At 43.6% G+C, this 141065-nt stretch overlaps 20 protein-coding genes across 20 annotated transcripts; 7 read left to right on the top strand and 13 right to left on the bottom strand.

Moving 5' to 3' along the window:
- Positions 1-6154: 6154 nt before the first annotated feature.
- Positions 6155-7180, bottom strand: MYCFIDRAFT_77774 (uncharacterized protein; the record flags this gene model as incomplete). Its single annotated transcript, XM_007930705.1, has 5 exons — positions 6155-6195; positions 6255-6340; positions 6396-6463; positions 6514-6866; positions 6991-7180. The coding sequence occupies 5 exons, from the start codon at positions 7178-7180 to the stop codon at positions 6155-6157; spliced, it is 738 nt and encodes a 245-aa protein (XP_007928896.1).
- Positions 7181-42290: 35110 nt separating this feature from the next.
- Positions 42291-43434, bottom strand: MYCFIDRAFT_77773 (uncharacterized protein; the record flags this gene model as incomplete). Its single annotated transcript, XM_007930704.1, has 6 exons — positions 42291-42294; positions 42328-42345; positions 42488-42619; positions 42688-42886; positions 42938-43155; positions 43206-43434. Coding segments are annotated over 6 exons (800 nt in total), but the record flags the coding sequence as incomplete, so codon positions are not given.
- Positions 43435-44109: 675 nt separating this feature from the next.
- Positions 44110-45180, top strand: MYCFIDRAFT_77772 (uncharacterized protein; the record flags this gene model as incomplete). The annotated part of the gene is made up of 1 exon (XM_007930703.1): positions 44110-45180. The coding sequence occupies one exon, from the start codon at positions 44110-44112 to the stop codon at positions 45178-45180; it is 1071 nt and encodes a 356-aa protein (XP_007928894.1).
- A 29-nt stretch (positions 45181-45209) lies between these two features.
- Positions 45210-46795, bottom strand: MYCFIDRAFT_208433 (uncharacterized protein; the record flags this gene model as incomplete). The annotated part of the gene is made up of 7 exons (XM_007930868.1): positions 45724-46795; positions 45485-45700; positions 45451-45459; positions 45357-45405; positions 45321-45327; positions 45258-45288; positions 45210-45225 (listed from the first exon to the last, which is right to left on the bottom strand). The coding sequence occupies exons 1-7, from the start codon at positions 45900-45902 to the stop codon at positions 45210-45212; spliced, it is 507 nt and encodes a 168-aa protein (XP_007929059.1). The 5' UTR covers positions 45903-46795.
- On the bottom strand, positions 45788-46796 carry MYCFIDRAFT_211924 (uncharacterized protein). Its single transcript, XM_007930867.1, has one exon. The coding sequence runs from the start codon at positions 46692-46694 to the stop codon at positions 46293-46295; it is 402 nt and encodes a 133-aa protein (XP_007929058.1). The 5' UTR covers positions 46695-46796; the 3' UTR covers positions 45788-46292.
- A 1088-nt stretch (positions 46797-47884) lies between these two features.
- On the top strand, positions 47885-48948 carry MYCFIDRAFT_211923 (uncharacterized protein; the record flags this gene model as incomplete). Its single annotated transcript, XM_007930866.1, has 1 exon — positions 47885-48948. A coding segment is annotated over exon 1 (351 nt), but the record flags the coding sequence as incomplete, so codon positions are not given.
- Positions 48949-52334: 3386 nt separating this feature from the next.
- Positions 52335-56018, top strand: MYCFIDRAFT_204401 (uncharacterized protein; the record flags this gene model as incomplete). Its single annotated transcript, XM_007930865.1, has 2 exons — positions 52335-52410; positions 52663-56018. 2 exons carry the CDS (start codon positions 52335-52337, stop codon positions 56016-56018), a joined length of 3432 nt encoding a protein of 1143 aa, XP_007929056.1.
- Positions 56019-56336: 318 nt separating this feature from the next.
- On the bottom strand, positions 56337-57366 carry MYCFIDRAFT_211922 (uncharacterized protein). Its single transcript, XM_007930864.1, has 2 exons — positions 56904-57366; positions 56337-56845 (listed from the first exon to the last, which is right to left on the bottom strand). The coding sequence occupies exons 1-2, from the start codon at positions 57322-57324 to the stop codon at positions 56685-56687; spliced, it is 582 nt and encodes a 193-aa protein (XP_007929055.1). The 5' UTR covers positions 57325-57366; the 3' UTR covers positions 56337-56684.
- A 1163-nt stretch (positions 57367-58529) lies between these two features.
- On the top strand, positions 58530-59231 carry MYCFIDRAFT_31888 (uncharacterized protein; the record flags this gene model as incomplete). Its single annotated transcript, XM_007930612.1, has 3 exons — positions 58530-58678; positions 58735-59076; positions 59129-59231. The coding sequence occupies 3 exons, from the start codon at positions 58530-58532 to the stop codon at positions 59229-59231; spliced, it is 594 nt and encodes a 197-aa protein (XP_007928803.1).
- A 490-nt stretch (positions 59232-59721) lies between these two features.
- On the bottom strand, positions 59722-61211 carry MYCFIDRAFT_211921 (uncharacterized protein). The gene is made up of 5 exons (XM_007930863.1): positions 61012-61211; positions 60762-60958; positions 60548-60711; positions 60353-60479; positions 59722-60287 (listed from the first exon to the last, which is right to left on the bottom strand). Exons 1-5 carry the CDS (start codon positions 61155-61157, stop codon positions 60061-60063), a joined length of 861 nt encoding a protein of 286 aa, XP_007929054.1. The 5' UTR covers positions 61158-61211; the 3' UTR covers positions 59722-60060.
- Positions 61212-61674: 463 nt separating this feature from the next.
- MYCFIDRAFT_176960 (uncharacterized protein) lies at positions 61675-62697 on the top strand (the record flags this gene model as incomplete). The annotated part of the gene is made up of 11 exons (XM_007930862.1): positions 61675-61752; positions 61779-61812; positions 61840-61919; positions 61952-61971; positions 61998-62015; positions 62056-62181; positions 62216-62300; positions 62338-62404; positions 62460-62495; positions 62538-62632; positions 62662-62697. The coding sequence occupies 11 exons, from the start codon at positions 61675-61677 to the stop codon at positions 62695-62697; spliced, it is 675 nt and encodes a 224-aa protein (XP_007929053.1).
- Positions 62698-68330: 5633 nt separating this feature from the next.
- On the bottom strand, positions 68331-69867 carry MYCFIDRAFT_56529 (uncharacterized protein). Its single transcript, XM_007930659.1, has 2 exons — positions 68815-69867; positions 68331-68756 (listed from the first exon to the last, which is right to left on the bottom strand). The coding sequence occupies exons 1-2, from the start codon at positions 69837-69839 to the stop codon at positions 68408-68410; spliced, it is 1374 nt and encodes a 457-aa protein (XP_007928850.1). The 5' UTR covers positions 69840-69867; the 3' UTR covers positions 68331-68407.
- A 1281-nt stretch (positions 69868-71148) lies between these two features.
- On the bottom strand, positions 71149-71774 carry MYCFIDRAFT_77763 (uncharacterized protein; the record flags this gene model as incomplete). Its single annotated transcript, XM_007930702.1, has 2 exons — positions 71149-71204; positions 71273-71774. 2 exons carry the CDS (start codon positions 71772-71774, stop codon positions 71149-71151), a joined length of 558 nt encoding a protein of 185 aa, XP_007928893.1.
- A 680-nt stretch (positions 71775-72454) lies between these two features.
- MYCFIDRAFT_77762 (uncharacterized protein) lies at positions 72455-74011 on the bottom strand (the record flags this gene model as incomplete). Its single annotated transcript, XM_007930701.1, has 1 exon — positions 72455-74011. The coding sequence occupies one exon, from the start codon at positions 74009-74011 to the stop codon at positions 72455-72457; it is 1557 nt and encodes a 518-aa protein (XP_007928892.1).
- A 705-nt stretch (positions 74012-74716) lies between these two features.
- On the bottom strand, positions 74717-76173 carry MYCFIDRAFT_166377 (uncharacterized protein). Its single transcript, XM_007930861.1, has 3 exons — positions 75954-76173; positions 75317-75903; positions 74717-75270 (listed from the first exon to the last, which is right to left on the bottom strand). The coding sequence occupies exons 1-3, from the start codon at positions 76047-76049 to the stop codon at positions 74865-74867; spliced, it is 1089 nt and encodes a 362-aa protein (XP_007929052.1). The 5' UTR covers positions 76050-76173; the 3' UTR covers positions 74717-74864.
- Positions 76174-76741: 568 nt separating this feature from the next.
- On the top strand, positions 76742-77929 carry MYCFIDRAFT_211918 (uncharacterized protein). The gene has a single exon (XM_007930860.1). It carries the CDS (start codon positions 76747-76749, stop codon positions 77740-77742), a length of 996 nt encoding a protein of 331 aa, XP_007929051.1. The 5' UTR covers positions 76742-76746; the 3' UTR covers positions 77743-77929.
- A 48251-nt stretch (positions 77930-126180) lies between these two features.
- On the bottom strand, positions 126181-127895 carry MYCFIDRAFT_77759 (uncharacterized protein; the record flags this gene model as incomplete). The annotated part of the gene is made up of 2 exons (XM_007930700.1): positions 126181-127734; positions 127788-127895. 2 exons carry the CDS (start codon positions 127893-127895, stop codon positions 126181-126183), a joined length of 1662 nt encoding a protein of 553 aa, XP_007928891.1.
- A 4242-nt stretch (positions 127896-132137) lies between these two features.
- On the bottom strand, positions 132138-134025 carry MYCFIDRAFT_198313 (uncharacterized protein; the record flags this gene model as incomplete). The annotated part of the gene is made up of 4 exons (XM_007930859.1): positions 132138-132152; positions 132610-132670; positions 133111-133295; positions 133354-134025. The coding sequence occupies 4 exons, from the start codon at positions 134023-134025 to the stop codon at positions 132138-132140; spliced, it is 933 nt and encodes a 310-aa protein (XP_007929050.1).
- Positions 134026-135512: 1487 nt separating this feature from the next.
- On the bottom strand, positions 135513-136171 carry MYCFIDRAFT_49708 (uncharacterized protein). The gene is made up of 4 exons (XM_007930634.1): positions 136088-136171; positions 135981-136027; positions 135833-135916; positions 135513-135774 (listed from the first exon to the last, which is right to left on the bottom strand). The coding sequence occupies exons 1-4, from the start codon at positions 136099-136101 to the stop codon at positions 135713-135715; spliced, it is 207 nt and encodes a 68-aa protein (XP_007928825.1). The 5' UTR covers positions 136102-136171; the 3' UTR covers positions 135513-135712.
- A 468-nt stretch (positions 136172-136639) lies between these two features.
- Positions 136640-137926, top strand: MYCFIDRAFT_31239 (uncharacterized protein; the record flags this gene model as incomplete). Its single annotated transcript, XM_007930581.1, has 4 exons — positions 136640-136834; positions 136937-137366; positions 137490-137705; positions 137766-137926. 4 exons carry the CDS (start codon positions 136640-136642, stop codon positions 137924-137926), a joined length of 1002 nt encoding a protein of 333 aa, XP_007928772.1.
- Positions 137927-141065: the final 3139 nt, after the last annotated feature.

Below are 141065 nucleotides of genomic sequence, written 5' to 3'. Positions count from 1 at the left end.
AAATTGCGATAGGAATTAGTCCTTAAATTAGACCGCCGTCGCGTGTTCGAACAGACTAATCTAACGCGTATTTAATTTATAGTCGAAGTAGAAATAGCCGAACGGGCTGTTTAGCTCTAATAGCGACTAGAATCGAGGATCCGACTAGCTAGTACTAACCGCGGTAACCGTAGTGCCCGCGGAGGAAACTAAGGTTCTACCTAAAACAATAATGCTAATAATAGAAACAGTAATAGCGACCGTAGAAGAGGCCGTAGCCGGCGGCTATATAGAGGAGGCCGCGATAGGGGCCGTAGAAGGGGCTCGTATCCCTATAATACTAACCGCTCGGCTAATAATAGCAACAATAGCTACGGCAGTCTACTAACCGGATTGAAGTGCTTTAATTGTAATAGCACTAGCTATCTACTAGGCTAATACGACAAACCTAAGGACTAGGCCCGAATCGACCGTGCTACCGCCGAGTACCGTAAGCACCTTTTAGCCGCTAATGCTACCCCTATCGGCCCTTCGAAAAAAGAGTAAGCGCCGCACTAACTGTTAGCCTTATACGGCGTAAGACTATCGACATTGTGCTAGCTATTATACGTACTTGTCTCGTAGGGGATATATATAGTAACAATTATAAAACTAAGGTTACTCTAGATCTAGGAAATTTAGTTAGTGCCCTTATTAGCCATCGCCTAGCTAAGCAATTAGACCTTCGACAACTGCCTAGGACTAACCTACTAACCCTTGCTTAGTTTAATAACGCTCGGCACTTAACCTACGGAGCCTACTATATCTATATAGCCCTAAGAGACGACCTCGGCAATAAGCGCTTGCTAAACTTTACTACCTACGTAGTAGACATAGATAGCCTCCTATCTAATATTGTTATTAGCAACCCTGTTCTTAAGTACTATACTATAGTTATAGACTTAGGTAGTTAATAATAGCGATTTAGAATCGCTAGGAAAGAGGACATTAAATACATCGACATTAGCGAGTATCCTAATAATATTAGGGTCCTGTTTATTAGTAACCTAATACTAGCCTCCGCCTTAGCTAATCTAACTGCCGACCTACTCGGTAGTAATAACGATGAACCTATACCCCCTAATAGCATAGACCCTAAACAGCTTAAGCGCATACCGGAGCCTATTCGAGAGACCTATATTAATGTATTTAAACACTACCTAGCATCGACGTTACCTATATTTAAAGAGACGGATTATAAGATTAACATTATAGAGGGCAAGGAGGTTCCTTTTAGCCCCCTCTACAACCTTAGTAAACGAGAGCTTGCTGTATTACGTAAGTATCTAGAGGAAAACCTAGCTAATAGCTAGATACGATATAGTAACAGCCCTGCTAGTGCACCTATCCTATTCGTACTAAAGAAGGATAGCGGCCTACGTTTATATATTGATTATAGAGGGCTTAATGCTGTTACTATTAAAGACCGCTATCTACTTCTACTTATTAACGAGACTCTCGATCGCCTTTCTAGTGCCTACTACTATACTATATTAGATATTAAGGACGCCTATTACCGCATCCGTATTCGTAAGGGCGATAAATAGAAGACAGCCTTTTGCACTCGCTATAGCTATTTCGAGTACTTAGTTATGCTATTTAGTCTAGCTAATGCCCCTATAACATTCTAGTCCTACATTAATCGGGCCCTTTCGGGCCTATTAGACTACCTCTATATAGTTTACCTAGATAACATCCTAGTTTATATATACTCCCCTAATATTGCGGAGTACTAGGCTATAGTCCGTAAGGTGCTCGATCGCCTACGAGCCTATAGCTTGTATTACAAGCCTTCTAAATGCACCTTTACTACTAAAGAGGTATTATTCCTCGGCTTCCTCGTATCGACTAAGGGTATTAAGGCTAATCCTAATCGGATTAAAACTATTACTAAATAGCCTGTTCCTACGTTAATTAAGGAGCTATAGTCGTTCCTCGGTTTTGCTAACTTCTATCGCCGATTTATTAAGGGCTATTCGAGGCATATAATACTACTAACTAAGCTTACTAAAACCAAGGCCAACCCGACTAGAGAGTTTAAATAGACTAATAGAGTATAAGCCGCTTTTGACGGTCTAAAGCGACGCTTTACTAAAGTCCCCTTATTATACCATTTCGTACTAAATAAGCAGATCCGAATTGAGACTAACGCTTTACAGTTCGCTATATCGGCTATTATGTCCTAGCAATTAGATAATAACTATTACTAGCACCCGATTGCCTTCTTCTCGCAGAAGATAATTAATGCTAAGCGTCGCTACGAGACCTACGAGCAAGAGCTCCTAGCTATTATCGAGGCCTTTAAGCACTAGAGGCACTACCTCGATAGGGCCTAATATACAATATAGGTGTATACGGACTATAACAACCTCCGTAGCATTACTAAGGTTACTAGGGTTATAGGTCGATAGGCTAGATAGGCCGTCTACCTCGCTAGGTTTAATTTTAATATATTATATCGGCTAGGCGTAAGCAACCCTACTAATAGCCTATCGAGGCGACCTAATTACAGTAGCGAGACCTAATATATTAATTCTTTGTTTCTAACCCTATAGTATAAGATTGCTATAGACCTTGCCGTAAAGCAAGCGTAGGATAAGCGGACTCCCGGACCCCGCGGCGGTAACAAATACTATAGCGGAGTTGTCGTTCTTCTAGTATACGTTAAAAGAAAGGACGTAGATCGCTTAAGCTATAATAACTCGATTAAGGACATTGCTATTTATAGTAATAGTCTATATAGCGATAGCACTATAGAAGAGGTTGCAGTAGTTCCGGCTGCTAGTGCTATTAGATACATATAATGCGTACCTCGTTTAATAGCGAGGGTACTATTAAATAACCTTGCAAATAGGGATAGTTAATCGTTTATAGATAAGCTATTACGTACTTAGCAGAGGGACGCCTTTGCTATCGAGCGTATTAATAGGCTTATAAGTAGACAGGCGACTCGATCTAGCAAGAGTAATAGTTAGTCGATCGACGATAAAGGTTACTTAAAGTTTGAGGGCAGATACTATATCCCCGCTAAGCAATCGATTAGACAAGAGCTTTTAAAGAGGCACTATAATAGTAAGCTCGCTAGTTACTATAGCATAGAGAGGTCGCACGAGCTGCTATCGCGTATATACTACTAGCTAAATAGTAAACGGCATATAAAGGAGTATATACAGACCTGTGCAGTTTGCTAGCGAGTTAAAGTACTAAAGCACTTACTATTTAGCGAGTTGTCTTTACTCCCTATTCTAAAGAAGCCTTTTGTAGAGCTTATAATAGACTTTATTATAGGTCTTCCCCCTACTAAGCGAAGAGGAAGCAAAGACGTCTTTAACGCTATACTAGTTATTATAGACCGATTTACTAAGGGTGCTCGCTATATTCCTACTCGGAAGGATTAGACGGCTATTAATATAGCTAAAGCACTATAGAACAATATCTTCTATAGCTATTAGGGAACCCCTAAAGGGATAGTCTCCGACAGAGGCTCGATATTTATATCTTACTATTAGAGTGAGATATGCCTATAGCTAAGACTTAAGCATCGCCTATCTATAGCGTTCTATCTACAAACAGATAGCTAGACCGAGAGGCAAAATGCTACGCTACAACAGTACCTACGCAGCTATATTAATAAGAACCCTAACGACTAGGTTAACCTCCTATAACTAGCCGAATTCGTATATAACAATAGTGTTCACTTATCTACTAAGGTTTTACCTTATTTCGCTATAATAGGCTAGAACGCTGCTATGCTATAAGACCCCCTATCGCTCGAGGCCGAGCGTAAGGAAAGGGAAGCGGGTTAACCTAAGACACTAGCGGCTATTAAGAGGGTTTAAAAGATACGAGAAATTCACGCTAAGATAGCTAACAAACTAGCAAAGTCCTAGGCCTATTAGAAGGCCTACTATAATAAACACTACCTTCTAATAACCTTTAAGCAAGGCGACCTAGTTATGCTTAGTACGAAGAACCTCCGTATCCGCAAACACCCCTCGCCTAATAGTAAAACAAGGCCTAAACTCGCACTAAGGTACATTAGCCCTTTCCGTATCCGAGAACCTAGGGGCACCTAGGCCTATTAGTTATAGCTTCTACCTTATTATACTATCTATAACACCTTCTATGTATCCCTCCTTAAGCCGTACTACCTACGCGAAGGGGATAAAGCACCTACTAAATCCGAGGATATACTAGCTAATAGTAAAGAACTGTAGTCTATAGAACGTATTCTAAAGCACCGGACTAGGTAAGGCAAAAAGGAGTACCTCCTAAGATAGCAAGGCTATTCGCCTAAATAGGACTCGTAGGAAGATAAAGCCTCTTTTAAAGACATAACTAAGTTGTTAGATAAGTATTAGACTAGCGTAAAGGACAAGAAGAAGGCTAAAAGCTTATAATGTTACTATTAAGGCCTAGGACAATACTACCCCCGGGGTGTTATTAGCTAACTAATTAGAGGCCGGCAAACTAGGACAATAAGACTATACTACTATAGTAAACGCGTACCGAGTGTTAATAAGCGCGCTATAACGCGTTAACTATTCGCTGCTCTTTTAGGAAACTACCTCTCTACTAACGCGCCCTACGAGGCCCTTCTCCTAGTATTTAAGTCCCCCTCTTATTCCCTTATTCTATCGAGGCCTAGGCAATCGGCGCGGCCGGCGCGGCTATATTAGTAACAGTATTGCGGAGTGTGTTACTGTTTAAAAAAGGAAGGATACAGCTATATTAGTAACGGTATTGCCGAGTTGTTATTAGTTAAAGAAGGAAACTAGAAGAAGGTAAAGTTAGCGCTAAGACGACTAGCGCCGCTATTGTTAATATTACTTGCTATTGTCGCTACGCCTATAGACACAACCTTACCTACACTACGAGCCGGAGCGTACCCTACCGGCTAAGTTAAAAGAATAGCTATATTAAAGGTTTAATTAAAACTTTAATTAAAACTTTAAGCCGCTTAAAAGATTGAGCGACTAACAGACTAGCTAACTAAGGGCAAAACTATAGAGCTAAGTTAGCCGGGGTCGATCTTGCGGATAATAGGTTACTCCTCGATCTATCTAACCCTTTAAGCGAGGCGAACCTTAACTACTATACTTATAATAGCCTTTACCTATAGAAACTAGAAGAACCGTGTTTTTTAAAAAGATAAGATAAGATTGACACTTAAAGGCTACTAAACCTAGCTAATTAGGGCTAGCGAAACTACGATAGTAAATAATAGCCCTCGTTATAATAAGAACAACCCTCGGAAGCGGACATTTCTAGGTTTTTTAAGAGTAGACGCAAAGAACTCGGTACGATATTACTTAGAGCGGAGGCAGAGCTATAATACCTCGTACGTCTACCTATTATAGTAGGGAAGGTATACTTATATTATAATTAGTCGATAGTCCTTAATTCTTATAGTACTATATTACTTTATTATATATAAGGATAGCGCAGTTAGAGTTAGACATTGTACTATATTAGAGGTAAGGTTTGATATAGTTACATAATCGGTAGTTGTACGTTTAATTTAGCGCGGACTAAGCGGCTTATTAGACCTACTAAGTTAGTAGCAATAGAGGTTAAGACTAGAACAAAGACCGGCTACGAGGGCGCGGCCTTTAGAAGGGAAGCGTATATTAGGGCTAAAGAGGCTATACGTAATTAGTATATAACTAGGCCGAGTAAAGCTAGGGTCTTAATACCTTAGGTAGGGCTTAGCGCTTAGCGTTAGGCTAACTCTCCTACCTTCCTCCCTCTCCTCCTAGATCCTTATCGAATACTACTTGTACCTACTACTACCCTATCTACCTGCTAATATACCCTTCTTATAGGGAGACCTTAAGGACCCGAGATAGTTTAGCTTCTAGAAAATCGAGGGTATAGGCGGATACCTTCGAAAGACTAGGAAGTAATATAGATAATAGGCGAAAGGGTAGAGAGCGAGGGACTTAACGTTTATTTACTTATATAATCTTATTAGTTCTAGTTAGCTAGGCGTTACGGGCTAGCATAAAGGAGTGAAAAACAACAAAAACATAGTCTGTATTTAGCGTTAGAATAGTATTCACTTTAGGAGCGGTAGAATTAATACATAGTTAGTCCGTAGATAGTTAGAGCCTAGTATAGCGTCCGCAGTGGACAGCTAGCGGCCTTGAGCCGCACTCGGAGTAGCCGAGGAACGGGCTAAAAATGGAATTAATAATAATAATAATAATACAGCAGGGCAAGAGAGAAAATCTTACGGTACTCGTCTTTGTCGTTCGCCGATCGACCTGCGTTCACCGACAGGTTATACTCGACCATGCGTGCACAGCTGGCTCCGACACCGCTGGACATTGTCAGCATCACGGACCGCGAAAGACGATCATCGAATGACGACTCACCCAAGAGCAAGCAAAAACACGCCGGTCACGGCGAGTTTGCGAGTTCTGTTCATTGACAGCGACCAGATCTGGAACACATCAGCCCGGATCACACAATCCATGCATGTAGAACACATACCATCGGGAAAGCAAGAGTGATGATGATCACATCTAGAACGAAGTCCGAGATGCTCACAGCGCGGAAGTAAGGATAATTGAGCTTGCACTCTTTCGTCGCTCCCTTCATCACGGTCCACTCGATCGTGTTATGCTTGCCGCAGATATTAAAAGTCATGATACAAAACGTCACAATCCACGCCGAGACGATGGCGATCATGGTCCAGGTAATGTAGTTGAGAACATGAGTCGGCTTCGCTCTGGTGCAGAACAACCTTCTGTAAAAGAAGAGAGCGCTCAATTTCACAGTGCCGAAAGCCCAGACCTCGAGGATGTTGAGAGAGAGGAACACACGCTCCATCATGGGATGTTGAGCTGTCTGGATAGATTTATCGGCGGGTTTGTGGTAACCGATGAAATGGTGTGTCATGCCTGCTTGGTTCGTTCTCGTCAGCTTTGCTCTGATCAACGAAGATGGATAGATATATGATTGACGCACCATAGATGAACAAGGCCTCGATACCCACAAATCCAATCCATGATGCCAACGCCATATAATCATCGGGACCTACGCCGGCTTTCTGCTTGTACCGAGCGAGGAATCGCAAAGCTATCGTCGCGGTCGTCAGGAAGAGGAATACTGCCGCCAGCGATGCTGTGCCTTTCAGAGTCTCGTCGAGCCCAGCCATGATTGCTACGAGTGAGATAGAATTCGGTGGTGTGAGGTACCAATGATGAGCGGCAATGGCATCACATGGGAAGATTAAAAAGACGCACCACGCAACCGTTTCGGTACGAACATGAGCTGCTCGCAAACCGATGCAGCCTCGTGCACGCCACGCGCAAACCCAAGAGAATGCCGTGCTGTGCCGTGGAAGTGCTTGAAAGTGCTTCGGATAGTTGATCACCACGCCGTTTCAACTCTACTCTACAGCTCTACCACCAATAATCAAGCCGAGAATCGGTAACAACTCCTGGTTGTCGCCACCCACACCGGGAGGGGATCGGTTCGACTGATGGGAATAACAGGTTAACCTTATTTAAAACGCCTCTTGCGAGCTTAAGTGTAGAGATCTGCACCCCGAAGGATTGGCAGGAACAGGAAGCTTCAGACCACGTTCTTCCCGCCTTGTATATCTCAAGACTCGCAGGATTCAAGAGTGATGATGAAAATGTGCCGGTACACAGATCTTTCGGGATCATGCTTTGAACACCAACATCGAATTCCATCCAGAACACTGCACTGCACCAAACCCACCACCCTCCAAAATGCACTTCCCAACCCTCCTAGCCCTCCTCCTAGCTACCCTCACCCTCGCATCTCCCATCGCAAAAGAAGAGGACACTGCAGTAGTAGACATGGTTGAGATTGCGAACAATGGTCAGTTAGCCCTGTCTCCAATCAGCCGCTCTATACGTGACTCTTAGCAAAGCCAATGCTCTAGCGGAGCGTCTAACGATATAATGTTAGGCCCCTGCAAATAATCGGTTATCTTAGCATTAACTAGCTTCTTATATATAGAATACCGCGATATACGTCCGAGATAGCTAATATATTAGCGGAGGGGGGTTCGAGGTGTTTCTACGACGTATATAGTAATACAAACTAATTTTTAAGATATATAAAACTATAGAGTATACGGACTAAAAACCTATAGGTTCTATACCTATATAACTACTTCGCGATAGTAGGCTAAATAGATTAATAACTATACTATCTATCTATACTAAACTATATAGGTAGCATCGCAAAGGTCTGTTCTATTAATCGCTATAGCCGTTAATGTCGCGCAATATATCGGCGCAATATACGAGGTCCTAGTCGGTAGTAACTCGAATCTTCGATTTATTAACTAGGCGACTATAGTCTTCCGATTTCTACTATTCTAACGACGCTAAATCCTTTAGTATATCTTCGGATAGTATTTAGTAACTTTCTAGGGCTGCGTACAACCTATACGTACTAGATACTATCGATCTTTGTAGGTGTTCTAGTATCGCTAGTATCTCGAGTATCGCTTAGTCGATTTCCGATCTTCTAACGATACTAAACTTCCTTATATACCTCTGCGACTTTAGCGTACGCGTAGTAGAGGGTTCTAGTGTTATCTAGTTATCTTCCGTTTGTCTACGCTAGTACGAATCGGATATAGGACTCGAGAGCTATATACGCGCATTTTAGTTTACTCTCCTATTTGTCTACTTACGCGATATCCTCTTCTCTTCCCTTTCTCTTCTCTTTTCTTTCTCTTCTCTTCCCTTTCTTTTCTCTTCCCTTTCTCTTCTCTTCCCTCTATATCGACTTCAACGCTATCCGTTAACGATACTAACTATAGACGAAGGTATCGCGAGCTCTTAGGTATATAGCGACCTACGCGACGCCCTCCCGAATAAATATATATAGGAAATCGCTAATCGTAGAGCGCGCCTTACCCGTTAACGCCGTAACTAACGAGTCTGTTAAAAGGCTATCGAAGAAGCGAATCGCCGCTAGCCGCGTTCTCTCCGTATACGTAAGCCGCTACCGCCGGCTATAGAAGAACCTAAATAGTCTAATATTAAAGACGAGGATAACGTAGACTCGGAGATTAAGAAGCAAGACGATAGATTAAGCGAGGATAAACTCGATATAGAAGACCGCGCTAGTAATATACCTAGATACGACCCTAAACTCGACCGAGACTAGGACTAAGAAGAGTCGCAAGATGAATCTAGTAACAACGGTAACGATACGACTCCTCGTACCGGCTATAGTAGACGTAGTAGTAAGGCTCTAGGTACTGCGAGAGGTCCTCGTAATATAGAGTTAACTCCGAACCTAAGATTAATATCTACGCGACCTAGTTAATCTAGCAAGAAGCGTAAGAAGCGTAAGACTCGTATATCTAACGAACAGAAGTACGAATACGTCCGAAGTGCTATAGACGAGCAATATCTAATAATAGCTAAGTTTATAGCTATATACGTCGGTGTTTTAGGCATAAGAGACTATCGTTAGAAGGTACGCAAGCTTATAAAGAAGGCCTTTCTACTAAGTAAAGGCCTTATAAGTACGACGGAGATGCGTATAGAGCTAAAGCGACTCGTTAGAAGGGAGTTCTTTAGCGAATATAATCTCGAGGCGATTACTAAGGAAATAGAAGACGAGAATACTTCGAATACCGATCTCCTTAAGCGGATAGACTATAATATTAAGAGGATTACTCTAGTCTAGTATCGCGTTCTATAGAGTATATTGCCTAATTAGCGATATACCGCTAGTAGGATCTAGGAGAAGCTCGTAGCCGCCGCCGATACTACTACTATTACCGATAACGGTAATAGTGCTTAGGAGGATATCGTTAGCGATAAACACTAGCGTATAAAGAAGCGTATTATGTTTATTATATAGCTCGTAGTCCGATCGATTGCCCTAAGGAAGGCCGGCTAGTTTAGTAAGAAGATCGGTCTCTACCTTTATACTAGTAGTATTAAGGCGCGTATAGTTAACGTTCTTAGCGCTATAGGTATCTGCCCGTTATTCCGTATACTCTAGCGACTTGCCCGGAAGACGACGTAGATGCATCGACGGTACGCTATTAAGATCGCAAAGTCTTCTCGTTAATAGGTCCTTGTTTACGACAACTTCTACCGCTAAGCGAACCGTAGAGGATTCTAGATGCTTAGAAGCAATACTATATAGTAGAACTTTACTACCTCGTATCTAGCAATCTATCTAGAGATGCTAGAAGGTAGCCTAACTAAGGATATATTAGATTACCGATATAAGCTAAACGCTAAGTCTATCTTCTAGAGCATATCTAACGATAGATATAAGAAGCTAATGTCTCTATATTATATCGATTAGGCCCTTAGTTCTATCTTCCCGAGTATCTAAGGTCTGTTTAATAGCTTTGATTTTAAGCAGAAGGGCAAGTCTACGGGCAAGAGAAAGTCTAAACGCTAGTAGCAGACCGATAATTAGTAGACCGACGAACAGCAAGCCTAGCGTAAATAGCAAGCCTAGCGTAAATAGCAAGCCTAGCGTAAATAGCAAGCCTAGCGTAAACAGTAGCAGCGACGCTTACTAGAGTTAGTTAAAGGTAGTAGTCCGAAGGAGCGTTTTCCTTAGGTTATAATTAGGATTAAGTCGAAGAAGAAGACTTAGATTGTCTCCTTACTAGTCTCTATATACGACGAAGCCTCGATCTAGGAGATATACGAGGTCTATAACGACATATTCGAGAGCTTCCTTAAGCTAAATTCCGATAACGACAAGTACTAGGACTAGCTAATCCTTGTTATTAGTAACTAGATAACGGTTGCTCGTAACAAGACTGTTAAATGCGAAAGCGTAGAGAGTACGCGCGCCTACGACCGTAAGGAGTTTATTGTTCCTATCCCGGCTTTCTTCTATATCGAAATAAACTGCTACTATACGACTTTGCGATCTTATTTCGATAAGAATAGTAATAGCGAGCCCCTTGCCTACTCCTTATAGGCCGATGCTATAAATCTTAGTATTCCTCGTATAAACAAAGACAAGCCGTAGTACTATTTAGTCCGCTAGGTCGTCGTACGGTCTTTCTAGGCTCGGGTCGTCGCCCGTTTTATTTATAAGTTAAGAAAGCGCTATAAGATTAATATAGGTAGCAAGCCGACTGATCTAGTTGTAATTGTAGCTCTCTCTACTATAGAAGATATTAGCAGCCGCAAGGACATTATCGATACTATTGTCGAGTATATAGACCTATTTAAGTATATCGAGATCGTTAAATCTATCTACGAGGCTATATTTACTCGCACTATATAGAATAGCTAACTTGCTAATAGTACTCCTTATAAGGATCCCGCATTTACAACTATATATCGTATAGTCTAACAGATCGATAGCTATTTAACTGTCTATAAATCGATCCGCAAGATAGATACTAGTTATCTTCGCCGTATAGTAGATTATCTTATCCTATAGTTCCTTAGTGCTCGATAGTAGAACTATAGCCGCGAGATAGTCTACTTACGCTAGTTGTTTAGTAATATAGTAAAGACTCTACTTTAGGACGCAATTATAGCCTCCTCTATAGTTAATCCTAGGAGTAACGGTCGTAGTGTCGCTATAGATAAGATATAGGAACTGCTTAATAAGGAATTCTAGATAGATATTAAAGCGTACGGCAACGCTACCTATAATTTAGCTACGACTATAGAGCTTGTTTCGCAGAACCGGACGGCTACTACGACTATCTAGGAGATAATAGAGTCGATAAGTATAGAGACTATATCGTACTATACTAATAAGAAGGCTACAACTTAGGTTTTCTCGTATGCCTCTAAGCTAGTCGATAAAGGTCTTGCTAACTATAAGCTAGTAGCAGCTAAGATAGGCTAATCTAAGCTTAGTCTATCCGACGACGTATACGCTCTCGGCGCTACGTATATTATAGAGGTCGTCGATACGCTAAATAAGTCTAACTACTTATTAACCCTCGGCGTTACCTATACTAGAGAGAATAACAATGCGATTAATAGGGTCGATAGTATAGATAGAGCTAATGCCTAGGAGCGGATTAATAGTAGCGCTAATCGCGGTATTCCTAGTACTAATATTAATATAGAGGTCTCGCAGTTCTATTAACTAATTGTTAACTATATCGATAGTCGTAGACTAGCTTATCTCGACGTACTAGTAGAAGAGATAGATCTATCTAGGGATCTAGCGAGAGCGACGACTAGGAGTAGTACTATATCGAGGGCTTTAGCTATATAGGACTTCTTATATATCTAGGATCTATCGATAGGCGAGGAAGAGGCATATCGTCGTATAGACCGTAAGGCACGGATTTACCGAAGAGGTCCGGATCGTATTCGTAGTAGCTAACGACCTAACACTTATATATAGTACTATCTAAGAGACCGCTACTACTACTGCTACTAAGTAGTAGGATCTAGGCTAAGATAATAATAAGGCTCTTAGAATAGCAATAGTACTAGAAGCGATCGAAGATTAACGAGACTAGCTTTTAGATTCGCTAGAGATAGCATTTAATAAGGTCTAGCTCCTTACTACTCTTCTATTATATTATTGTTAGCTCGCTATATCTCCTATTATTGCTCGAACAATGCTTGTTATACCTCTGCGATAGTAAGAACTAGTATAGCTTCTAGTCGCTAGCGTAGCCTTAGTCGCTAGCGTAGCCTTAGTCGCTAGCGTAGCCTTAGTCGCTAGCGTAGCCTTAGTCGCTAGCGTAGCCTTAGTCGCTAGCGTAGCCTTAGGCACTGAACTAGCAGTCGGCGACTATTGCCTTAAAGGTGCGGTAATGCATAGCCGTTATTATTGCCTTGCTATTATTATAATAGCGTATTGCTATTAGTAGAGGCAAACCTTACCTACGATACGCTAATATAGACCTCCGCTTTCTAGTTTAACTTCTTCTTCTTCTTCTTCTATATATATATACTAATATACTAACACCCCTAGTAATATACTAGCTATCGGCTCTTAATAGCAACAGTGTCGATACCTCTTTGTCGTATATAGGTAGCTCTATAGCGATTAATACTATTCCTTGCTAGTTCTGCGGCTTGCTACCGATAGAGCCGCTTGTCTAATAGTTAAGGTTCCTCGGTAGGTAGTTTGTTTAGTCCTTCCTCTTCGAGGTTTAGTCTCCGATAGGCTTTGCTAAGTAAGACGTTGCGAGGCGACTCTCCTAGCGAGTAGGTATACTATAGCTTAACGGGCGCTAACCGCGTACTTAACCGAATAAGCATTAGTTTCTAGTTATTAGATTGCAGTCTTGTCTTAGTATAACAAACTGCGGGTCTCGGGTAGATTAGCGGAGGTAAAAACTCTTTAGTAAGGTATATCTATAATACGGCTAACGGTCTAACTCGGTAAAAACTCTTTAGTAAGGTATACCTTAAGTAGCGGCTCGATAGCGACTCTTCTACTAAGTAGGTTAATAGGTTCGTAGCATTACTATAGGCTTCCTACGTTCGGATTCTTTATAGGATAATATACGCGTATCTAGTATAGTAGGGAAACCTAGCTTAGCATAGGCGTATATACTTGTATCCTCTCTCCCTGCTTTTGTATTAGAAGACATAACTACCTTTATAATTAGAACACATATACACATACGGTACAAGGAGATACAGCTACGATAACATACAGCAAGAGAGACATAGGAAATGTACCTAATCTAGCTGTAATGTAGCCCTCCCTACGGCCGTTCTCTTCTTTTTAATATTTATAACACCTTCCCTTCGAAGTACACAATGCTACGCCGACCCCTTGCAGTTTACTAAGTACTAGGCCTATAGTATACAGTTCCCTATATATGTACCTCTACCTACGACCTACTCGTCCCGCCTACATTTTCTAGAGCCGAAGGTAGGGCCATCTTTATTCATTTAAAGGTGTAGGTATATATATAGTTAAGAAGAAACGTTTACAGCCTTCGCCTAGAGCGAGGACTACACTACTAATGTAATACTACCGCTAAAAAGACCTTAGTAGTATCGAGACGTCCTACTACTAATAAACCGTTACCGACTTAAAGTAAAAGGAATACCGTTACCGACTTAAAGTAAAAGGAAATACTGTTTACGAATGTTACGACTCCCTACCTGTCTATAGTAGGCGGGACCTTATAAGAAACGACCTATATAGAAAGAAACCTAAGAGCCCGCTATAAGAAACTAGAGATAGGGATATAAAGAACCCCGAAAAGTCGATAGCCCCCTATCCCTTCCGCTAATCGGCGCGAGCCTAACTTAAAACCTCCTTCCGGGCTATTACGACCCTTCCGCGGTGCCGTAATCGGTATATTGCGAGTTAATAGAAATTAATAAGAGAGGAACAAAGAGGGCCTAGAACGGGTATAGTAGGTATACTAGCTAGCTAGCTAGGTAACATTCGCCGCCCCCTTTATTCTATATATATACGGACTACCGCCTACCCTCCCCTTGCTTCGAGGATATAGACGCGATACGTACTACAAAGTACGCTATAGCCCGTCTACGCTCCCTCCTTACCTTAAGTATACCTAGTAACCTATCTAATTTTATCGATACTATATCCTTCCTATTTATTCTAATCGTTTATCGTCTTCTATAAATTGTTTGTTCTACCGACGAGATAAGCTCCTAAGAAAACAATAACAACCCTACCCCGGCGGAGCCGCCTTTATAGGCCCCCTCTAATGCCGGTACCTACCGGGACCTACCTCTAAACTTTATTCGCAACTACCTCGACACTAACTCGGATACCGAGAGGACTACGGCCTCGGGAAGCGATAAGGACACTAGTATAGAAAATAGAGAAGCGGCTTAAGGAGGCACTACCTAGGAAGGCGGTACTCGAGAAGTTCCCTAGTAGCTTATCTAGGCAACCGGAGGGCTATCCCCTTAACTTCTCTAAGGTCTTCTTTAGGCCTTCTTAGACTTAAAGCCGTAGATGCCCCTCCTAGGGACCGTTAAGAACCCCCTCTTTACTAGAGAAAACGCTACTAACTTTGTTAAAAGGTTTTCTACTATCCTTAAGCGATACTATCTAAGGGCTAAAACGGCTACTACGGTAAAGCTCCTTATAGCTAATTGTAAAACTAGTATCCGACCCCGAGTTACTCGGCTCCTAGGTAGTAAGCCTCTTACGTAGGAAGCCTTCTTAAAGAAGTTTAAGCGCGAGTTTGCTAACTAGGATGTCGCGGTTCGTCTAAACTCCCGCGAATACCTTAAACAGCTATATATAGGACAAACGGCTAAGAGTAATGCCCTTCGCTTTTGCTAGGACTTCTATAGCATCGCTAAAGGGATACCGAGGAGGCTTCTTAACAATGTTACGAGGAGCCGTCTGTTTCTAAAGGGCTTAGGAGGCTCTATACCTACTATTATGCCTCGGATCTACGAAAAATGTAGCATCTACCCTTACGATAAGGAATCCTATACCGACTTCGAACAGATTTATCGTACTAGGTACGACCTAGCTTATAGCCGATAGGGCTTCTCGCTCCTTACTAGTAACGATAGTAGCTATTTAAAAGAGCTGCGAGAGACAGTTAAGAAAAGAATGCTAAGCATACGCCCTACCCTAGATGTCTAGCGATAGGGGGTAGCCCTTAAGCTAGTTACGGACCCCGGTATCGACGACCTTATTAAGCAGTTCTAAGAACTAAAGCTTTACGTCCTCTCCCGAGACAATTAGAGGGGCCCTACTATAGGTCCGGTTAATACTAATACCGATTTGTATACCCTATAGCGCCTCTATCCCCTCTAGAGCGACAACACCCCTACAACTTAGATATATAACAACTAGTTTGTATAAGGGCTAACCTTCGATGCCTTTGCCTTTTAATCTATCCCTAGTATAGAGGGTCGCTATTACTATTACGGAGCTAAAGGCTACCTTCGTCTAAACTATAGGCCCTACCGGTATATATAAGACTAAGGGTTCTGCTATATTAGGGACCGTGCGTAGTACTTCGGGCCCCTAGGTACGCTATACGCTACCCTATTCCGCTTCCGTAATAGTCCTACCCTCCTAAAGCTCGCTATTATACTTCCTCTCCTCGAGGCCTATTACTAGTAGGAGATTGTTTTCCTACCTAAATTTAGAATAGAAGCCCTTCGAAAACAATTTAACTATCCTTCTTAGCAACTAAGGCGAACTGCAGCCCCTAGTACTATAGCTTAACTAGGCCCTCGAGTTCCGACTCCTCGAGCCCTAGCTCCGATAATTCCTTCTACTCTTCCCCCTCTACCTTTAAGGTCTCCGGGAAATCCCTACGGAGGGATCGCTTTAAACGACGCTCGAAACGGCCTTCCTGCCCCTACTACTGCCCCTACTACTACTAGGCGGGTTATGCTATACTAAAGGCCCTACGATCTAGGTATAGTCGAGGAGGCCGATAAAGAGCTAGATTTTAGCGACTACGAGGCGGCTATAGTTGTAGATACCCTTGCCTATACTCGTAGCTAGGATGCACCGCTTAGGAATAGTCTTCCCGTTACCGCTATTGCCGATACAAATCGGATCCGGAAAGCTACTACTAAGTAGAAAGGTACTACGAAGACTAAGGGCATTCGTAACGTAGTTTAAGGGCTTAGCGTTCGCGAGGCAGAGGAAGCAATTCGTAAATAGACCTAGCCTCGAAGAACTACTTAAAGGTCCCCGAGCCTACTACCTCTAAGAGCAAGAACCTAGTCTAAGGAAACGGTTAGTCGTAAAACCCCTACTACTAGCCCTTCTAGTACCTATAGGCAGCCTACTACTAAATCCTTAAATAGTAACACTAGCCTACCTAAGGATAGTAATTAGGAAATAGATAACGTACTACCGCCTACCCCGAAGCCTACCGCTAAAGAACTATCGAAGGGGGTAAACCCTCCGAGCCGGTAGAGAGCTACGCGAAAAGAGCCTAAGACAACTAACATTATAAAGAATCTTTAGAAACACTATAAGGACCCCGACTTTTAGGTAAAGAAATTCCTTAGTAGGAACGGTATATAGCTTAGCAATGCTAAGGCCCTCGCCTATATTCCGGAGTATTAAAAGCTCGTTATACGCTAGCTAAACGACAACGCGCTTGCTATAAGAATTCGGGAGCTAGAAAAGGATAAAACCGATAAGATCCCCTACTAGATTATAGAAATGGTAGGTAGGGTAGCTACCTTAGCTACTAGGAAAGGCAGACCTAGGCGGCCTAAAGACTACTCTGTTCTAGTCCTTACCTCCGCCCGGGAGTTCTTTACTAGCCTCGACGAGGAAGAAAGCTACGAGGAATACGAGGCCGCTAACGAAGAGGTTGTCCGGGACCCTAATTCGATTAGCCGGAGAAACAGACTTAATTGTTATATAGTACAGGTTATTTTATCCGGGGTAGACGCCCTACCTAACGAGATGCTCTATATCGACTCTAGCTAGATTCGCCTCTTATTAGTCGACGATAACTTCGCTTTTGTTCCTAGTCCGTATATTACTATTACTATTAACAGGTGCCTTAAGATCCGCGCTCTTATTAATAAAGGCTCCGAGGGGAATATATTAAACGCGAAGTTCCTATAGCGAGCTAGCCTTGCTCTTTTAAAGGGTCTTATTCTAAATATACGAGGAGCTAGAGGAAGAGCTAAATTTATCGGTATTAGTACTTCCGTTCCTGTCTCTACCTTTAATGTCGAGTATAAAACCGACTTCCTTATTACACCCCTAGGGGATAACAACCTCCCTATTATTCTTAGTCGCCCGTAGGCTCGTAAGAACCGCCTTATCGCTCGAAACATAGACGACGGCTCCTAGGAAGGAACTATTTCTACGCGCGGGAGCCGCTCTACTACCTTTACTACCCTTACTAGCTCTAAGAATTGTGTCCTACTTAAGGAGCTCCTTAGTCGCAATAATACCTAGTAGTTAAAAAACTAGGTAGCGGACGAGAAACTAGCGTCGAGTCTGCCCCTTTTTCGAAACCGCTAGGTAGGAATATTATACGCACCGTTGCGACCTATTATTTAATAAGAAATGTTGTTATAGGGCTATATAGCAAGGAGGATAGTAACCCTAGGGTATGCTAGCTAGCTAGCTAGGGTACATTAATTAGTCCGGTAGCCGGCCCGCCCCCGCTCCCGCTACCTTTTCCGACCTCGCTTAGACTAGCCCCGGCTTGTCCCGGCATTCCCGGCGGCCCCGGCATTCCCGCGTCCCTGTAATTGCCTTTTAGTAGTACCCTATACAAAAGCCGCCTAGCTAGGCACTATATCTAGGAGCAGGTATACGACGACGTATCGGTCCTAGCTATATAACGCTAGTCCTTTCTCGAAGATTCTTCCTAGCTATACCCGACGAATAGCCTTACCCGGCTCGGGCGTACGGAGGCGATTCTCGAGCCTATAACTTGTAACGACTAGGCGATAATCCTTTAATAGTCGGAGGCGAACAGATTTTGTAACTAGTATAAGCGGCACTATAGGTTTTAGAGCTTTCGAAGGTTCCCTACCTAGCTGCTATCTATTAAGAAGATACTTAAGGAAGATTCGGATACTAGCCGTATAGTCGGAGTTTATAGCATATATAAGAAAAAGGCAGACAAAGTGAGACCTATAGAAGCTAGTACTACGATAACCGGGAGTATAACGACCGGTAGTAACCCTTACTAGAAAAAGAAACGGCTTGCTCGAGAAGCGTTACTTCCGCCTAGAACCGGGCTATATAACTAGAAGTATCTAATTAAGAAGTTCTTAGATATACTACGTAGCTCGCGCCTAACTAAGGAAAGGAAAGCAAAGCTTCTTATTAGAATAGAACTTCTTCCTAAGGAGCTAGATCTATTCTACGAAATGCTTTATAATAGGGAGAAAGCTCTTACCTAGAGCTTTGCCGAAATTAGAAGAGTCGACGCGGATATAGCACCTCCCTAACGGATCCGAACAATTCCTTATAAACCCTAGAGAAAACCAACCTTCCGCCTCTAGCCTAGCCTAGTAAACATTGTAGAAGAAATAATCCGAGAACGAATTACGAATAGGGTGCTTAAAGTTAGCGAAGGAGTATACCGGAACCTATAGTTCTTAGTCTAGAAGAAAGGAACTAAGAAATATCGCCTAATTAACGCTGCTATAGAGCTAAACCGCTATATAATACGGGACGGAAACCTTCCTCCTAATACTAATAGCTTTACCGAGGATTTTGCTAACTATACTATCTCGTCCCTAATCGATTTCTTTTCCGGATACGACTAAGTCCCGCTTTACGAGGCCGATCGAGATATAACTGCCTTTAATACCCCGCTTAGCCTTATACGAATAACTACCCTTCCGCAAGGAGCGACAAACTCCGTTGCCTAGTTTGTCCGAGTAGTAATAAGAATCCTTTTTAACTACATTTCCTACCGTACGAGGCCGTTTATCGACGATATTAGTATTAAGGGCCTAAAGACCCGATATAACGATAAAGAGGTCGAACCTAGCCTAAGAAGATTCGTTACTAAGTATATTTAATAGATGGATAGTGTTCTTATAGACATTAAGCGTACTAGGTATACTATTTTAGGTCTAAAATCTTAGTTCCTCTATAAAAAGCTAAAATGTGTCGGCTACGTTATTAATATTTCCGGAAGGCACCCTAATATAGAGAAAGTTGCAAAGATTGTTATATAGCTAATACCTAAGAACTAGTCTAGCGTACGGGCCTTCCTTAGGGTTTGTATCTACTACCCTATCTAGATCGAGGGCTTCGCAACAATAGTAAGACTACTCTTCTACCTCCTAAAGGCCGATATCGAATTCTTATAGGGACCGGATTAGTAAGTCGCTATAGATACCTTAAAGGCTGCGCTAACTACTACCCCTGCTCTTGTCTCGATCGATTATACTAAGGGTACTAGGTTAATTATCCTTCTATTAGACGCGAGTGGATCCGGATATAGTAGTAGCTTAAACTAGTACGAAAGGGACAATACAAAGAAGCGTTACCCTGTTCGGTACGAAAGCGGTCTTTAGACCGAAAGTAAAGCCCGATATAATGCTAGTAAACGAGAGTGCCTTACTATACTTAAACTACTAAAGAAGTTTAAGAAGTATCTCGTTAGGTAGTACTTTCGGATCGAAATCGATACTACTACCCTTGTCTACTAGCTTAACAAATCCGCCTCGGACCTCCCTAACTCGGTAATAGCTCGCTAGGTAGCCTAGATCCGACTATTCGACTTCGAAGTTAAGTATATCCCCGGGCGAAAACACTCTACGGCTAATAGTCTATCCCGTCGTAACCCTACTAAAGAGGACATCGTCGAACGAGATAACTAGATCGACGACGATAATATAATCGACAACGACTTCTTTTATAGCATAGTATAGTCTAAGCCTATCGATCCCTTAGCTAAGTCTAGCTTCCTTAACGAGGACGAATACTAGTCTCGAGAATCGCTTCTTATCGGATACTTTAAATCGACCCTTCGCTTTCTATAAGGCATCTCTCGAAGCGAAGCCCGAAGAGTTCGACGTGCTGCCTAGAAGTATATTGTTAAGGATCGGCTCCTTTTCTATTAGCGTTATCCGAATTGTCCCCTTTAGCGAGTAATTAATAGCGAAAAGGCTAGGGAGGAAATTATCTAATTACTTTACGAGGATTATAGCTATAAGGGCCGGGAGGCAGTATACTATCTAGCCTCGAAAAGGTACTTCTAGTATAGAATATAGTCCTAAATCGCTATATAGGTTCGGTCCTATCGTATATACCGGATACGAGAGGGATATAAGATTGCTAGGACGCTTTACCCTACCTATATTCGAGTTATTAGCCGTCGCTAGGTTGCCGATATGCTTTATATCGACAATAAGGGGTCTATTGCCTTAGCGCGTAAGGTTATTAGCGGCTAGGTAGAGGGGAGGATATTTAACTGCTCGGGCAAGTCGGTTAGTATATAGCAAATAGCTAAGTTCCTATACGAAGAGGTCTATTAGTAGATAACGTTCAAATCTAATCCTTAGTCTATAATATACTAGGTACGAGGGACCTATACCTCTCTCCCTCTCTCGGTATTATAGATCTTAATCGGCAATATATATGCTTTAGTCTTTAAATCTCGCTAACGCTAGCTGCTAATGCTTGCCTATACCTATGCGGTAATACTATTGCTATTACCGCTAACTATAGCACTTAAGCTAAGCTAATACTCCTTTATTATTTCCTCGGCGGTAACTATAGGCATTCCTTTACCGAAGCCGGTAGCGGCTATAGTCGATAATTAGACGGCCTTTATTACCTCTACTATAACTGTTTCCGGCGGCACTATCTCGCATAGCTCTATTACTATAATGCTGTCGCTCTCGGCTAATTCTATCCCCTCTAGTATATCTTCCTCCTCTCCGGTTACTCTCTTCGCCTTGCGCTTGCCTGCCTTACGGAAGCGTAGTTGCGAGAATAGGTGCTTATACCGGTTACGGAAGAACGGAGACTATTATATAAGCTACAAGATTAGCAAGCGAATCTCGAGGTTGCTAAGTACCTTCTTTATATCGATCGGTAGCTTATTAAAGAGGCTATTAATAGGCTTTATAGGCTTAGCGCCTTTGTCGACCTTTGAGATACGTACCTTTATTAGCTTAATAACGCGTGCTATTAGAATGTTTAGTATATCGGTGTCTCCGTTGCCCTCCTCGTTATAGTAGACCCGCTTGTTTGTATAGCCTACTAGCTTAGTAGGCTTACTATTGCCCTAACCCTTAGCTTTATTAGTATCTATATCCTAGCTCTAGTCCTTCTTACTAATCGTAATAGCGGCAAGCAATTCTTTAGGTATCTTCGTGCTAGCCTAACTTGTAGAAACCTTAATGTAGTAGGCATCCGCTAATATAGGGTTGCTATTTCGTACGTCGTTTAATAGTCGATCGCTAGGTAGTAGAGGCCTAGGAGGAGGTGTTCTATTATATTCTCGATTGCCGCTATAGCCTCCGCGGCCTCCCCCGTATAACCTATAACCTCCTCGATTGTTACCGTAGCCTCTACCGTATCTACCTCGATTGCCTTTACCTCGATTAGTACCTAGGTTCTTAGTAAAGAAGTCCTCTCGCTGTTTCTGTATAAGATATATAAGGAACCTGCTCTCCTATAGTATTAACCGCTAATCTTCCGTATAAACATTATTACGCTCGAGGTGTCCGCGCTAGCCGTACCCGTAGTAAAGTAGATTATTAAACTTATATCGGTACTAGATTATGCTATTAATGTAGCTATTCTAAGACTAGGTTAGGTCGACGTCTCTATTACACTTACGGCTACGGCGGACTGCCGTATAATAGTACTCTAGTATTAGGTTGTTCTTACTATATCTAGGTCCGGCATTGTTGCGTAGTATACGCGGCTAAAGGCCTTAGCGCTACTAAGGAGGTCCTTGCTAATAACCTGCTTGCTAAGCTAGTAGCTATATTGCTAGCGGGCCTTAGTTTCTCGGTAGTGCGTATAGCGTGCGTTGCTACGGCGGTATCGGTAATAGCGAGGCATAATAATAGTAGCCGTTACTATATTAATATAGGTAGCCCTACTAATCCTTAGCTTCTAGCGGAGCCGACTATACTGTATTAGTGTCGGCATTATAAGGCTCTATAGCATCTTAGTACTTCTTTAAGCGTTAATTAAGGTTATATAGTAACTGCTTGCTAACCGACTAATATATAGCCGCCTCCTTTAGCACTTCTATATGTTTATGCTCCCTCTGTTCCTTCTTAGCCTTCTCCTTATCCTTAATAAGGCGCTAAGCCGCCTCCGCCTCCGCTAATGTCGCCTTTAGGGTAGACTGCTTCTTGCGCTATATCTCGGTACGGAGCTTCTTATCTACGAGGCTATTAACGAAACCCTTAATAGCGATAGTAAGAACAGTACGCTTAGTACTAGTAGCGGTGTTATTATCTTTGCCGTTTGCCTAGCGGAGCAGGACTATACAACGATAATAATATTCCCTTAGGTCTTTATCTTTCTTCTATGCTACTTCCGTAAGTGCTTCGATAGTCTCGACGGAGTTATTAGCTAATAATACTGCGTTTGACTATTTCGCAAAGAACCTGTCCTTAATAGTCTATATAGTAACCGCCGTAGCGTTATTAACGTAAGGTCTCTATACTAGGTCCTTTAGTTCTGTATTAACCTATCGTACTGCCTCGCCCTTTATCTATATATTAAAGTTTTGTACTACCGGACTAGGTTAGCTCTACTATTAACCTAATCCTATTGCCGCTTAAATCGATCCTACTAACGCTCTACGTTACCCTTAACTTCTTCGCCGACAAACATACTAACTAGCTCTAAGTTAGCTACGCCGGTCGCTATGTTTAGTACTAGTAGCGGAGGAACTAGTAGACTTCTTAGTAGTAATAGTGTTAATAAGCGTAACGATAATATTAATAATCCGGATAAAGAAGGAGGTCTGCTACCTTATCTCTAAGGAGAGTTAGGTAGCGAATACGGCGGTATATATGTCTTAGTATTAGCGTAAGACCTAGAAGAACGCCGAGAGCTACTTCTAGATAAGGGATAAGACCGTAGTAATTGCGGACGCCCCCTTTTACTTAGCTCTTTACACTAGTGTAATAGGAATTTTCTAGTACCTACGAGGTCCCCGAATGCTTCCTTTAGTTGTCCTATATAACCCTCCGAGAGTAATCTCTACCGTACTAATCGCTAACGCTTCTAAAATTCCTACTCCTACTTCTTCTTATCGCAACTGCGTAGGTACTTGTAGTAATTTCGTACTGTTCTATAGACCTATCGAAACTTAATATGCCCTATACTACGAGATTAGCGATATAGATTAAGCCCTAGGAGAATTCTATTAATCTCCTTATCGCTATAAATCTACTCCTTTCCGCCGGCCTATTTCTATAGTAATAGAGAGCTTACTAAGGTTCTAGATAAGGCCTTTAATGCTTTTAATACTAGGCTTTGCCGATAGATAGTCCGCTTAATATCCTCTTCGTTCTAATCTCTCTTACTACTCGTTCGATAAGGTATTTCCGTAGGATTACCTTAACTATAAAATCCTTTAAAGTTAGCAATCTTCTTAGCTAATTCCGGGCTCTTAAGATCCTAACTAGTACGCTTCTTCCGTACGACCTTCTACGTGCCTTTAATATAGTTCTACCTGTTTCTGCCTTCCTTAGGTATATATAACCTACTTAAGCCTCCTATCGGAGCGGGTAGTTCTCGATGTATCGGGCTCTTCGGTATACTACTACTAAATACGGGTAGGCTCGGTAGGTGATTTCCGCTTACGTAAAGCCGCTGTCTACGCTAATATAGGGCTTCCTATATATCTCGTACTTTCGGTAGGGGAAATTCTAATATATGCGTATACTGTTAAAGCTGTATTTGTATCTTCTATAAATAATGCTATAGGGTAATACGTGCGCCCGGTCGATACTATTACTATAAGATACTAATGCTAAATAATATTTAATATGCTGTTACTATTAATGCTATTACTAATGCTGTAAATGCTGTATTCTAATGCTGTATTCTAATGCTATATTATCTCGTTTTCTCGCTTAAACTATATATACTAAACGCCTATCGCTATGCCTTAAAACTGCCTAAATATGTCGCTGCCGCTGCACCTACTATTCTATACCGGTAACTATTGCACTTTTAGGCCCCTTGCTACTCGCTAGTAGAAGTGTAATAGCAACTGTGTATTCGATAGGTATATAGAGAGGTAGAAGTTCTAAGTACGGAAGGGGGCTCTCGTAGTATACTAAGTCCGCTTTGTCGATACCTTAGGCTCTAACTCTCTAACTAGTATAGTATACTACTCGAAATGTACCTCCGTCGCTTAAAGATCTATCTACCGCCGAGATAGTATACGGCTACGGCCTAATAAACGAGGAGAAGATATAACTGCTACATCCTACGTAGCGCGTGCCTATATAGCAGTTATACGGTCTAGACTAAAGGTATTAGGGTCTTCGGGATCGCCGGGTCGACGGCGGCCTATTAGAGTTAGTATACTATTATCTATTCTACGACGAGAAGCGGTACGATTAGACCCCGTAGTAGTTCGGGTTGGTTTGGTTTAGTTTGCTAAGCCGAAACTCTAGTTTAGTTTGGGTTGGTTTGCTAAGCAACTATATAAGTAGCTAGTTCGAACTATATAATTTATCGGTTTTTAAGAAGTGTACGAATGTATACGTAGCTTTAAGCAAGCCCTTTATAAGATACGAGAGTGTAGCCGGTAGCGTAGCCGGCATTTTTAGTCCTTAGTACTTATAGAATTTTCGAATCCTACTTAGGCTACGTAGTTATATGAAGGTACTTATATAACCTCAAATCTATAGATAATCAGCTAAGGGCACTAACTAATTAAAAGCATATATATATATACACAAGGCATTATAGTTCAGTTCGGAAACTGCACTCCTTAGGTATGAATTTCATCCTTTCGTTTACGGTTCAATTCCCTAACTGCTTAGCAGAATGTCTTTATCTAGATCTAGGCAGAACTTATCGATTTCCTTAGAAGTCCTCCTCCTTAAGAAGTTTATACACTTTCCTACCGAACTATTCGACAATATTAAGTACTAGGATAGCTCCTCCCTCGGTATCGGTATAGTATATAAAAGAGCTATAAGGCAGCTCTATAGAACGTTCTACTAGTTACTCGCTATACTAAGGCCGAATACTAGTTCGTTCCTTAGAACTCTTAGTTATTTAGGAGATATAAAGGGTAGGGTAGGTAGTAACTTCGTATTGTATAAGGAGGTAGAGGCTACTATAGAAGAGGCCTTTAACCTATAGAAGATAGTAAAAGATATAGAGGCAGCTATAGGTCTAGGTACCTAGTTGAATTTTCAGTAGGTAGAGTATAAGGATATTTAGAGGGAGTATTAGGTAGAGTTGCGAAGGCAGGTATATAATATGCTCTAGAAAACAGGGATAGTGCCTATAACTATAACTATTAGGCTCTTCAACCTTCCTTATTTTTCCCTGTTTTCTTTTTATAAAAATCTAAACTAATACAAATTAACCGGAATGTCTATCTTCTTTTAGTTCTTTGAAAAACCTAGTAGCGTAGCTAGTAGCGTAGCCGGCAGCGTAGCCGGCAGCGTAGCCGGCCTTTTTACTCCTTAGTACTAACGGGATTTTAGGAGACTTCTATTCCGTACGGCTAATAAAGCATACTATACTATATATATATACTTAGAGAGTATTTAGAGCGCGGTATACAGCGCCGTATAATAGCGGCTCATTTCGTATATAGAAAAGCTTGCAGATAATACTACGAACATCCTTTCTACTAGAATATCTATCCTACCTAGCACCGTCTCGAATATAGACATTCTAGCCTTTTAGAATCTAATCGAGTGCTTTAAAATCCTTATCTATAATCGTTATACGCTTCGCGTAGATAGCTATAAGGTTGACCGCTAAAATAGTATTAGTATAGTCCGAAAAGAGGTAGAAGAGAAACATATATTCGAAGATACGAACTAGGTAGGCTTCTATAGCCTCTTAAAGGGCGCCTATCGCGGAGGCTTAGAAGCGAAGGTCCGTTCTATAATCCTAGGCAATTTCGCGAATAAGTCGTTAGAAAGGAGTTTTGCGGATTAGGAGCTAAGAACTCTTCTAATACTGCCGAATCTTACGGAGGGCTACGGCTAAAGAAGGATTAGTAAAAAGACAGTAAGAATGCCGGCTACGCTACCGGCTACGCTGCCGGCTACGCTGCCGGCTACGCTGCCGGCTATAAATAGGACTTACTTCCTAGGCGCTATCGACGCTTCGCACGATTGCTACTAGTAGTAGAAGCGCTAGTTGTCGTCTTGCGTAGAGCCTTGCCCGCCGTTGTCTTACGCGGAGCCTTGCTCGCGACGCCCTTTCTAGTACCGGAGCTAGCGGTAATAGTAGCAGCCCTCTTACGTTAATGTACTATGCTCGTTCTACTATTTCCGGTCTTATTACGACCCGTAGAAGCACTAGGTCCCTTCTTACGAGGCGTCGTAACTTAGTTAAGTAGACTCGCTATTATAAAAGTCGTCGAATTAAGGAAAAAAGTGCGTTACGAAGGTATACGAAGGCGCGCGCGGAGCGAGGGTATTACGGAAGTAGTAGATATAGAGCGTAGAGGTATAGGTATCGATACGAAGGTTGAATATAGCGGTAATATCGCGGTATCGCTAGGCAATAGAGTAAGCTTCGCGCAAGCCTATATTATAGTAACATTAGAGCAAGGAAAGAAGGCAGGCACGGCTAAAAAAGGCAGGTACGGCTAAAAAAGGCAGGTACGGGAGACTTTGAAATATAGCCGGCATATATAGCTAGCATAGTAATAGGCGAAAGCCTCCTTTTAATAAATAGCCGGCGTAATAATAGTATCTTACTATAGTATAGATATTCTTTAGTAATGCCTTTACTAGCTATAGTAATCTTATAAGTAACCTAGGCCTATTGCTAGTAAATATAAGAAATATTAGGTAGGCTATACTAAACAAGCTAGTTATTTAGCAGGAAAAGGCCTACTACCGTCTCTATATACCGGCTACGAGTGCCGGCTATCGCTCTAAATTCAACTCCGCCCTATCTCGGAGGCTAAGGTACCGAGCGGAAACCCTATAGCTTATATTCACTCGGTTGTCGCGGAGCGCTTATAGGTAAGGTATTAGAAAAGAGTATAAAAAGTACGAGAAGAGTATCCTAGGATATAGGTCGTAAGTAAATAAGAGTAGTACGCCTAGTTATTTATATAGTACGTTACTCTATACGACTAAGAGCCTATATTATCTTATGCTTCGCTTATAAGACCTCGACTCTACTAGTATACTATCGATCTCTTCCTCGGTCGCTAATACGCTATCTTAATTCTTCTTCGAGTTGCCGGACTTAGTACGCATCTATAGCTATGCAATAGCGCTACGTATTATAGAGAATTTCTCGTTAAAGTTTCTCTCTCGTAGGCTTACTATCTACCTCGTAGTATAGAGGATCAAAGTGCTAATGCTAAAGAATCTCCTTATAGTTAGGATACTAGGGCTCCTTAGGACCTTTATGTTTTAGGTCTAAATAGAGACGTATTATAAACGTTCTATCGCCCTTTCGCTTACTACCCGCTAGGTCGCGATATACGAAGAAACTAATCTAAATATAGCTCGTCTCTGTAATAGCCGGGTAAATATAGAGCGCTAGGTTTCTACTTCGTACCTTAGATTTAGGGACGGCGCGGAGATAAAATCAGAAATGTAGCCGGCACCTATAGCCGGTAAAAGGATGCGAAAATAGGCCTCCTCCTAGGTTAATCTAACGACTAAATACAATTTCCAACTAATCCGCTATAAACCGACGCCGAATTTTAGCTAGAAGCTATATATCTTTATTTTAAAGAGTAACCCGCTTCGTATAGATAGCAAGGAGGTTTAAAAGCTTAAGCTCAGTTACGAGAAATACCTCCGTAGCTTCCTAAAGAGTACTAATCGCCTTAGCCGTAAATCGTATACTAGACCGAAAATCTAATGTAATTTCTCGGACGAGTCGCTAGAAGGGAGTCTTAGGGATTAAAAGCTCGGTCCCTCTTTTATTTTAGAAAAGCCGGATCTAGCGAAGGGTAATAGTACCTAGTTTGAAGCGCCGCTTCTTTGTCGTCGAGTCCTGCCTTGTTCCCTTTCTTTTAATAGAAAGATAACTTTTCTTCGCGATAGTCTTCGTCCGCCTACTCTTTTTAGCCTTCTCCTATCTACCTATAGCCTTCTTGTTTTTCGGTACTATTTTCCGAGGAACCCCCTTCCTTTATATATACTACGGAGAGCCTTGCTCTTCCGATATCTCGTTCTCGCTACGGTCTCCCTATACTTAGCTTACTTTACCTTTACCCTTTAGCCTCTAAAGATATTTATCTGCGCGTTTAGGCGACGAGGGCATATCGGTAGGACCTAGAAAATTAATAAGTATATAATCGTAAGGAGATATTAATGCTTCTTACCTTCTAGAACAAATAGTCTTCTATTAAACCGCCTTATTAGGTTATCGTTAGATTCGAATAAAGGATAGTAGCTTAAGGAAGGGGAGGTAGCCGGCTTAGGAAGGCCCGAAGAGCCGAATCCTTAAGGTATATTTGTCTTTAAGAATATAGAGAAAGGGAAGAAGGAGAGGAAGAGCGAATAGAGAATTAGAAATAGTCCGTAGGTAAGCGGGGTCGGTTGCTATAGCAACTAGTCTGTTTAGGTCCTAGGAATTCGAAACACATTTCGGATATATGCCGGCTATATACGCCGGCTATATTACCTTATACGTAAACGCTTCGTCTCTTTAAAGCTACTCTAAGCCTATATACGTTTCCGCTTCTCGATCCGGTATCGCCTTCTACCTCCGCCCTCCTCCTCTTCGTTATCGCTAATTAGGGTTTCGCTTAGACTAAATTTCGTATTCTCTTCGCGCTCCTAGGTTTCTTCGATCTTAAGGTTTTCTAATTCCTCGATTAACTCCTTTAGTATAATCTTTAGTAACCTACCTTAGCGATTCTAGTAGAGGAGATAGTATCGGAATACTATAATAGATTCGAAGGTAGTAGGCGAGTATATTCGATTAAAGCGGCCCTAGTAACGAGCGATACTAAAAGACCTCTTATAGCCTATACCTACGCTCGGGATAGCGAGGACGTCCCGAGCGACCGACGCTATCGTTAGAAACTTAGGCTCTAACCGCTACTATATAGCGAGAATATCGTCTCCGAATTCGTCTAGAAGACCGGTAAGATCTAGAGATTATTAGCCCTCTTTCTAAGCCTACGGGTTTATACTTACTCGCGCGCCGATAGAGATCGAACTCTTCTTTATTCACTTTAGTAGTTACTTCCTCTTCTGCCTCTACTTCCTACCTACGAAACAGGTATAATGTCGGAGCCTTCTAAACCTTCTTTTTCTTTATAGGAGCTGTATTTAGACTAGTTTCTTTCCGACGCTCGTAGAATATCTTTTCTAGAATAGTCTAGTAATGCTTCGGCTATACCTCGTCCGCCTTCTATTCTAGCCTCTGCTAGTATATATCCTTTTCTACCGGGTTAAGCAAGTATATAACGCTATAGATATCCCCGAACGAGTTAAAGGTAGCACTGTAATATTTATGCAACTTAGTATAGGAGGTGTTTATAGCTTTCGTTATAGCTACTTTCTAGGGAACGCTCTTCTTAGCTAGCTTAGCTACGGTTTCCTCGAGCTCGTTAAAGAGCTAGTTATAGTACGTAAAGACAAGGTAGATCGTCGGTCCTCGGGTTCTTCTAATCGTAGTAGTAACCTTCGCGTAATGCTTACTAATATCGACGAGATACTCTGCTTAGCGCTATTCGGCGGCGGTAAGGCCGAGCTACTTAATACCCTCGGAACTCTAATAGATCTCGAGAGCGGTACGTAAAGTATATCCCCTTATAACTATATAGAAAGTCGAATCGAACTAGGTCTTAACGTCTTAGGTAAAACGGAGTGGGCGCTAAGGAGGCCGCTTTTACTATCGCTTATTCTATACGATATTCTAGACATCGGTTTTAGGGCGCTCGATTAGGTTCTTTTAAATAGCCTCGAATCGGTTATATCTCTATAAGCTCGAGTTCGTATATATTACTAGACGACGAAGCTAGAGAAAAAGAGTTAGAACTATACTAGGTTGCTAGCTATAGGTGCCGGCTACGGACAAAAGTTATACTTTATATAAAACGAGAGCGAGGCTCTCTACCTTATCCCGTCTTATTACTATAATAAGTTTCTCGACTTTCGACTTTGCTTTATCCTTATCTAGGATCTTCTATTAGTCGTCGTTTAATAGTGCAATTTTAAGCGTCTTAAAGAGGGCTCGGATCGCGATTTGAACTATATAAGCGAGGTAGGGAAACTTCTATAGGGATGTAACTAGCAACGACGTCGGCTCCGATTTAATAGGGCTAGGGCTATTAATAGGCTCCTCTTTATCGTTATTATCGTGCGTATTATCGTACGTATCCGGAATCGTAGCGAGCTTAACATTCGGAAGATTAAGCTAGATTGTAGACCTTATAATCTCCTCTACGTACTCGACCCTATCGATACAATTAGTGATTTTAAAGATATATACGAGTAAATTGTATATACAACGCCTTATATAATATTCGATTATTACTAGCGTTATCCGTAGTAATCGAGATTAGTTTCGTTGTTACGCTAACCCTGTCTATTACCGTATAGACAAGCTTCGCTATATCCTTACTAGTATAGGAACCTAGAATTTTAGGGAATCCGATTATAAGTTCCTAGAGTTTCTAATCCGAATTAATAAAGTATAGTATAATCGAGAGGAAGGAGGCTCTTATAGTCCGGCTTAACTAGCTATCGACAGTAATAGCTACTCGGCGAGTATTACGGAGGATCTCCCGAATGTCGTCTAACGCAGCCTCTTTGTTCTTTTCGAATATAATACGCTAGGTTGTCGCGCCGAGAAATAGGGGAGGGTAGTTTATAAGATATAGGTATGTCTTCTATATAGACTCCCTTTCGTAGAAGTCTTCCGGAAGACCGTTTATAGCTAGCATTTCGTTTGCTAGTTGCTTAAAGTCTTCGGGGGAGAAATCGGTAGCCTTTAATCCTAGAGCTTCCTTAAGCGTAGCCTATAATAATTAGCTAGATCTCTACGGTTGATTTAGGTAGCCGGAATCTATAGCCGGTAGCTATAGCCGGCAGCTATAGCCGGCAGCTATAGCCGGCATTTTAGAAGATATACCTCTTTCTAGAACGCTATATCTATATTAACTCTCCTCTCTCCTTAAGATTCCCGACACCGTTTAGAATAGAGATAGTTCGTAGGCGATAAGTTCCTATCCCCTAGTTTCGGGTGTTTTAAGATTGAACCGTAGAAGTTATAGACAATTACTAGTTGACCTTTAAGTCGAGAAGTCGTATAACGGTATAATGCCCCCTCTATAAAGAACTTCTAGAATGTGTCCGTTCGCTCCTTACTCCCCTATCGCATCGAGTACTTCCGGAGTTTACACTCCTTCGAACGTAAGTATAAAGGGAACTATATCTTATAGACCTATTAATTGAACTGCTCTATATACTCGGGTTTCTAAAGATATGCCTAGCTAGCCTTTTCGAAGATTTCCGGATTAATACTCGATGTTCTTATATCTCCGAATAACCTTCTACTTAGACTCCGTAAAGGTAAGGACTAGGTAGTAGTACCCTATAATGAATTCCTACTACTAGGATTCGGAGAGGATAAATCTAGCCCTAATCGTAGTCTAGGACTCGATAGGCTCGAAGGTAAGTATACGACCTCCTCTCGACGTTGTCGCAATCTCGCTCGTATACTAGACTGTTTCGACTGTCGTCTCGTTGTTACCCTTCCTAGTATAGCGCCTAGTATATATACAATGTCGGTCGGTATGTTTTAAGGTTTCGTACGGTAAGGTAAGGACTTAGGAGTAGTAGATATATACTAGTAGCTATAGAGAAACACCCTTTCTTTTATAGCATCGTATCGTTAGGAACAGCTAGGCAGTAAATAGCTAGCTACCTTTTTTTTTTGTTTCCTAGCTACCTAACTACTAGATTTTTTTTCCTAGCTACCCTAGCTAGCCTAACTACTAGAATTTCTTTCCTAGCTACCCTAACTACCTAAATTTTGCCTTCTATACGGCGGCTCTCTCCTACTAACGGAACCGAGCTACTATACCTAACGAATCTAAGCTCGTTTTTAGTCTCAATCTATCCTCTTTTAGTATAAGATACTCGACAAGCAAATGCTTAGGCCGAGTCTAACTACGAAACCTAAGACTAACTAATAGCTCTATTAACCAATCCTAATCCTCGAACTCCTTCCGCTTCTTAGTAAAGACCTTAAAGAGCGCTCGAGCTTCTTCGGGTACCTACGGAGTAGTCGAGATAAAGCCGTATCGCTAAAATAGGTAATCCTTCGGAGGCTTATATAGAGATTCAGAGAATTCTAACGCTAACCTATCCTACTAGTAGCTTAGATTCCGGATATAAGCCCTCTCTGCCTTAGTAAAGATTTTATATAGCAGTAGCACTCTGCCTTCGAGAAACGCTTTCTATTTAACTGTTAGTATCTGCCGGCTACGAACGCCGGCTATATATGCCGAGTATAGAATAATTACCTATACCCCTTCCTCCTATAGTAACACTTCTGCCGTCCCTAGATACCTAGCCCCGATCGCATTAATCGCAAGCTACTTTGCCTTTATAGACGCAAAGGCTTCGCTCTAATACTAATAAAGAAACTTCTACTCTATATCGAGGATATAAAGACGACTAGTCTCGATTCCAATCCTTGCTAGCTTTTCGTAGTAGCTTTAACTATAATTTTCTAGATTGATAGGACTTATACCTTAGCCCTTTACTAGTATCTCGTCTCTTTAACTATACTCGATCTACTCCTAGCGCTTATCGTCTATAGCGTTAGGCCCTAAGACTGCACCTGTTACTAGATCGACGTATAGTATCTCCTCGCTTTTTTTAGTTCCTTTATTCGTAGTATTAAGCTCTATCGCGGCATCCTAAACTCTAGTATTGTTGTTCTCGGCTATCTGAATATCTCCGTTACTATCGGTCGTATCGATAGAGGTAGCGGCTATAGGTCTAAATGCTATTAGTTAACGTATTAAAGAAAAATATGCCGGCTATAGCTGCCGGCTACGGCTGCCGGCTATAGCTGCTAGCTACGGCCGCTAGCTAGATTGACTTACGCTACTAGAACTTTACGCTCGAAAACTAGCCGCAATTCTTTCCTCCTCTTAGCCTTCTCTTAGGTTATCTTCTTATTCTAACCTTCACTTTTTTCTATAGGCGCTAGCTATCGATAGAATGCCTTATTCCGCGCCTTTCTTCTCTTATCCTTAGCTCTTTTATCCTTATCTATCTTGTCCTTTCTCTCGCGGTCTCGTACGGAATTCTTCTTCGTAGAGTACTCCTCTTTAGTCTTACGCTTTTTAGTTAGACGCTTAGGCAAAACAAACTCGCGGTCTTTAGTTCTATCTTCTATTTAGCGCGCGGCGCGCTTCTCTCTTACTATTGTAAGGGAAAGGGGCGGGGGCGTAGCGTATAGTAGTTGTTGTCGGTATAGGTATAAAGGAAGAAGTTGAAAGTATAAGAATATCGCGAAGCCCTAATTGTTGCCGCCTACGTAACGTTATATAGGTAAGCTTTCGTAATTATAGCAACTACGCCCCGGTAACAGCAACTACGCCCTAGCAACGGTAACTACGCCCTAGCAACGGTAATAAAGCGTAGTAAATACAACCTAGTAACTATTATAGCCGGCAATCGTAGCCGGCAGTCGAATAAGAGTGTCCTTATAGCAAAACCACGCCCTAGTAACGGCAACTACGCCCTAGCAACGGCAACTATGCCCTAGTAACGGCAAAAGAGCGTAGTAAATGTAACAGAGTTACTATTATAGCCGGCAATCGTGGCCGGCAGTCGAATAAGAGTGTCCTTATAGTAAAACTAATATAGTCTCTAGTTTAAACTAGGAATCTATATAGTTCGAAAAAACCAAACCGGAACTAGGGAGCTAGTTCGCCGCTAAGAAACCAAACTATATACGTTTAGTAGTTCGGAAACCGAACTACTGCGGGGTCTAATTACGCTCGAGGTGTCCGCGCTAGCCGTACCCGTAGTAAAGTAGATTATTAAACTTATATTGGTACTAGATTATGCTATTAATATAGCTATTCTAAGACCGGGTTAGGTCGACGTCTCTATTACACTTACGGCTACGGCGGACTGCCGTATAATAGTACTCTAGTATTAGGTTGTTCTTACTATATCTAGGTCCGGCATTGTTGCGTAGTATACGCGGCTAAAGGCCTTAGCGCTACTAAGGAGGTCCTTGCTAATAACCTGCTTGCTAAGCTAGTAGCTATATTGCTAGCGGGCCTTGGTTTCTCGGTAGTGCGTATAGCGTACGTTGCTACGGCGGTATCGGTAATAGCGAGGCATAATAATAGTAGCCGTTACTATATTAATATAGGTAGCCCTACTAATCCTTAGCTTCTAGCGGAGCCGACTACACTATATTAGTGTCGGCATTATAAGGCTCTATAGCATCTCAGTACTTCTTTAAGCGTTAATTAAGGTTATATAGTAACTGCTTGCTAACCGACTAATATATAGCCGCCTCCTTTAGCACTTCTATATGTTTATGCTCCCTCTGTTCCTTCTTAGCCTTCTCCTTATCCTTAATAAGGCGCTAAGCCGCCTCCGCCTCCGCTAATGTCGCCTTTAGGGTAGACTGCTTCTTGCGCTATATCTCGGTACGGAGCTTCTTATCTACGAGGCTATTAACGAAACCCTTAATAGCGATAGTAAGAACAGTACGCTTAGTACTAGTAGCGGTGTTATTATCTTTGCCGTTTGCCTAGCGGAGTAGGACTATACAACGATAATAATATTCCCTTAGGTCTTTATCTTTCTTCTATGCTACTTCCGTAAGTGCTTCGATAGTCTCGACGGAGTTATTAGCTAATAATACTGCGTTTGACTATTTCGCAAAGAACCTGTCCTTAATAGTCTATATAGTAACCGCCGTAGCGTTATTAACGTAAGGTCTCTATACTAGGTCCTTTAGTTCTATATTAACCTATCGTACTGCCTCGCCCTTTATCTATATATTAAAGTTTTGTACTACCGGACTAGGTTAGCTCTACTATTAACCTAATCCTATTGCCGCTTAAATCGATCCTACTAACGCTCTACGTTACCCTTAACTTCTTCGCCGACAAATATACTAACTAGCTCTAAGTTAGCTACGCCGGTCGCTATGTTTGGTACTAGTAGCGGAGGAACTAGTAGACTTCTTAGTAGTAATAGTGTTAATAAGCGTAACGATAATATTAATAATCCGGATAAAGAAGGAGGTCTGCTACCTTGTCTCTAAGGAGAGTTAGGTAGCGAATACGGCGGTATATATGTCTTAGTATTAGCGTAAGACCTAGAAGAACGCCGAGAGCTACTTCTAGATAAGGGATAAGACCGTAGTAATTGCGGACGCCCCCTTTTACTTAGCTCTTTACACTAGTGTAATAGGAATTTTCTAGTACCTACGAGGTCCCCGAATGCTTCCTTTAGTTGTCCTATATAACCCTCTAAGAGTAATCTCTGCCGTACTAATCGCTAACGCTTCTAAAATTCCTACTCCTACTTCTTCTTATCGCAACTACGTAGGTACTTATAGTAATTTCGTACTGTTCTATAGACCTATCGAAACTTAATATGCCCTATACTACGAGATTAGCGATATAGATCAAGCCCTAGGAGAATTCTATTAATCTCCTTATCGCTATAAATCTACTCCTTTCCGCCGGCCTATTTCTATAGTAATAGAGAGCTTGCTAAGGTTCTAGATAAGGCCTTTAATGCTTTTAATACTAGGCTTTACCGATAGATAGTCCGCTTAATGTCCTCTTCGTTCTAATCTCTCTTACTGCTCGTTCGATAAGGTATTTCTATAGGATTACCTTAACTATAAAATCCTTTAAAGTTGGCAATCTTCTTAGCTAATTCCGGGCTCTTAAGATCCTAACTAGTACGCTTCTTCCGTACGACCTTCTACGTGCCTTTAATATAGTTCTACCTGTTTCTGCCTTCCTTAGGTATATGTAACCTACTTAAGCCTCCTATCGGAGCGGGTAGTTCTCGATGTATCGGGCTCTTCGGTATACTACTGCTAAATACGGGTAGGCTCGGTAGGTGATTTCCGCTTACGTAAAGCCGCTGTCTACGCTAATATAGGGCTTCCTATATATCTCGTGCTTTCGGTAGGGGAAATTCTAATATATGCGTATACTATTAAAGCTGTATTTGTATCTTCTATAAATAATGCTATAGGGTAATGCGTGCGCCCGGTCGATACTATTACTATAAGATACTAATGCTAAATAATATTCAATATGCTGTTACTATTAATGCTATTACTAATGCTGTAAATGCTGTATTCTAATGCCGTATTCTAATGCTATATTATCTCGTTTTCTCGCTTAAACTATATATACTAAACGCCTATCGCTATGCCTTAAAACTGCCTAAATATGTCGCTGCCGCTGTACCTGCTATTCTATACTAGTAACTATTGCACTTTTAGGCCCCTTGCTACTCGCTAGTAGAAGTGTAATAGCAACTGTGTATTCGATAGGTATATAGAGAGGTAGAAGTTCTAAGTACGGAAGGGGGCTCTCGTAGTATACTAAGTCCGCTTTGTCGATGCCTTAGGCTCTAACTCTCTAACTAGTATAGCATACTGCTCGAAATGTACCTCCGTCGCTTAAAGATCTATCTACCGCCGAGATAGTATACGGCTACGGCCTAATAAACGAGGAGAAGATATAACTGCTACATCCTACGTAGCGCGTGCCTATATAGCAGTTATACGGTCTAGACTAAAGGTATTAGGGTCTTCGGGATCGCCGGGTCGACGGCGGCCTATTAGAGTTAGTATACTATTATCTATTCTACGACGAGAAGCGGTACTACCGTACGATAACTTAGTGTTCGAGTTTGCGTAAGCGTACTAGCTATACGCTTCTTACTAGGACCTAGACGTAGTCGTAGAGCGGTAGCTACGACAGTAGCGTACGAAGGCGGTCTAGTAACGCCTTTAGCTAATAGTGCATTAGCTAATAGTGTATCGGATTCAGTCGGTATACCTAGTGTGTCTAATCTATCCCTACGTATTATAGATACGGCATTTCGAGATAGTTTACTACTCTTCTAGGCTACATCCTTTCGAAGCGCAAGAGCTACTACTAAAGAAGTATTCTAGTGCTTCTTAGCCCGGGCGTAGCGCGCGCTCGTAGTATTAGGCGCCTGTTTAATATCTATACGGCTCGTAGTTATAGTCGCACTACTAGCCTTCTTTGTCTAACGATCCTTACGAGCCTTCGTAGCCCTAGCCTTATACTATTAGCGCTAGGTATATACCTCGTCTACTATCTAATTTAATACTATAATCAATTCTTCTAGAGGAATGTCGGCTTCGTTAGTGCTATCCTCCTCGTACTAGGCTATAAATGTAGGAGACCTATGCTTTACTACCTCCTTATCGATCTTACTACATTCCTCCTTAGTAGCTAGCTTAAAGACCTTATAAAGGTTCTATAGCTTCTAATTAGGTACTATTACATTAGCCGGCATATCGAATACGCGGCTCTAGTAGCCGTCCCTAAAGATACAATTAGCTTAATTAGATACCTACTCGGCGATTAATAGCAATACGAAGGCCTATAGTAGACCTTGTCGTAGTCGTTTTATCGTAGGAGGTACTAGCGGAGGCTCCTCCTACTCTAACTTCTTCTTAAGTAGCCCTAGGTTATATATGCTATAGTATAGGTTAGTACCTTAGACCTTACGATTATCCGGAATGTCGTATATATACTTATCTTCTCTAAGGTATTCGTTTCTAACCGCTCTTATACATTGGCGCTAGCTCTTTATAGGATAATAGCGTGCATTTACTAACCGTATATACAATTCTAGCGCCTTCTCGCGCAAATCTATCTTAGTCTTCGTCTAGTTGTTCTAGTTAACGTTATCTACGATTATATCGTCGACTATATTATAGAACTTGTTCTCTATATTATCGTAAAGGCGAGTACGAGGCGGAGGGCGGTCTATACTAGCGTTAAGTATATCTACTCTATCGAAAGCCGACTCGTCGATATCGTCGAAGTTATCTCCTAGGACAATCTCTAGCTCTAGATTAGAGACTGTATTCGTACGAAGCTAACTTAGTCGCGCTAGAGTATATATAGAACGGTATAGTGCGATAGTCGTAGTCGCCGTTATAGATAATAGGTTGCGTAGGATTATCGACCGATAGTTCGACTTCTTAGATATACGTCCTTAACCGTCGTTAAACTAATAAGGAAGGAATAGTACTACTATCGATAAGAGGCCTCGAAGTCGACCGGTACGACTAAGCTTCTAATATAGGTCGAGGAGATCTTTAGTAATTAGTAGGCCTTACTAGCTAACGATCTTAATATTAGGAATATTAGTACCTATCGTAGTAGCTAGTGTGCCCTATATAATCCGGATCTCGGAATCCTCCTTCTTAAACTCCTTATACCGCAGGTTCTTATCGACCGTAGCGATATATATAGTATAGAAGGAATAGACCTTGCGAACGTCGATAGTCCGCTTTCCTCCGGTAACTATTAGTGCACCTGTCTAAGTATACTTCCTATCCGCAAGGTCTAGGTTAGTAATATTAGTAGTAAGCTAGATTAACTATATTCGTATAAGCAAACAGCCCCTATCGATACTAGCTCGGCTATTAATAAAGATTAAAGACTTCTAGATTAGCTTAGGAGTACCTAGCCTATTCTTATTAACGGCAAAGCGGAGGACAAAATACTAATAATCGAATAAGCTTAGCTTGCCCTTCGGTATCGTCTAAAAGAGGTACGTCGTATCTAGGCGATCGATGCTAGTACGCTAGATAATACTCTAGAGGGCCTTATCTCCGAGCTTCTGTATAGTACGGCTTTCGATTAGATAGTCGATTACATTACGCGGTATCGTTGCTAAGGTAGCTACCGCGATAGTGTTAATATTAAGGATATCCCGGAGCAATGCTATCTTGCTATATACTAGCCGGAAGCTTAACTAGCGATAATAGAGATAAGCCTCGTCGAGTGCCTATAAACCGATCCGAGGAGCAAGGACCTAGAGTACCTCTTAGAACTCTAGTATAATAGCCTGCTCTAGGCTATATAGGATGTATTAATAGTTTCCTACCTTTAACTCGTCGATTATATACGGATTCTTTCTCTTGCTCTCTACTATAATAAGACAGACATTAAACAGGCCTTGTTCTATAGCTAACAACTAACGGGCAGCTTCTTCGAGGTCCTTAGATTGTTCGTCGCTAATACGGGTTAAAGGTAGGCTTTACTATACGATTATGCTAGTTAGAAGGGCAAAAGCCTAATAGATTAGTGTCTTTCTAGAACTAGTCGTAGCGACTATAAAGACATCCTATTAGCTAAAGACTAGCGACTACAGGACATCTACCTAGAACGGGCTTAGCTTAGTATCGCGAGTTAGATATAGCAACTTTAGGACCTTGCGAAGACCGGCCTAGATTATACGCTCTTAGAGAAACTACGCCTCGTTATATATTGCGATATCCTATATAAGGCGCTAGACCTCCTCGAGGAGATACTCCGGGACTATATTAACGCGGTCTTCGAAGTACTATTACTACGTCGCGAGGCTAGCGTTAGACGCTAGCAGTTCTAGATAGCGAGCAACCTCGAATACTAGTTAGTATCGGTTAATAGCGACTCGAGTACGTCTTAGTAGTACGTCCGTATCGTAATAGCCTAGCTCCTAGTATAATGCCGTAGTAGTAGCGGCGGCGGCGGTAGCAGCCTTCTCTACTTTCTTCTATGCCGCCTTCGCCTTCTAGCGGTCTTTCTTTAATAAGTTAGAGTACTAGTCCGGCATAGTATAGCGTACTATATATATAGAAGAGATAGACTAGATAGAAGAGGAAGAAGAGGAAGAACTAAGTAGACGCGTCGCGAAGGCGCGAGGGCGCGGCTTTACCGTAGACGGTTAGTACTAGACCTACTTTTTTTGTTTAAGTAAAGGAACTTAATCAAGTAGCAAGGCGATAATAATAGCAATAACTACGCGTATACGATTCCGTAACATTAATCGAACTACCTTTATATCTACGCGCTATATACATATATAGAATACACGTTTTACGCGATAGTTTAAGGTATTATAGAAGACATTTACTATTGTCGATATAGCACAATATAGCAGTACTATACGTATCTAAGACTAATACTAATCGATATAGAATGCTTTATAACACTAATCTACCCTGTAATAGGTTAATATAGTATTGCTATATCGTAGAATACGCGATTAAATGCTAGATATTCCCTTACTAAAAGCTAGCTAAGGCCGACTAAAAGTAGCTTCGGCGTATCGACAATATCTTAACACTATAACGTCGTATAATAGTTATTGCTATATGTTTTCTGCTTAGAATTATATAATCTATCGAATAGCATATGTCTTAGAGGTATGTTAGCTAAAACGATATCGGGTATTTTTAGGCCGGCTTAAGGAGCGTTTTCGTATATAGAATACCTTAATCCTATAACACTATATAGTACTACGCTCTATACTAAACATACTTAAAATTGTACGCTCTTTAAGATAAGAGTAATATTATACGTAGGTTATACAATGCGATATATCGAGTTAGTCGACCGGGCTCTCGATAGGACGGGCTTCCTAAGGTAACTAATTTGCGATCGATATAGCTTAACGCTATAACGTCGTATTTATAAGATTTTTACATTAAAGGGCTTCCCTTTTCATTCCCTATCGATCGTACTAACTAGATTTTTATAATATATACTACGTATAATGTTTATATTAAGATAACCGAAAAGTAGGTAGGCTCTAACATTCTAGCTTTAGACCCTGCAAGCAGGATTTTGCCTCCGGCGGTCTTAGTAGGGTCTAAGTAGAGACAGAGTTAGCCCTCAATCTCGCTATATAGACAAATCCGCTAACTAAAGATTTTCGCAGACAATACTATAGAAAAACGAAGCATTAAAGACACGGCTATTATTAATATAGTTGAGATTGCGAATAATAATAATTCTGTACCTATAAGAAGGAGGGACGACTCGGAGGATTATACTATAATTAATATAGTAGAGATTGAGAATAGGGGTAAGTTAAGTGTATCTTACAAGTCTAGGAGTTTGGGGCTTATACGATAGTAGACAATGCTAAGACGAGGTCTTAAGGGGAGATAGGATAGATATATAGTAATGTATTAATAAGAGAAATAATAGAACGGCGCGATTTGAAGATATTCCTAGCTTAAACGAAGTCGTTATAGTATTAACTAGCAAGGAACTCGGACATGTAATACTAGCAAATATCTAGCTTCGATTAAATTATCCGGGGTTGCGTTAGCCTACTTTACCCCTCGCCCGCGCTTAGGGATTTAAACTATACGTAAAATCGCACTTTCTTAGTAGGCTATACGTAAAACTCGACGATAGCAATGTTGTAGAGCATATATAATAGGAGACTAAACATAAGTAGAATAAGAGACAAGAAACAGTAGATTTCCGGTATATTAGTAACTAAATTGCGACCGTAGGACCTCTCTTCTCGGCCTTATAGAGTACGCGAATACTAACCTTCTTAGCCGATAGCCCGATTTAGCCTCTATTGCGCGGTACGCGCCTAAGGTAGACGCGCCTGCCAAGGATTATATAAGAAAACGGCGGTAGTAAGGTCTATAGCTACTACACACTCGGACAAGGCTATATATATAATATTTGGACTCGCGGTTCCTTACTGCACCTACCTGGATATCCGAATAGGACTGGAATGTACGATTATATCGAGATTTACGTATGGCCTACTAAGAAAGTGCGATTTTACGTATGGTTTGAATCCCCGCGACCGCGGGGTGAAGTGTGACTGACGAAACCCCGGATACTGTACCCTTCCTCAAGCCAACTCACTCCCCTCCCACGGCCTCCTCCCATCCGGACAATTCTTATACCTCTCAAGCAACGGCACAAAGTGATCCAACGGTCTCCGATAACACGCCGAATTCTGAATCGCAAACTCCCGTAACTGACTCCAATCGCGACCTAGTAGAAAAGCAAAAATCTCAGTCCACGTCGCAAGTCATCGCAAAGAAACCAGGCTGAGAACTTACATTTCCTCATCTGTCCAATTCCAGAAAAGAATTTCGTACTGTTCTCTTGCGCGTGTAAACGACCGGTGTATCGCGGTGTATCATCGGCATTACATGTTGTATCTTCTCGCAAAACGTGAAGACAATGTGTGACGTGAGGGAAGGGCCAGGTCTGCTGCTTGCCGTCGCGGAATTGCATGAGTGAGTCGCGGAGGACGAACTACAGATTGTCAGCTTAACATCCAAGGTTTTAGTTGTGGAGTCGACATACGACGCAGTGAATTGAATGAAAGCCATGCAAGACGTAGATACTCTTGGAGTCGTCCCAAGGCCAGTGCATTGCTGTTGGGATGCCTTTGGATTTTGCGACTTCGTTGTCGAGTGCGACCCAGCCTAGGTTCCAGTCGTATGAGGGATTTTCCCACATTGGGTCGTCTATTGCTCGGTCATCGTGAGGGATTTCTAGGTTGAGATTCCTTTCGAGGCCGACTGTCGTTGCTGTCAGTGTGGTGTGCGGGATCAAGTTTTGGAATGCTGACCAAAAGTTGGGTCGTGACCGTGCTCTTCCACGTCCTGTATCCTTGCGAAAAGAATGGCGTTGCATGCGATTGAAAGGACAAGGAGTGCGGTAAGTATTGACACGGTCCGAAAAGACCGTCTAGCTTCCTGCTTTCGTTCGTAGCAATAATGGCATTTCGCATCTTCATTGCTCTCCTTCGAAAGTTCTGGAGAGGATTGGCGGAGTGGTTCGTACTTCTGCGCCAACATCTTGGAATCTGCTGTGTGTAAGGTATTGCTGAATGTGTTGGAAAGATGGATAATGAGAAGGCTTGGATGCCTATCGCCAGTATCGTACTTTGGCTTCAATTGCCTCCGTCTCCTGCCATCATCATAGTGCGTACGAGGTATCTGCTAGCCGCCACATATCAAGACGGTGCCTCACCTAGCTCAAAGATCTTCAAGGAATGGCGCACGTCGAGGCGAAGGTGCAGGAGCTGAGGATCAGCTGCAAACAGGGCCCCAAATCTCAATAATGGGGCCAAAGCATCTGGCCAAGTTCCTGTCCAGTCATTCGTGCCCACCTGCACGATGTCGCACGAAGAGCTTGTCGCAAAGAAGAGTCTGGCGAGTTCATTGGCGAAGCTTAGAGATTCTAGGTGATCGACAAATCCTTCAACTCTCTTGGTTGCGGCGTCAACGGCGCCTCAAGGGTCCAATCGTTTTCCCTCCGAACTATATACCAGTATTACACCAGCTGTGATGATAACGGATCGACTTTCTGATGCCGAAGTTCCAGTTGAGAGCTGGACTTCGATAGTACAAGATTTGTAAAATCCCCAACAGGTTAACGTTAAGATCTAGATGCACATCCGAAGCAGAATTCAGCAATACCTGACATCCCTCAAACCGTTTCTCTCCCTTCGCAAAGCACTGTAACCAGCCATGGGCTCTACCGAAGAAGAAGCCACCATCTACGGCGAATTCATGCACCCAATCATCACATCAGAAACAAAAAACAGTGACCCCTGGCAAAGAAACTACAACGCACCACCACCCCTAAAACCTCTCGTCCCAAGAACCTACCCACTACACGACATCCGCCCGAAACTGGCCAGCACATCACCAGAACAACTCCTCCAAAGCCACGGCTTCGGCGTCGTAAAACACAATTCCACATTCCTCGCCCAACTAAACGGCGAAGACCTCTCCCCTTCCGCCATCTCAGAAACCTACCACCCAGAAATCCTACATCTCGTAAAAAAGACACTAGGTTGCAAAGAAGTCTTCATCGTAGGTAGCGTCTTCCGCCAAGGAAAACGCGCTCCGGAAACCTATCACCTACCCACCGAGCGAAAATCCATCTCGCAAGCCCCACAGCATAAACTCGCCACACAATCCAACCTCCAACTCGCCGCACCCGTTCGCGTCCCGCACATGGACTCCACGCCTCTAGGCGCGCGCCAAACGATCCGGTTCGAGAAGAAAGAGATCTACGAAGTTGCGAAACGTTCTGGGATTTTTGAAGCCGAAAATGAGATTTTTGCGGATCCGGTGACGAAAGATTCTGATCAGGCGATTGCGGAGAGGTATGCTGGGCCTCGGTATGCGGCGTATAGTATCTGGCGACCGTTGCGGAAAGTTGGGCGTGATCCGCTCGCTCTGGCTCCGAGGGGGAAAGGGGAGATGATGACGACGGGGGAAGATTTCGTGCATTATTTTTATGAGAATAGGATTCGTGGGGATGGGGAGTTGAGGGGGGATTTCTTGAAGGAGTATACGATGCTTGGGGTTAAGGATGGGGAGGTGAGGAGGGGGAAGGGGATTCAATGGTTTTATGTTTCGGAGCAGGAACCGGATGAGGTGCTGTTTGTTAAGTTGTTTGATAGTTTTGCTTTGGGGCCTGATGCGAAACATGCTGCTGCGCCTTGGCATGGGTCTCCTGAGATTGGGGATGCGGCGACGAGTGATGAGCCGAGGGAGAGTATTGATATTCGTGTTGTGGCTTTCTGGTGATGAAGGCATGGGAGAGGCTTAAAAATTTCCTATGGCGCTTGAGGTCTTGATTCCGTGGATCTCTCTCGCCGATACACAAGCCCCAGCACATGTCAAGTATTTCAGACACTGGTCAACACAAAGTCTCGCATTCGATCCACTCCCAAGCTTTGCTTTTCTCGACCGATGTCTTTCACGTCTCCCTCGCCGGCGCTGGCAGCATCGAGTCCATTGCGCGCCAAGACTCTCCACCCGCATATGATTGACCCCGTTACCTTCTCCTAGTATGACGCCGAACCGCTTGCAAGCAAGTCCCATGCCGCACAGCCTGATCAGTTTGTCGCTCGGTTCCTGGTCTAAATGACCCATCGTTGCGCTTTCTTCAACTTCGGTGAAGTGAAAGTCTGGTAGGTTAGGGCTTGCAAATCTTCGTGCGGTGGCAGTTAGCTGCTGGTGGGCATGGTACGGTTCGTTATGTCGACAAGAAGCAGATTGAAAGCTTTTGGCATTGGTGGATGTCGGATGGGGCAGGGATCGAGGTCTTGGCAAAACTGTGCCGCCTACGCGATGCGGCGATCGATCTCCTTGTATCTAGCGGGGAGAGCGGAGCTTGAGAAATGGGATATTCTTCGTCGCAGACCGGATTCTCGGACTCTCTCTATATATTTTCGGACTGCCTTTAAAGTCTCGGGAATGGCGTCGCGAGCAGGCATGAACAAGTCTTCAGGCCTACGTAAAGACATAACGAGAGAGCATAAAGTCTTTTAAACGACCGAGAAGAAAAACACGCTAGTTTCGAGCAAAAACTTCATTCACGTCGTTGGCGGACGTAATGCAACGCTATCGTACAAACAATAAAAATAAGAAGTGTTTTCCTCAATTCCCTTCCACGCCGCATCGAGCTTTTGACAAAGCGTATTCATCCGACGTTTCCATCACTCATCAGTCTGGTAGCTCGAGGGTGTTTGCCATTCGGCGAAGTGATGCTTGAAGCGTTTTTGGCTTTTCATGTGGGCGGCCATAGGTCGTCGTAGTCAAAGGTGCTCTGCTCGGCCCAGGGAGGTAGGTAGTTGTTGGCTCGGTGGAGTCGGGTTTGCTTTCATAGGTGTTGATCGTGGGAAGTTGTCTTCCCTTCAGTTCGAGAGGAAACGAGCGAGACGCTCGCCGTCGTCCGATCCGCGAAGTCTCCTCAACTCCAGTGAAGCTTCGGCTGGCACGGCGGCGACTGGTCGTGGTCCGGACATGCTTGTAGTACGGCTGGTGGCAGCACTTCCGTTGCTAATGTCGTTGCTCAAGAAGTTGCCGGGCTTTGGGGATAGTGAGAGCTCCTCGACGACTGTTCCCTTCGCAGCGGCCATGGCTGGTGACGGTAATGGAGATGGGGATGGTGAGAGAGAGAGCCACTTCTCAGTTGTTTCGTACTTGGGAGAGGTGGAAGGTGCAAGCTGAAGCCAGGTGCCAGGGACCAAGCCCGCTCTTAAACGTTGAACGGGGGATTGTTGAGCTGCAGCTTGCTTGTTCCAAAGGCCCGACATGTTACTTTTGTGTTCGGCCTTATTATTCGCGATGATTGGTAAGTTGAGTCGGGAGTGCGGTGGGGTGCAGATTGTCTTATTCCTGGTGTGACAAGTGGTCTGGTATGCATGCAGAACAGGACTGCTCTCACCTCTGGGGGGCTACCGCCTTTATACATATCAGCATCATACATGTGACACCAAACCCAGGCTCCCAAGTAGACTAGCAAGCTCCCACGTCTCCACAAACTGGTACCTCCCAGGAGGATGGAACGCCAGACATGCCAAGCTGATGTTTGATAAGGCCGAGAGATGCGTCGCACACAACAAGGCAGATATAGAGGCCATGTGACCAAGACCAAGCCCTTGAGAGGTGCAGCCAAGAATGGAAGCTCTTTCCGCAGCAGGGATGGCATCTGCGTCTAAAAGTGCCGCAGCCAATGGAAGACTCTGGAGAGATCCGGCTGTGGAATGTCAAGACTTTCGGGCCAAGCCGCCAAGAACTCAATGAAAATCCCCGCGTCCCGTAACTGCTTGGTATCTTCTTATTTCGACTCCCAACTGACTTGGCAACGGACATCCAGCGCAGCCAAGCGGGCGGTAATAAGATAGCAAAAAGCCAAGAGATCTGAACCAGCAAGACGTTTGAGATGTTTTCATCTCAGAGATTCGGCAGCTTGGCAAGTCGTGCCTTGGCGAAGTTGTACCGTGGGCCGTGGCAGGTCTTGCATGAGCACCAGGCCCCCGATACTCCGCAGTACCAGCTTGCACGATTCTCTTTGTCGGCGGATTGTGAGCACCGTGATGGGCACACGGGTTGTGTGATTTGTGAGACGCCAAGCACCCTCCGCTGACATCGCAGGAACGCACATGCGACCGCCAAGAAGATGGACCTGGCGACAACTCAGCAACGAGGCGCATCGACGTTGCAGCTATCTCTTGACATCATACGCTGAGAAAGCTTGCGAAGCCTGCCAAGAGACGCCGTTCCAAAGCCTTGTCATAGCCTCTTTGCCCAGGAGCCATTCCTTGCAGGGGCACGGCGGAACAGAAACTTGGATTGTTTCGTGGTGGAAGAAGATCGATCGCTCTTGTCTAACGACTTTCTACCACCTTCGCCAACCTCAGAACACGGCCCTTAAACGTGGCTCGTATCAATCGGCATCGGCTAACGAGTCTGTTGCCAAATACCGCAAGACAAGCTTTGGTGTGAGACTCGATATCTAATGAGATTTTGAAGGTACATGAGGACGACCTTTCTGGTCTTGCAGGCGCTCTGAATGGAACCACGTTCTCGATTCCGTTGGAGCATTGCATTTTGACACGATACAACTCGAGACGTCTCGCCGGCAGGGGTCTGGCTTATCGATCCAGCCGTCTCGTCGAGCAGCATGGGCAACATCTATCACGCCTCCTCATTCTCACTCCAACTTCTCCTTCTCTTCCGATACCAATACGTTTCGACGAGCCCATCCTTCCTATCATCCGGCCTTTGATCGCTTTCGCCGCGCCCAAACCCCATCCCGCAACGCCCTTTGCGTCTCCATGAACGTCTACTAGAGAAAACCGACGTGGTTGTGTCTGGACACAGCCCACATGGTACTGTTGAGTTGTCACTCGGGTATATCAACTTGAAACTCCCTAACGGACATCTTAGTACGAGACATTTGACAGGCGTTACGGCCTCAATGCTCGCGATAAACATCGCAGTAAGCGGCTGTACAACGGGGTGTCGCTGGCCGAGCTGTCGTCTGCGAAACTGATCCCGCTCCGCCGTGATGAGGTCCAAGCGCTCCGCTCTTCCCGTCCGCGGCAGCGGGAGTCCACTCCACTCTGAGTTCGAGACTGGAGCAACATACGGTATTCATTGCAGGTCCACATCTGATGAATTGAGCAGCACAAGCGCGCCGCTTGCTGACCACCATGGACGGCGTACTTTACGACAGATTCCGCTGCCTGCCGCCTTGGAGGGACACAATTGCACACCTTCAAGATGCCGCTGATAGAGTCGAGTCAGTCGCCGAACATGAGGGAGCGTTCGACGAAGGAACAGCTGGTCGCCCACCACGATGGTTCATCGATGTCATTCGCAAGGCCGATCCTCGATGGTTTGCGGACGGAGAAGTGCAAGAAAGACGGAGTCGCAAGATTGCAGACCTTGGACCATGCAAAGGATCAAAGGCCGTTGTCGTCGCTTTCAAAACATATCATGCGGTCGCAGTCGAGTCCACGCTTACCTGCAATGTGAGGGCGCCTTACAACACGGGCGCTCACAATTTAGGAGGCTTCAGTAATGTCGCAGAAATCAACAAAGGCCGCATTGTGCCCGGAAAATCATACTTGATTTTTCGCTTGGAACGATGCAAGTCCCGAAGGATTTTCGTGGACGATGTCAAGTGTGTTATCACGCCGGATGGTGTTCCGGGATACTGGAACGCGTACAAAGTACTTGCTACCGCCGCCCTCCAAGATCATTGGGAAGGATGTATCATCGAATTCAGAGATGACCGTGGCATGAATGGAGTCGCGCTCGATGAGAAGGATGGTTTATGGCGATTTTCGAAGAAGGCGCCTCCTATCAACTTCCGAAGCACTGTGACACAGCAATCTTCTTTAGCGGCACAAACATCGGAAACAAGAATGGAATCCTGGATCTCAGGAATAAGGACTTCCAATACGATGAATGGGTCAAGCCGCTCAGTGATGGGCCGACGAAGGAAAGTTGGGTGAGAATCCTGCACCGGAAAAAGAGGAACAGCCACGATCAGTCGTTGATCGATTTGGCCCTCAAAAAAGGCAGCCTATCCGAAGCTGCCGCGGCAGAGGTCAACGCGAAAGGCGCTCCGCGGCCAGGAATGAGATACAACATCGTGGACGATATTGTCACAGAAGTATGCGCCAAAACAGGAAAGTTGCACGCCCGCAGCCCCGACCACAAAGATCTACCACTGCAGGCAGGAAAATGCCAGACTCATGGCTCATCTGAAGCCTCCAACGTTCTGCGGAACCAGTCACCAAAGGCTTTTGAAGAACCATATCGATTGTCATCGAATGTGGACGGCATGAAGGAAGCTGAGACACCCAAGAAGTCGAAAGTGCTGCAATATTCTCATGACGTTAGTCCCAGCAATAGTACAGATACTGGCAAGGTGGTCCAAACACAACACCATGAACATCAGACCCAGAAATGGCATGGCGCCACCAAGCACAGCCATTCGCGGCCTTTCCACGACCTTTCCCAGCCTCGTAGGCTGTCGTAGGCGTCTCCGTTTGAGACTGGTACGGATGCTTCCTTTGCAACAGCGACAGCAACTCGTTTTCCCTTTCAGCAAGATGGCAGCGATGAAAAAACCACTAGGCCAGTAACTAGAAGAAAGAGATCAAAGCATGACGATCCAGGAGGTGAGTGGGAAAAGAGGCGCAAGCCGGAATGGATGGAAGGATAGACAGGCCAGCTCACCACGAGCTAAGCCATCGACCATGTTGAGGAGCGAGCGCTTCAGTCTATGTCGTGCGGCAGACACAGAGAGCTGGCTGAATGACCAGGTGACATGTACAGCATTGGCGTGTGAGATAGTTCATGATATTTACTTTTCTGGGTGCCCGCTGCGAGATTACTCCCATGATCAGAGAAACAATGGCCGGAAGAGCTGCATACCAGAATGCTCGAAGAAACACTGGTCCTGTTGGAAGAGAGTGAGCCAGAAGCTGAGCTCGCAGAGACTTCATTTGAAGGCCAGTGACGGCGACGAAGCGATGATGTGATCAATGGCACTCATCACGGGGTTGACCAGGCATGTTCGGCACTGTTAGGCTGGACCGAGGCTCCCAGTCCACAAAGCTGAAATTTGGTACCACAGCGCAAGAAGAGACGCCAGGTGATGTGAACAGTCATCGGAGATGCGTCAGGGCAGATTAAGCATGTCAATCTCCAAGCCGTCCTCCGGGGAAATGTGTAAATAGCCCTGGCGACATCGAATGCAGATGAACGAGTCGTGTCGTCTCTTCCCAGGCCGTCAAGCTATTGCTCGCATCATGATTCTGGTGGACCACAATCTCTGAAATCCAAGCCTGATTGACTTCGTAATGCGTTGTGTTGAAATCAAGGTATATGCGATCAGCAGCTTTGGTGTGTATAGTAAAGTGCTGACTCTGAGACCAAGCCTAAAGCTGATCATTGGCAGTAGGTAGGACTGCGATTCATTGGACCTGCGAAAGCATGCGTTCGAGCGATATTTGGATCGCTAGCATGATGAATGAGGCTGTGAAACGACGCCTTGCTGTGTTGTTTCCCTCGAGAAAGCAGGTCTTCTGCTGATGTTGAAGATGTAGCTTGCTTGACAAAGCCTGGAGCAATAAGTTCCCTTCGGCGAAACTGTGGTAAAGGGACTTGCCTCAGCAGAGAAGCAGTGCCCGAATTGGAGTCCTCGGACGGTCTGCTTTGATCTCTCGCGGTGCTAGTATCTCGATCGAACTGCGTGAGCACCTCTCGCCGGAGCCAATCTGCACCGGCACTATTTTCGTTGTTCTCTGCCACCTGGGCAGCACGTTCAAAGATATGACGAATGCTTCGCATGGCTCGGGCCTTGTGTGTCTCCCGAAACTTGTCATATATCTTAGAACGTGATCCCGCTGTCATGTAGTCTCTTGCCAAAGCCATTACTTGTTGTTCACTAGGCGCGGTCGGATGGTATAAATCAAGTTGGGCATTAGCGATCGGATCTTGACGGCGTGCAATCAGGGCAGTGAATTTCTCGTAGAGTCCAGGATCAGTGTTATACCATCCACGAGGATTCCTAGGATCACACAAGTTTTGTTTCGTAATGGTAAGCGCAGCTGCACAGTCAAGGACAGTAAAGCCCCTCCCAGATGGTTCCGCCTTCACGAGGGAATCACGGGTTCCCAAGGCCGCCATGACTTCGAATAGGCACTTGAGAATTGGGTCGGCACAAAGGGTGGTGTCGAGATGAGCATGTGCGTGGACTAAACCTCCGAAGATCTTTCCCCGCCAGTTATGCTCGTTGCACCCGTGCAACTGCGGGACATCAACGCCTACGTCCAGCCATGTCCTGAGAGCGCGCTCATTTCCTTCGATGATGACGAGATAGCAGAGCGGCAGAAGCATATCGAGCCCAGCGGTTGCAAAAACCAGCCAAAGATTGAGGTCTCGCAGGATGTGATGGAGCGCATGGGTGCCAAGCTTTTCAGACAATATCTCTGAACGCAAGTCGGGCCGCGTACGGCGAGGCAGCGACTTGATTTGCTTCCATCTCGTCGAAATGCAGAAATATACTACCCGAACTGTTGCCTCTTCATTGGCTATGCAGCGCAGGAGCACGTCACGAGCGGACACAGCAGGCTTGTCGAGCTCGACTGCAATCTGCTGCTCGGCAGCTGATGGCGGCCCACAGATGTGCTCAAAGAATTGTTGATGTCTCTCCATTTTGCTCAGCCTGCTGCGTCGCAGCGACGCCCCAATGGCGGTACTCCGTTTCAGAAGTGAAATAGTTTGTGGCAGCAGCTGACGTGCCGACTCCACAGCAGCTGCTCCGGCGGCCTCTGTCTCTGTTGAATAAAAGCGCCTTGGATGCCGCGTTCTTGTGGCCTGGTGTGCCCGCGAGTGTGCTTTTCCGCATACCGTCGGTGATCGAATGAGTCCCGATGGCCAGTAGTCAAGCGAATGGCGGAATGAGAGCATGCAAAGCTGGCGAGACTGAGCCATGGCGGGCAGAGAATGGTTGGCGATTCTTCGCAGGAGGTCGAGGAGAACTGTGGGGCGAGCATATGACAATTCATCGATGGTGAAGGTGAGGTCGGGTCACTCCGTCGTGTGCTGGGTAGAAAAGTCTTACTAATCATGTCGCGTCGAGGTCGCGTCCGAACCGACTTCACGTCATCGCGCTGCTGCTGCTGCTGCTGCACCACTTTCTGCGAAATATTATCCTGCCAAATGCAGACGCCCCGCTGGCCAGTATGGTGTCGGCGAAAGCTCCGTCGTCGGCAGAGCAATCATCGCAATCGAAAAAGCAGCAGTCGATCTCCAGCTTCTTCACCTCGACCGCCCCCCCGAAGCCCAAAGTCAGAGACCTCAGGCCGTCTCCCATGACTCCTGCCGACCATACGAATGGCCTTTTCATAAGCGATGACGAGAATCAAGCAAATGATCGACGTCAAGCTCCGACTACCTCCAAGCGAAATATTGACGAGATCGACGAAGAAGACGTACAGCAGCCACACCCAAAGCGGCCGAAGAGCGACGATAGGAGGACAGATCTCAATGGCCACGGAGATCCATCGGGAGATGCTTCTGGCGATCGTGGCAAAAAGCTGAAGGCTACTGAAAGAACATCGAAATATGCATTCGGCAGTTCCAGCGGTGCGGCGACTGAAGTCAACCGGGATGAAGTGGACGACGAGGAGACTCGCAGGTTGAAAGAGCGACTGCACCAGAAGTTCGTCAAGAAGCTGGGAAGAGCCGACAGTATAGCCGATATCAAGCGCAGAAATGGCTTCATCACCGAAGAGACACAAGCAGAAGAAGAAGGTGCGGATGACGAGGATGCCGAAGACGAAGAGCATGACCCTGCGCCCAAAAAGGGCCGGAAAGCTCCCACATCGCGCAAGGCCAAGCTTACGCCGCTCGAGCAACGTATCGTAGAGCTCAAGCGGAAACATTCCGACGCCTTGCTTGTCGTAGAGGTCGGCTACAAGTATCGTCTCTTTGGTGAGGATGCAAGAGTCGCTGCCAAAGTGCTGTCGGTGGTATGCATACCAGGCAAGTTTAGATTCGACGAACATCCGTCAGAAGCACACATGACCAAATTTGCATCTGCCAGCTTTCCAACACATCGCTTGCACGTTCATGTGAAACGTCTAATCAATGCCGGTCACAAAGTTGGCATCGTTCGCCAGCTCGAGACTGCCGCCCTGAAAGCAGCTGGAGCCAACAAGAGCAAGCTATTCGAGCGTGACCTGACCAATCTCTACACAAAAGCGACCTATGTTGACGATGAGGAAGGGCTAGGAGCACCATCTGGAGCTGCTGGAGGTGCACCGGCTTCTGGATACCTCCTTTGCCTGACTGAAAGTTATCCAAAGGGTGTCGGCTCTGATGAGAAGGTGCAGATTGGTCTCATTGCTGTGCAGCCGGCAACCGGAGACATAATTTACGACGACTTCGAAGACGGCTGGATGAGGAGTGAGCTTGAGACGAGACTGCTGCACATTTCTCCTGCTGAATTCCTCGTCATCGGAGAACTATCGAAAGCGACAGATAAGCTCGTCCACTATCTCTCCGGTGGCGATGATGCTCGATTAGAACGAAAGCCGAAACCCAAGACTATGGCAGCAGAATCGTACAGTCACATTACCAAGTTCTATGCCGACAAAATGAAAACCGATGGACCGAGCTCGTCGCAAGTAGAGTCATCGCAAGGGAAAGGAACTCTCCTAGACAAAGTGCATCGACTGTCCGAAAACGCCACAATCTGCTTGTCAGCTATGATCACGCATTTGACAGACTATGGCCTGCAGCACGTCTTCGATCTGACCAAGTGCTTCCAATCTTTTAGCGCCAGATCTCACATGCTCCTCAATGGCAACACTCTATCAAGTCTGGAGATCTACCGCAATCAAACAGATCAAGCAGAACGAGGTAGTCTATTTTGGACGCTTGACCGGACGCAGACCAAGTTCGGTCGACGGCTGCTGCGAAAATGGGTCGGCCGGCCATTGCTCAATCGCGCAAGACTAGACGAGCGCGTGGCAGCAGTCGAGGAGCTGAGAGAAGGCATGGGTACTGCTGGTGTTGCCAGAATCAGCCAACTCTTGAGCAAGACCAAGGCAGATCTCGAGCGGACATTGATACGCATCTACTACAAACGATGTGCACGCCCGGAGCTTCTCGCCTTTCTGCAAAACCTTCAAGCTATCGCGCAGGAGTACGTTCACGTCCAGACTGCAGCCGACGCAGGCTTTGAATCTGCCATGCTCAACGAAGCCATCTCCTCACTCCCACGCATTTCTGATGATGTTCTCGACTACCTCGGCCGCATGAATCTCGAAGCCGCCAAAAAGAACGACAAATACAACTTCTTCCGCGACGAGCACGAGACTGAAGACATCACCGACCACAAAGTCGGCATCGTAGCAGTCGAACACGACCTCGACGATTTCAAAACCACAGCCGCAAACATTCTGAAACGGAAACAAGTCTCCTACGTCACAGTCGCAGAAATCGACTACCTCATCGAACTGGAAAACACCCAACTCAATAACGTACCAGCAACATGGACGAAAATCAGTTCCACAAAGAAGCTCTCGCGTTTCCATCCACCAGAAGTCGTCAAACTCCTCCGCGAACGAGATCAACATAAAGAATCCCTCTCCAACGCCTGCGACACAGCCTTTCACTCCCTCTTATCTGAAATTGGAATGAAATACACGCATTTCAGAGAATGCATCCAATCCCTCGCGCTCCTCGACTGCCTCTTTTCCCTAGCCACAATATCCCAACAACCAGGCTACACCAAACCAACCTTCACCTCTTCCCCAGGAATTCGCATCGAAGCTGGCCGCCACCCAATGATCGAACAACTCCTCCTCGACTCCTTCGTCCCCAACTCCATCTCCCTCTCCAGCTCCGCTACCCGCGCATTACTAATCACAGGTCCCAACATGGGCGGCAAATCCTCCTACGTCCGCAGCGTAGCCCTCATCGCCATTATGGCACAAATCGGTTCCTACGTCCCCGCCGTTTCCTGCGAAATGGGTTTACTCGACGCTGTCTTCACACGCATGGGTGCTCACGACAACATGATGAAAGGCGAAAGCACATTTATGGTAGAAGTCGGTGAAACATCAGATATTCTGAAACAAGCCACGCCAAAATCACTAGTGATACTAGACGAACTAGGAAGAGGAACGAGCACACACGACGGCGTAGCGATCGCGCAATCCGTTCTTCAGCACGTGGTTGAGGAGAAAAAATGTCTTACGCTTTTCATCACTCACTACCAAACCCTCGCTCGTTTAGCCGACAGTTTTCCAAACCACGAGTTACGGAACGTTCACATGAAATTCACGGAACGCGAGGGTGCTGAGATCACGTTTTTGTATGAAGTGGGAGAAGGCGTGGCTCATCGATCTTATGGTCTCAATGTCGCTCGCCTCGCGGGACTTCCTAGGTCTTTGCTTGAGGAAGCGGGGCGGAAGAGTAAGGAGATGGAAGAGGAGGAGAAGTCGAGGAAGTTGAGGTATTTGGGGAAGGTGATGGGGAGAATTTTGGAGGGGGAGGATGCCAGTGAGGTATTGGAGATTTTGGTGAATGGGATTGAGGAGTTGTGATATTAAAGAACGCTCGAGATACGGAGCTGGTTGCTGGGATTCTGGCTAGATAGCTGGATGATGGGAATATACTTTTGCACAGTATGGTTCATTATACCCATAATGGATTCTCCTGGATGAGATGAGATGGCCCGTTCAATTCCCTGCTGCGTAGGACCTCACTCGGGAATGGAAACCTCCCATCTTGCATTTGCCACTGCTGATCAGCAGTAAAAATACATCCGCAGGCATGTTCAACTCATATACCAACCAACAATTTGGCAGCAGCAGCGCTCAAGAAACTTGTTCATTGAGAACTTAAGAATAGCGAACGAACGTATAATCGAAAATTGATATTTGTCCATCCATCCTTCCATCTCAAGCTCTCATGAGACCAGAAGGCTGAAAAGTAACAACAATACTATGCATGCCTCAACTGTCGAGTTCTCTCTGCTTTCGCATTCATTCCTCTCCTCTCAAACGATAAAGAATTTTGTTTTTTGCGCATGCATGCATACCCGCCAGACTTACACAAAAGTAATCATTAATCGCTCAACTCCATTAATGCTCCTGTTGAACGCAAAACAAACCCTTCATAATGTGTCCTGACCATCATGCAAGCATAATTTGGCACCGCCTGGGATTCATTCGTATATGCTCGGGGCGCCAGAAGAGCTATTCGACGCATCAAAATCTCTCCCTGGGGCCATTTCCATGATTATCGAACATTTCGTCCAGAATTTGACTGGGAGCTCGTTGTCCGGGTAGATCGCTTGTGCTGTCTCCAACGGCTAGACTTGAGCTGCTAGGTTGAGGATAGAGATTGCTGTGTCGGGAGGGTGCGTGGCCTAAGGAGATGTTAGCAAGAGGCTAATTCTTGGATCTGACTGGGAGTGAAAAACTCACCATCTCTACTGGGCGGCGCTTTCAATCCTTCTCTCGAACTATTCCTGATTCCATCTCTCGACGAGTAGACTCCACCTCCGTAGAAGTTCGAAGTCGATCTCGAATTAGGCAAGTTCGGCGACCCAGGCGGCGAAGGCGAAATAACACTATTACGGGCGTAAGGCGCCAACGATCCTCCGATCACGGTACTGTTCCTGCCACCAGCAATCTCGCTTGTAGGAGACGCATAGTATCCTGCAGGCAGATATGTTGATTCGCGATTTCCGTCCATGGCAAAACTGCTATGCCGTTGTCCTTGTTGGGCAGTGGGCGAGAAGAAGAGTCCGGCCGGAGGGGCGGCGGAGGACTTTCTGTGTCCTGTATCCTCATATTTACCGGGCTTCGCAGTCTTGCCGGTAGACGTGAGATGGTCGAGAGACATGCTGCTGCCCGGATCATAATCCTTATAAAACGTGCTCTTGTGGCTTCCTGCGCCTGCCGCGTAGCTTCCTCGCCATCCAGACTTCTCCGTCCCACGAAGTGAAACCATTGCTGCGCGCTTCACGGATCTGTTTATGTTCCATGCCAAGAGGGCACGCCATGCCAGCACGCACGCGCCCATGAAGCCGAGAACAGCGCCGATAGCAATAAAGACTGTGCCCTCCGGCATAGACGACTTCTGCATGAATGGCGCGTTGGCGGTATATGGAATGACAAGACTAGGAACACCAACACCTGCAATCGTCGGCAGACCTGTCAGCTGGAAAACGCTGCCAGACGAGGTAGTTGTTGTCGCATCTGGGAAGGAGGCCGTAGCCGTGAAGCCTGTGCCTGAGGCCGTGGTGTCGCCTGTACTCTCCGCCGTAGTCTGTCCCGTCGTCGACGCTGCGGTCGTGTCGCCCGTAGATTTCGCTGTTGTCGCGGCGGTTGTGGTTGCGTCTGTCACGGTCGCGAGATTGGGAAGGTCATTCTGGGCATGCACCGCGGTCGCACTCAGCAGCACCAACGATGCGACAGCATGCAGTATCCGTGAACTCCTGGCCATGGTGGTACAGTGATGCTGGTGGTGTAACGAGTGTTATGCAGCCTGTCTGCAGGCGCCGTCTCGTCGGGGTGGGAAGAATCGAATCGGCGCGGTAATGATATGCTAATCTCGCTATGTGATGTAGTTGCGCTGTAGCAGGAGTCGTCCTCTGGTATGCTGCTATGCCAACTGGCGGCTGGACCAGGATCCTTTGTCGAGCAATTGGCAGTTGTGTATGGACTCAACCTTTGCTTTCGCCTCCCAACCAATGCCGACCAGGACAACCCCTTTTCACCCTGCCAAGGCGTCTGCGCTCAAATTATTGCTGATGCTGTGCTGATGCTGTTTCCTCGCAAGACTTAATCGTGAATAGCGAGTGAAGGAGCGTCGAAGACGAAGTGCTGATGTTGTCGCACCACAAGTACTCGTAGGAAGGAGACCAGGATGCGACAGCGACAGGGATATACGCAGATCCTGCTAAATTTGGATCATCCGTAGTCGGGGTCCGGCTCAAGCCTCGGACCGAGCCTAGATCGCAGAGCCGCAAAGAATTGAAGATTCGCCTGCCGACCTCATCTTGCCATCGACAACATCACGACTTCCACCTCCGCACAGGAGCAAATATGGGGGTCGCAAAGAAGACTCGCAAGTTCGCCGCCGTCAAGCGAGTCATCGGACAACGCGATGCGCGACTGAAGAAGAACATATTGAAGGAGGAAAAAGAGCAAGAAAGCAAAAAGAAGGACAAGTCTGGCGAGCTTGTGAGGGAAATGTTCGTTTGGCAGCCATACATACGGAGCCGTAAGAATAATCGCTGACGGGTGGCAGACCGCAAGTGCCGTCATCCATGTTCTTCCAGCACAATACAGCACTCCAACCGCCATATTCAGTACTCGTAGACACGAATTTCCTCTCGCACACAGTCCACCACAAGCTACCTTTACTCCCGACCCTCATGGACACGCTATACGCAACATGTACTCCGGTCATTACGAGCTGTGTCATGGCTGAGTTGGAGAAGTTGGGACCGAAGTACAGAATCGCGTTGCAGATAGCAAGAGATGAGCGGTGGGAACGATTGAAGTGCGATCACACCGGCACTTACGCGGATGATTGCATCGTGACACGGGTAATGCAGCAAAGAATATATTTGGTCGCGACGAATGATAGGTAAGCGAGCCGCGTCCTGAGCTGGAAATTTCTGCTGACACTCGAATTTTAGAGACCTGAAGAGACGACTGCGCAAGATCCCTGGCGTGCCGATCATCAGTTGTGCAAAGGGCAAGTATGTAATTGAGCGCTTGCCAGATGCGCCGGGAACGTGAAGCTGGCATGAAGGCACGGGGGCCGTCTGGACTGCCGGCAGCATTGATATATATTAGCGAGGCGTTGGTGGTATAGCATGTTCTGGGGCAGGGACTGAAGCAAGCGCTGAAGAGGTCTCCATGACTCGTCAATAGTCACTATGAATGAAACTCTTTCAATAAAGCCTCCGGGCATCCGGACCAACTTTGCGCTGAAGTGCGCACTATCACCCCTGGGGAGCCAACCATCCCAAGGGCCTAATTCATGGCATTCTTAGATTCTCCGGACTGGGGCCATTTCATGGGTTGAGACAAATGAGATTTTCGGGTTTGTTTGCTCTGGGTCAGTGAAACGGTGCTCGCTCAATACATGATTGTTTCATTCCATCCGAAGCCGATGTTCCTGAACTCGGTCGGGAAACCTACACGTCTTGCTGTGACGACATTATAATCCATTGTTCTTCACTAACGTTCGATTCCCTGAAGCTGCTACCGTTAGTTAGTTCGTCATGGAGAACACCTTAGCTATTATGAGGCCTGCGCTCACTCTTGTCTTTCCGGAATTCTCGCACCTGCTATACCTGAAGGACTTTGAGTGATGTTGAGTGAAGCAGTCGAGAAATACCATCTGAGACGGTTTAAAAAATCTCTCCATCATCTCTTCTCTGCGCGGCGGTGTGTGGCGTTCCTTTGCATCGTGATGTGCTTGCATGCCGTACATACATTGCGTATATAAAAGTACCTTATTATTTTGCACAATCAAATCAAAAAATGGTCCTCCCACCTTCCACCTCCACTTCCACATCTTACGCCGCGCAACGCCGCGCAACCATCTCTCTTCATCACTCCTCTACAGGAAAAGTGCACCCAGAGCAGCAACAGCCATAACCGGCGCCGCAGTAGCGAAAGCCACCGCAGCACCAGTATACTGCGGCGGCAAGCTGGTAGGGGTAGTAACATTGCCCCTTGCAGTGGTGGATGGCATCGCAGAGGAGCTAGAAGAGCTCGTGACGAGGAAGTAGCAGCTGTTGTTCAAGACACAGGTTTGGCCTGCTGGGTAGGAATGGGCCGGGTTGCCTGAGCGAAGCGAAAACACGTCAGTAAGAAGGATTAGCGAGGCGAGGGAGGGATAGTGGTCTTACAAGAATATCGACCCTGCGAATCCGTGGCGCCTGGAGCAGGGCAGGCGGAAGTTGGAGCAGGTGGGGGTGCAGTGCAACCACCTGGGCAGCTCGTGATAGTGAGCGTTGTAGCGGAAGTGATTGCGTACTATTCGCTTTACATCAGCATGTGTGTTGCAATAGTCGTATTAGTCTTGGATTTTGAGTATTGCTTACGGTCGATCCTCCGTAGGTGAGGGTTGTTGGGCTTGGGCAGACGGTGGTCAAGACGGCGGTTGGGGCTGCAGATACGCTCACACCTGGGCCCTGGTTGACGAGGTAGTAGCATCCGTCGCTCAACAAGCAGAACTGATTCTGCGGATACTGATGTGCTGGGTTGCCTTCCGATGCATTAGCCGTCATGTCTTGTGATCAATTGAGAGGTTCTTACAAGAATAGCGACCGTCTGTACTGTTGGTGCCTGGTGCTGGGCAACTGGTTGAAGTAGGGGTTGGGCTTGCAGTTGCGCTTGCAGTTGCGCTTGCAGTTGCGCTTGCAGATACGCTCACACCTGGGCCCTGGTTGACGAGGTAGTAGCATCCGTCGCTCAACAAGCAGAACTGGTTCGGCGGATACTGATGTGCTGGGCTGAAGACCTCATTAGAGTCCGCCTACCATTAACGAGTTCGGCGACAACTTACTTGCAACTGTAGCGGCCATCAGTTGCGGTGGCACCTGCTGCAGGGCAGGACGCGGTAGGCGATGCACCGGTAGGCGGTGCACCGTAGGCCTGCTGAGCAGCGGCATAGCCAAAGATGGCTGCCAAGGTGGCGGCGGTGGACCTCATGGTAGCGAGCGACTGTTCGTAGTTGGATGAATCAATGAACGTCGGGCGGTCCAGATGTATTAGATATGTATGCGAAGAAGAGTGGGACGATGAGCAGGGAAGATGCAGTACTTATGACATCCTATCCTTACCGACCAAGTTTTCGACTTTTGCTGGCTAGATGATCCCGCATCTGCGAAAAGCATACTAGCATAGCCAAGCGGCAATGGCGGGCGTCTGCAGGTACCCTTCAGGTACAATGTGAAGCCGTGCCTAACAAATGGCGCTTGGACGGTCCCTACCACAGTCTACTCCTCGTATTGTTGACAGCTTTCCTGGGCCGTGGCTGGGATGACGCTTTTACAGTGAGGCGTCGGAGTGCCAATGCGTTTCCCGCGCACCCTTGGAATCCAGGATTGCAGCGGTTAGCAGATTGAACAGTGGCATGACAAGGCTATACGGGGTTTGCCGCGGATCCACTGTAGCTGGCGCCCTGGGCATTCATCTCAACCTCGTAACTTATGAATAGATCTTTTGCATGGTGTATACACTTTGCCGGGAACAGCTGAATGCTGGAGGCGGAGCAGCATCTATGCGGGCTATGCGGAGTCGCTCGGTGCAAGAGCAACCCTTTCTCTCGAGAAAACATATTCCCGGGACTCTCCATTGAGATTGAGTTGTAAAGGCATTCTGCTTTGTTGAGGAGTTTGTTCGCAAATGCGAATGAACGCAGTCGGGAAATTTGGAATCCCGCTCGTATTCTGGATTCCCCTGCAACACTTTGTCTGTGATATGCTGTGGCATGCATGTGGTAGCAAAATGATTCGTGTGACTCGTGATGTGATGCCCGCACGATGACAGGCCAGAGATTGGCGTCCGGTGCTCGCGGAAATTACTTCTGAAGCATATGCTATCACAGAACACCGGATAGAGTTCCAGCTGCAATGCCACCGAACGCGGGTGCCATTGTTATTAATTATTGTCCTTGGCTTTTGGACAACAACATCCCGACTGCGATAGATAGCATAGCAATGAAAATAAGACTGTGGCTCCAAGCGATGCCTTGTCTGATTCTCCAGCGGAAAGTCGGGTGAAAAAGCCGAATGGGTCATCGAGCTGACCGAACCGATATTATTATTAAATTTGGGGAGCACCATTTCGATCGTGAGGCAAGGATAGCCCAGTTCAATCCTGTGCATAGGTTCTAGTTCTACTCCGGAGCTTCTGTTCAGTAGTTGATGAGCCGAAGGACGACGTGTTGATCTCGCGTTCGCTTACTTCTACATAATAACCTTCCTCTACCCGCTGCCGGTCCGTCCGTAGGCAGGTCAAAGGGACTTGAGCAATTTATTATGGGTCGTGAGAGGAAGGGTGTTAGAGGAAGCAGTGCAGAATCGTGAGTGAACGGAGAAGTGAAAAAGAGCAGCGATGATGCCGAGGAAGAAGCCAAGCCAAGCACGCCGTCGGGAATCGACTTCACCTCTCATCCTTCCACTGTGTCTTAGAAGAACTTGTGCATAGCGAGCACTCCACGCCATCGACGCGACATAACTTGATGTAACTGATGTAATTAGGAAGAAGGACTAATCTATCTAGAAGTCCGAAGATGAAGTGCAGCAGTTGCAGCCTCAGGCATTAGGCACGTAATAGACCCTAACACCTGGACACACACTCCAAGTCACCCCCTTAGCACGTGCATATCGCCATAGAATGAAGCAAACCAACACAATAGCTATTGTTGGCGAAGCAAACAGGGGTATTAGGTAAGCAGAAACAGGTGAACAAACTAGACTACTCTTAGGTCGAACAGACAAAGCAAACAAAGGCCCTCCTTAGTATTTAGTAGCTAGCTTTGCAGCATTCTTAATAGCGGCCTTGCAATCTACTAGGTTTAGTTGTTTAACAAAGCGGCCGTGCTTGATCTTATTAAGCGGCTTAGTAAAGCTATCGGCTATCTAATTATATATGCTAACCTATTAGACGACAATAGAACTATTAGCAATCTTTTCTCGAATATAGTAAACACGAGCATCTATATGCTTCGTACGGCTATTAATGCTAGTCGACTTAGTAATAGCAATAGCGGACTAATTGTCCTCGTAGAGCGTAACTAGAAGAATATAGCCCTTATAGCTAATTTCCTTTAATAAACGAGCTAAGGCAACTGCTTCCTTAGCCCCTATAGTAAGTTAGATATACTTAGCTTCAGTTAACGACAGTGTAACAAGCGTCTAGCGACCGGACTTATATAACAGAGGTCCGCCTACAATAGTAAAGTAGAAGCCACCTATAGAGCGACGAGTGACTAGGTTATTAGCCTATAAGGCATTATAGTATCTAGCAAAGTTGAGCTTATCGTTCTATATGCCTTAGAAGCGCATGCTACGACTAAGGGTACTAACTAGGTACTCAATTAGCTAAAGGAGTGCGGCATAATGCTCTTTAGTAGGGTTAGAGATAAATCGTAATAACAGGCCTATAGTATAGCAAGCATTAGGTCGTGTAATTATAGCTAGCTAGAGGGCTTTACTAACACCCTCCTAATATTAAGTCTTAAAGGCGGCACTAGCTATATAGCCTTTAGGTGTACGCTAAATCGATGTCTTAACGTATCGAGGCGCTATTAGCGTAGCCGGTACTACACGGCCCTGCATCCTATACTTCTTACTAAGCCTATTCAAATAGGCATCTTAAACGACGTGAATAGTGCGCTAATTACGGTTACGAATGATCCGCATGCCGAGATAGTAGTACAGGTCGCCTAGTTCTCGTATATTGAAACGGTCCTTTAGTAACTAAGCAACGGCTTCTAGTGCTAACAGGCTGTAGGCGATAATAATTATATCATCGACGTAGATAACGATAATCGAGCTACTAACAACGTGTTTAAAGACACAGACGTCGGACATTATTAGAATAAAGTTCAGGCTCTTTAAGTACTTCCGAAGCTCTTTATACTACAGTATTAGTAACTGCTTTAGACTATATAGTGCTTTTAGCAATAGGCAAACTATGCCCTTGCTACTACGGTCTTTAAAGCCGTATAGCTGTTTAACGTAGATCTTGTACTTATCGCTAATAAGAGCATTAAGGAAGGCAGTCAGGATATTATACTGCTTAGCCTCTAGGTCGTGATAAGCAATTAGGCCAAACAGGGCTCGAAGCGTGCAAGGCTTGGCAACAGCCGTATAGGTTTTATTATAATCCTGTCCTTCGATCTGTATAAAGCTACGGACGACCTAACGAGCCTTAAACCGGCTAACCTTGCTATTAGCGTCACGCTTGATAGTAAACACCTATCGGCTACGAACAACCTTGCGACCTTCTAGCACCTCTAACCGAGATATATATACCTATATATAGTTGTCGATTAGTAACTTGTATTTAGCCTTATAGGCCTCCTTCTATTGTAGCTAGTATAGCGACTAAGTCGCTTCCTTATAACTCTTCGGAATAGGGATAGTTTCCTTAGGCTTATTAGGCTGTTTAGTAATGTAGTAGGAAGCTATAAAGCCCTTTATATAGGCTATCGGCATATTGGCTATTGTGCGTCGAGTCGACCGCTTAATACTACAATTAGCTAGATAGCCGAGCTAACTTATTGCTGCGGGTTGTACGGGTGGAACGAGCGCCTATCGTATTAGGTCGCTTAAACTCTAGCAACTAGCTAGGCTCACCCTTCTTCGCATTTGGATTAAAGGGCGGAGCTTGATCTTCCTTAGCTAATTAGAAGCTATCTTTATTACTCGAAGCTAGTAGTTAAACGTCTAGAAGGTCGTTATCGAGTGGCAACGGACTAGCGACCTTATTAGTTACCTCTATGTCCTAAGCAGGCTCGTCTAGAGGCTCTTCTTGCTAGGCTAGAAGCTGCTAGACTACACTAGCGGCGTCGGCTAGTAACGGAGCCTCGTTGCTTGTAGAATTGAATAGAGCCGGCATAATAGACTCAATACTGATAAACTCGCTCTTAGAAGGGTTATTAGGATTGGTGTATGGATCTATGCTATTTGGAAGTAGAAGGTCACTATCTAACTTAATAAACTAAACATCCTTAGAAGCGACAACCTTGTACTAATTAGGCAGGTAGATCATGTATTTTCTAGAGTCTATAGAGCCCTTAGCATAGCCAACTAGCTTGCTAACAAGACCTCTGCTATCCATCTTCTTTCTACGAGCAACACCGTAATCGTAGGCAATTGTAGTGTAGCTATAAGCTCGAAGGTGCTGCAGGCGTAGCTGTGTTCGTAACTAATTAAGCTCCTTAGCTACAATAGTGTATAGGCTTCCTCCGTTAGCGGTTAGCGTAATATTGAGGACCTGTATAGCGGAGGCAACAGTATATAGCTACAGAGACTTTAGAAGGTTGGCCTATAGCATTATCTTTCTCGCAGTCGTATATATAATGTGATTGCTAACCTTAGTAAGGCCATTCTAAGTTGAAGAATAAGGAGCTGTAACCTGCAGTATAATGCCCTAATTACGAGCCTAGCTCAACAGCTAATATCCGCCGTATTTATTCCCTCTATCGAGGCAGTAGATTAGGATTAAGTAACTAGTCTATATACGGATATGTACACGATGGTCCTTAATAGCTACTACAGCCCCTAACTTGAGCGTACTAGTATATTCGTATCGATAGCCTAACTTAGCGTATATAAATAGTGTGAAATAGCGCTCCTGCAACAGACTAGGATTAGTAATAGTGACTACATCTACACAGACAATGTGATAGATCGTAGATAGTCGTACGCGTAGCAGCCGATTGTATTCCTTGTATAACATAGCTATGCGATAGGCAATGCAGTTGCGGAAGTCCTTCTTAGTACTAGTAATGACAATCTGACCCTCAGATTCCATTCTTAGTAGCTTACGGTAATGAATATAGCTATATCGTAGATGCCACTCATCTATAGTGCCTATAGGCACCCCCTTCTTCGATAGAAGGGCAACCACTTTACTATCTAGACTAGAGGTTAGTATATGCAGATAGGGGAGACTATTCTTTCGGTATGTTTGAGCAACAGTAACCTTAGAGCCGTCAATAACAGTAAACAGTACTCGCTTGTTATTCCGATAGAAACAGCCCTTATCGGCAAGCTTCTTAGTAGATAGAAGGTTAGCTACTAGACCTAGAATATACAGCGTATTAGACAACTTTATACTGCTTATACTACGCTTATTAACTACCTTAGTCTAAGCCATTCCGACTATCGTAGCGTGCTTCGTATTGCTACTAAACCGGATAGGAATGTAACAGCCTTTATATTTAATAAGCAATAAAGGGTCGTTAACTATATATATGCTAGTACCTAAGTCGACAACCCAATTAGTAGTACGAGTGCTAGCAGTAAGAGCCGTAGAAACCTAGTCGCTAATAGTAACTATAGTGTTTGCAGTGAAGGCGTAATTGTAGCTTGGGTCTAATAACACCCCTAGGGTAGCATTAGCCGCATATAGGCCCTAGGCACCATTTTGACTACCCTAACTAGACGGCTGCTATTGCTAAGTAGTTAACGCCTATTGTTGCTTCTTCTTAGCCTTCTGCTTCTCGCGACGAAGACGGTCTTCCTCCTTTAGATAAGGGTACTTAGTGTAGCAGCGGTCGGAAGGGTAAGTGCCTTAATAGTATAAGCACTTCTTACGGTTGGACTGGTAACTATTCTAATTCTGGTTGCTTCTACCGCGGCCTCGACTATTGTTGCTGTTTCCGCGGCTACTACGACCGCTACGGTTCGAGTTACCTCGGCCGTTATTGTTGTTGCCACCTTGCTATTGTAGCTAGCGTTAAAGACTAAAGAAGCCATTATATTAGGCCTAGTTTAGTTGAGCTACATTCTTATTAAGCAACGCGCTAATAATGTTGTTAAGGGTGCTGTTATTAATAGTGTATTCTAAGGCGCGCATTTGCTTACGGCGCATCTATGCGAAAGCCTCGTAGAACGGTACAATTTGCATAATAAATATATAGACAGCCTAATATTAGCTAATAGCTAATTTGGTCTCCTTTAAGGCACTAAGCTTCTTCTTATACTTATTACAGAACTTCTTAATGTCCTTGCTATTATACCGAAGGGTAATATATTCCTAGTAGAGCATGAATTCAGTAGACCCACCTTTACTAGTGTATTTCTTCTTAAGGAAGTCCTACACTTCCTAGGATATAGATAGACTAAGTAGTAATTGTTGAATATTACTAACACAATTAGCAAAGATCTAGGTACGTACTGTTTGATCTTTAGAGTCCTATTCATCTTAGCGGTCTTTAAACTCTTTAGAAGTCTCACTAGATACCTTAGTAAGGGGTCGCTAGCGGGTGCCTTATATATAGCGCTAGACCGATATACCTTTAAGGGCGCCTTTAGCGGCGTAGGCCTATACTAGATAATTCTCCTTGTTCTTCAGCTTGGGAATGTTGCTTATATAAGCGTTAGTGGTTGTAGGGGGAGCTATTGCGGACAGCGACGGCGATATAGAAAGAGACTATAGACTTGTTTTAAGGGGCGGCCGATAGGCGCGCCTACGTTCTAGTATAGCGGACAGCTAATACTAGTATAGCGGACAGCTAACACTGATGATGACCGACTCGAGTCGGACTAGCACCTGCTGGAATACTCGAGGGCGGCGGTAAGGGTAGCGGCGACAATATCGGTATTAGCGCAATTATTAGTAACAGGCGCTAGCTACGTAGCAGTCGGATTAACAATCAGAAAACGTGTGGAATGCGTTAGAAACGCAGGGGGCTCATAACCACTTGATGTAACTGATGTAATTAGGAAGAAGGACTAATCTATCTGGAAGTCCGAAGATGAAGTGCAGCAGTTGCAGCCTCAGGCATCAGGCACGTAATAGACCCTGACACCTGGACACACACTCCAAGTACATACTATACCACCATCACCATACACAGATTCGTCGACTCATCACGACATGTTCTTAATGACGGAAGTCGGCACTGGCCATGGTCAAGGCCGTGCCGGAGAACATGGATGATACTGGATCACAGCAATGAAGAGAGCAGTACAGTATGCTTGATCCTGTAAACCGCTATGAGCGCGCATTTCTGTAGAACCATGTGCACTCTTCGTGCATGCTCACATCTCATAGACATTCACAATTTCACAGATAGACGGATTGTGAACTCAATGACTACTATACCAAAAAAAGGCCATCTACGGTCACGTGAAAGGCTCGAGTAAGTCATGAAAGAGAGACCTCGCTAAGTATCAACGCAGCTCCCCTGCAAACATACATTTCGAAAGCCCCTACCAATCTCAAATCCTATGCCTCCGACAATCCTCACAAGCATTAAGATAACAATGTCGACACTGCAAGATATATTTCCAATGCCGAGCGTCGCAAACCTCACATTGAAAGCCTCTTCTCGGAGCGCCAAAAATCCTTTGGAAGCGGCCTGGATGCTCGCAATCATGCCTCTCCCTAAGCTGAGCTTGCACATGACGGACCCGAAGGTTTCGTACGGCGACGGGGAGATCGGGCTCTGCATCACGATCGACGACTTCTTCTGCGCGCTCCTCAATGCGATTCTCGTCGGCAACAGGGCAGGAGCAGTTCTTCCAGGGCGTTCCGCAGATGTAGCAGAACTGGGCACGGCAGCGACATCTGGGTTCAATTAGTCCTCATACTAAAAGTTCCGCGAAGCTTTTTTTTTTGGACCTACGTCATGTGATTGCATCCACTGCGATGCTCTACTAGAGTCTGACATCGACGACATGTCTGCCAGCCCATCTCCTTCGCTAGTGCTCGCGTCTCTCGCAGGGCTGGATCTTCCGGACAGTCCTTATTCAGGTGCTGCCCATTCTTGCACATAGCGCAAGTGTAGATGCCGCACTGCTCACATCTGGCCGCTCGCGTGCCAGAGTCAATCAGAGTAGGTGGAACGAATCTTCCACAGCTACGGTTGCTACAATAGACTCTGTCGACAGTAGAGAATTCCACTGCGGCAGCATCGAAGGCCTGGGCTTCTTCAGCTGACATGTGTCTCTTAACAAGCAAGGGATCGATGTTCTTCTTGCAGCAGCGTGGCGGAAACAAGGTCTCGTCCTTGGTAGCTCGGCGAAAGAGGCCTTTTGCACAATCGATGCAGTAGCGGTGCTCACATTCGACTTTGATCGTCTGTGCAGAAGGATAGCGATCGCGACAGACGCTGCACACATATTGTGTTGCCATTCTCTTCAGCACCTCAGCCTGACGCTCAGCAAAAGTCATAGAAGGACCAGATTCATCTTCATCATCGCTAAAATCGATGACCGAGTTGGCAGTGACCGTTTCGGCAATCGTAGACAGGATGTCATCCTCAGCATGATGATGATAACTCTCTGCAAGCTCAGAGTGCACCGGGACTTGATACTCATCGCTTCCTTCGACCAGCTCAAAAGCCATCCTCCTGTCACGATGACATTGTAGCTCCTTGGCTGTCATCTCTGCTATGATAGCGCTGTCATCGTGCACAGCCGCAGCGATGCTCTGAGCGAGCCTCTGATCCTCGAGAAAGCATTTGTATGAGTTCAACTCGTCCTGGAAGCTCTTGAAGGCGACCTCCAGGTCCGGTGGGCATCCGATTGGATGTTTGCCTTTGCTGCCTTGCATGAATAGTCCAATTTCTTCCAGCTGCCTCGCGAGCGCAATGGTCTCATCGTCAACAATCGTTGCATGGGCAGGCGGGAGAGAAGCCGAGATAGCCATAGTGTGGGAATTCTTGTGTTGATGTTTGGGTAGACTGTTCTGAATGAAGTGGGGAATCACAACTGCCTTCAGAACAGCGGGCAGTCTCATCTTATCATTCAAAGATACCCCGCAAGTCAATGGCATTGATACAGTGCGATTAAGCGAGATGGCGGACGGGGGCGATCCCCGTAAACGGCAGCTAGCTTAAAAACGTTAGACGTGAACTTTTTAAAGGTACGGACAATTCCTTTAGGCAGTACGCTAGCTTTAACCAGTTAAATCCCGCTTTCAGGGATCACCGCCGTCCGCCATCTCGCTTAATCGCACTGTAATATGCCTATCAATGGTAGATTCCGGAGAGGTACAGGCATAGTCCTTGTTGCAGGTAGGTGAAGAGACACGGGCGTGTTGGGATAGCCTTGAAAAGGAATCGTAGCTTCGGCTCCGAGAATGAAAATATACTCGGAATGATGATGGAACATTATCCGGGTGTTCCTCAGACACTTCTCGCCCGCTATCGGCGAGGGGCGGAGTGTCTGGCAGAGCCTCGGATACCTGTGCTGTGCTGTATGGACGTGAGCATTTTCCTGCAGTGTTCAGTCCCAAGCTGTGCCTTGTGAAGAGCAGGCGGGCAACTACGTATGTAGCGAGGTCGGTCAAATATTGGATGCCAGGGCCGTTAGCTTGTCATGAGGTCGTTTTTGACACCTGACGGGATCGACTGTGAGCCCAGCCTCACCTAGAAAAACCCAGATGCTTCATACACCAGGCAGTAGATGCCGGAGAGCCTCCACATGTTGTGTAAGGTCCCGATTTCTGGCACGGACACCGCGCAGGCGTGACATATAGGCACTTCGAAGGACTCACATCCGAACTTCGGTGATCGTGCTCGTTTTAGGGGATCGTATCGATGTAGTTAAAGAGGGGGAGAGGCTGATCTTATCTTGTGGCAACATCGCGTTAATTTCTCGCTCAATCGGTACCTCTATCCCAAGTAAATCCCCATACAACGCTAGTGCCTAACCTCCATCTCTAGCATTAGCGTTGATCATGCTTTGCCAGCCTCGTTCCCACGACTTGCAGACAAAGACGTCGAAGGTCGAATGCTAATTTTTGACTTCTTCGTCTGCCCGCTTGCTGTGGAAGCTTCGCCTCCGTACCTCGAAGTGTTCTGCAGTCTCGGTATCTTCGTGCATCGATGCAGCGACAGCAGTGCAAATCGTCCTACTTTCTGACCTCTCCGTGTGCACGAAGCTTATAGTCCATGGACGTCTTGTCTTTCTCCAAGTAAAAATTTCGCCTCTCGTTCGCACGCAGCATGAATTCTTCATTTCCCTTTCCTCTTATTCAACTTGCGATCCCTCCTCGCAATATCGCCCTCACCTGAAAATCTCCGTTAGCCCACCACCGAAATCCATGATCTGTCTGCTCACGAATGAACTCGAACTTACCCTTAACCTTCCCATTCCCCTCCTTCTTCGCCTGTCGCTCCGCCTTCTCATCAACCTCCACAATCCAATCCCCCTGCACCTCCCCCCTCCTCTTCTCTCCCGGCTTATACCCATACTTTTGCCTCCATTCCCCTCTCTCCTCATCAAACATCTGTTTCCCATCCTTCCCTTTCTTCTTAATCCCCTTCTTCTCCGCAAACCTTTCCCATTTCGTCTTTTCCTTTTCTTTCGGCACGGGTTTCTCCCTTGGGAGACGGTATTCGGGTTGCGGGAGTTGGATTTGTAAGGTCCCGTCGTCTGAGTTTCGAGTTATGGCGCAGGTTTTGAGGAGCTGGTGGATGAGGGATTGTGCGCAGGATTGCGCGGTGGTTTGGAGGATGGATTCTTTTTCTGAGGGGTTGGTGGGGAGGGAGGGAAGAGGGTTGGGGTCGTAGCAGGATAGGTGGCCGAGGTCGAAGGTGTATGGTTGGGGGCGCTGGTTGTCGAGGTCCATGGCTGACATTTTGAATGCGATGACTGCGAAGGACGTGTTGTCGCAAGAATCAAAGTGGAGATGGAGATTTTGGAGAGTCGTATCGATAAGATTGGCACTGGCGGAGAAATGTTCTGCCGAACGCCGAACATTTACCTCTAAGACCACTTTTAAGCAACGATTCGTACTTTATCAATTCATGTCTCTACCAGGGTTTCGCCGCCCTCATTGGCCATCGAATGCATCCGTCTATGCAATTGTCCCGCTTCCCGCATGCTCATAAGTCTGATGATTCGCTCACTCTACTTCCGAGTCCTCCATATATCTCAATCTATTCCACCTAGCTCTCTGTAATTGCTTGATCGAGATCCAGTCACTCAGTCTGTGATTCGAAGAAACGGCCACGGGACTACAGCGGTCCCACCAGCATGACAAGGAGCCGTGGATGCGGCGCTTGGGTCACCCATGGGGCTTTGTATAAGCATCTGAGGAAAGCTGCATCTCTCATCACAGGGCCAAGAGGTTCGCTTGCTTTCATTCAAGCCTGAGATTGATCTGTGCAGCTTCAGCTCCAGTGTACCCAAATTTGTGGTCCAGTTCCGTCACGGCACCCAATAGTGCCTGGAAGGCATCTGGCCTCCGAAGTTGCTATCCCACCTTTGCCAAGTGGTGAGATTTTTCTTTGAAACGCTGACTCTGTTTAACTGAGCTCAAGGTAAGGTTGACCAGTGTCCAAGATGATGGCAGTTCTCCAGAGTAGTCCTGGCCTGGCCAATTCCATACTCCACTCTCAGCTTCTCCAGCGTTTCTCGAGCCTGGTCTTTATACTGATCTTTGGCGCTCACGCTACTCAGAACTACTTGTAGAGGCCAGACAATGCCGGCTGCCCCTGCTACGCCGTTTGGGGAGTCCAACATCAGCTCCTCCTCCTTGCCAACGCTGTAAAGATGCACCGGAATACAGAAGCAGATCCAATAGGCCATCACATCTATGGTTGTGATAGCCTTGCTGAGGATTCCATCAACATCGAGCTTCGCATAGTTGTAGCTCTCCCCTTGTCTGATCAGCTCGACCGCCATGCTGACGATGCATTCCAAGAGTAAAATACGTGCTGCTTGTAGATGAGTCCAGAATGTGGCAACTTGCATGTCGGAGAAGTATCCTGGTCTGCTTGGCCACAGCCCAGAGCGTATAGCGTGTTCGAGGTGCTGAGACCAAGCAATAGGAGCCAATCCACCAGTCCACGATACTAGTCTGGCATCCAGATCCAGAGCCTGCGTGAGCGTGGTGCAGACATCGAAATGAGCCGGCTGTGCGGTGGAGTGAAACTTGCGGAGAACGTCGCCCACATCAGAGCACAGGAGCGCTATTCGCTTCTCGCATTGACAGATGCCCGAGCAGTCCCAGAAAGAGTCGTCGTCTGAATCGCCTTGCAACGCTATGTCGTCGCGTGTATTGTGAAGCAGCAGGATAGGAAGCTCTGCCTTGGCGCTTCGGATCAACTCGAGAATTGCATCTGTGGGCTCGGAAGAGTCAGAGATTCGCAATCGCTGTTGTAAGAGTTTTTGCAGGCCCACAGAATGTGTTCTTGCTGTCGTTCCCGGGTCACCTTGCAGGATACAAGTGATCCTACAAAGGCCGACGGCAAAGAGCACGTCATCTTGCAGGTATTGTCCTTGGTCTCCTATCGCATTGTGGAGAGCTCTGAGAGCCATGCCATTCGCATTTCTCGCGGTCACAAAGAGGGACGCGTCTTTTCTCTGCTTCGCGAGCACAGAAAGCGATGCTGCTCCTACCAGCTTTCGTAGAGGGCTTTGTTCAGGCGATGAGCTATACACATCCGGAATGTACGAAAGCCATCCAATCGAAGTGACGATCTTGCTAAAGAAGTGGAACTCGGCGACATTCTCAAGACTTGGATGTAGAGTTTGTGGCAGATCAGGGGGCTCGACCAAGTCGTCTATCTTACCCGCGAACGCTGCTGGTGGTTTCTGATGCTCTCTTATTTTAGACTCCAAATCAGGTCTCGGGATAATCGTGATTTCCTGTGAAGGACTCGAAGCCGGAGTTGCGGGCTCATGTTTGCTCGTTGATCTTTTGGCAGCAGACTTGTCTGAGGGGTTTGCTACTTGGTGACGAAACATTGCGTCCGCCGTGGCCGCGACACCAGGGCAAGTCTCGCCTCTGCTCAGACATCTTTGACAAGCAGGGTAGGTCTGGTCGCACTGCACAACTGTATCAGCAATGTGTACGCTCGGGCAATGCATGATCAGGTAACCTTTTTCTTTCTCCGCCTGCAAGAAGCGCATCCACGGTACACGCCTCCATAGTTCGGCATATCACACGCATCATTTGGGGCTCAATATCTGAACAGGAATAGGCCAGGCTCCTTCGACAAGCATGTCCAACTTCTGGTCAGAGCCTCGAAGGATTGTTTCACGCGCGGAGGATCACGCCTGGATTGGCCGTGGGTCTTAAAGCATGACGCCTAGTACCAATTCATGCACAATGATGAAGACACAGATGTTCCCATCAGCCGAGGAAGCTTGTTGACTGCCGTCTATAGTGCACCAATGCAGGTACACCAGCGGGGTTGTGTTCGCCTGCTCGCTTTCCTGCTCTGTCTGTGAGGGAGTTTTTGCAGCGAGTGAGATGAAGTGCAGTGGCTCAATAGGTATGCCTTGGCGACCTTGCCCTTGCCCGGCTGAATGGATGGACGAAGTAGAAATCTGAATCAGATAAATGCGTGAATAAATGCCTATCAGATCCTCGGAATTGAGCCCGATCCCTGCCACACGTCAGCCACTTCTTGGCTCTCCACGACTGAGCTTCTAGAACTTCCTCCATCGCAACACTAGAGGCCTTTACTAACTATCCTACAATATTCAAGCATATGATTCCAATCAAACACCTGTATTTTGATTTGCGGGACTGAGAAAGTGTAAGTGCACTCATCCATAGTCGCCGGCTTTGCGGTGCAAGTTTTCAATGGTCAGGTCTACGCTGTCGCTACCTGGTAAACGTGCCTGGCACATATCAGGTCAACCAGTAACCTAATGGGTTCTGCACTCTATGGGCGATCATTCTATCTGAGGAATTGGCATTATAGCTCGTCTGCTATTACCAGCGCGAAAAGGGGCAGCCGACTCTAGTGCCGTTCGCTAGGGCATCGCGTGTTGTCTTCATTTGTTCAGCGCCTTTGTGTCGCAAAGAATCCGGCCCCAACTCTGAGATTACGTAGCCTTTCGGCTCGTAGCTATCACCATCGTCACCGGGTACTTTACTGCCGATCAGCCGTAACAACCAGGCTTTGTAACCCCATCTTGCAGCGAATGTTGGCTCGATGTACCAAGGCAACGATATAAATTGCTTGGCATTGATCCGTCCGTGGGTGTTCGGATGTTCACTCCACCATCGATCCCTGAGGAAGTATGGTCTCGGGAGGAAGAAGTGGCGGAGTACGAATTTTCGTACTGTGACGATCGTAGTAAAGGTCGCAATAGCCCACTCCGGAGGATCTGGGAACCTGGAAACCGTCAGTCGGAGCTCTGCAAGATTTCCAGGTAACTTACATCATGGCGCGACGTAGATGGGGCTGCAGCACAGCTGCTACAAATGAAAGGGCTACACCATGCAAGAATTTAGGGACGTTGAAAAGACCAATATCAATCGTGCCTTGCGCCACGACCTTGTTTGATTCTGCAGGTACCATTGCTTTGGCTTCGTATTCCACACTCCATTCTGCTAGGTCGTCGATAAATTGCAATCCATCCGCCCATCCGGTTTCGTAAGATTTTAAAGAATTAAATGGTATTTCCATGGCGTCGCCCATGTAGCGCCAATATGTGCCTATTGCGCATCGCTCGACGTCGTTGACTTGTCGCCATTCGAACTGCTTTGTCCAGCGAATTGGCTCGAGAGCAAAAAGGCTCAAAGTGTAGAGCATGTCGTCGTCGCTGATCTTGCCCGATTTGCGATATAGGCCGTGCAGGTAGTTCATGCGCGCAATTCCGTCCATGGCTCGAGGATCCAAAGGGTGGTGAAGCACGACTTCTGTAAGGATGACTCCCGTATCTGCAGCTCGTTTCGATGCTGTCTTTCCATTTGAGAGTTGACCGGTTGCGACCAATAGTTTTGATATTGATGGAATTCCATAAGTCTGTCCTTGTCAGAAGTGGTTCCACAGTCAAGAGTACGATCGTAGTATACCTTGAAGAGCGCGAAGAATACGGAGACGGAGAAAATAGTTGGGAATTCGAGTTCCGGGAGTCTGAGTTGGATCCGGAATGCATCGTCCAAAGTCATGGTGCCCAAGGAAGCTCGAGTTGGGTACTTGCGTTGCACTTCATGGCTACGTCGATATCGTAGGCTGTGGACCAGAGCCAAGTACAGCACCAAAGCTGGCACGAGGCAGAAAGACGAAGTCGGGATGGAGGCTGACATGTTGCGGAGCTTTCTGGTGGGTATGCGTGCCCTCTAGATGCAAGTCTAAGCGCTTGTAGGATAGGTAAGTAAGGTACAGGACCGGCCTCTCTGCAACCAGAAATACTTGGAGTCCACGAATCGAATGCGGGGCAGGGGAAAAACGACGTTGACTTCCTGCACGTGCGGCACAGCTCGACTGCGCCTTCGCGCTTAGGTACCTAGAACATCACACATCGCCATCAGCTCTGCGAATAACAATGGTTTCGATCCCTCCAAGAAATCTGCCGCAGGCACTGAAACTGCATGATACAAGATAGGCGCTGGCGTAGCCCTTGCAACTCGACCCTCATGCCTAGCCTGCTCCATATCCCTTCCCGTCGAGGGGCGGAGGAAGGACTTTCTCTGCAAGGCTGACCAGTCACAGAAGCCACTCGCCCACCATCGGCGTCTCTGCCATCTTTAGGAGTATTGTGCCGTCTCGAGCCGCAATGCCCCAAGGCTTTGGCGACTGAAGTCACACATAGATAGCACCCTCCCTCAGACATCTCGAGTCAAGTACAATGACTTCAACACCAAGATGACCGGTAACCTCCTAGCACCGAATGCGACATTTATCGACCCGCACAATGTCCGGCTAGGATGGACGTCTGCGCCCAATCAACGCGGCACCATCGATATTCTCTGGAGTTGTCTGTCCGCCCTGCTCCTTGCACTATGGACGATGCTGCATTTGAACGTCCCTGCTGAGACTGACACCTGGATGACCGTCTTCTGGCGAAAATTGCGATGGCTCATTCTGGGAGTACTTGCCCCAGAGCTCCCGATGCTCTTTGCATGTGCCCAATATGCATCTGCGAAGAGATCTGTTGCTGATTTCGCAAAGCTTGGCTATACTACAAAGCAATGGTCGCTCTGCCACGGCTTCTGTGCGGATAGCGGTGGCTACGTCCTCCAGCCTCTATACTCGCAATCCTTTCCAATAACCGCCAAGCAGCTCCACTATCTGGTTCAGCATGGCTATGTATCAATCCCGAAGACCACGAGGCGAGAGATTTGGGACAAAAGTAAAGCGGATAGCGTTGGCAAACTCTTGACTTTCCTCCAGTGTGGATGGCTGGTGGTGCAATCGATCGGTCGTGCAATCACGCACCTCCCTATCACGCCGTTTGAACTGTCTACATTGGCACTCACCTGCTCAGCTCTATGTACATTGGGGTTTTGGTGGAATAAACCTCTCGATGTACGCACGCCTATTGTGCTACACACAAACTCAACCATCGCCGACATTCTTTGCGGAGCCGGCGAAGCGGCTAAGGACCCCTTTATGGACACACCACTGGACTTCGTTGAAGGCCGTATATACATGTCAAGCAAATGGAGCAGGCATGTTCTACGATGGATACTTCAAGCTGGCCTTCAAAAACGGCCGCTGGACCGCATACCGGACGATCGGGATATACAAGCCAATCTCAAACAGCACGCTGTTCTAGCAATCGGAACTGCTGCTTTCGCGAGTATCCATCTATGTGGCTGGACATTCGAGTTTGCAGTGAGATGGGAACAGATACTCTAGCGCTCTAGCTGCATATCTGTTTGGTTGTTACTATGTATCTATAGCTGCTCGGAGATGGCAGTCTACTACAAGGAGACTTGATGTAACTGATGTATTAGAAGAAGGACTAATCTATGTAGAAGTCCGAAGATAGAGTGCAGCAGTTGCAGCCTTAGGCATTAGGTACGTAATGGACCCTAATACCTAGGCATACACTCCAAGTCACCCCCTTAGCACGTACATATCGCTATAAAACAAACAACTTAATAGCCATTCTGTTAGCAAGGCAAACAAGGGGTATTAGGTAAGCAGAAACAGGTAAACAAACTAGACTACTCTTAGGTTATATAGATAAAGCAAACAAAGGCCCTTTCCTCTTAGTACTTAGCAGCTAGCTTTGTAGCGCTCTTAATAGCGGCCTTGCAATCTACTAGGTTTAGTTATTTAATAAAGCGGCCGTGCTTAATCTTATTAAGCGGCTTAGTAAAGCTATCGGCTATCTAATTATATATGCTAACCTATTAGACGACAATAGTACTATTAGTAATCTTCTCTCGAATATAGTAAACACGAGCATCTATATGCTTCGTACGGCTATTAATACTAGTAGACTTAGTAATAGCAATAGCGGACTAATTGTCCTCGTAGAGCGTAACTAGAAGAATATAGCCCTTATAGCTAATTTCCTTTAATAAACGAGCTAAGGCAACTACTTCCTTAGCCCCTATAGTGAGTTGAATATACTTAGCTTTAGTTAATAATAGTATAACGAGTATCTAGCGGCCGGACTTATACAATAGAGGTCCGCCTATAATAGTAAAGTAGAAGCCGCCTATAGAGCGGCGGATAACTAAATCGTCGGCCTATAAAGCATTACAGTATCTAGCAAAATTGAGCTTATTATTCTATATGCCTTAAAAGCGTATACTACGACTAAGGGTACTAACTAGGTACTTAATTAGCTAAAGGAGCGCGGCATAATGCTCTTTAGTAGGGTTAGAGATAAATCGTAATAATAGGCCTATAGTATAGCAAGCATTAGGTCGTATAATTATAGCTAGCTATAGTGCCTTACTAACACCTTCTTAATACTAAGTCTTAAAGGCGGCACTAGCTATATAGCCCTTAGGTGCGCGTTAAATAGACGTCTTAATATAGCGAGGTGCTATTAGAGTAGCTAGACCGATACGGCCACGTATACTATACTTCTCGCAGAGCCTATTTAAGTAGGCGTCCTAAACGACGTAGATAGTGCGCTTATTACGGTCGCGGATAATGCGCATACCGAGATAGTAGTAAAGGTCGCCTAGCTCTCGCATATTAAAACGGTCCTTTAGCAACTAAGCTACTGCCTCTAGTGCTAATAGAGTATAGGCGATAATAATTATATTATCTACGTAGATAACAATAATAGAGCCGCTAACAACGTACTTAAATACACAGACGTCGGACATTATTAGAATAAAGTCTAGGCTCTTTAAGTACTTCCGAAGCTCTTTATACTATAGCATTAGTAACTGCTTTAGACTATACAGTGCCTTTAGTAATAGGCAAACTATGCCCTTGCTACTACGGTCTTTAAAGCCGTATAGCTGTTCAACGTAGATCTTGTGCTTGTTACTAATAAGTACGTTAAGGAAGGCAGTTAGAATGTCGTACTACTTAGCTTCTAGGTCGTAATAAGCGATTAGGCCGAATAGGGCCCGCAGCGTAGATAGCTTAGCGACAGCCGCATAGGTCTCGTCGTAATCCTAGCCTTCAACCTACGTAAAGCTACGAACAACCTAACGAGCCTTAAACCGGCTTATATTTCTATTAGCGTCTCGCTTGATAGTAAAGACCTAACGACTACGAACAACCTTCCTGCCTTCTAGCACCTCTAACCGAGATATATAAACCTATATATAGTTGTTAATTAGTAACTTGTATTTAGCCTCGCAAGCTTCCTTCTACTATAGCTAATATAGCGACTAAGATGCTTCCTTGTAACTCTTCGGAATAGGGATGGTTTCTTTAGGCTTGTCGGACTGCTTAGCAATGTAGCAGGAGGCTATAAAGCCCTTAATATAGGCTATCGGCATATTAGCTATTATACGTCGAGTTAACCGCTTAATACTACAATCGGCTAGATAGCTACGTAACAGCTTACGAGCGCTCTTGTTGCTTCGTATCTTGCGTATAGAACGACTACTAACGTTGTCTAGTCGCTTAAACTTAGGCAGCTAGCTAGGCTCGCCCTTCTTAGCGTTTGGATTATATACTAGCTCTTCCTCGGCTAACTAAAAGCTATCTTCATTACTTAAAGCTAGTAGTTGAACGTCTAGTAGGTCATCGTCGAGTAGCAACGGACTAGCGACCTTATTAGTTACCTCTATATCTTAAGCAGGCTCGTCCGGAGGCTCTTCTTACTAGGCTAGAAGCTGCTAGACTACACTAGCGGCTTCCTATAGCGACGGTGCCTCGTTACTTATAGAATTAAATAGAGCCGGCATAATAGACTCGAGTGTAACAAACTCGTTCTTAGCTAGGTTATTAGGATTAGCGTATAGTATTATGCCCTCTAGAAGCGACAACTCCCCTAACTTAATAAACTTGATATCCTTAGAAGCAATAACCTTATACTAGTTAGGAAGATAAATTATATATTTTCCTAAGTCTACTAAGCCCTTAGTATAGCCAACTAGTTTGCTAATAAGACCTCTGCTATCTATCTTCTTTCTACGAGCAACTTCGTAATCGTATGCAATAGCAGTATAGCTATAGGCACGAAGATGTTAAAGGCGTAGCTGCTTCCGAGACTAATTAAGCTCCCTAGCTATAATAGCATAGGGGCTAAGACCTTCCAAGGTTCTAGGAGTAATATTAAGGACCTGTATAGCAGTAGTAACTGTATATAGCTATAGGGCCTTTAGCAAATTAGCGTAGAGCATTATCTTCCGAGCTGTCGTATATACAATATAATTGCTAACCTTAGCAAGTCCGTTCTAAGTAGAAGAATAAGGCGCTATAACCTGTAGTACAATGCCTTGATTACGAGCCTAGCTTAATAGCTAGTTTCCGCTGTATTTACCCCCTCTATCGAGGCGGTAGATTAGGATCGAACAGCTGGTTTGTGTACGGACGTGTATACGGTAGTCCTTAATTGCTGCTGCAGCCCCTAACTTTAGTAAGCTAGCATATTCGTATCGATAGGCTAATTTAGCGCATATAAACAACGTAAAGTAGCGTTCTTGCAGTAGACTAGGGTTAGTAATAGTAACCACATCCATACAGACAATATAGTAAATAGTAGATAGTCGCAGTCGTAGCAGTCGGTTGTATTCCTTATGTAACGTTGCTATACGACAAGCGATACAGTTTCGGAAGTCGGTCTTGTTTCTAGTAATAACAATCTGACCCTTAGCTTCTATTCGTAACAGCTTGCGGTAATAGATATAGCTATATCGTAGATACCACTCTTCTATCGTACCTGTCGGTACCCCCTTCTTCGATAGAAGAGCAACAACCTGACCCTTAGGACTAGAGGTAGGCGTATGCAAATAGGGGAGACTATTCTTTCGGTATATCTAAGCAACAGTAACCTCAGAGCCGTTAACAACAGTAAATAGTACTCGCTTATTATTCCGATAGAAACAGCCCTTGTCGGTAAGCTTCTTAGTAGACAGAAGGTTAGCTACTAGACCTAGAACATATAGTGTATTAGATAGCTTTATGCTACTTATACTACGCTTATTAACAACCTTAGTCTAAGCTATGCTAACTATCGTAGCGTGCTTCGTATTGCTACTAAACCGGATAGGAATATAATGGCCTTTATATTTAATAAGTAATAAAGGGTCGTTAACTATATATATACTAGTACCTAAGTCGACAACCTAATTAGTAGTACGAGTGCTAGCAGTGAGAGCCGTAGAAACCTAGTCGCTAACAGTAACTATAGTGTTTATAGTAAAGGCGTAATTGTAGCTTAGGTCTAATAACACCCCCGGGGTAGCATTAGCCGCATATAGGCCCTAGGTACTATTCTAACTAGATAGCGGCTGTTGTTGCTGCGCAGTTAGTCTACGCTGCTACTATTACTGCTTCTTAGCCTTCTGCTTCTCGCGACGAAGACGGTCTTCCTCCTTTAGGTAAGAGTACTTAGTGTAGTAGCGGTTAGAAGGGTATAACCCCTAACAATAGGCGCACTTCTTACGGTTAGACTAATAACTATTCTAGTTGCTTCCACCGCGGCTACGACTATTGTTACTATTTCCGCGGCTACTACGACCGCTACGGTTCGAGTTACCTCGACCGCTATTATTATTGCTATTGCTACCTTGCTGTTATAGTTAGCGCTAAAGACCAAAGAAGCTATTATATTAGGCCTAGTTCAATTGAGCTATATTCTTATTAAGCAACGCGCTAATAATGTTGTTAAGGGTGTTGTTATTAATAGTATATTCTAAGGCGCGTATCTACTTACGGCGTATCTGTACGAATGCCTCGTAGAATAGTGCGATCTGTATAATAAACATATAGACAGCCTAATATTAGCTAATAGCCAATTTAGTATCCTTTAAGGCACTAAGCTTCTTCTTATACTTATTATAGAACTTCTTAATGTCCTTACTATTATACCGAAGGGTGATATATTCCTAGTAGAGCATGAATTTAGTAGACCTACCTTTACTAGTATATTTCTTCTTAAGGAAGTCCTATACTTCCTAGGATATAGACAGACTAAGCAGTAATTGTTGAATATTACTAATATAATTAGCAAAGATCTAGGTACGCGCTGTTTGATCTTTAGAGTCCTATTTATCTTAGCGGTCTTCAAACTCCTTAGAAGACTTACTAGAGGCCTTAGAAAGGGGTCGCTAGCGGGTGCCTTACATATAGCGCTAGACCGATATACCTTTAAGGGCGCCTTTAGCGGCATAGGCCTATACTGGATAATTCTCCTTATTCTTTAGCTTAGGGATGTTGCTTATATAAGCGTTAGTAGTTGTAGAGGGAGCTATTACGGATAGCGACGGCGATAATATAGAAAGAGACTATTAACTTATCCCGAGGGTATAACGAGGCCGCCGACAGGCGCGCCCGTATTGTACTAGTATAGCGGACAGCTAACACTAATATTAGAAACCGGTATAGCGGACAGCTAATACTAACAGTAGCCGACTCGAGTCTAGTACCTACTAGAACACTCGAGGGCGGCGAGGGCGGCGACGATATTAGTATCGGCGCAATTTTTAGTAACGAGCGCTATCTACGCAGCAATCGGATTAACTATTAGAAAACGTATAGAATGCGTTGGAAACGTAGGGGGCTTATAACTACTTAATGTAACTAATATATTAGAAGAAGGACTAATCTATATAGAAGTCCGAAGATAGAGTGTAGCAGTTGCAGCCTTAGGCATTAGGCACGTAATAGACCCTAACACCTAGGCATACACTCTAAGTAGGAGAACTATTCCTTACCTAGGCTCGAATCTAGCAAGGCTTACAAGATGCGCTAGCCTTATTGCCTTATGTTCTTTATACCTGCTAGTTTGTACTTAATAGCTCGCATTAACCTCTTAGTTATTGCATTTAGTAGTATAGCCTCTCTACCGAGCGGTGCGTACTAGATAGTGCAATAGACCTAAGTATTTCCTTATCTGTAGCTAGCCGAGCGATTAGGGGTGCTTAACTAATGTTTTTCGGAATGATTTTAAGAATTCACATCCTACTATTCTACGACCCGATATAAGCCGTAGAAATTTGGATTAGATAAATGGAATGCTAATCAGATCCTCGGGATTGCCCGATCCCTATCCTAGCTAGCTCCTCCTCTATACCCTAATACTAGAGGCCTTTATTATCTTACAATGTTCAAGCATGTGATTCTAACTAGGCACCTGTATTTTGAAATGCGGGCAGAGCATCGAGCACGACTCGACTATGTTACCGTAATCCGCTAAGCCTACGAAGGATTCTAAGGCATTAACTTTCACCTCTTATAACTAGGCAGTAATAATGCGTACTCTAGCGCTTGCCGGTTGTAACTACTATTATTGCAATAGCTAATTTTTACAAGATACTTTTAAGGGTATTCGAGCGATTATAAACTATCGTATAGCTTTATAAGAAAGTCTTAGGTAGTAATATTCGCTTCTTAACGTAATAAACTCGGTTAACCGTAGAATGTTAGAGCTAAAGAGGCTACACGTAACTAGTATATAATTAGGCCGAGTAAAGCTAGGGTCTTAGTGCCTTAGGCAGGGCTTAGCGCTTAGCGTTAGGCTAACTAGCCTACCTTCCTCCTTCTCCTTCTAGTTCTCTATCGAATACTACTTATACCTACTACTACCCTATCTACCTACTAATATAACCCTTCTTATATAGTATTCGATCTACCCTTTAAGGGTAGTAGCTAGATAGTCCTTATTTCAAGCTTTTAGCGGTATAGCTACGAAAACTATCGATTTAACTATATTATACTCGAAGAACGGGACCTATATATGCTATTCTATTAAAACAACCGTACTAATTATTAAGCAAGGCCTTCTATACGGCCTATTATACTAAATTAATCGCACTAAGCCGATATCTACTAATTCCGCTATATCCGTATCTTAGGGGCCTATAATATATTATCGGTATTACCCCTTATTATAATAGCCGGCTTATTACGAAGCAACAACAACCGCGGCGCCGCTAGTAGCGCTAGCAATAACAACGCTAGTAGCATAGTTCCTACTAAAGTGCCTACTAAAGAGCCTACTAGAGGGCCTACTAAAGAAGAACCTATAATTCTAGGTAATAATCTAGAATTGCCTATTAACGACATTCTTAACAATATTGTTAATCGACGATATAGCTAACTAGCCTTTAGCCCTTAACTATTAGGGAGACTTTAAGAAGCTACTTAAAACAGGCTTACTGCCCTACGCTAAGAGTAATAGCTAAAGGACGACCTCCTCGAACTTCGCCGCCTTTAGGAAGCCCCGACAACTAAACTAGTAGTAGGGCCTTCCTTACTACTAGTCTAAAAGAAGGATGCTAAGCTTAAGGACTGTACTATATTTAACGGCTCTAGTCGCAAGCAATACAACGACTATATTCGTAACTATAAGCTTAACTAGCGTAATGCACTAAGAGCGCTACTAGACGACTATTCCTTAGTTATATACGCTATACAGTATATTAATAGCGACCTAAAGCGTATATAGGATAACTATTTCGACTCCCTCGACGACTAGACCGCTGTTTAGTAGCAGACCTATAAAACTATTATACTAGATACCCTTAGAAACCCTATACTAAGGCAACAATATACTTAGGACCTATATCTTCGAGCTAAATAGAAGACTAATTAATCGGCTCGCTTATTCGAGGCCTATTTAAAGACCCTCGAGGATAACCTTCCGGCTAAGACTAATTCTATATAGATCTCGGAAATACGCCCTAAGCTTAGGTAGGAGCTTATTCTCGAATTAGACCGCCGTCGCGTATTCGAATAGGCTAATCTAATACGTATTTAATTCATAGTCGAAGTAGAAACAGCTAAACGAGCTGTTTAGCTTTAACAACGACTAGAATCGAGGATCCGACTAGCTAGTACTAACCGCGGTAACCGTAGTATCCGCGGAGGAAACTAAGGTTCTTACTAAGATAACAATGCTAATAATAGGAATAGTAACGACCGTAGAAGAGGCCGTAGCCGGCGGCTATATAGAGGAGGCCGCGATAGGGGTCGTAGAAGGGGCTCGTATCCTTATAATACTAACCGCTCGGCTAATAATAGCAATAATAGCTACGGCAACCTACTAACTAGATTAAAGTGCTTTAACTATAATAGTACTAGCTATCTCCTAGGCTAATGCGACAAACCTAGGGATTAGGCCCGGATTAACCGTACTTCCGCTAAGTATAAGAAACACCTTTTAGTAGCTAACGCTACCCCTATAGGCTAACCTTCGAAAAAAGAATAAGCGCCGTACTAACTATTAGCCTTATGCGGCGTAAGACTATCGATATTATACTAGCTATTATACGTACCTGTCTTATATAGGACACGTATAGCAATAATTATAGAACTAAGGTTATGCTAGACCTAGGGAATTTAGCTAGTACCCTTATTAGCTATCGCCTAGCTAAACAATTAGATCTTCGACAATTGCCTAGGGCTGACCTACTAACCCTTGCTTAGTTTAATAACGCTCGGCACTTAACCTATAAGGCCTACTATGTTCCTATAGTTCTAAAGGACGACCTCGGAAATAAACGCCTACTAGACTTTACTACCTACATAGTAGATATAGACAACCTATATAGAGGAGCTACTATTGTTATTAGCAACCCTGTTCTTAAGTACTACGCCGTAGCTATAGACCTAGGCAGCTAATAGTAGCGATTTAGGATCGCTAGGAAAGAGGATATTAAATATATTAATGCTAGCGAGTGCCCTAACGATATTAGGGTCCTGTTTATTAGCAACCTATGTTAGGACTAAAGAGGTTATACGTAATTAGTATATAACTAGGCCGAGTGAACCTAGAGTCTTAGTGCCTTAGGCAGGGCTTAGCGCTTAGCGTTAGGCTAACTAGCCTGCCTTCCTCCCTCTTTTTTTAGATCTCTATCGAATACTATACTAATTTACTACTACCCTATCTACCTGCTAATATAACCCTTCTTATATAGTATTCGATCTACCCTTTAAGGGTAGTAGCTAGATAGTCCTTATTTCAAGCTTTTAGCGGTATAGCTACGAAAACTATCGATTTAACTATATTGCGCCTAAAGAACGGGACCTACACGTACTATTCTATTAAAACAACCGTACTAATTATTAAGCAAGGCCTTCTATACGGCCTATTACACCGAGTTAATTATACTAGACCGATATCTACTAATTCCGCTATATCCGTATCTTAGGGGCCTATAATATATTATTAGTATTACCCCTTATAATAGCCGGCTTATTACGAAGCAATAACAACCGCGGCGCCGCTAGTAGCGCTAGCAATAACAACGCTAGTAGCACAGTTCCCGCTAAAGTAGCTACTAAAGTGCCTCCTACTAAAGAGCCTACTAGAGGGCCTGCTAAAGAAGAACCTATAATTCTAGGTAATAATCTAGAATTGCCTGTTAACGATATTCTTAATAACATTGTCAATCGACGATATAGCTAACTAGCCTTTAGCCCTCAACTATTAGGGAGACTTTAAGAAGCTACTTAAAACAGGCTTACTACCCTACGTTAAGAATAATAGCTAAAGGATAACCTCCTCGAGCTCCGTCGCCTTTAGGAAGCCCTAATAACTACTACTAAACTAATAGTAGGACCTTCTTTACTACCTATCTAAAAGAAAGATGCTAAACTTAAGGACTGTACCGTATTTAATAGCTCTAGTCGAAAGCAGTACAACGACTACATTCGTAACTATAAACTTAACTAGCGCAATGTACTAAGAGCGCTACTAGATAACTATTCCTTAGTTGTCTACGCTATATAGTACATTAATAGCGACCTAAAGCGTATATAGGATAACTATTTCGACTCCCTTAACGATTAGACCGCTGTTTAGTAGCAGACCTATAAAACTATTATACTAGATACCCTTAGAAACCCTATACTAAGGCAACAACATACTTAGGACCTGTATCTTCGAGCTAAATAAAAGACTAATTAATCGGCCCGCTTATTTAAGGCCTATTTAAAGACCCTCGAGGATAACCTTCTAGCTAAGACTAATTCTATATAGATTTCCGAGATACGCCTAAAACTTAGATAGCTGTTTAACTCTAATAAAGACTAGAATCGAGGATCCGACTAACTAGTACTAACCGTAGCAACTATAGTAGCCGCGGAGGAAACTAAGGTTCCTACTAGGACAATAATACTAACAATAGGAACAGTAACGACCGTAGAAGAGGCCGTAGCCGACGGCTATATAGAGGAGGCCGTAATAGAGGCCGTAGAAGGGGCTCGTATCCCTATAGTACTAATCGCTTAACTAATAATAGCAGCAATAGCGGCTATAGCAATCCCCTAACTAGATTAAAGTGCTTCAATTGCGATAGTACTAGCTATCTACTAGGCTAATGCGACAAACCTAGGGACTAGACCCGAATTAACCGTACTACCGCTAAGCACCGGAAAACCCTTTTAGCCGCTAATGCTACCCCTATAGGCTAACCTTCGAAAAAAGAATAAGCGCCGCACTAACTATTAGCCTTATACGGCGTAAGACTATCGACATTGTACTAGCTATAATACGCTCCTGCCTTATATAGGACACGAAGGGCACTAACTATTAAACTAAGGTTATACTAGATCCGGGAAATTCAGTTAGTACCCTTATTAGCTATCGCCTAGCTAAGTAATTAGACCTTCGACAATTGAATAGAGCTAACCTGCTAACCCTTACTTAGTTTAATAACGCTCGGCACTTGACCTATAGGGCCTACTATATTCCTATAGTTCTAAGAGACGACCTCGGCAACGAGCGCTTATTAGATTTTACCGCCTACGTAGTAGATATAGATAGCCTTCGATCCGATATTGTTATTAGCAACCCTATTCTTAAGTACTACGCTATTACTATAGACTTAGGCCTTTAATAGTAGCGATTTAGAATCGCTAGGAAAGAGGACATTAAGCATATCGACGTTAGCGAGTGCCCTAACGATATTAGGGTCCTATTTATTAGTAACCTAACTCCGGCTAATCCGACTACCGACCTACTTAGTAATAATAACGATAAACCTATGCCCCCTAATAGTATAGACCCTAAGTAGCTTACTCGTATACTAGAGCCTATTCGAGAGACCTATATTAATATATTTAAACACTACCTAGTATCGACATTGCTTATATTTAAAGAGACGGATTATAAGATTAATATAATAGAGGGCAAGGAGGTTCCTTTTAGGCTACTCTATAACCTTAGTAAAAGAGAGCTTGCTGTATTACGTAAGTACCTAGATAAGAACCTAGCTAATAGTCGAATTCGATATAGTAATAGCCCTGCTAGTGCGCCTATCTTGTTTGTTCTAAAGAAGGATAGTAGCCTATGCCTATATATTAATTATTGTAGGCTTAATGCTATTACTATTAAGGACCGCTGTCTACTTCCGCTTATTAATAAGACCCTCGACCGCCTTTCTAGCGCCTACTACTATACTATACTAGACATTAAGGATGCGTACTATCGTATCTGCATCCGCAAGGGTAATAAATAGAAAACGGCCTTCCGTACCCGTTATAGCTATTTCGAATACCTAGTTATACTATTTAGCCTAGCTAATGCCCCTATAACATTCTAGTCCTATATCAATCGGGCCCTTTCGGGCCTATTAGACTATCTCTATATAGTTTACCTAGATAATATCCTAGTTTATACCTATTTACCTAATATTATAGAACACTAGGCTATAGTACGAAAGGTCCTCGACCGCCTACGGGCCTATAGCCTATATTGCAAGCCTTCTAAATATACCTTTGCTACTAAGGAGGTATCCTTCCTTAGCTTCCTCGTATTAACTAAGGATATTAAGGCTAATCCTAATCGGATTAAGACTATTACTAAATAGCCTATTCCTACGTTAATTAAGGAACTATAGTCGTTCCTCGGGTTCGCTAATTTCTATCGTCGCTTTATTAAGAGCTATTTACGGCATGTAATGCTATTAACTAAGCTTACTAAAACTAAGGCTAACCTAACTAGAGAGTTTAAATAGACTAATAGAGTATAAGCCGCTTTTAACGGTCTAAAGCAACGCTTTACTAAAGTCCCCTTATTACACTATTTCGTACTAAGCAAGTAGATCCGAATTAAGACTAACGCTTTATAGTTCGCTATATTAGCTATTATATTACAATAGGCTAATAACACCTACTAGCACCTAATTGCCTTCTTCTTACGGAAGATAATCGATATAGAACGTCGATACGAGACCTATAAGTAAGAGCTCTTAGTAATCGTAGAAGCCTTTAAGTACTAGCGCTACTATCTCGATAGTGCTTAGCATACAATTCAGGTCTATATAGACTATAACAACCTGCGTAGTATTACTAAGGTTATAAGGGTTATAGGTCGATAGGCTAGATAGGCCGTCTACCTCGCTAGGTTCGATTTTAATATATTATATTAGCTAGGCGTAAGCAACCCTACTAATAGCCTATCGAGGCGGCCTAATTATAATAGCGAGACCTAGTATATCAATTTATTGTTTCTAACCCTATAGTATAAGATTGCTATAGCCCGTATTGTTAATAAGTAAGCGTAGGATAAGCGGACTTCCGGACCCTACGGCGGCAACAAATACTATAGCGGAGTTGTCGTTCTTCTAGTATACGTTAGAAAGGACGTAGATCGCTCGAGCTATAATAACTCGATTAAAGACATTGCTATCTATAGTAATAGCCTATATAGCGATAGTACTATAGAAGAGGTTGCAGTAGTTCCGGCTACTAGTGCTATTAGATATATACAATACGTACCTCGTTCGATAGTACGGGTGCTATTAAATAACCTTGCAAATAGGGATAGTTAATCGTTTATAGATAAGCTATTACGTGCTTAGTATAGGGACGCCTTTGCTATCGAGCGTATTAATAGGCTTATAAGTAGACGGGCGACTCGATCTAGTAAGAGTAATAATAATTAGTCGATCGACGATAAGGGTTACTTAAAGTTTAAGGGTAGATACTATGTCCCCGCTAAACAATCGATTAGATAAGAGCTTTTAAAGAGGCACTATAATAGTAAGCTCGCTAGTTACTATAGTATAGAGAGGTCGTACGTATAAGAAGGGTATATTAGTAGGTAGATAGGGTAGTAGTAGGTATAGGTAGTATTCGATAAGAATCTAGGAGAAGAGGGAGGAAGGTAGGAGAGTTAGCCTAACGCTAAGCGCCAAGCCCTGCCTAAGGCATTAAGACCCTAGCTTCACTCGGCCTAGTTATATGCTAATTACGTATAGCCTCTTTGGCCCTAATGTGCGCTTCCCTTCTAAAGGCCGCGCCCTCGTAGCCGGTCTTTGTCCTAGTCTCAACCTCTATTGCTACTAACTTAGCAGGTCTAATAAGCCGTTTAGTCCGCGCTAAATTAAACACTTAACTACCTAATTATGTAACTATGTCAAACCTTACCTTCTAATACAATGTCTAACTTCTAACTGCGCTATCCCTATGTGTAATAAACTATAAAGTAATATATATCTATAAGAATTAAGGGCCTTCGACTAATTATAATACAAGCGCGTCTTTCCTACTATAACAGATAGACGTACGAGGTATTGCAGCCCTGCCTCCGCTCTAAGTAATATCGTACCGAGTTCTTTGCGTCTACTCTTAAAAGACCTAGCAATGTCCGCTCCCGAGGGTTTGTCCGCTTCCGAGGGTTATTATTTACTATCGTAGTTTTACTAGCCTAAATTAGTTAGGTTTGGCAGCCTTTAAGTGTTAACTAATCATATCTTTTTAAAAAACTTAGTCCTTCTGGTTTCTATAGGTAAAGGCTATTATAAGTGCAATAGTTAAGGTTCGCCTCGCTTAAAGGGTCGGAAAGATCGAGGAGTAACCTATTGTCCGCAAGATCGACCCCGGCTAGCTTAGCTCTATAGTTTTTACCCTTAGTTAGTCTATTAGTCGCTTAATCTTTTGACTTAGTTAAAGTTTTGATTAAACCCTTAATAGGCTCAATCTTTTAGGCGGCTTAAAGTTTTAATTAAAGTTTTAATTAAAGGTGCCTTAGGCTCGTAGTATAGGTAAGGTTGTCTTAGTAGATACAGTAATAATAGCAAGTAATATCGATAATAGCGGCGCTAGTCGTCTTAGCGCCAGCTTTACTTCGCCCCTAATCTTCTTCTTTAACTAACAATATACTCCGCAATACCGTTACTAATATAGTCGCGCCGGCCGCGCTATCCTCGCCGATTGCCTAGGCCTCGAGGCTCCGATAGAATAAGGGAATAAGAGGGGGACCTATAGGGCGCGTTAGTAAAGAGGTAGAGTCCTTGAAAGAGTGTGCGATTAATTAATTAACGCGTCGTAGCGCGCCTAGTATAGTCTTATTATCCTAGCTTGCCGGCCTCTAATTAGTTAGCTAATAGCACCCTAGGGGTAGCATTGTTCCTAGGCGACATTATAGGCCCTTAGCCTTCTTCTTGTTCTTTACACTAGTCTAATACTTATCTAACAACTTAGTTATATCTTTAAACGAGTCTTCGGCCTCCTACGAGTCCTATTTAGGTAAATAGCCTTACTATCTTAGGAGGTACTCCTTCTTGCCTCGCCTAGTCCGATAATCTAGGATACGTTCTATAGACTACAGCTCTTTACTATCCGCTAGTATGTCTTCGTATTTAGTAGGGGCTTCATCCCCCTCGCGTAGGTAATATAGCTTAAGGAGGGATATATAGAAGGTGTTATAGATAGTATAATAAGGAGGAAGCTACAACTAATAGGCCTATACGGAGGAGCCCTTAACTTCTCGAATACGGAATAGACTAATATATCTTAGTACGAGCTTAGGCCTTGTTTTGCTATTAGGGGATAGGTACTTACGGATGCGGAGGTTCTTAGTGCTTAGCATAACTATATCGCCTTGCTTAAAGGTTATCGGTATATAGTGTTTGTCGTAATAGGCCTTCTAATAGGCCTAGGCCTTCGCTAGTTTGTTAGCTATCTTAGCGTAAATCTCTCGCATCTTTTAAACCCTCTTAATAGCCGCTAGTGTCTTAGGTATTAGTACTTAATACGCTTCCCTTTCCTTACGCTCGGCCTCGAGCGATAGGGGGTCTTATAGCAGCGCAGGGTTGCTTCCTATTATAGCGAAATAAGGTAACACCTTAGTAGATAAGTAGACACTATTGTTGTACACGAATTCGGCTAGTTGTAGGAGATTAACCTAGTTATTAGGGTTCTTATTAATATAGCTACGTAGGTACTACTATAGCGTAGCATTCTGCCTTTCAGTCTAACTATCTATTTATAGATAGAATACTATAGACAGGCGATGCTTGAGTCTTAGCTATAGGCAAATCTTACTCTAATAATAAGATATGAATATCGAGCCTCGGTTAGAGACTATCCCTTTAGGGGTCCCCTAATAGGTATAGAAGATATTGTTCTATAGCGCTTCTACTATATTAATAGCAGTCTAATCTTTCCGCGCCGGGATGTATCGAGCGCCCTTAGTAAACCGGTCTATAACGACTAGGATAGCGTTAAAGATGTCTTTGCTTCCTCTTCGCTTAGTAGGGGGAAGACCTGTAATAAAATCTATTGTAAGCTCTGCAAATAGCTTATAAGGGATTAGCAATAAGGACAACTCGCTAAAAGGCTAATGCTTTAGTGCCTTAATACGTTAATATACGGCATACGTGTTTACGTAGTCCTTTATGTCCCGCTTACTATTTAGCTAGTAGTATATACGCGATAGTAGCTCGTGCGACCTCTCTATACTATAGTAACCGGCAAGCTTACTATTATAGTGTCGCTTAAGAAGTTCTTGTCGGATCGAATGTTTAGCGGGGATATAGTATCTACCCTTGAACTTTAAATAACCTTTATTATCGATCGACTAGTTACTCTTACTAGATCGAGTCTTTCGCCTACTTATAAGCTTGTCGATACGTTTAGTAGCAAAGGCGTCCCTCTACTAAGCCCGTAATAGCTTATCTATAAACGATTGACTATCCCTATTTATAAGGTTATTTAGTAGTACCCTCGCTATTAAACGAGGTACGCATTGTATATATCTAATAGCACTAGTAGCCGGATTAACTACATTAGTGCTTTAATCGCTATTACTGTATATAGCGATATCGACTAGGGAGTTATTATAACTTCTCCTATCTGTATCCTTAGCTCTTGCCTTAATACGTACTATTAATATAGCAAGAGCATTAATATACTTTAAGCCGTCGCGGAGTCCGGTAAGCCGCTTATCCTACGCTTGCTTATTAACAATACGGGCTATAGCAATCTTATGCTATAGGGTTAGAAACAAAGAATTAATGTATTAGGTTTCGCCGTCGTAATTAGGTCGCCTCGATAGGCTATTAGCAGGGTTGCTTACGCCTAGCCGATATAATACATTAAAATCAAACCTAGCGAGGTAGACGGCCTATCTAGCCTATCGACCTATAACCCTAGTAACCTTAGTAATGCTACGGAGGTTGTTATAGTCTATATAGACCTGAATTGTGTGCTAAGCACTATTAAGATAGTAGCGCTAATGCTTGAAGGCCTCGATAATAGCTAGGAGCTCTTACTCGTAGGTCTCGTAGCGACGCTCTATATCGATTATCTTTCGTAAAAAGAAGGCAATTAGGTACTAGTAATTGTCCTTATCTAATTGCTGTAATATAATAGCCGATATAGCGAACTGTAAAGCGTTAGTCTTAATACGGATCTGCTTGCTTAGTACGAAATAGTGCAATAAGGGGACTTCGGTAAATCGCTTCTTTAGACCGTTAAAAGCGGCTTGTGTTTTGTTAGTCTACCTAAACTCTCTAGAAGGGTTTGCCTTAGTCTTAGTAAGCTTAGTTAATAGCATTACATGCCTCGAATAGCCCTTAATAAAACGGCGGTAGAAATTAGCGAAGCCGAGGAACGATTAAAGCTCCTTAATAGACGTAGGAACAGGCTATTTAGTAATTGTTTTAATCCGGTTAGGATTAGCCTTAATACTATTAGTTAATACGATGAAACTAAGGAAGGCTACCTCCTTAGTAGCGAAGGTGCATTTAGAAGGCTTGCAATATAGTCTATAGGCTCGTAGGCAGTCGAGGACCTTACGTACTACGGCCTAGTGTTCTGTAATATTAGGTAAATATGTGTAAACTAGGATGTTATCTAGGTAAACTATATAGAGATAGTCTAATAGGCCTAAAAGGGCCCGATTGATATAGGACTAGAATATTGTAGAGGTATTAGCTAGGCTAAATAGTATAACTAAGTATTCGAAATAGCTATAACGAGTGCGGAAGGCTGTTTTCTATTTATCGCCCTTACGAATGCGGATACGATAGTACGCATCCTTAATGTCTAATATAGTGTAGTAGTAGGCACTAGAAAGGCGGTCGAGGGTCTTATTAATAAGCGGGAGTAGACAGCGGTCTTTAATAGTAACAGCGTTAAGCCTACGATAATTAACATATAGGCGTAGGCTACTATCCTTCTTTAGTACGAATAGGATAGGTGCACTAGTAGGGCTGTTGCTATATCGTATCCGGCTATTAGCTAGGTTTTCCTCTAGATACTTACGCAATATAGCAAGCTCTCGTTTACTAAGGTTGTAGAGGGGGCTAAAAGGAACCTCCTTGCCCTCTATAATATTAATCTTATAATCCGTCTCTTTGAATATAGGCAACGTCGATGCTAGGTAGTGTTTGAACACATTAATATAGGTCTCTCGAATAGGCTCCGGTATACGCTTAAGCTGTTTAGGGTCTATACTATTAGGGGGTACAGGTTCATCGTTATTACTACCGAGTAGGTCGGTAGTTGGATTAGCTAAGGCGGAGGCTAGTATTAGGTTACTAATAAACAGGACCCTAATATTATTAGGATACTCGCTAATATCGATATGTTTAATATCCTCTTTCCTAGCGATTCTAAATCGCTATTATTAACTGCCTAAGTCTATAACTATAGCATAGTACTTAAGAATAGGGTTGCTAATAACAATAGTAGCTCCCCTATATAGGTTGTCTATATCTACTACGTAGGCAGTAAAGTCTAGTAGGCGTTTATTTCCGAGGTCGTCCTTTAGGACTATAGGAACATAGTAGGCCCTATAGGTTAAGTGCCGAGCGTTATTAAACTAGGCAAGGGTTAGTAGGTTAGTCCTAGGCAGTTGTCGAAGGTCTAATTGCTTAGCTAGGCGATGGCTAATAAGGGCACTAACTGAATTTCCTAGATCTAGTATAACCTTAGTTTAATAGGTAGTGCCCTTCGTATCCTATATAAGGTAGGAGCGTATTGTAGCTAGCACGATGTCGATAGTCTTACGCCGCATAAGGCTAACAGTTAGTGCGGCGCTTATTCTTTTTTCGACTAATAAGAAGGTTAGCCTATAGGGGTAGCATTAGCGGCTAAAAGGTACTTACGGTACTTAGCGGTAGTACGGTCGATTCGGGCCTAGTCCTTAGGTTTGTCGCATTAGCCTAGCAGATAGCTAGTGCTATTATAGTTAAAGCACTTCAATCCGGTTAGTAGACTACCGTAGCTGTTGCTACTGTTGTTAGCCGAGCGGTTAGTATTATAGGGATACGAGCCCCTTCTACGGCCCCTATCGCGGCCTCCTCTATATAGCCGCCGGCTACGGCCTCTTCTGCGATCGTTACTGTTCCTATTGTTAGCATTGTTGTCTTAGTAGGAACCTTAGTTTCCTCCGCGGCTACGGTTACTACGGTTGCTAGTAGGTCGGATCCTTAATTCTAGTCGTTACTAGAGCTAGATAGCTCGTTTAGCCATTTCTATCTTAACTATAAATTGAATGCGTATTAGGTTAGCCTGTTCGAACATACGGCGGCGGTCTAATTTAAGGACTAGTTCCTATCTTAGTTTAGGTCGTATCTTAGATATCTAGATAGAGTCGGTCTTAGGTAGCAAGTCGTCCTTAAGGGTCTTTAGATAGGCCTCGAAGGATCGAGAGGTTTAGTCGGCCTTTTGTTTAGTACGTAGGTATTAGTCTTAGGCGTGCTGCTAGCGCAATATAGGGTTGCTAAGGGTGTTTAGCATAATAGTCTTATAATCCTACTATTAAGTAGCGGTCTAGTCGTAAAGGGAATCAAAATAGTTATCCTAGGTGCGTTTTAGGTCGCCGTTAATGTACTATATAGCATAGACGACTAGTGAATAGTCATTTAGTAGAGCCCTTAGTGCGTTTCGTTAGTTAAGCTTATAGTTACGAATATAGTCGTTATATTGCTTTCGACTAGAGCTATTAAACATAGTGCAATCCTTAAGCTTCGCGTCCTTCTTCTGTACGGAAGGTCCTACTACTAGTTCCGGTTTAGCAGTAGTTGTTAGGGCTTCCTATAGGCGGCGAATCTCGAGGAGGTTATCCTTTAGCTATTGTTCTTAACGTAGGGCAGTAAGCCTGTTTTAGGTAGCTTCTTAGAGTCTCCCTACTAGTTAGGGGCTAAAGGCTAGTTAGCTATATCGACGGTTAACAATATTGCTAAGAATGTCGTTAACGGGCAACGATAGGTTATCCCCTTCGATTATAGGTTCTCTAGTAGGCCCTCTAGTAGGCTCTTTAGTAGGCACCTTAGTAGGAGGCACTTTAGTAGGCACTTTAGCAGGCCCTATACTACTAGCGTTGTTATTGCTAGCGCTACTAGCGGCAGCACGGTTGTTGTTTCGTAATAAACCGGCTATTGTAATAGGGGGTAATACTAATAATGTATTATTAGCCCCTAAGATGCGGATATAGCGGAATTAGTAGATATTAGTCTAGTACGATTGACTTAGTGTAATAGGCCGTATAGAAGGCCTTGCTTAATAATTGGTACGGTTGCTTCGATAGAATAGTACGTATAGGTCCCGTTCTTCGGGCGCAATATAGTTAGATTAGTCTTATTCGTAGCTATACCGCTAAAAGCTTGAAATAAGGACTATCTAGCTACTACCCTTAAAGGGTAGATCGAATACTATATAAGAAGGGTATGTTAGTAGGTAGATAGGGTAGTAGTAGGTACAGGTAGTATTCGATAAGGATCTAGGAGGAGAGGGAGGAAGGTAGGAGAGTTAGCCTAACGCTAAGCGCTAAGCCCTGCCTAAGGTATTAAGACCCTAGCTTTACTCGGCCTAGTCACATGCTAATTACGTGTAGCCTCTTTAGCCCTAATAGTACGAGCTACTATCGCGTATATACTACTAGCTAAATAGTAAGCGGTATATAAAGGAATATATACAGACCTATATAGTTTGCTAGCGAGTTAAAGCACTAAAGCACTTGCTATTCGGCGAGCTGTCTTTACTCCCTATCCTAAAGAAACTATTTACTAAACTAATAATAGACTTTATTATAGGCCTTCCGCCTACTAAGTATAGGGGCAGCAAGGATATCTTTAATGCTATCCTTATTGTAGTAGATCGATTTACTAAGGGGGCTCGTTACATCCCTACTCGAAAGGATTAGACTGCTATTAATATAGCTAAAGCCCTATAGAACAACATCTTCTATAGCTATTAGGGGACCCTTAAGGGGATAGTCTCCGATAGGGGCTCGATATTTATATCGCACTATTAGAGCGAATTATGCCTATAGCTAAGACTAAAGCATCGGCTATTAATAGCCTTCTATCTATAGACTAACGGTTAAATAGAGAGGCAAAATGCTACGCTATAGTAGTACCTACGTAGCTACATTAACGAGGACCCTAATAGATAGGTTAACCTCCTACAACTAGCCGAATTCGTATACAACAACAGTGTACATTTATCAACTAAGGTCTTACTATATATAGCTATAATAGGCTAGAATGCTGCTATACTATAAGACCTACTATCGCTCGAGGCCGAGCGTAAGGAAAGGGAAGCGCGTTAAGTACTAGAGACACTAGCGGCAATAGAACGTATTTAGAAGATGCGAGAAATCTATACTAAGATAGCTAAGAAGCTAATAAAGGCTTAAGAGTACACAAGGCCTACTACGATAAGCGCTACATACTAGTAACCTTTAAGTAAGGCGATATAGTTATGCTTAGTACAAAGAACCTCCGCATCCGCAAACACCTATTACCTAATAGTAAAACAAGGCCTAAGCTCGCACTAAGATACATTAGCCCATTCCGTATCCGAGAACCGAAGGGTAATAGCTAGGCCTACTAGTTATAGCTTCTACCTTATTATACTATCTATAACACCTTCTACGTATCCCTCCTTAAGCTATATTACTAACGCGAAGGCGATAAAGCGCCTACTAAGTTAGAAGAGGTCTTAGCTAATAGTAAAGAGCTATAGTCTATAGAGCGTATACTAAAGCATCGGACTAGACAAGGCAAGAAGGAGTACCTGCTAAGATAGCAAGGCTATTCGCCTAAATAGGACTTATAGAAAGCTAAAGGTTCCTTCGAGGATATAACTAAGTTGTTAGATAAGTATTAGACTAACGTAAAGAACAAGAAGAAGGCTAAAAGCTTATAATAGCACTATTAAGGCCTAGGATTAATGCTACCCCCGGGGTACTATTAGCTAACTAATTAGAGGCAAGCAATTGTTAGTAACAAGGACAATAAGACTATACTACTATAGTAAACGCGCACTAAGTATTAACAAGCGAGCTATAACGCGTTAATTAACTACCTGCTCTTCTAAAAGACATCTACCTCTCTACTACTAAGCCCTATAGGTCCCTCTCTTGTTCCTTTATTCTATCGAGGCCTCGAGGCCTAGGCAATCGGCGAGGACGGCGCGGCCGGCGCGGCTATATTAGTAACGGTGTTGCGGAGTGTGTTATTAGTTAAAGAAGAAGATTAGAAGCGAGGTAAAGTTAGCGCTAAGACGACTAGCGCCGCTATTATTAACATTACTTGCTATTGTCGCTACGCCGTAGACGCAACCTTACCTATACTACGAGCCGGAGCGTACTATACTAGTTAAGTTAAAAGAATAGCTATATTAAAGGTTTAATCAAAACTTTAAGGCTAAGTTAAAACTTTAAGCCGCCTAAAAGATTAAGCGACTAATAGACTAACTAAGGGCAAAAACTATAGAGCTAAGCTAGCTAGGGTCGATCTTGCGGATAATAGGTTACTCCTCGATCTCTCCGACCCTTTAAGCGAGGCAAACCTTAACTATTGCACTTATAATAGCCTTTACCTATAGAAACTAGAAGAACTAAGTTTTTTAAAAAGATATAATTAGTTAACACTTAAAGGCTGCTAAACCTAACTAATTAGGGCTAGTAAAACTACGATAGTAAATAATAGCCCTCGTAATAATAAGAACAATCCCTCGGAAGCAGACAACCCTTAGAAGCGGACATTTCTAGGTCTTTTAGAGTAGACGCAAAGAACTCGGACAACCTTACTTAGAACGGGGGCAGTGCTACAATATCCCGTATACCTACCTATTATAGTAGGGAAGGTACGCTCCGAGTAGACCCCGTAGTAGTTCGGTTTCCGAACTACTAAACGTATATAGTTTGGTTTCTTAGCGGCGAACTAGCTCCCTAGTTCCGGTTTGGGTTTTTCGAACTATATAGATTCCTAGTTTAAACTAGAGACTATATTAGTTTTACTATAAGGACACTCTTATTCGACTGCTAGCTACGATTGCCGGCTATAATAGTAACTCTATTATATTTACTACGCTCTTTTGCCGTTGCTAGGGCGTAGTTACCGTTGCTAGGGCGTAGTTGCTGTTGCTAGGGCGTAGTTTTGCTATAAGGACACTCTTATTCGACTGCCGGCTACGATTGCCGGCTATAATAGTTACTAGGTTGTATTTACTACGCTTTATTACCGTTACTAGGGCGTAGTTACCGTTGCTAGGGCGTAGTTGCCGTTACTAGGGCGTAGTTGCTATTACCGGGGCGTAGTTACTGTAGTTGCGAAAGCTTACCTATATAACGTTACGTAGGCGGCAACAATTAGGGCTTCGCGATATTCTTATACTTTTAACTTCTTCCTCTATACCTATACCGATAATAACTACTATACGCTACGCCCCTGCCTCTTTCCTTTATAATAGTAAGAGAGAAGCGCGCCGCGCGCTAAATAGAAGATAGAACTAAAGACCGCGAGTTTGTTTTGCCTAAGCGTCTAACTAAGAAGCGTAAGACTAAAGAGGAGTACTCTATAAAGAAGAATTCCGTACGAGACCGCGAGAGAAAGGAGAAGATAGATAAGGATAAAAGAGCTAAGGATAAAAGAAGAAAGGCGCGGAATAAGGCATTCTATCGATAGCTAGCGCCTATAGAAAAAAGTAAAGGTTAGAATAAGAAGACAACCTAAGAGAAGGCTAAGAGGAGGAAAGAATTGCGGCTAGTTTTCGAGCGTAAAGTTCTAGTAGCGTAAGTTAATCTAGCTAGCGGCCGTAGCTAGTAGCTATAGCCGGTAGCCGTAGCCGGTAGCTATAGCCGGCATATTTTTCTTTAATACGTTAACTAATAGCATTTAGACCTATAGCCGCTACCTCTATCGATACGACCGATAGTAACGGAGATGTTTAGATAGCCGAGAACAACAATACTAGAGTTTAGGATACCGCGATAGAGCTTAATACTACGAATAAAGGAACTAAAAAAAGCGAGGAGATACTATACGTCGATCTAGTAATAGGTATAGTCTTAGGGCCTAACGCTATAGACGATAAGCGCTAGGAGTAGATCGAGTATAGTTAAAGAGACGAGATACTAGTAAAGGGCTAAGGTATAAGTCCTATTAATCTAGAAAATTATAGTTAAAGCTACTACGAAAAGCTAGCAAGGATTAGAATCGAGACTAGTCGTCTTTATATCCTCGATATAGAGTAGAAGTTTCTTTATTAGTATTAGAGCGAAGCCTTTACGTCTATAAAGGCAAAGTAGCTTGCGATTAATGCGATCGGGGCTAGGTATCTAGGGACGGTAGAAGTATTACTATAGAAGGAAGGGGTATAGGTAATTATTCTATACTCGGTATATATAGCCGGCGTTCGTAGCCGGTAGATACTAATAGTTAAATAGAAAGCGTTTCTCGAAGGTAGAGTGCTACTACTATATAAAATCTTTACTAAGGTAGAGAGGGCTTATATCCGGAATCTAAGCTACTAGTAGGATAGGTTAGCGTTAGAATTCTCTAAATCTCTATATAAGCCTCCGAAGGATTACCTATTTTAGCGATACGGCTTTATCTCGACTACTCCGTAGATACCCGAAGAAGCTCGAGCGCTCTTTAAGGTCTTTACTAAGAAGCGGAAGGAGTTCGAGGATTAGGATTAGTTAATAGAGCTATTAGTTAGTCTTAGGTTTCGTAGTTAGACTCGGCCTAAGCATTTGCTTATCGAGTGTCTTATACCGAAAGAGGATAGATTAAGACTAAAAACGAGCTTAGATTCGTTAGGTATAGTAGCTCGGTTCCGTTAGTAGGAGAGAGCCGCCGTATAGAAGGCAAAATTTAGGTAGTTAGGGTAGCTAGGAAAGAAATTCTAGTAGTTAGGCTAGCTAGGGTAGCTAGGAAAAAAAAATCTAGTAGTTAGGTAGCTAGGAAACAAAAAAAAGGTAGCTAGCTATTTACTACCTAGCTGTTCCTAACGATACGATACTATAAAAGAAAGGGTGTTTCCCTATAGCTACTAGTATATATCTACTACTCCTAAGTCCTTACCTTACCGTACGAAACCTTAAAATATACCGACCGATATTGTATATATACTAGGCGCTATACTAGGAAGGGTAATAACGAGACGATAGTCGAAATAGTCTAGTATACGAGCGAGATTGCGATAACGTCGAGAGAAGGTCGTATACTTACCTTCGAGCCTATCGAGTCCTAGACGACGATTAGGGCTAGATTTATCCTCTTCGAATCTTAGTAGTAGGAATTTATTGTAGGGTACTACTACCTAGTCCTTACCTTTATAGAGTCTAAGTAGAAGGTTGTTCGGAGATATAAGAACATCGAGTATTAACCCGGAAATCTTCGAAAAGGCTAGCTAGGCGTATCTTTAGAAACCCGAGTATATAGAGTAGTTTAATTAATAGGTCTATAAGATATAGTTCCCTTTATACTTACGTTTAAAGGAGTATAAACTCCGGAAGTACTCGATACGATAGGGGAGTAAGGAGCGAACGGATATATTCTAGAAGTTCTTTATAGAGGGGGTATTATACCGTTATACGACTTCTCGACTTAAAGGTTAACTAGTAATTATCTACAACTTCTACGGTTTAATCTTAAAACACCTAAAACTAGGGGATAGGAACTTATCGCCTACGAACTATCTCTATTCTAAACGGTGTTAGGAATCTTAAGGAGAGAGGAGAGTTAATATAGATATAGCGTTCTAGAAAGAGGTACGTCTTCTAAAATGCCGGCTATAGCTACCGGCTATAGCTACCGGCTATAGCTGCCGGCTATAGCTACCGGCTATAGCTGCCGGCTACAGATTCCGGCTATAGATTCCGGCTATAGATTCCGGCTACTTAAATCAACCGTAGAGGTCTAGCTAATTATTATAGGCTACGCTTAAGGAAGCTCTAGGATTAAAGGCTACCGATTTCTCCCCCGAAGACTTTAAGTAACTAGTAAACGAAATACTAGCTATAAACAGTCTTCCGGAAGACTTCTACGAAAGGGAGTCTATATAGAAGATATACCTATATCTTATAAACTACCCTCCCCTATTTCTCGGCGCGACAACCTAGCGTATTATATTTGAAAAGAATAAAGAGGCTACGTTAGACGATATTCGGGAGATCCTCCGTAATACTCGCCAAGTAGCTATTACTATCGATAGCTAGTTAAGCCGGACTATAAGAGCCTCCTTCCTCTCGATTATACTATACTTTATTAATTCGGATTAGAAACTCTAGGAACTTATAATCGGATTCCCTGAAATTCTAGGTTCCTATACTAGTAAGGATATAGCGAAGCTTATCTATACGGCAATAGATAGGGTTAGCGTAATAACGAAACTAATCTCGATTACTACGGACAATGCTAGTAATAATCGAACATTATATAAGGCGTTGTATATACAATTTACTCGTATATATCTTTAAAATTACTAATTATATCGATAGGGTCGAGTACGTAGAGGAGATTACAAGGTCTATAATCTAGCTTAATCTTCCGAATATTAAGCTCGCTACGATTCCGGATACGTACGATAATACGTACGACGATAACGATAAAGAGGAGCCTAGTAATAGCCCTAGCCCTATTAAATCGGAGCCGACGTCGTTACTAGTCGCATCCCTATAGAAGTTTCCCTACCTCGCTTATATAGTTTAAATCGCGATCCGAGCCCTCTTTAAGACGCTTAAAATTGTACTATTAAACGACGACTAATAGAAGATCCTAGATAAGGATAAAGCAAAGTCGAAAGTCGAGAAACTCGTTATAGTAATAAGATAGGATAAGGTAGAGAGCCTCGCTCTCGTTTTATATAAGGTATAACTTTTGTCCGTAGCCGGTACCTATAGCCGGCAACCTAGTATAGTTCTAACTCTTTTTCTCTAGCTTCGTCGTCTAGTAATATATACGAACTCGAGCTTATAGAGATATAACCGATTCGAGGCTATTTAAAAGAACCTAATCGAGCGCCCTAAAACCGATACCTAGAATATCGTATAGAATAAGCGATAGCAAAAGCGGCCTCTTTAGCGCCTACTCCGTTTTACCTAAGACGTTAAGACCCGGTTCGATTCGACTTTCTATATAGTTACGAAGGGATATACTTTACGTACCGCTCTCGAGATCTATTAGAGTTCCGAGGGTATTGAGTAGCTCGGCCTTACCGCCGCCGAATAGCGCTAAGCAGAGTATCTCGTCGATATTAGTAAGTATTACGCGAAGGTTACTACTACGATTAGAAGAACCCGAGGACCGACGATCTACCTTATCTTTACGTACTATAACTAGCTCTTTAACGAGCTCGAGGAAACCGTAGCTAAGCTAGCTAAGAAGAGCGTTCCCTAGAAAGTAGCTATAACGAAAGCTATAGACAGCTCCTATACTAAGTTATATAAATATTATAGTACTACCTTTAAGTCGTTCGGGGATATCTATAGCGTTACGTACTTGCTTAACCCGGTAGAAAAGGATATATACTAGTAGAGGCCGGAATAGAAGGCGGACGAGGTATAGCCGAAGTATTACTAGACTATTCTAGAAAAGATATTCTACGAGCGTCGGAAAGAAACTAGTCTAAATATAGCTCCTATAAAGAAAAAGAAGGTTTAGAGGGCTCCGATATTATATCTATTTCGTAGGTAGGAAGTAGAGGTAGAAGAGGAAGTAACTACTAAAGGGAATAAAGAAGAGTTCGATCTCTATCGGCGCGCGAGTAAGTATAAACCCGTAGGCTTAGAAAGAGGGATAATAATCTCTAAATCTTACCGGTCTTCTAGACGAATTCGGAGACGATATTCTCGCTATATAGTAGCGGTTAGAGCCTAAGTTTCTAACGATAGCGTCGGTCGCTCGGGACGTCCTCGCTATCCCGAGCGTAGGTATAGGCTATAAGAGGTCTTTTAGTATCGCTCGTTACTAGGGCCGCTTTAATCGAATATACTCGCCTACTACCTTCGAATCTATTATAGTATTCCGATACTATCTCCTCTACTAGAATCGCTAAGGTAGGTTACTAAAGATTATACTAAAGGAGTTAATCGAGGAATTAGAAAACCTTAAGATCGAAGAAACCTAGAAGCGCGAAGAGAATACGAAATTTAGTCTAAGCGAAACCCTAATTAGCGATAACGAAGAGGAGGAGGGCGGAGGTAGAAGGCGATACCGGGTCGAGAAGCGGAAACGTATATAGGCTTAGAGTAGCTTTAAAGAGACGAAGCGTTTATATATAAAGTAATATAGCCGGTATATATAGCCGGTATATATCCGAAATGTATTTCGAATTCCTAGGACCTAAATAGACTAGTTGCTATAGTAACCGACCCCGCTTACCTACGGACTATTTCTAATTCTCTATTCGCTCTTCCTCTCCTTCTTCCCTTTCCCTATATTCTTAAAGATAAATATACCTTAAGGATTCGGCTCTTCGGGCCTTCCTAAGCTAGCTACCTCCCCTTCCTTAAGCTACTATCCTTTATTCGAATCTAACGATAACCTATTAAGGCGGTTTAATAGAAGACTATTTATTCTAGAAGGCAAGAAGCATTAATGTCTCCTTACGATTATATACTTATTAATTTTCTAGGTCCTACCGATATACCTTCGTCGCCTAAACGCGTAGATAAATATCTTTAGAGGCTAAAGGGTAAAGATAAAGCAAGCTAAGTATAGGGAGACTATAGCGAGAACGAGATATCGAAAGAGTAAGGCTCTCTATAGTATATATAAAGGAAGGGGGTTCCTCGGAAAATAGTACCGAAAAATAAGAAGGCTTTAGGTAGATAGGAGAAAGCTAAAAAAAGTAGGCGGACGAAGACTATCGCGAAGAAAAGTTATCTTTCTATTAAAAAAAAGGGAATAAGGTAGGACTCGACGATAAAGAAGCGGCGCTTTAAACTAGGTACTATTACCCTTCGCTAGATCCGGCTTTTCTAAAACAAAAGAGGGACCGAGCTTTTAATCCTTAAGACTCCCTTCTAGCGACTCGTCCGAGAAATTATATTAGATTTTCGGTCTAGTATACGATTTACGGCTAAAGCGATTAGTACTCTTTAGGAAGCTACGGAGGCATTTCTCGTAACCGAGCTTAAGCTTTTAAACCTCCTTACTATCTATACGAAGCGGGTTACTCTTTAAAATAAAGATATATAGCTTTTAGCTAAAATTCGGCGTCGGTTTATAGCGGATTAGTTAGAAATTGTATTTAGTCGTTAGATTAATCTAGGAGGAGGCCTATTTTCGCATCCTTTTACCGGCTATAGGTACCGGCTATATTTCTAATTTTATCTCCGCGCCGTCCCTAAATCTAAGGTACGAAGTAGAAACCTAGCGCTCTATATTTACCCGGCTATTACAGAGATAAGCTATATTTAGATTAGTTTCTTCGTATATCGCGACCTAGCGGGTAGTAAGCGAAAGGGCGATAGAACGTTTATAATACGTCTCTATTTAGACCTAAAATACAAAGGTCCTAAGGAGCCCTAGTATCCTAACTATAAGGAGATTCTTTAGCATTAGTACTTTGATCCTCTATACTACGAGGTAGATAGTAAGCCTACGAGAGAGAAACTTTAACGAGAAATTCTCTATAATACGTAGCGCTATTATATAGCTATAGATACGTACTAAGTCCGGCAACTCGAAGAAGATTTAAGATAGCGACCGAGTAGGAGAATAATAGTATATTAGTAGAGTCGAGGTCTTATAAGCGAAGTATAAGATAATATAGGCTCTTAGTCGTATAGAGTAACGTACTATATAAATAACTAGGCGTACTACTCTTATTTACTTACGACCTATATCCTAGGATACTCTACTCGTACTTTTTATACTCTTTTCTAATACTTTACCTATAATCGCTCCGCGATAACCGAGTAAATATAAGCTATAGGATTTCCGCTCGGTACCTTAGCCTTCGAGATACGGCGGAGTTAATTCTCTATAATACGTAGCGCTATTATATAGCTATAGATACGTACTAAGTCCGGTAACTCGAAGAAGATTTGAGATAGCGACCGAGTAGGAGAATAATAGTATATTAGTAGAGTCGAGGTCTTATAAGTAAAGTACGAGATAATATAGGCTCTTAGTCGTATAGAGTAACGTACTATATAAATAACTAGGCGTGCTACTCTTATTCACTTACGACCTATATCCTAGGATACTATTCTCGTACTTTTTATACTCTTTTCTAATACTTTACCTATAAGCGCTCCGCGATAACCGAGTAAATATAAGCTATAGGGTTTCCGCTCGATACCTTAGCCTCCGAGATAGGGCGGAGTTGAATTTAGAGCGATAGCCGGCACTCGTAGCCGGTATATAGAGACGGTAGTAGGCCTTTTCTTGCTAAATAACTAGCTTATTTAGTATAGCCTACCTAATATTTCTTATATTTACTAGTAATAGGCCTAGGTTACTTATAAGATTACTATAGCTAGTAAAGGCATTACTAAAGAATATCTATACTATAGTAGGATACTATTATTACGCCGGCTATTTATTAAAAGGAGGCTTTCGCCTATTACTATACCGGCTATATATACTACCTATATTTCAAAGTCTACCGTACCTACCTTTTTTAGCCGTACCTGCCTTTTTTAGCCGTACCTACCTTCTTTCTTTACTCTAACGTTACTATAATATAGGCTTACGCGAAGCTTACTCTATTGCCTAGCGATACCGCGATACTACCTCTCTCGCTATATTTAACCTTCGTATCGATACCTATACCTCTACGCTCTATATCTATTACCTCCGTAATACCCTCGCTCCGCGCGCGCCTTCGTATACCTTCGTAATACACTTTTTTCCTTAATTCGACGACTTTTATAATACCGAGTCTACTTAACTAAGTTACGACGCTTCGTAAGAAGGGACCTACTGCTTCTACGGGTCGTAATAAGACCGGAAATAATAGAACGAGTATAGTATATTAACGTAAGAGGGCTGCTACTACTACCGCTAGCTCCGGTACTAGAAAGGGCGTCGCGAGTAAGGCTCCGCGTAAGACAACGGCGGGCAAGGCTCTACGTAAGACGATAACTAGCGCTTCTACTACTAGTAGCAATCGTACGAAGCGTCGATAGCGCCTAGGAAGTAAGTCCTATTTATAGCCGGTAGCGTAGCCGGTAGCGTAGCCGGTAGCGTAGCCGGCATTCTTACTATCTTTTTACTAATCCTTCTTTAGCCGTAGCCCTCCGTTAGATTCGGTAGTATTAGAAGAGTTCTAAGCTCCTAATCCGTAAAGCTCCTTTCCGACGACTTATTCGCGAAATTGCCTAGGTTTATAGAACGGACCTTCGCTTCTAAGCCTCCGCGATAGACGCCCTTTAAGAGGCTATAGAAGCCTATCTAGTTCGTATCTTCGAATATATATTTCTCTCCTACCTCTTTTCGGACTATACTAATACTATTTTAGCGGTTAACCTTATAGCTATCTACGCGAAGCGTATAACGATTATAGATAAGGATTTTAAAGTACTCGATTAGATTCTAAAAGGCTAGAATGTCTATATTTAAGATAGTACTAGGTAGGATAGATATTCTAGTAGGAAGGATATTCGTAGTATCGTCTATAAGCTTTTCTATATACGAAATAAGCCGCGGTTATACGGCGCTATATACCGCGCTCTAAATACTCTCTAAGCATATATATATAGTATAGTATACTTTATTAGCTATACGGAATAGAAGTCTTCGAAAATCCCGTTAGTACTAAGGAGTTAAAAGGCCGGCTACGCTACCGGCTACGCTACCGGCTACGCTACTAGGTCTTATAAAGAACTAAAAGAAGATAGATATTCTAGTTAATTTGTATTAGTTTAGATTTTTAGAAAAAGAAAACAAGGAAAAAAGGAAGAAGATTAAAGAACCTAATACTTATAGTTATAGGCATTATCCCTATTCTCTAGACTATATTATATATCTGCTTTCGCAACTCTACCTAATACTCCTACTAAATATCCTTATACTCTACCTACTAGAAATTCAACTAGGTACCTAGACCTATAGCTGCCTCTATATCTTTTACTATCTTCTATAGGTTAAAGGACTCCTCTATAGTAGCCTCTACTTCCTTATATAATACGAAGTTACTACCTACCCTATCCTTAATATCTACTAAATAACCTAGAGTTCTAAAGAACGAACTAGCATTCGGCCGTAGTATAGCGAGTAACTAGTAGAACGCCCTATAGAGCTACCTTATAGCTATTTCGTATATAGTACCGATATCGAGGGAGGAGCTATCCTAGTACTTAATATTAGAGTATAGTTTAGTAGGAAAGTACTAGAACTTCTTACGGAGAGCTTCGACGGAAATCGATAAGTTCTACCTAGATCTAGATAAAGACATTCTACTAAGCAGTTAGGGAATTAAACCGTAAACGAAAGGATGAAATTTATACCTAAGGAGTACAGTTTCCGAACTAAACTATAATACCTTATATATATATATATATGCTTTTAATTAGTTAGTGCCCTTAGCTAATTGTCTATAGATTTAAGGTTATATAAGTACCTTTATATAACTACGTAGCCTAAGTAGGATTCGAAAATTCTATAAGTACTAAGGACTAAAAATGCCGGCTACGCTGCCGGCTATACTGCTAAGTCTTATAAAGGGCTTGCTTGAAGCTACGTATACATTCGTACACTTCTTAAAAACCGATAAATTATATAGTTCGAACTAGCTACTTATATAGTTGCTTAGCAAACTAACCTAAACCAAACTAGAGTTTCGGCTTAGCAAACCAAACTAAACCAACCCGAACCACTGCGGGGTCTATTACGCTCGTATTATAATTAGTTACTAGCCTTTAATTCATATAGCTATATAACCCCTTATTGTTACTATAGTAGTAGTAATAGCGCAGTTAGAAGTTAGACATTATCGGAGGTAAGGTTTGATATAGTTATATAATTAGGTAGTTAAGTATTTAATTTAGCGCGGCTAAACAGCTTAGTTAGTCTGCTAAGTTAGCGGTAACGGAGATTAGGTTGTAATATAGACAGGCTACGAGGGCGCGGCCTTTAGAAGGGAAGCGTGTATTAGGACTAAAGAGGTTATACGTAATTAGTATATAACTAGGCCGAGTAAAGCTAGAGTCTTAGTGCCTTAGGCAGGGCTTAGCGCTTAGCGATAGGCTAACTAGCCTGCCTTCCTCCCTCTCCTTTTAGATCTCTATCGAATACTACACTAATTTACTACTACCCTATCTACCTACTAACATAACCCTTCTTACAACCTAACACCTGCTTTAGCTAATCCGATAGCTAATCTTCTTAGTAGAGATAACGATAAACCTATGCCCCCCGATAGTATAGACTCTAATTAACTCGCTCGTATCCCCTAGCCTATTCGCGAGACCTATATTAATGTGTTTAAACACTACCTAGTATCGATATTGCCTATATTTAAAGAGACGGACTATAAGATCGATATTATATAGGGTAAGGAGGTTCCTTTCGGGCCCCTCTATAACCTTAGTAAACGCGAGCTTGCTATACTACGTAAGTACTTAGATAAAAACCTAGCTAATAGTCGAATTTAGTACAGCAATAGCCCTGCTAGTGCACCTATCCTGTTTGTACTAAAGAAGGATAGTAGCCTGCGTCTATGTGTTAATTACCGTAGGCTTAACGCTATTACTATTAAGGACCGCTATCTACTTCCGCTTATTAATAAGACCCTCGATCGCCTTTCTAGCGCCTGCTTTTATACTACGCTAGACATTAAGGATGCCTACTACCGCATCCGTATTCGTAAGGGCGACGAATAGAAAACAGCCTTCTGTACTCGCTATAGCTATTTTAAGTACTTAGTTATACTATTCGGCTTAGCTAATACCCTTGCAACATTCTAGTCCTATATTAATCGGGCCCTGTTAGGCCTATTGGACTACCTCTATATAGTTTACCTAGATAATATCCTAGTTTATATCTATTTACCTAATATTATAGAGCACTAGGCTATAGTACGTAAGGTCCTCGACCGCCTACAAGCCTATAGACTATATTATAAGCCTTCTAAGTGCACCTTTACTGCTAAGGAGGTAGCCTTCCTTAGCTTTATCGTATTAACTAATAGTATTAAGGCTAATCCTAATCGGATTAAAACAATTACTAAATAGCCTATTCCTACGTTTATTAAGGAGCTTTAATCGTTCCTCGGATTCGCTAATTTCTACCGCCGTTTTATTAAGGGCTATTCGAGGCATGTAATGCTATTAACTAAGCTTACTAAAACTAAGGCTAATCTATCTAGAGAGTTTAGATAGACTAACAAGACACAAGCCGCTTTTAACGGTCTAAAGAAACGATTTACTAAAGTCCCCTTATTACACTATTTCGTACTAAGTAAGCAGATCCGAATTAAGACTAACGCTTTACAGTTCGCTATATTAGCTATTATATTACAATAGGCTAATAACACCTATTAGCACCCGATTGCCTTCTTTTTACGGAAGATAATCGATATAGAGCGTCGATACGAGACCTACGAGCAAGAGCTCTTAGCAATCGTAGGAGCCTTTAAGCATTAGCGCTACTATCTTAATAGTGCTTAGTACACAATTTAGGTCTATATAGACTATAACAACCTCCGTAGCATTACTAAGGTTACTAGGGTTATAGGTCGACAGGCTAGATAGGCCGTCTACCTCGCCGGGTTTAATTTTAATATATTATACCGGCTAGGCGTAAGTAACCCTACCGATAGCCTATCGAGGCGACCTAATTACGATAGCGAGACCTAACATATTAATTCTTTGTTTCTAACCCTATAGCATAAGATTGCTATAGCCCGTATCGTTAATAAGTAAGCGTAGGATAAGCGGACTTCTAGACCCCGCGGCGGTAACAAATACTATAGCGGAGTTGTCGTTCTTCTAGTATACGTTAAAAGAAAGGACGTAGATCGCTCGAGCTATAACGACTCGATTAAAGATATTACTATCTATAGCGATAGCACTATAGAAGAGGTTGTAGTTAATCCGGCTGCTAGTGCTATTAGATGTATATAATACGTACCTTGTTTAACGGCGAGGATGCTATTAAATGACCTTATAAATAGGGATAGTTAATCGTTTATAGATAAGCTATTGCGTACTTAGTAGAGGGACGCCTTTGCTGTCGAGCGTATTAATAGGCTTGTAAGTAGACGGGCGACTCGATCTAGCAAGAGTAATAATAATTAGTCGATCGACGACAAAGGTTACTTAAAGTTTAAGGGTAGATACTATGTCCCCGCTAAACAATCGATTAGACAAGAGCTTTTAAAGAGGCACTATAATAGTAAGCTCGCCGGTTACTATAGCATAGAGAGGTCGTACGAGCTACTATCGCGTACATACTACTAGCTAAATAGTAAGCGGGATATAAAGGACTACGTAAATACGTATGCCGTATATTAACGAGTTAAAGCACTAAAGCACTTACTATTTAGCGAGTTGTCTTTACTCCCTGTTCTAAAGAAGCTATTTGCTAAGCTTATAATAGATTTTATTATAGGCCTTCCGCCTGCTAAGCGTAGGGGTAGCAAGGATATGTATAATGCTATCCTAGTTGTCGTAGACTAGTTTACTAAGGGCGCTCGTTATATCCCTACTCGGAAGGATTAGATAGCTCTTAACCTAGCTAAGTCACTATAGAACAATATCTTCTATAGCTATTAGGGAACCCCTAAGGGGATAGTCTCTAATAGAGGCATAATATTTATATCTTACTATTAGAGTGAGATTTGCCTATAGCTGAGACTTAAGTATCGCCTGTCTATAGTATTCTACCTATAAACAGATAGTTAGATAGAGAGGCAGAATGCTACCCTATAGTAGTACCTGCGTAGCTACATTAACGAGAACCTAGAAGATTAGGTTAATCTCTTATAGCCTATAGAATTCGTATATAATAATAGCGTGCACTTATTAACAAAGGTTTCACCCTATATAGCTATAATAGGCTAGAACGCTGCTATGCTATAAGACCCCCTATCGCTCGAGGCCGAGCGTAAGGAAAGGGAAGCGCGTTAAGTACCTAAAACACTAGCGGCTATTAAGAGGGTTTAAAAGATACGGGAAATTTACGCTAAGTTAGCTAACAAACTAGCAAAGGCCTAGGCCTATTAGAAGGCCTATTATAACAGACACTATACCCTAATAACCTTCAAGTAAGGCGATATAGTTATAGACCCCGCAGTGGTTCGGGTTGGTTTAGTTTAGTTTACTAAGCCGAAACTCTAGTTTAGTTTAGGTTGGTTTGCTAAGCAACTATATAAGTAGCTAGTTCGAACTATATAATTTATCGGTTTTTAAGAAGTATACGAATGTATACGTAGCTTTAAGCAAGCCCTTTGTAAGACTTAGTAGTATAGCCGGCAGCGTAGCCGGCATTTTTAGTCCTTAGTACTTATAGAATTTTCGAATCCTACTTAGGCTACGTAGTTGTATAAAGGTACTTATATAACCTTAAATCTATAGACAATTAGCTAAAGGCACTAACTAATCAAAAGCATATATATATATATATATAAGGCATTATAGTTTAGTTCGGAAACTGTACTCCTTAGGTATAAATTTTATCCTTTCGTTTACGGTTTAATTCCCTAACTGCTTAGTAGAATGTCTTTATCTAGATCTAGGCAGAACTTATCGATTTCCGTCGAAGCTCTCTATAAGAAGTTCTAGCACTTTCCTACTAAACTATACTCTAATATTAAGTACTAAGATAGCTCCTCCCTCGATATCGGTACTATATACGAAACAGCTATAAGGCAGCTCTATAGGGCGTTCTACTAGTTACTCGCTATACTACGGCCGAATACTAGTTCGTTCTTTAGAACTCTAGGTTATTTAGTAGATATTAAGGATAGGGTAGGTAGTAACTTCGTATTATATAAGGAAGTAGAGGCTACTATAGAGGATTCCTTTAACCTATAGAAGATAGTAAAAGATATAGAGGCAGCTATAGGTCTAGGTACCTAGTTGAATTTCTAGTAGGTAGAGTATAAGGATATTTAGTAGGAGTATTAGGTAGAGTTGCGAAAGCAGGTATATAATATAGTCTAGAGAATAGGGATAATGCCTATAACTATAAGTATTAGGTTCTTTAATCTTCTTCCTTTTTTCCTTGTTTTCTTTTTCTAAAAATCTAAACTAATACAAATTAACTAGAATTTCTATCTTCTTTTAGTTCTTTATAAGACCTAGTAGCGTAGCCGGCAGCGTAGCCGGTAGCGTAGCCGGCCTTTTAACTCCTTAGTACTAATAGGATTTTTAAAGACTTCTATTCCGTACGGCTAATAAAGTATACTATACTATATATATATACTTAGAGAGTATTTAGAGCGCGGTATATAGCGCCGTATAACCGCGGCTTATTTCGTATATAGAAAAGCTTATAGACGATACTACGAACATCCTTCCTACTAGAATATCTATCCTATCTAGCACTATCTCGAATATAGATATTCTAGCCTTTTAGAATCTAATCGAGTACTTTGAAATCCTTATCTATAATCGTTATACGCTTCGCGTAGATAGCTATAAGGTTAACCGCTAAAATAGTATTAGTATAGTCCGAAAAGAGGTAGGAGAGAAATATATATTCGAAGATACGAACTAGGTAGGCTTCTATAGCCTCTTAAAGGGCGTCTATCGCGGAGGCTTAGAAGCGAAGGTCCGTTCTATAAACCTAGGCAATTTCGCGAATAAGTCGTCGGAAAGGAGCTTTACGGATTAGGAGCTTAAAACTCTTCTAATACTACCGAATCTAACGGAGGGCTATAGCTAAAGAAGGATTAGTAAAAAGATAGTAAGAATGCCGGCTACGCTACCGGCTACGCTGCCGGCTACGCTACCGGCTATAAATAGGACTTACTTCTTAGGCGCTATCGACGCTTCGTACGATTACTTCTAGTAGTAGAAGCGCTAGTTGTCGTCTTATATAGAGCCTTGCCCGCTATTGTCTTATACGGAGCCTTACTCGCGACGCCCTTTCTAGCACCGGAGCTAGCGGTAGTAGTAGCAGCCCTCTTACGTTAATATACTATACTCGTTCTATTATTTCCGGTCTTATTGCGACCTATAGAAGTAGTAGGTCCCTTCTTACGAGGCGTCGTAACTTAGTTAAGTAGACTCGGTATTATAAAAGTCGTCGAATTAAGGAAAAAAGTGCGTTACGAAGGTATACGAAGGCGCGCGCGGAGCGAGGGTATTACGGAGGTAGTAGATATAGAGCGTAGAGGTATAGGTATCGATACGAAGGTTAAATATAGCGAGAGAGATAGTATCGCGGTATCGCTAGGTAATAGAGTAAGCTTCGTATAAGCCTATATTATAGTAACGTTAGAGTAAGGAAAGAAGGTAGGTACGGCTAAAAAAGGTAGGTACGGCTAAAAAAGGCAGGTACGGCAGACTTTGAAATATAGCCGGTATATATAGCCGGTATAGTAATAGGCGAAAGCCTCCTTTTAATAAATAGCCGGCGTAATAATAGTATCCTACTATAGTATAGATATTCTTTAGTAATGCCTTTACTAGCTATAGTAATCTTATAAGTAACCTAGGCCTATTGCTAGTAAATATAAGAAATATCAGGTAGGCTATACTAAACAAGCTAGTTATTTAGTAGGAAAAGGCCTACTACCGTCTCTATATACCGGCTACGAGTGCCGGCTATCGCTCTAAATTCAACTCCGCCCTATCTCGGAGGCTAAGGTACCGAGCGGAAACCCTATAGCTTATATTTACTCGGTTGTCGCGGAGCGCTTATAGGTAAGGTATTAGAAAAGAGTATAAAAAGTACGAGAATAGTATCCTAGGATATAGGTCGTAAGTGAATAAGAGTAGCACGCCTAGTTATTTATATAGTACGTTACTCTATACGACTAAGAGCCTACATTATCTCGTACTTTACTTATAAGACCTCGACTCTACTAATATACTATTATTCTCCTACTCGGTCGCTATCTCAAATCTTCTTCGAGTTACCGGACTTAGTACGTATCTATAGCTATATAATAGCGCTACGTATTATAGAGAATTAACTCCGCCGTATCTCGAAGGCTAAGGTACCGAGCGGAAATCCTATAGCTTATATTTACTCGGTTATCGCGGAGCGATTATAGGTAAAGTATTAGAAAAGAGTATAAAAAGTACGAGTAGAGTATCCTAGGATATAGGTCGTAAGTAAATAAGAGTAGTACGCTTAGTTATTTATATAGTACGTTACTCTATACGACTAAGAGCCTATATTATCTTATACTTCGCTTATAAGACCTCGACTCTACTAATATACTATTATTCTCCTACTCGGTCGCTATCTTAAATCTTCTTCGAGTTGCCGGACTTAGTACGTATCTATAGCTATATAATAGCGCTACGTATTATAGAGAATTTCTCGTTAAAGTTTCTCTCTCGTAGGCTTACTATCTGCCTCGTAGTATAGAGGATTAAAGTGCTAATACTAAAGAATCTCCTTATAGTTAGGATACTAGGGCTTCTTAGGACCTTTATATTTTAGGTCTAAATAGAGACGTATTATAAACGTTCTATCGCCCTTTCGCTTACTACCCGCTAGGTCGCGATATACGAAGAAACTAATCTAAATATAGCTCGTCTCTATAATAGCCGGGTAAATATAGAGCGCTAGGTTTCTACTTCGTATCTTAGATTTAGGGACGGCGCGGAGATAAAATTAGAAATATAGCCGGTACCTATAGCCGGTAAAAGAATACGAAAATAGGCCTCCTCCTAGGTTTATTTAACGACTAAATACAATTTCTAACTAATCCGCTATAAACCGACGCCGAATTTTAGCTAGAAGCTATATATCTTTATTTTAAAGAGTAACCCGCTTCGTATAGATAGTAAGGAGGTTTAAAAGCTTAAGCTTAGTTACGAGAAATGCCTCCGTAGCTTCCTAAAGAGTACTAATCGCCTTAGCCGTAAATCGTATACTAGACCGAAAATCTAATATAATTTCTCGGACGAGTCGCTAGAAGGGAGTCTTAGGGATTAAAAGCTCGGTCCCTCTTTTATTTTAGAAAAGCCGGATCTAGCGAAGGGCAATAGTACCTAGTTTAAAGCGCCGCTTCTTTATCGTTAAGTCCTACCTTATTCCCTTTTTTTTAATAGAAAGATAACTTTTCTTCGCGATAGTCTTCGTCCGCCTACTTTTTTTAGCCTTCTCCTATCTACTTAAAGCCTTCTTATTTTTTAGTACTATTTTCCGAGGAACCCCCTTCCTTCGTATATATTACGGAGAGCCTTACTCTTCCGATATCTCGTTCTCGCTATAGTCTCCCTATACTTAGCTTACTTTACCCTTACCCTTTAGCCTCTAAAGATATTTATCTACGCGTTTAAGCGACGAGGGTATATCGGTAGGACCTAGAAAATTAATAAGTATATAATCGTAAGAAGATATTAATGCTTCTTACCTTCTAGAATAAATAGTCTTCTATTAAACCGCCTTAGTAGGTTATCGTTAGATTCGAATAAAGGATAGTAGCTTAAGGAAGGGGAGGTAGCCGGCTTAGGAAGGCCCGAAGAGCCGAATCCTTAAGGTATATTTATCTTTAAGAATATAGGGAAAGGGAAGAAGAAGAGGAAGAGCGAATAGAGAATTAGAAATAGTCTGTAGGTAAGCGGGGTCGGTTACTATAGCAACTAGTCTATTTAGGTCCTAGGAATTCGAAACATATTTCGGATATATACCGGCTATATACGCCGGCTATATTACCTTATACGTAAACGCTTCGTCTCCTTAAAGCTACTCTAAGCCTATATACGTTTCCGCTTCTCGACCCGGTATCGCCTTCTACCTCCGACCTCCTCCTCTTCGTTATCGCTAATTAGGGTTTCGCTTAGACTAAATTTCGTATTCTCTTCGCGCTTTTAGGTTTCTTCGATCTTAAGGTTTTCTAATTCCTCAATTAACTCCTTTAGTATAATCTTTAATAACCTACCTTAGCGATTCTAGTAGAGGAGATAGTATCGGAATACTATAATAGATTCGAAGGTAGTAGGCGAGTATATTCGATTAAAGCGGCCCTAGTAACGAGCGATACTAAAAGACCTTTTATAGCCTATACCTACGCTCGGAATAGCGAGGACGTCCCGAGCGACCGACGCTATCGTTAGAAACTTAGGCTCTAACCGCTACTATATAGCGAGAATATCGTCTCCGAATTCGTCTAGAAGACCGGTAAGATCTAGAGATTATTAGCCCTCTTTCTAAGCCTACGGGTTTATACTTACTCGCGCGCCGATAGAGATCGAACTCTTCTTTATTCCCTTTAGTAGTTGCTTCCTCTTCTACCTCTACTTCCTACCTATAAAATAGGTATAATATCGGAGCCCTCTAAACCTTCTTTTTCTTTATAAGAGCTGTATTTAGACTAGTTTCTTTCCGACGCTCGTAGAATATCTTTTCTAGAATAGTCTAGTAATGCTTCGGCTATACCTCGTCTACCTTCTATTCCGGCCTCTACTAGTATATATCCTTTTCTACTAGGTTAAGTAAGTACGTAACGCTATAGATATCCCCGAACGACTTAAAGGTAGTACTATAATATTTATACAACTTAGTATAGGAGCTGTCTATAGCTTTCGTTATAGCTACTTTCTAGAGAACGCTCTTCTTAGCTAGCTTAGCTACGGTTTCCTCGAGCTCGTTAAAGAGCTAGTTATAGTATATAAAGATAAGGTAGATCGTCGGTCCTCGGGTTCTTCTAATCGTAGTAGTAACCTTCGCGTAATGCTTACTAATATTAACGAGATACTCTACTTAGCGCTATTCGGCGGCGGTAAGGCCGAGCTACTTAATACCCTCGGAACTCTAATAGATCTCGAGAGCGGTCCGTAAAGTATATCCCCTTATAACTATATAGAAAGTCGAATCGAACCGGGTCTTAACGTCTTAGGTAAAACGGAGTAGGTACTAAGGAGGCCGCTTTTGCTATCGCTTATTCTATACGATATTCTAGGTATCGGTTTTAGGGCGCTCGATTAGGTTCTTTTAAATAGCCTCGAATCGGTTATATCTCTATAAGCTCGAGTTCGTATATATTGCTAGACGACGAAGCTAGAGAAAAAGAGTTAGAACTATACTAGGTTGCCGGCTATAGGTGCCGGCTACGGACAAAAGTTATACCTTATATAAAACGAGAGCGAGGCTCTCTACCTTATCCTATCTTATTACTATAACGAGTTTCTCGACTTTCGACTTTGCTTTATCCTTATCTAGGATCTTCTATTAGTCGTCGTTTAATAGTGCAATTTTTAAGCGTTTTAAAGAGGGCTCGGATCGCGATTCGAACTATATAAGCGAGGTAGGGAAACTTCTATAAGGATATAACTAGTAACGACGTCGGCTCCGATTTAATAGGGCTAGGGCTATTACTAGGCTCCTCTTTATCGTTATCGTCGTACGTATTATCGTACGTATCCGGAATCGTAGCGAGCTTAATATTCGGAAGATTAAGCTAGATTATAGACCTTATAATCTCTTCTATATACTCGACCCTATCGATATAATTAGTAATTTTAAAGATATATGCGAGTAAATTGTATATATAACGCCTTATACAATATTCGATTATTACTAGCGTTATCCGTAGTAATCGAGATTAGTTTCGTTATTACGCTAACCCTATCTATTACCGTATAGACAAGCTTCGCTATATCCTTACTAGTATAGGAACCTAGAATTTTAGGGAATCCGATTATAAGTTCCTAGAGTTTCTAATCCGAATTAATAAAGTATAGTATAATCGAGAGGAAGGAGGCTCTTATAGTCCGGCTTAACTAGCTATCGATAGTAATAGCTACTCGGCGAGTATTACGGAGGATCTCCCGAATATCGTCTAACGTAGCCTCTTTATTCTTTTCGAATATAATACGCTAGGTTATCGCGCCGAGAAATAGGGGAGGGTAGTTTATAAGATATAGATATATCTTCTATATAGACTCCCTTTTATAAAAGTCTTCCGGAAGACCGTTTGTAGCTAGCATTTCGTTTGCTAGTTGCTTAAAGTCTTCGGGAGAGAAATCGGTAGCCTTTAATCCTAGAGCTTCCTTAAGCGTAGCCTATAATAATTAGCTAGACCTCTACGGTTAATTCAAGTAGCCGGAATCTATAGCCGGAATCTATAGCCGGAATCTATAGCTAGTAGCTATAGCCGGTAGCTATAGCCGGTAGCTATAGCCGGCAGCTATAGCCGGTAGCTATAGCCGGTATTTTAGAAGACGTACCTCTTTCTAGAACGCTATATTTATATTAACTCTCCTCTCTCCTTAAGATTCCCGATACCGTTTAGAATAGAGATAGTTTATAGGCGATAAGTTCCTATCCCCTAGTTTCGGGTATTTCAAGATTAAACCGTAGAAGTTGTAGACAATTACTAGTTAACCTTTAAGTCGAGAAGTCGTATAACGGTATAATGCCCCCTCTATAAAGAACTTCTAGAATATATCCGTTCGCTCCTTACTCCCCTATCGTATCGAGTACTTCCGGAGTTTACACTCCTTTAAACGTAAGTATAAAGGGAACTATATCTTATAGACCTATTAATTAAACTGCTCTATATACTCGGGTTTCTAAAGATACGCCTAGCTAGCCTTTTCGAAGATTTCCGGGTTAATACTCGATATTCTTATATCTCCGAATAACCTTCTACTTAGACTCCGTAAAGGTAAGGACTAGGTAGTAGTACCCTATAATAAATTCCTACTACTAGGATTCGGAGAGGATGAATCTAGCCCTAATCGTCGTCTAGGACTCGATAGGCTCGAAGGTAAGTATACGACCTCCTCTCGACGTTATCGCAATCTCGCTCGTATACTAGACTGTTTCGACTATCGTCTCGTTGTTACCCTTCCTAGTATAGCGCCTAGTATATATACAATATCGGTCGGTATGTTTTAAGGTTTCGTATAGTAAGGTAAGGACTTAGGAGTAGTAGATATATACTAGTAGCTATAGGGAAACACCCTTTCTTTTATAGTATCGTATCGTTAGGAATAGCTAGGTAGTAAATAGCTAGCTACCTTTTTTTTTATTTCCTAGCTACCTAACTACTAGATTTTTTTTCCTAGCTACCCTAGCTAGCCTAACTACTAGAATTTCTTTCCTAGCTACCCTAACTACCTGAATTTTGCCTTCTATACGGCGGCTCTCTCCTACTAACGGAACCGAGCTACTATACCTAACGAATCTAAGCTCGTTTTTAGTCTTAATCTATCCTCTTTCGGTATAAGACACTCGATAAGCAAATACTTAGGCCGAGTCTAACTACGAAACCTAAGACTAACTAATAGCTCTATTAACTAATCCTAATCCTCGAACTCCTTCCGCTTCTTAGTAAAGACCTTAAAGAGCGCTCGAGCTTCTTCAGGTACCTACGGAGTAGTCGAGATAAAGCCGTATCGCTAAAATAGGTAATCCTTCGGAGGCTTATATAGAGATTTAGAGAATTCTAACGCTAACCTATCCTACTAGTAGCTTAGATTCCGGATATAAGCCCTCTCTGCCTTAGTAAAGATTTTATATAGCAGTAGTACTCTGCCTTCGAGAAACGCTTTCTATTTAACTATTAGTATCTACCGGCTACGAACGCCGGCTATATATACCGAGTATAGAATAATTACCTATACCCCTTCCTCCTATAGTAACACTTCTGCCGTCCCTAGATACCTAGCCCTAATCGCATTAATCGTAAGCTACTTTACCTTTATAGACGTAAAGGCTTCGCTCTAATACTAATAAAGAAACTTCTACTCTATATCGAGGATATAAAGACGACTAGTCTCGATTCTAATCCTTGCTAGCTTTTCGTAGTAGCTTTAACTATAATTTTCTAGATTAATAGGACTTATACCTTAGCCCTTTACTAGTATCTCGTCTCTTTAACTATACTCGATCTACTCTTAGCGCTTATCGTCTATAGCGTTAGGCCCTAAGACTGTACCTATTACTAGATCGACGTATAGTATCTCCTCGCTTTTTTTAGTTCCTTTATTCGTAGTATTAAGCTCTATCGCGGTATCCTAAACTCTAGTATTATTGTTCTCGGTTATCTAAATATCTCCGTTACTATCGGTCGTATCGATAGAGGTAGCGGCTATAGGTCTAAATACTATTAGTTAACGTATTAAAGAAAAATATGCCGGCTATAGCTACCGGCTATAGCTGCCGGCTATAGCTACTAGCTACGGCCGCTAGCTAGATTAACTTACGCTACTAGAACTTTACGCTCGAAAACTAGCCGCAATTCTTTCCTCCTTTTAGCCTTCTTTTAGGTTATCTTCTTATTCTAACCTTTACTTTTTTCTATAGGCGCTAGCTATCGATAGAATGCCTTATTTCGCGCCTTTCTTCTCTTATCTTTAGCTCTTTTATCCTTATCTATCTTCTCCTTTCTCTCGCGGTCTCGTACGGAATTCTTCTTCGTAGAGTACTCCTCTTTAGTCTTATACTTTTTAGTTAGACGCTTAGGTAAAACAAACTCGCGGTCTTTAGTTCTATTTTCTATTTAGCGCGCGGCGCACTTCTCTCTTACTATTATAAGGGAAAGGGGCGGGGGCGTAGCGTATAGTAGTTATTATCGGTATAGGTATAGAGGAAGAAGTTGAAAGTATAAGAATATCGCGAAGCCCTAATTATTGCCGCTTACGTAACGTTATATAGGTAAGCTTTCGTAACTACGGTAACTACGCCCCGGTAATAGCAACTACGCCCTAGCAACGGTAACTACGCCCTAGCAACGGCAACTACGCCCTAGCAACGGTAATAAAGCGTAGTAAATACAACCTAGTAACTATTATAGCTAGCAATCGTAGCCGATAGTCGAACAAGAGTGTCCTTATAGCAAAACTACGCCCTAGCAACGGCAACTACGCCCTAGTAACGGCAACTACGCCCTAGCAACGGTAAAAGAGCGTAGTAAATGTAACAGAGTTACTATTATAGCCGGCAATCGTAGCCGGTAGTCGAATAAGAGTGTCCTTATAGTAAAACTAATACAGTCTCTAGTTTAAACTAGGAATCTATATAGTTCGAAAAAACTAAACCGGAACTAGGGAGCTAGTTCGCCGCTAAGAAACCAAACTATATACGTTTGGTAGTTTAGAAACCGAACCACTACGGGGTCTATATAGTTATATTAAGCACTAAGAACCTCCGTATTTGTAAGCACCTATTACCCGATAGTAAAACAAGGCCTAAGCTCGCACTAAGGTATATTAGCCTATTCCGTATTCGAGAAGTTAAGGGCTCCTCCGTATAGGCCTATTAGTTATAGCTTCTACCCTATTACACTATTTATAATACCTTCTACGTATCCCTCCTTAAACTATATTACTAGCGCGAAGGCGATAAAGCGCCTACTAAGTTAGAAGAAGTCTTAGCCGATAGGGAAGAGCTGTAGTCTATAGAACGTATTCTAAAGCACCGGACTAGGCAAGGCAAGAAGGAATACCTCCTAAGATAGTAAGGCTATTTACCTAAATAGGACTCGTAGGAAGCTAAAGCCTCTTTTAAAGACATAACTAAGTTATTAGATAAATATTAGACTAGTGTAAAGAATAAGAAGAAGGCTAAGGGCCTATAATGTCGCCTAGGAATAATGCTACCCCTAGGGTGCTATTAGCTAACTAATTAGGGGCCGGTAAACTAGGACAATAAGACTATACTACTATAGCGAACGCGCACCGAGTGTTAATAAGCGCGCTATAACGCGTTAACTATTCGCTACTCCTCTAGGAAACTACCTCTTTACTAGCGCACTCTATAAGACCCTCCTCTTAGCGCCCTCTCTTATTCTATTAAGATCTCGGGGCCTAGACGGTCGGCGGGGATAGCGCGCGGATAGTAATAATAATAATAACGACGGCGCGGCTAGCGCGGCTATATTAGTAACGGTGTTGCGGAGTATATTGCTATTTAAGAAAGAAAGGATATAGCTATATTAGTAATAGTATTGCCGAGTTGTTGTTAGTTAAAGAAGGAAATTAGAAGTAAGGTAAAGTTAGCGCTAAGACGGCTAGCGCCGCTATTATTAACATTACTTGCTATTGTTACTACGCCTATAGATATAACCTTACCTATACTACGAGCCTAAGGTACTAAGGGGTTAATTAAAACTTTAATTAAAACTTTAAGCCGCCTAAAAGATTAAGTAGCTTAATAGACTAACTAACTAAGAGCAAAAACTATAGAGCTAAGCTAGCCGGGGTCGATCTTGCGGACAATAGGTTACTCCTCGATCTTTCCGACCCTTTAAGCGAAACGAACCTCTACTACTACACTTATAATAGCCTTTACTTATAGAAACTAGACGAGCTGTGTTTTTTAAAAGATAAGATAAGATTGACAATTAAAGGCTGCTAAACCTAACTAATTAGGGCTAGTAAAACTACGACAGTAAATAATAGTCCTCGTAATAATAAGAATAATAACCCTCGGAAGCAGACAACCCTCGGAAGCGGACATTTCTAGGTCTTTTAAGAGTAGACGTAGAGAACTCGGTACGACATTACTTAGAACGGGGGCAGTACTACAATACCCCGTATACCTACCTATTATAGTAGGGAAGGTGTACTCGTATTATAATTAGTCGATAGTCCTTAATTCTTATAGTACTATATTACTTTATTATATACAAGAATAGCGCAGTTAGAGTTAGACATTGTATTGTATTAGAGGTAAGGTTTAATATAGTTATATAATTAGGTAGTTAAGTATTTAATTTAGCGCGGCTAAGCAGCTTATTAGACTTGCTAAGTTAGTAGCAATAGAGGTCGAGATTGGAATATAGACAGGCTACGAGGGCGCGGCCTTTAGAAGGGAAGCGTATATTAGGGCTAAAGAGGCTATACGTAACTAGCATATAATTAGGCCGAGTAAAGCTAGGGTCTTAGTGCCTTAGGTAGGGCTTGGCGCTTAGCGTTAGGCTAACTAGCCTACCTTCCTCCTTCTCCTCCTAGTTCTCTATCGAATACTACTTGTACCTACTACTACCCTATCTACCTACTAATATAACCCTTCTTATATAGAATTAGTATATATACGAGCATTTCCGTATATAGAAATTAGTAATATCTACTCGTCCTAATAATACGATTAGGGAAACTATTAAGATTTAACTCTCTCTACTAAAGCTCTATACCTAGCCTAGAAGCCGAGGCAATAGAAGGAAAACTATAAGTCGAATAATATCTATTTAGTAGAAATGCTATAGCTTTAATAAGACTCGACCTCTAATACTAGCTCTAGGTAATAAGTACCGGCTTCCTTCTCTATCCTAAAATTCCCGTCCTAGATAACGCCCTAATCGTAGATATTAGATATAGGACGGGAATCTAGTCCCTTTTACTCGTACTATAACTCTAAAACGCTATAATAATACTATAATCGAAGCCTTCGATATCTCCTTAGCCTAAACCCTACTAAAAAAATAGTTACTACTAAACGTAACTTTCTAGTACCTTAATATCTTCGATCTAATCCCCGAAAACCTTATAGCCCGCTACGATATCGTATATATCCGCCTCTTTATACTAGTCGTAGAAAAAGGCGACCTAACACCCTTACTCCGTTACCTCCTTAAACTTCTAAAACCTAGCGAATATCTTTAATAGCAAGAATATAACCCTAGTATAGACAAACTTATCCTCGCCGAACCTAGCGCTTCTGCGCCGAAGTTAGAAGCCCTGAGAGACGAATTCCGAGGAACCGCTGCCGCGAATTTCCCGGATATGAATTGGGTCCTCAATATGCATACGAGGTTTGAACGAGAAGGTGGGGAATTGCTTGTCAATGAGAGGGTCTGGACTGCGAAAGAAATGCTGGGGTTGAAGCAAGAGATCACGTTCCTTGCGTGTAGGGAGTGGGTTGCGAATATGAAGGCGCGGGGACAGGATGAAATTGCTGCGAAGATTGAGGCTCTGTGTACGGAGGTTGAGGAGGAGTGTTATCAACTTGGTAGAGGGAGCGTGATTGATTCGGAGATGGTGAGTTGGGTTGTTAAGAAGAAGTGAAAAGTGAATGAAGCCCGTACAGTCAGTCTCAAGAAAAAGGATTTCGAGACACACTCCTACTTTCCAATGCATCCATCCATCCATCACTATAAAGCGCCAACGCTAACCCACAGTAAAAGAATCCAAAGGAAAAGCAACTCCCTCCCTACTTCCTACTTCAACCCTAAAATCAACTCACACGCCCTCTCCGCCACGACCATAATCCCAAACACCGGATTCACACTCAAAGGCGGAACAATACTCGCATCCACCACAAACAAATTCCCCATCCCCCTAACCTTCGCATTCGCATCCACACACCCCCCAAACCCACAACTCGAACTCCAATGATTCACATACCCAAGCGTAAACTCCGAAGGCGTGGTAATATACCTCGAAATCTCATCTTTCGTCGCATTAGGAGGGAGATTGAGAGATGTGAGGGGACTACCTTCTAAATGCGTCAAGATAGATTTCACGAATGTGGAAATCGCATCGACGTCTTGGGGGTTGGATAAAAGGAAAGGTGTCGCGACACCGGGGATGCCTTTTTCGTTGAGGGAGACGCGGCCGGTGGATTTTATGCCGGAGGTGCCGTAGACGTTCAAGGTGATGTCGTTTTTGCCGGTGAATTTGCTGAAACCTACGGCGTCGAGCGTGCCTTGGAGAGTGACGGTGTCGCCGTTGGGGTAGGTGATGGTGTCCCAGAAGGTGGTGGTTTCGCCGGCGAAGGCGTAGGGGCCGGAATGGGAGGTCAGGTAGAGGTCGCGGTCGGAGGGGATTGGGGAGCTGTAGTCCCAATGATATGCCTCCACGCTTGGGCCGGAGAGGAGGATGAAGGTGTTGGGATTGTCGTAGAGACCGTCGCCGACGGCGGTGTTGTTGATCCAGGATGATGAGGGCGTGGTGAGGAGGCCATTGTGGGAGAGGTTTGTGAGCGAGTCGGGTGGGCCGATTCCTGAAAGCATTAGGAGTTGCGGGCTGAAGAGAGCTCCTCCACTGAGAATGACCTTGCCGTTGTTTGCAGTGTTGAAGGTGGTCTTGGTGCCGTCGATTGTTGCCTCGACACCAGTGGCTTGGGCACCATTCCGGATGACCTTCTTGACTTGCACTCCGCTCATGAGGTGGAAATTCGATCGGGACAGCGCGGCCTGAAGGTATGTCTTGACGGGTCCACTTCGTTGTCCGTCTTCATAGGCAAAGTAAGGATGACCAAATGCCTTGGTCTTTTGGTTAGGTTGCTGCTTGAAGTCGACTTGACTGTAGCCTGCGCCTCCGACTAACCACTTTTGCGCAGCATCATAGCCACTCTGTAGATATCGTTTACCATCTTTGGATGGGGTGTCCGTAGATGGCTGGGCCTTGTGCACTTTGGCAATTGCATTCGCTACGTCCTTAGACTTCCAAGTATCCGGGAAGTATCGATCAAAGTCTGAGTCTGGAGGCTGGAAAAAGAGCTCTGCATTGATAGCAGAGGTACCACCAATTGTGCATCCGGTAAACAACTTATCGACTTTGCCCTGGCATGTGAGGTTGCCTTGGTTCGAAAAGATCGACTTGTATAATCCCGGCACATCTACGCGGCTCAACTGAGTGTTGTCCAGCCAGGGTGGTCGATCTCGTCCTCCAGTAATGTAGTAACTTGGTCCGCCCTGTTCAAGCAATAATGTCTTCTTGCCTGCCTCACTCATGCGATTTGCAGTGACAATTCCAGCAGGTCCAGCACCTACAATGTCGTAAGTCTTGAAGACAGGGTCTGTCAGATGGCTCACCGCTTACCGACAATGATCACGTCCCATGCCTGTTGTGCTCCATCAGTTGGACCGGCTGGCAATGCATGGACACAAATCGCCGAAGCCAAGAGCAAGACCTTCTTGCCAATTGCCATTCTTGCTCCGATTAACGAAAGTGCTCCGAGCAATCGAACCAAGCACACGTCTTTAAGAAGTAGTAGTTGTCTCACGACATGGGTACGCCGACTTAGGTGTACTTTCATTCAGCTCAGGCCATTACAGCCATGCCGCGACGGCCCGTTCAAGTGCGTGGCGAGCATCGTATTCCTGTGCAGAAATATGCAGCGGACTTGAGCGTGCGGATACTAGATAGAAGGCCTGGAGCTGACCTGTAAGCTACCGACGCCAAGGCTCTAGCTGAAATTGAGTATTCAGAATAGCAGTGCGCTATCCGTGGCTTCCGTTCCTGCCGCCACCTCTACGAGGTGGTTGCAAGCCACCTTATAATTTCCACTTTTTCGACAAGTTACATTATAATATAGGTAGATTGGCACCAAATCGAGCAAACAAGACCTATAGAATATAATAAAGACCTCTATATATAATATAGACTATTAGGTAGTGTTATAGGTCTACTATATTGCTGTGTTTACTTACTATTCTTAGGCAATACTAGGGAAACCGGCTATAGCGAGGAAACTGGCAATAGTAGTAACGACCTAATAGGCAAGTCGTACCTACTAGATAGACTACGCAGTAGTATAGCAGGCTGTATATACTACTAGACAGGTATTAGCTTATCGTCGTTACTTAGTCTACTACTATAATCGCTGCTATCTATTATGCTATTGTCTCTTCTGAACTGCTTTATTAAGCGCTTCTTAGCCGCCTACCTTATAGCAACTATAGCTTATTGCTGTCTACGCTCTTCTTCCTTATAAGTCTAAATAACAAGCTTGTATAAGGGCTTAAGTAGACCTTCTTCTTTAGTATCCGGATTAATGTTACTGCTAGGCTTACTACCGTAGGTAAGCACGTTATAGACGGAAACTATAGTCTTCTTAGCTCCGGCGATTTTGACTATTATGCGTAGAATAGGAAAGACCTTAAGCGCTTCTAGTAGTAGTAGCTCGGTTAGCTTATATGTCTTTACTAACTAACCGCTAGTAGACTATAGATTATAGCCTGTTTCACGCAATAGTTGGACCTTAACTTTCGTATTAGGACGACTGTTAACGCTTACATTAAGAGCCTTGCGACAGCGCTTCTTATAGTTAGTCTATAACGTTCTCGAGCGCCTTGCCTTATCCCTAGCCTATTGAAGTGCTGCTTATTCGTCGTTAAACCTCCGCTTCTTAATAGCCTTCCTTGCCTTCGAAGCATACAATAGACCGCTAGCAACAATAGGCCTTAAAGAGGCCTCTTCTCGTCGTTTACGTACTCGAGTTGCTGCCTCGGTTTAAGAGAGGTCGAAGGTTGCTTAGGCGGCTAATTGAGTATTAACCTTAGTATATGTAAATAGCCGCCTAACTACCTCGGCGGATAGTAACGATAGGAGGCCTTCGAGCCTCTATTAGAGGAAGTTAGTATGTCTTGTAGTAGTCCGTATACTTATTAATCCGGTCTAGCTCTCTACTACTAGCTAAGGCACCTCTAGGTTACAGAGGCGTTAAGGAATAGTCGGCGAATAGTTATCTCCGCGGAGGTATTCTAGGCTTCCGACTAAGTCTATAACTCGGTCTATATAGTCGATAGCAAGCGCGTCTAATCGTTCGCGCTTCTGCCAATATTGTATAGTATTACTAGCGTTGTATTCGAGCCTAAGGAACTCTATAGCGCGCTCCGGATCGTACAGAAAGAGACCTGTCTTGCGGAAAGAGGATTTAATGCTACTCGGCTTAAAGGTGTTAGTTCGAATAGAGTCGATTGCGGCTATGAACTCGGTTACGCTAAACTGTATATAACTAGTACGTATAGCGTCTATTACAGCTTGCTTATGATAGTGTTTAAATGGCTAGAATAGGACTATATCTAGTAGTTAAAGGAAGTGTAAAGTGTAAGCTAGTAGGCCGAAGACTACTATCTTGTAAGACTATGCAAATTCCAAGAACTCCTAGAAGTCGTAAGAGCTATAATTATCGCATATTAGTATGCGCCATTGGTCCTAGTTAGCTATGTATCGTTTCGAATACTTATAGAAGTGCTGAATGTAGTAATAGGCCGAGTTGTCGTTTAAATACCTACTTTCTATTACATTAACTAGGGTCGAGCCGGACAGGTTAGTAAACTATCGTTCTTATAACACCTTGCTAGCAGCGATTAATATAGGCGGTATATAGTTATCTGCGGCATTAACTAATTCAACAGAGGTTATATGCTTCCGGTTAGTCTTAGACGCGCTCTAAGAGCGACGTTTTAGGTCTATTGTAACGACGTATTCCTTGCCTCTAATACTAATCCGGAAACTAGTCTCGTCGAAGTTCTATATAAGACGTAGATTAGCAATCTTATAGTATGCCATTGTCTATTGTAGCCGTATATACTATCGTCTTATCTGATTAGGTTTATAAGCCTCCTTCCTTGCTATTTCAATCGGCTTCTACAACACCTAGTAAAGCCTATGTTCCTTTATAAACCTCTTCGTCTAGCGCCTATCGACTAAAGATAGATTAAGTAGATCTATAGTATTGCGAAGAAGGATTTCGTTAGCAATGCAGTATAATAGCCGTATAGGTATGTCTAGGCCTATAACCTCGCGTCTACGGCAGTATTCGAGGAGGGCTGCTTGCTAAGTAGGCTTTATCTTTATGTTTGGTAGCTGTCGCTTAGTTAGCGCACTACGACTACTACGACGACCTATAGCATTTAGATATCGAAAGCGAAGCTTCTAATAGCTAACGTGCTCGTCGGTAGACTATTGTTTAATATTAGGCACGTAATCGTCGTAGTCTTAGTAGAAGGATAGTATCTTATCTAAAACCGCCTAAATGCGGGCTTCTTCGTGCGCGTATAGCGTTAGTTTAGCGATAGGGCGGCGTATACGCGCACTAGCGGTGTTATAGACTCGAGGTATTGTTAGAAATTCGATAAGTACGTAGTAAAGCGATTAGGAAAGCGAAATAGTAGTTACAATAGTAGTATAGTTATATTATAATGTAACTTGTCGAAAAAGTAGAAATTATAAGGTAGCTTGCAACTACCTCGTAGAGGTAGCGGTAGGAACGGAAGCTACGGATAGATCGTATAAGGCGACAGCTAGGCAGTGCCTCGCAGCACGGCACTAAATCTAATACCGCATACCCCTACGTCCTAAACAGGATGTTTGTTTACTTCTCGGTATATATATATATATCTTCCTATCGCGTTCTTCCTCTTTCCTATAATAACCTCGCTGTCGCTATAAGTTCTATCCCTCCCTCTATTTACCGCTAACTTTAATATATAGGAGGATAGGGGATATATATCGCGTAGACGCGGTATATATATTTCGCGTAGGGGTCCCTTTCTAGCAAATCTAACCTCGCTGTCGCCCCCCCCCTCTCTTCGGAATCCTACTCCGCCCTAGGGCAAAGAATAGTAGGGGCTCTCGCTAGCCGAGACCGTCGGACGGCGGGGTCCCTCTGTAGAGAGGTACGACCGTAGGAAGGGGGGACCCGTCCGTAAGGTATACTTAAGGCGTAGGGGTACTATTCTATACGAGATACTGCCCCTTCCGCCGGAGGCTATTAGTATCTTTATTTTTAAAAACGTCGCGAATAAACGTTGTCTAAATTCTCGTCTAATTTCTCGTCTAATTTCTCGTCTAATTTCTCGTCTAATTTCTTTCTTCCTCCGTATTCTATAGCAAGTTACTCTTCGTAACGAGCGTAGGGGTAAAAAGACCGTATATGCGGTATTTAGTATAGCCCCTAGTAGTATAGCCTTGTAAGAAGAAATAAAAGCGCTATATTACATACTCTCTTCGGTTCTCTATACGATATACGGTTAAGCTAACTACTTAGCTAAGGATGTCGTATAGGCCTACTAAATATCTAAGTTCGCTACGGCCTTAACTAGGGATGTAATCTAAGCCCGTAAGGTTTATTATAGCAATTTTATTACATCTATTATTGTCCTAATTAAATATATATACTATGCTAGTTTCTCGGGTACTATACTACCTCGCTACGGGTAGACGGTTAAGCAATCTCGGCAAAGGTTCGTAGATGCTAGCGTTATCTAGCTATAAGCCTATAAGGCCCTATTCTCTTTCGTAATATATAGCATATTAGTCGAGATTAATAAGGTCGATTTAACTAGCGCATATTGTCTATATTATTAAAGAGAACAAGACCGGTTTTTAAGCTTTCTAGCTCTTAGCGGCGGCTCTAACTTCGTGTATAGATAGTATCTATATTCTATGCTATTGCAGTCTATATTAGTGTGTTATAACTATAGCTCCGAAGTCTTCTAAGAAGAAGGTGTCTACGAAGAATAAATATAGCTCTCTAACCGGCTCGAAGAAGCGTAGGCGGTTAGCAACCCCTAGTAAAAGCGCATTGCGATACGCTCTAGGCGTATCGCAAATCTATTACTTCACTCTGCTTAATCCTGCTATTAAAACACGCCTATACCTGCCGGAAGAGGGCAGCGAGCAGCGAGATTAGGTGGCTTAGAGTCAACACTATATTATGAAAGAGAACAGCTATATTAAGCATATTAATGGACGATAATATGCTATATATTACGAAAGAGAACAGGGCCTGATGAGGCTTGGAAGCGGCTATAAAGAGACGATAGCGTGTTCGGGAAGGCCGATGAGGGGGTCGTAGAAATAGCTTTGTTGCTTGCTGGCATATCTCTGGTGGGCGACGGCAAAGTCGGACTTACTATTACCAGACTGAAGACTCGTTGCTCGTCGTCATGGACAAGTCGGTTGGAAGAGACCGACCTGTGAGATTGCGACGAGGTTTCGCGAGAAGGCTCGATCCGCTCCGAATTCAGGTGCCAGCTTATTGTGAAAAGCAAAAGCACAATCGTGCAGACATGAACGAGCGCCTTTCCATGCAGCATTATTCAAGGTTTCACAGCAGAAGATGGCCACAGTCTGGCCAGCAAACATTCAAAGCTGTCGATACGCGAAACCATCGAAAATTCCTTATTACTGGCAATGAGGCTCGATGTGCGTACGGGCAGTCGGATGATCCAGTAGCCTCTCTTCAGTTCATGCTTGCCCGTTCACGAACAAGTCTCTCGCATTCCGCCATCGACAAGCCTCGCTTGGGCCGAAGCGCGCTGATTATTGGAGTGGCGAGCCGAACAGCAAAAGCACCCGCAGGCTGTCTGAAGGTCAATTCTCAAAATCTCCTCAACGCTGTCATACTCACAAACCTTCCTGCCAGATTTGAGTCGCCGACGAAGCGCAACTGGCGCATTTCAACCCAATTTTCTTGCATGGTACGCAGATTTTGATGTCCAGGTGGACAACTCTTTTGGTAGAGGTCGAGGGCTTTTAGCATCCAGGCTTGAACGCAACGAGCGGGTTCGAGGAAGACGAGATCTTCGAGGAATGGGCACTGGAGAAGGAGGGTTAGCGAGGTTAATTCAGAGAGTGGGGCTTGAGTCTGGACTTACTTCCAGCACGTAGTCTTCCAGATGTTGGAATAGGAGCCATGCGGCCTCAGAGTAGGCTTTGCCGATAGTCACGCCTGGGAGGCCTTCTGCTTCACGAAGCTTGGCTAGGAGGAAGGTGTATTCGATCTTTTGAGTCTTGCTCAGAGGTCTTGGTAATCGAGATCGAGTGGGCGGCCAGTCCAAATGCCACAGGCCTGTCTGCGTTGCAGTATTCAAAAAGTTGAGATCGGGTGGCTGGAATCCTTGTAGGGCTGATTTGAGATGGAGGATCAGCTGTCTTCTGGCGTCGGATATCATCCGAATGTCTGATGCCCGACAGGCTATGCAGTCACATTGGAAACCATAAGTGTTCTGAATGATCTTGCCTCGTTGTTCTGCTGTGAGACACTCATACTTGTCGGAGTCGTACGAAATGGAGATCTCCTCTCCAGTAGCAATGGTTTCCTCTGCTATTATGACGCCGTCTTGATGGCTTGCATTGGGTACGCAAGCGTGATTTATGCGAGAGATTGTGAGGTAAAGGTAGCCGGCCGAAAGAGTTTGTCCGAAGAATCCGTTGGAGCTTCGTCTCGTCCATGTCGGGCTTGTGATATTCGGCAAGTTGCATGACAGCGTTCTGGTCTTTCGGATTGAGTTTGGAACATGCCAGCTCTGTATCTCGCCGAGTGACATCTTTCGTAGGCTTGCTGATAGTCAGGACTCTGCGATTTCGAAGAATGATCGTGCCTTTCAATATCGGCTTGAGTGCGAAGACGCCATAGCCCTTTACTTCAGTGGTCTTGATTCCAAAGACTGGAGGTGCCATTACGCCCGAAATGTCGAAGAGCAAGCAATATTAATTACGAGTTAAAGATCAGAAGGCGGCGTGTACGAGTGGAAAAAGAATTTCGTCGGCGTGTTACAAGGGTAGGAGAATTTTGTTGGTGCAAACGACGTCGCCGGAGATGTTCGGCCACATGCATATCAAAGCGTGCCTGTAGCAATGCCCTCAGCACGATACGACGCAGCGACAACGAAGAAACAATGTCAATGTAGAGATTCAACCTGTATACAGTATACGGACCGCTCGCCCCTCAACACCTCCGTCAAAGTACAGCACATGAATGTCCGTCCATTAAATAGTCCTATCTGAGCCACAAGAATTCAAAAAGGGCAAATCAGAAGGGTGGAGAGGACGAAGGGCCTGCTAAAACCCCCTTCTCGCGAAGTTTTGCTCTTCCACTGATTGATGAAGTATGCTTGGCAGGCAGTGATATGGCCAGGAAGCAGGCAAATCGTGGTGTTCGTGTTCGTCTTTGCAGTAGTGTTTGGACGCGTCTCTGCGTGTAGCTTGGCTTCGGTGACCTACCTTTGCCACTCCGCCTGGAAGTCTGTTCGCTGGCTGGCGCGGCTGGTGTACGAAGTCCCTCATGCCGAACTCGTCTTCATGAATGCGTTGTCCATGTTGATGAAGAAAAGGAAGTCGAAGTCGAAGTCGAAATGTGCGGCCGGTTCTTTCCCGCGCGGCACGGTCCATTTCTCTTGGCACTCATTCGTACCCAAATCTCAATCAGCTTCTCTTTCCTTTCTTTCCTCTCCACACACACACATTCATAACTTTGGAACGCATAATCAACCAACAGATCTTCTGATTCTCCGTGGACTGGCTGGTCATATTGGCGTACTAGAAAAACATTTGTAGGCGCTTTTAGGCTTCTTGGCCGAGCCGCTTGACCGCATTGTCATGGCTGATGGAGTCACCTGCGTTTTTGCCTTACATTCATCATGGAAGATGAGGGAATTTGGGGGACAGTGAGAGCGTACGAAGAGGGGACATGAGAGACCGCGGGCGATATGCGATGCGATGCGGATGAGGAGGAATGCAGTCAAGTCATGAACTTTGGACATGGCGACTGTAAATAGCGTTGAGAGAGCGTGAGATGGACGCCGATGGGGCTGGCGGTCAGCTCGCTTAATGACTGCCAATCTCGTTTTTCGCAAGTAGACGTGACAGTGACCCTGCGCACATGAATACGTGCCAGACATGTTCCCGGCGGCGCTTTGAGTCTGTACACTCTTCCCAACCCAAGATCTCTAGACGTGTCTTGTAACAAGTATCGCTATTCAAGGAAATAAAGTCAAGTCAGGCAAAGTAAGGAGCATCGCAAGTACAGTATGATGTCTGTCAAGAAATGGCGTGAACCACGATTCGCATTTTTCGAAGTCGGCAGGACTTTCTGTCACTGCATGATAGCCTGTGCCTAGACCTAGCCACAACAAACGCCAGCTATTGCACACCCCGCTGAAAAGTGTCTTGTCCTCAATTCATGAATGCCATAATCCCCAGGCTCTCCACCACTCCTCTCGTTTCCTTCCACGCTTATCTCAGTCTGCGGGCCTCACGCTCAGACTCGAGGAGGCAGAGAATGTCATCCTCACGGACTGCGCATCACGATCAGTATCCTGTTCCTTTGCACAAAATTGTGTGGTCTCTTCTCACCTGGACCCTTGACGTTGCGGATGATGGAACGGGTTGTGTCGTCCATGAATTCAACGCGGACCTGGGTGACACCACCACGGGAGCCTGTATATCATCAGAATTCATCCTTCTCTCCTCGTATTTTCTCATGCTCTTTTCTTCCACATACCGGTACGGCCGAGGACGCGGGTGACCTTGACGAGCTTGACTGGGACCCTGCGCAAATGCAATCAGTATTTCCTTCTTAGCCATGGGCTGCTTCGCGGGAAATCTCACTTTGCGGAATCCATCTTTGCGCAGTTGTGTTGTTATTTGTCGGGTGGACTGGTGTGCTTGTCGAGGTGCGCGGTACGATGGGCGGTCTGCTGTCCTGTGAAGCGGCGGCGTAGTCTGAAATTCGAGAATTGCCAAAGCTCGGGTTCGGCTCGAAAGTGGCTCTGCCAAGATTTCGGCCTTGGTGCCTCACGCTCCCGCGACTACCAAATGTTTCTGCCCAAGAATTTCTTGGACGAGTGAAGTGCTACTGCGACCAAATATTTGCAAGCAAGCATTGCTGTTTGACTAGCAAGCCGAAGCAGCGCTTGTAGAGCAGCTCCGCGACTGTGTTGCAAGGCCTGCGCGCAGCGTCAACTCGAGGACATCGGCTCGCCCACGTGTACCTGAGTCACTCGGCCAAGCCATTGGGTATTACCTACTTACCATCTGGCGGTGCACGAAGACGACATCTGTTTGCCAGAACACAAGCACAGCAGCGACACATCTCAAAAAATCTCAAGAGAGATCTCCCCCTCGCCATGGATCTCGTGAGCCAGTACGTTCTTCTCCATCATGGCGGCAACTCCAACTCTCGGACGACGCTTTAGTCGATCATTGCCAGTCATTACTGACTCTCTATCCGACAGCCTGAACGATCGACTGCTCTTTGCCGTACCCAAGAAAGGACGACTCAATCAAGCATGCCTGGATCTACTATCTGGCTCCGATATTCAATTCCACAGGCACAACCGACTAGACTTGGCATTGGTGAGTGCCAAAATCTCTCGCTTGGGAGAGAGCAGCCCCAGTTGGCCTACATATCTTGGAGCCGCTGCCGTGGAGCAATGTGCTAATGAGCGTCCGATGTAGGTTAAGAACTTGCCTCTGGCACTTATCTTCCTCCCTGCTGCAGACATCCCAACATTCGTCGGTGAAGGACGAGTCGATCTTGGCATTACGGGACGCGATGTTGTTGCCGAGCATGAAGCCACGGCGCCACCAACCGACACTACGGGCGTGGTAGAAGTCATGGATCTGGAGTTCGGGGGATGCAAGTTGCAAGTCCAAGTACCAGAGAAGGGCGAAATTCAGACTCCAGAGCAGCTAGTCGGCAAGAATGTCGTGACAAGCTTCACAGCATTAACCGAGCAATATTTTCGGAAACTGGAATCCAACGACTCGCAGCAGACCAACGGAGTGAACGGCGACGCGAAACTCAAAACCAATATCAGATTTGTTGGTGGCAGTGTGGAAGCAGCTTGTGCGCTTGGCGTAGCAGATGGCATTGTCGATCTTGTGGGTAAGTGAGCCTTCTCCCTGAATGACCATGACAAGATAGCTCCATCTTGTGGAAGTCACCTCACAGGCAGCATTGCCCTCTTCGGCTGCTGAGAACTGAGAACTCTCACTAACATGCATACAGAATCCGGCGAAACAATGCGAGCAGCAGGCCTAAAAGCCATCGCCACAGTCATCGACTCAACAGCAGTGTTGATCCAATCCAAACACCCATCAGACCCAAAACTCATCTCCCTCATCGAAAGCCGTATCCGTGGCGTCATCACCGCACAAAAATACGTCCTCTGCACCTACAACGTCGAGCGCGCAAATCTCGACAAAGCGAGAAAAATCACGCCAGGTAGGTTACGTAGTCCTGACTCCAAATCTAGACACGAAGCTAAAAGTTTCTTCTCTTTAGGCAAACGTGCACCTACAGTTCAGAATCTCGAAGAAGACGGCTGGGTTGCCGTGCAAGCGATGGTGAAAAGGAAAGAAATTGCGGTGGTCATGGATGATTTGACGGATTTGGGAGCTACGGATATTCTGGTTACGAAATTGGAGAATAGTCGGACGACTTAGAAATTCTTCTGAATGCCGAAACTTGATGGAGGTTGGATGATACCTGGCATGATGATTTTTGACTTCATGTAAGGCAGAATCGGGAGAAGTGTGCAGCGGACTTGAGAGTTCGTCATGATACCTTACCTGTTGCTTGTTGTGGTCTTTCAGATGCCTGTGCCCAAGGTTGTATGCGACTGTTGATCGGGTGACATTCACGATGGCAGTAGAAGGATGCGTAGTGGTGGATGAGGCGATCAAGAGCTTTCCATTCCTTCCTCGTCGCTTGTCCTTAGCTATTCGGGGGTTTGTAAGCATTTCTTTCCATCGCTTTAGGTCTGCGATTATTCTGGCAGGCGCAAGACGGATGGCAAGTGGAGTTCTGGTATCAGGTCCCTAGCGCAGCTTCCATATAGCCGTCACTCCATAGCAGGACAGACTGCCGTGTATGTTGACATTTGGCGCCGAGAATCATCGGCGTGGCTGCGGAGCTATACTGAGGCTGGAAAGTGTTCAGGTCAATTTTCCAGAACCCTGTGCTATGTTCCTTTGGCATGGTGCGAGGCCGAGAAAGATTTCGAGGTCATATGCGGGTTCGATAGAATTGAGATGGCCTGCTCGCGGGAACGCAAACGTGATGATGAGGTCTTTTTGCTCGCTCTACCCGTCCTGCCCTGTCGACTATCATGGCACGGTGTACTTGCTTGTCACAGACTGCACTGCTCCAGCACCTCTTCTATGCTTGACGCTGCTACAGCATTTTTAGTAGCATTCTGACAGCGGTGGCAGCACCCCTTCGTCTTGTTCGTTTCTGCTTGAGGAAAGTCGGTCATGTGCGAAAGGAGAGACATTTGGAGTGAAGTTGATCTGATGCAATGCACATTCTGCGCAAACGTCTATAATATGTCAATAATATGACAACTCAACAAAAGTTGGGGCCCCTTTAGGCTTAGTGCGGCTCAAAACGACCGAAAAGCCGACTCTAATTGGTCGGCGGCGAGGAACTTCAAAATTTCTCGATTCTCGCGCGGTCCGGAAGGCGTAGGAGTCGTAGGATCGACTATAACGCTCCGGCGCCGCGATAGCAGTGTTTCCGAGGCCGTCTCCGTCGTTTACGCCTAATCCGGCGGCGTTTTTTGCTCGAGGCGGTATCGTTCGCGCCTAATCCGGCGGTATTTGCTCGGAGCGGTAGGCTCGAAAGGCTTATCCTACGCGTTCCGGATAGTACTACTCGCTATAGGCGTTTTATAGGGTACTTATAGTAGGCGTTAGATAAGGTACTCGCTATAAATAGTTCGAATCCTATTTAACTATAGGCGTTTTAGATAGTATTTGCTATAAGCGTTTCGGATAGGACTACTCGCTATAGCTATCTCGGACAGTTACCGCTATAAGCGTTTCGAATATTACTACTCGCTATAAGCGTTTTTAGTAGTATTTACTATAAGCGTTTCGGATTAGACTTGCTATAAGTATTCTAAATAGCACTTACTATAGGTATTTTAGATAGTCCTACTTGCTATAAGCGTTCCTAATAGTACTTGCTATTTGCGTTCCGGATAGACTTCCTCTACGCGTTCCGGATAAGACTTAGTACAAGCGTTTCGGATTATAATTGCTATATAGTACGTTCTAAATAAAACTTAGTATAGGCGTTATAGACAGTAGTACTAACTGTTAGCGCTCCGGATTAGAGTTATTAGACTTACTATACGCGTTCTAAATAGTACTTAGTATTATAAGCGTTCTGAATTAGACCTATTATAGGCGTTATAGATAATAGTTAGCTTATCCTACGCGTTCCGGATAGTACTACTCGCTATAGATATTCTATAGAGTACTCGCTATAGGCGTTATATAGGGTACTCGCTATAGATAGTTCGAATGCTATTTAACTATAGGCGTTTTAGATAGTATTTGCTATAAGCGTTCCGGATAGTACTACTCGCTATAGGCCTTCCGGATAGTGCTTCGTATAAGTATTTAGTTTCGGATTAGACTTAGACTTACTTTATACATTCCGGACAAGACATTCTGTAGGCGTTTCGGATTAGATTATTAGACTTGCTATACGCGTTCCGGTTTATATAGGACGAACTATACTAAGCGTTTAAAATAAGGCTTGTCCTACGCGTTCCGGATAGTACTACTCGCTATAGATATCTTAGATAGTTACCGCTATAGGCGTTTCGAATATTACTACTCGCTATAGGCGTTTTTAGTAGTATTCACTATAAGCGTTTTGGATATAACTTGCTATAAGTATTCTAAATAGTACTTACTATAGGTATTTTAGAAAGTACTACTTACTATAAGCGTTCGTAATAGTACTTACTATTACCGTTCTAAATTAGACCTACTATACGCGTTCCGGATAGTACTTACTCTACGCGTTTCGGATAAGACTTAGTATAGGCGTTTCGGATTAGAATTGCTATATAGCGCGTTCTAAATAGAACTTGGTATAAGCGTTATAGATAGTAGTACTAACTATTAGCGCTCCGGATTAGACTTGCTATACGCGTTCCGAATAGTACTTACTAAGTTACTATTATAAACGTTCTAAATTAGACTTTCTGTAGGCGTTATAGATAGTAGTTAGCTTGTCCTACGCGTTTAGACTTAGTATCCGCCTTATAGGTAGTACTTACTATACGCCTTATAGGTAGTACTTGCTATAAGCGTTCTAACTCGGAAAGAACTACTTACTATAGATATTTCGAATAGTACTCGCTATAGGTATTCCGGATAGTAATTACTATAGGCATATTCCGGAAGTAGTTACTATAGATATTTAAGACTATCTTGCTATAAGCGTTCCTAATAGTGCTCGCTATAAGCGTTTCTAAATAGTGCTTTCTAATATCTATAACGCGTTCCGGATTAATATTACTTTTTAGTATTATCTAAAATATAACAACTCAACAAAAGTTAGGGCCCCTTTAGGCTTAGTGCGGCTTAAAATGGGCCAACCGCGGCCTCTAATTGGTAGACGCGAGGAACGTTAACACCTCTACGATCCGGAAGGGCGTAGACGTCGCAGTATATACCGCGACGAGCTATAACTTCGATAGTAGTCTCGAAAAGGGCGTCTTCGTCGTATATACCTTATCCGGCGGTGTTTGCTCGCGGCGGTATTGCGCGGAGTCTATATTATAAC

This window comes from Pseudocercospora fijiensis (genome assembly GCF_000340215.1).
Source record: "Pseudocercospora fijiensis CIRAD86 unplaced genomic scaffold MYCFIscaffold_7, whole genome shotgun sequence".
Taxonomy (NCBI): Eukaryota; Fungi; Ascomycota; class Dothideomycetes; order Mycosphaerellales; family Mycosphaerellaceae; genus Pseudocercospora; species Pseudocercospora fijiensis.
The sequence above is the reverse complement of the archived record's forward strand: the minus strand, read 5'-3'. Positions and strand labels throughout refer to the sequence as shown.

What these genes read in the sequence shown, in the direction of transcription:
- MYCFIDRAFT_211924 (XM_007930867.1), bottom strand. Translation starts at nt 46,694, where the DNA reads ATGTCGGGCCTTTGGAACAAGCAAGCTGCAGCTCAACAATCCCCCGTT.
- MYCFIDRAFT_211922 (XM_007930864.1), bottom strand. Translation starts at nt 57,324, where the DNA reads ATGTCTCTCGACCATCTCACGTCTACCGGCAAGACTGCGAAGCCCGGT. An exon ending in AGCGCCGCCCAGTAGAGATG is followed by an intron (nt 56,846 to 56,903) that starts GTGAGTTTTTCA and finishes ACATCTCCTTAG; the next exon opens with GCCACGCACCCTCCCGACAC.
- MYCFIDRAFT_211921 (XM_007930863.1), bottom strand. Translation starts at nt 61,157, where the DNA reads ATGAGGTCCACCGCCGCCACCTTGGCAGCCATCTTTGGCTATGCCGCT. An exon ending in GATGGCCGCTACAGTTGCAA is followed by an intron (nt 60,959 to 61,011) that starts GTAAGTTGTCGC and finishes TGAGGTCTTCAG; the next exon opens with CCCAGCACATCAGTATCCGC. An exon ending in TTCGCAGGGTCGATATTCTT is followed by an intron (nt 60,288 to 60,352) that starts GTAAGACCACTA and finishes CGCTTCGCTCAG; the next exon opens with GCAACCCGGCCCATTCCTAC.
- MYCFIDRAFT_56529 (XM_007930659.1), bottom strand. Translation starts at nt 69,839, where the DNA reads ATGGCTATCTCGGCTTCTCTCCCGCCTGCCCATGCAACGATTGTTGAC. An exon ending in AGTGGATGCAATCACATGAC is followed by an intron (nt 68,757 to 68,814) that starts GTAGGTCCAAAA and finishes AATTGAACCCAG; the next exon opens with ATGTCGCTGCCGTGCCCAGT.
- MYCFIDRAFT_166377 (XM_007930861.1), bottom strand. Translation starts at nt 76,049, where the DNA reads ATGACTTTGGACGATGCATTCCGGATCCAACTCAGACTCCCGGAACTC. An exon ending in TATTCTTCGCGCTCTTCAAG is followed by an intron (nt 75,904 to 75,953) that starts GTATACTACGAT and finishes TGACAAGGACAG; the next exon opens with ACTTATGGAATTCCATCAAT. An exon ending in CATCTACGTCGCGCCATGAT is followed by an intron (nt 75,271 to 75,316) that starts GTAAGTTACCTG and finishes GACGGTTTCCAG; the next exon opens with GTTCCCAGATCCTCCGGAGT.
- MYCFIDRAFT_211918 (XM_007930860.1), top strand. Translation starts at nt 76,747, where the DNA reads ATGACCGGTAACCTCCTAGCACCGAATGCGACATTTATCGACCCGCAC.
- MYCFIDRAFT_49708 (XM_007930634.1), bottom strand. An exon ending in CCGCGTCCTCGGCCGTACCG is followed by an intron (nt 135,917 to 135,980) that starts GTATGTGGAAGA and finishes GATGATATACAG; the next exon opens with GCTCCCGTGGTGGTGTCACC. An exon ending in CCGCAACGTCAAGGGTCCAG is followed by an intron (nt 135,775 to 135,832) that starts GTGAGAAGAGAC and finishes CGTGATGCGCAG; the next exon opens with TCCGTGAGGATGACATTCTC.